General features: G+C 41.9%; 1 protein-coding gene across 2 annotated transcripts; it reads right to left on the reverse strand.

Moving 5' to 3' along the window:
• Positions 1-10,710: 10,710 nt before the first annotated feature.
• BTBD7 (BTB domain containing 7) lies at positions 10,711-120,337 on the reverse strand (the record flags this gene model as incomplete). 2 transcript variants are annotated; one of them, XM_080707621.1, is made up of 10 exons in its annotated part: positions 10,711-11,526; positions 12,480-12,977; positions 14,741-14,919; positions 16,787-16,976; positions 19,172-19,315; positions 30,975-31,135; positions 36,858-36,933; positions 38,798-39,006; positions 67,148-68,227; positions 69,092-69,173. In XM_080707621.1, the coding sequence occupies 10 exons, from the start codon at positions 69,171-69,173 to the stop codon at positions 10,711-10,713; spliced, it is 3,435 nt and encodes a 1,144-aa protein (XP_080563747.1). The 2 variants fall into 2 exon arrangements, with proteins under 2 accessions (XP_080563747.1, XP_080563748.1); XM_080707622.1 differs by lacking the exons at positions 67,148-68,227; positions 69,092-69,173 and adding an exon at positions 120,220-120,337.
• Between the last annotated feature and the right edge of the window lie 23,842 nt (positions 120,338-144,179).

A 144,179-nucleotide genomic window follows, 5' to 3' on the forward strand; every position in this document is an offset into this window, starting at 1 on the left:
AATAGGTCTGGGAGTATAGCCTGGAGGTAGAAAAGCCCCTGGGTCCCACCCCTGTACCACACACACACACATACACACACACACACACACACACACACACACACAGCTATTCTTTCAGCTGAACAGTCTCTGGGTCCCACCCCTGTACCACACACACACACACACACACACACACACACACACACACACAGTCTCTACATACAATCAAGATGTTGAGCTGGTGCTGGTGCACATTTGTAATCCTAGCACTTGGGAGGTTGAAACAGGGATCGCGGGTCTGAGAGCAGCCTCAGGAGTTTAGTAAGACCCTATTTCAAAATAAGGCTGAGGATGTAGCTCAGAGGTAGAATGCCCTCAGTTCAGTTCAATCCCTGGTACCACAAAAAATAAAAAGCTATAAAAAATAAAAATGGCTGGGCGTGGTGGCGCACGCTTGTAATCCCAGCATCTGGGAGGCTGAGACCTGAGGATCGCGGTTCGCGGACAGCCTCAGCTACTTAGTAAGGCCCTCTGCAACTCAGTGAGACCCGGTTTCAAAATAAAGAAAAAAAAAAAAGGGCAGGGGGTGTAGCTCGGAGGTCAAGTGCCCCTGGGTTCCATCCCCAGACCCGCAAAAAAATAAATAAAAATAAAAAAAAAAATAAAAATAAAAATGTATGATTTTTGTTTTGTTGAGTAGAAAGGAATTTAGATCTCGAGGTTTTATTTATTTATTTATTTATTTATTTATCATGGTACTGGGGGTGGAACCCAGGGGCTTTTCTACCTCCGGGCTACACTCCCAGACCTACTTTATACTTTATTTGGAAACCAGGTCTCACTAAGTAGCTGAGGCTGGCTTCGAACCTGTGCGATCCTCCGGTCTCAGCCTCCCAAGCGCGGGGATTACAAGCGTGCGCCACCACGCCTGACTGGTCTCGAGGTTTTATGAGTCACCTGCAGAATATCTTCTGGAAAACAGTTAACCCTTTTGAATTTCCTACAGAAAAAAAGAAATTCGGGTGAGGGAAGGCATCAGATTTTGAAATCACAGCACCTATTTTTTTGGGGGTGGTGGTGGTACTGGGGTTCCTGGAAACCCTTCTACCTCCGGGCTATACTCCCAGACCTATTTTATATATTTTTTTAAATTTGGAAACAGGGTCTCTTATGCCAGTGAGGCTGGCTTCACACCTGCGTGATCCTCCTGTCTCCGCCTCACAAGCACAGGGGTTACAAGTGTGCGCCACCACGCCCAGCCCATAGCACCTATTCTTTTTTTTTTTTTTTTTTTGCGGGTCTGGGGATGGAACCCAGGGGCATTCGACCTCCGAGCTACACCCCCTGCCCTAGTTTTTATTCTTTATTTTGAAACCGGGTCTCACTGAGTTGCAGAGGGCCTCACTAAGTAGCTGCGGCTGTCCATGAACCGCGATCCTCCGGTCTCAGCCTCCCGAATGCTGGGATTACAAGTGTGCGCCACCACGCCCGGCCACAGCACCTATTCTTAAGTCAGTGAACCCAGAATTTGAATCTCATCCACTCAGATTCACCCTGGGAGTCAGTGGCCTAGTCTACTGGAAAACGTGGCACAGACAGGGAGCGATGGCGGTATCACTTAATGGAAGGCCCGGCCTTGTAGAATGTAAGGGTTTTGAGGGTAGTTTGACCATGGATGAGAAAAATCACTGCAGACTCATCCTCTCTTGCCCAGGTGCAACTAGACGGCTCCGACTGCCAGAGCTGACCCAGCACACCGTGGCAGAGTGGCGGGCGAGACACCAGGACCACGCCGCGTAGGGAGAGCTCGCGAGGCCAGCAGGCCGGGGCTGTCAACAGGGCGGAGTGGCCCTCTCCACACAGTGTATGCCGACAGAGGCAGAGGCAGCGATTCCATTTCCCAGGCCCCCTTCTTGGTCCCTTTGCAAGTCAAATGCTGCTGACTAAGGCCTGCCCTTTCCCACCCCCCCCCCCCTTACCCCCAGTGACCTCTTGTTTTATTTAATCCAGGGGCATCCTGCCTCTGAGCTGTACCCCCCAGCCCTTTTTAAAAATTTATTTTTAATTTATTTTGAAACATGGTCTTGTTACGTTATTGAGGCTGACCTCGAACCTGCAATCCTCTTGTCTCAGCCTCCTAAGTACTGGGATTATACCTGTTTTATATTTTATTTGGAAATAGGGTCTCATTAAGTTGCTGAGAGTCTAAGTAGCTGAGGCTGGCTTCGAACCTGCGCGATCCTCCTATCTCAGCCTCCCAAGCGCAGCGATTACCAGCGTGTGCCACCGCGCACACCCCGCATATTTGTGTTTTCGCTTACTAACGTGTCTTCCCACTAAACCATAAATCCAGCGAGGGAAGGCACCAGCTTTCTTCCTGGTGGTTATAGTGCGGGCATCAATTGTGGTCCACCGCTTGTTTATTTATCTATTTTGTTATTGGGGATTGGACTCAGGGGCATTCCACCCCCAAGCTATACCCTTAGCCCTATCTTATTTTTTACTTTGAAGCATGGTGTCACTAAGTTGCCGACACTGGCCTGGAAGCTGTATTCCCAACAGGGTGGGTGTTCTTACACACAACCACAACCTGCTGAGCACTCTCGTGGCCGGAGCTCGTTGATATAACTCGTTTAACCACCACGATGACCCCAGGAAGATGACCTATCCTCACCTTACAGATGTGGGAACTGAGGCTCGGGAGGCTGGGGTTCCCTGGGCTGGTCATTGTGGCCTCAGGAAGCCCCTCTTCCCGACCCCAGAAGAGGGAAGGAGCCTTAGGAAGGCGCTGAGAAGCCCGAGTTACAGGATGCCACTGTTGCCTGGGGCAAGAGGGACTCGGTCTCTTGGTTTGGGTTTTGTCTTGGTAACTAACTCACAGTTACATGATAGAAGCGACTCGCTCGCAGCCCCTCACGTGCTCCAGGGAGGTTTTCCTAAACACTCCAAGGAGCACGAATCCAACTCTGCTCCCCTACGTGACTCAGGGACAGGCAGGTGACACAGAAGGAGAACGCAGGGCCTGCCTCCCCCACCAGGAGTGTGGGGCCTAGGGAAATAAAGGGCAGGGGCCACTCACCACCGCTCTCAGGGTCTCACCAGGTTGCTGAGAGCCTTGGTAAGTTGCGGACGCTGGCTCTGCACCTGCGATCCTCCTGTCTCAGCCTCCCAAGTACTGGGATTACAAGCGTGCACCACCATACCGGCTTATAAGAAGTGTTTTTTTTTTTCCTGGTGGTACTGGGGATGGAACCCAGGGGCCTTCTACCTCTAGGCTACACTCTCAGACCTGTTTTATAGTTTTTTATTTGGAAACAAGGTCTCTTAAGCCAGCTGAGGCTGCCTTCGAACCTGCACGATCCTCCTGTCTCAGCTTCCCAAGCACGGGGAATTATAAGCATGCGCCACCATGGCTGGCAGAAGTGTTTTTAAATGAATCTTGAAGCATCTGGCAGAGCCACAGGGTCCCTTTACAGCCCCTGCTGTGGTGGCAGGGCAGGTTTGTCATGGCATTTGGACCTTGGGACTCGGAGCTGGACACGATGGGCCGAGACCTGCACTGTCACGGGGACTTGGCCCTCCTCGAGCCTCTCCGTCATAGCTCCCAGCTGCTTCGCGGACCCACTGCAGGTCTCTCCATTCCACTTCCGGCTCAGTGGCCAGTGATTCGGACCAGGCAGATCTAGTTAATCAGCCCATGCAAACCCTGCAGTGGCTGCTGTTGCATGAAGGCCAGCCTCAAAAGTCCTAGCCTCCCTCTTCAGCCTCCATCTCCCTCTCTACTCAGCCCTCCGGCCCCTCCCTCCCTCTTCACCTGCACCTTGAAGCCCACTCCCCTGCGAGCAACATCTTCCTATCTCGGGACTGTCAGGTTCCCAGCGTCCCCTCTGTAATGCCCTTGATTCCTGGAAACCCTGACAGCCTGTGGCTGTCCTGCTCAGTTCTGCTTTAAATGCAAGCGGCGTCTGCAGACAGACTGGATGGAGCGTCTGCCGAGTGAGTGGACGCCAGGCTCGTACCTCCCTCACCCTGCGCGCACATGCCCCACCTGGGGCCGGTGGACTCGGCTGAGAACTTGGGCTCTGGAGCCAGACTGCTGGGGTTTGAGTCAAGCTCTGCCAACTAACAAGCTGCGTGCCCTGGGACAAGGTGCCCAGAAGCTCTGAGCTTTGTGAATTAGCACACAAAAAAGTACTTAATTCGCCAAGAATGGTGGTAGTAATACCGAATTCATTCATTCATTAGACACTACCCCGAGCGCCTGGCATTGAACCTGCCGCTTTCCTCCCACTTACTCTGGGGCCACTTCGGCCTGGTCTTTCCTTCAGCCGGGATCCTGCCCTGTATCGTTCTGGTTGTTTTCTTTTTTCCTTTTTTTTTTGGTGGTACTGGGGGTGGAACCCAGAGGCTTTCTACCTCCAGGCTATACTCCCAGCCCTATTTTATATTTTATTTTGAAACAGGGTCTCAGTAAGTTGCTGAAAGCCTCACTACGTAGCGGAGGCTGGCTTCAAACCTGTGCGATCCTCCCGTCTCAGCCTCCCAAGCGCTGGGATTACAAGTGTGCGCCACCACGCCCGGCTTCATTCTGGTTGTTTTCAAGGACAGAAGTCACTTCCACTCAGCTGAGAATGTGTCCTGTTTATTAGCTGTCCCATGCCCCTGACCAGAAGCTGGGAACTCAAGAAAGAGCTTCTCATATATTGAGAGGTGAGGCCCAAGATGGCCAGAGAAGCCAACTTCAACTTTTAAAAATTTTTAATTTTTTTTTTAATACTGAGGATTGGACCCATGAATATCTACCTCCAAGCTAAACGCCCAGCCTTATTTTGAAACAAGGTCTTGCTAAATTACTAAGGGCCTCACTCAGTTGCTGAGACTGGCCTGGAACCTGAGGTCCTTCCGCCTCAACCTCCCAAGGAATAGGATTACAGGCGTGTGCCACCGTCCCCAGGCCCCATGTTTTGCAGGATAATCTGCAAGTGCAGAAATTAAAGTTGGCACATTTTTCAATTCCCCTTGGTGTATGTGTTGCTATGTGCTGAATCCAGGACCTTATCCATGCAAAGCAAGTGTCTTGCACTGGGCTGGCTGCACCCCCAGACTTTATTTAATAATTATTTATTTGTGCGGGGCTGGGGGTGGAACCCAGGGGCATTAGACCTCCAAGCTACACCTCCTGCCCTATTTTTATTCTTTATTTTGAAACCGGGTCTCACTGAGTTGCAGAGGGCCTAAGTAGCTGAGGCTGTGCGCGAACCGCAATCCTCCGGGTCTCGGCCTCCTGAGTGCTGGGATTACAAGCATGCGCTACCATGCCCAGCTTTTATTATTAATTAATTAATTAATTAATTTATTGGTGGTACTGGGGTTCCTGGAAGCCCTTCTACCTCCGGGCTACACTCCTAGACCTATTTTTATATTTTTATTTGGAAACAGGGTCTCTTAAGCCAGCGTGGCTGGCTTTGAACCTGCGCGGTCCTCCTGTCTCTGCTTCCCAAGCGCGGGGATTACAAGTGTGCGGATTACAAGCGCCACCACACCCGGCCTTTTCTTTTTTTTTTTTTTAAACAAAGTAAGTTGCCCAGGGGATTTGGGACCTGTGATTTTCCTACCTTAGCCTCCTGAGTAGTTGGGATTACAGGTGTGTAGCACCATTCCTATCTTTTAGCAACTTTTAAAAATGGGATTCCTTCTCATTTTGTATGTTTTTTTCTTTTTGGGAGGGGGAGGTGGTACTGATGACTGAACACAGGAGAAGTCTACCTCTAAGGTATACCTCCAGACCCCCTTTTTTCTGGTGTGGTACTGGGGATCGAACCCAGGGGCATTCTACCTCTGAGCTACACCCTCACACCTTTTTCTTTTTTTAAATTTTGAAACAGAGTCTCAGTAGGTTGATGAGAGTTACTTGCTGAGGCTGGCCTTGAACCTTCGATCCTCCTGTCTCAGCCTCTCAAGCACTGGGATTACAAGCGTGGACCACCCGCCCCATGCATGCTTACTTTTCCCTCCCAGAACCCTAGGCTCTAGATCATAGCTCCCTGTCTTGTTTATACTGAAAGTTATTAATGAGCTTGAATTTGAAAGAGGGAAGTGGCGGGGTTCTAAGCAGGTCTCTGATGCCTGGAGGCCCCCAACGGTGGGACCCACTTCGGTCTCACTGACCGACAACCACACACTCCAGGTGCCCAGTGACGGGGTGGAATGCTGAACCTCCTCTGCAGACAGCTGCCCAAGTAACTTTTTGCTCAAATTTGTTAAATGAAATCTCTCGTAAGTGTCCCAGTGAAATAGAAAGTGAACTTGATGATTCACAATTAAACGTGTGATTTCCAGGAAAACCATAAAAATAAAAACCAAATACCTCTGAATAACTGAACTCCTAGAAGCAGAGAGGAAATCAGTTCTCCCTTGAGGGGTATGGGCGTGTCTGCAGACGAAGACTGCACACCACACGGCCAAAACAGACCATCCAACACGGGAGCTTCTATACAAGCCATTTATTTGAAATGCCAACTATATGCAGGATAAAGTCAGTGTTACATGCTTATCAGTAACAGTAGAAAAATAGAACCAGTGAAAACCTCTGTACAAGTGTAATGGTACTCAAAAGAGGGACGGATCGTTTTACAACGCTTCACACAGACAGATTCAAGTCTGGAGGTACCTAAATAAAAATACTATATATTTCTTTAAAAAACAATATGTACAATTGAAGCGTAAACAAGTTTTACAAAGTACGGTTATGCAGGTTGTAGAAAACACTTGCATAGGACATGAAATCAGTTTAAGAAAAATTTCTGAGCCTTTAGCGTTGAAGGCACTTGACTTTATACCAGTAACAGCACAACCACAAGAAACGCAGTGGTGTAGAAGGTCTCACACCCCACGGTACAGATGTGGAGTGCACAGAGCAAGTGGACCCCAGCCGAAGAGCGGGGCGCCGCACAGTCCGCCCCGGACCCAGGCCGGCCACGAGCCGCGCGCCCGGAGCTCCCAGCGCTCGTGTGACTTCAGACAGAACACACAAACACAAGAGCTTGTTTCTCAAGACACACACTTGCAGGTAATCTTCTACAGACATGGCCACAGCATTATAATATTCAGAATAGAAAAGATTGATACACAGTCTGAGGGTTTTCTAGAGGAAAAAAAGATCAAGACTTGCCCAGACAATGAGTAGCAGAGAGCTATTGCAATCGATAGGACAAAGAGAAAACATTCCGCAAGACACTGCATACAGTGTTGATGGAAACAGTAAGTGCCTTCTCCTGGTGCACAGGCAACTCCTTTAGGAAGATTATCTGTATGAGGTTTGAAAGGAAACTGTGTAGTAGACGAGTGGACCACTGCAGACGCGGGAGAGCACCCTCACTGCAGCTGGGGGAGCGACCGCAGAGCGCCAGGTCAGAGCGTTTCCCTTTGAATTTAGTGGAAAGGTAAACACAGGAATGCCTAAGGACGGCAAAGCAACTACCTCACAAGTGTCTCATTTCCCCTAACAGGCAGATGAGCACTGTGAAAATATGAACCTTGCCGGGCGGTTACTAGAGTGCTGATCCTTCAACTCCACAGAGAACGCGGCCTGAGGCCGGCGCCGGCTCGTCCCCCTGACATCCTGCGGCAGCAACTTCCTTCAAATGGCCAGGATTGTGCTCACTGCTAGAACTTGAGCAACGGACCCAAAGAAAGCCCAAGAAAGAAGGAAAAGTGTATAAAAACCCAAGCCTCTGAGGAAGCAGAGCCAGGAATTAGGTAAATCTGTAGAGTTCTCCAAAAAGGCGTATGTCAAGAACTCACTCAAGAGTCTCTCAGCCTGACGGGTCATGGAAACGCCGGGCCAGCTCAGGTCTGGGGACATGCGCCTAGGACTCAAGCCAGCGGAGACGTGAGAATGGATGGGGACACGGAAATCTGCATTTTGCACAATTTCTGCCTTTCATGCTGCTGTCCCCCCCCCCCTTTAGGAGCCACAAGTGACTTTGAATTTATTTTTCAAAATCACAAAATTAAAACAATTGTGTAAAAGAAAAGGACCAACAGCCTCTTTAAGAAACCCGACTCTTCTTTTATGCAAGCATACGCACGGTAATTTGCTAATAAGCTTGACACACAGTGGGCACTGGACGCGGTGATTGTCTAGACGGCCTGATTGTCCCAGGCCTAGCAGGTATTTGGTGATTTGGTTCTCATTAGACATTTGTACTAGGTAAAATGCCAGTTCCTGTGTACTAAATTTATACATAAATAATTTTTTTTTTCTGAGAGCAACCTTACTCGGACTTCACATTTATCTTCATACAGCATTAAAAACGATTTAACAGATGGGTTCAAAAGCCAGAGGCACGTAGCTATTCAACCTACCCTATTAACCACACTTCACGAGATACAAGTCCAACAACGCACCCTGCCCAACGCACACAAAATCCACGTTCATCTTCTGCAAGTGACTTCGGTCCCCAACCCCACAGACTAAAGTAAGATTCCCTCTGTACACAGTTTAGCCAGGGAAAGTAAATTATTAAAAGTGAGCCTCACAGAGCGAGTGATACGACAAACAGTGGCCTCTGATTTTCAGTAATGGTATTTTAGAGATTTTAAAGAATATTCAAAGAATTTTCAGAAAAATCAACAGCCCTGGCCGAGCACGTGGGAAAAGAAAACAGTTTAGAGACAAAGGTCCCCTCTCCCACTCAGATCAGGTCTGCTCTCGTCCTCATCTGCAGCATCAGCATGGCCGGCCTGATTCAGAACAGAAATCCCAACCACATCAAGACAATTCATGTCAACATGTGTACGGCAAACACGTTAGGAAGAAATATGATGGAATTAACTTGTTTCTGAAGACAGACTGAAATTTGGCTTCGAAAGACACCATCACCTATTATAAGACTTAAACACGAGGAGTCCTATGTTTTTCTATCTTTAAAAAAGGAGCCTTACGGGCGATGCGAGCCGAGCCGACCTTAACAGCAGATGAGCGCGACCTCTGGAAGGCTGGCGCGCAGGACGCACCATCACCAAGGCCCAGGAGTGCGCGAGCAGCAGCCCCCAGCCGGGCAGCGAGCAAGCGGTGGCAGTTTGCCGGTGTATAAAGACAGCTTACGTGTTTTCCAGCTTTGAGATTATCTACTGTTAGGATTGTTTTTTAAATGCCAGATTATTCCTGAGTGTATATCCACAGGGAAAAGTAGGAAAAGATCATAAGAAAAACTACAGTTTTGGGAGAAATCAGAGTTGTTGATACCCAATAGAAACCTATTTACTTCAAAGTGCACGTAATTCGTTTACATGGTAGCTTGTAAAGGCTCCCTAGCCCTGCATAGTTTCAGAGTGAGTGTGAGTGATTCATAATTTTATATATACATACATACATACAAAGAAGAGAGGTTCCCAAATATCCTTCCTATGAGGAAATTTCTAGGAAGTCTCTTTTCCTCTAAGTGCTACGGCTGTGTGCGTTTGCAAAAATACAAAGTGTATGCTCAGTAATGTTGAAGTGATTTAAAAACTCAAATATTAATATATTTACATAGGAGAGTAAGAAAAAAACAGTCTTTAGCTCACACACTGCCCGTCCAAGGGAGAGGACCAGAGACCCCGCGCTCAGCGGTTCAGTGACGCCAAACCGCGCCTCCGGTGGAGTTCAAGTAGGACATGTAGTGTTCAACTGATGAACAATTTTTTCTTTTTTTTGGTGACAAAGCACTATGCATTTAAGTTTTTATAGGACACACAGTTTCAGACACACTCTGAAAAACACTTAAAAGAAAAACATATGCATACAAACATCAAAGAACACCCTTAAGATTGAGCCCTTTTGTATTTGTTTTGTTTCCCATAGAAAGTAAGACAACTGAAGGCAGAGGCAGCCCCCACCCGCTCGGGGGGCGCACTCGGCCTGCCCTCCCCAGCCCCGGCCCTCGCCACTGCTTCCCGCACCAGGGGAGCCCGGCTCCTCGCACCCGCTGAGTGCTGCTCAGTGCCACTAGGGTACGCAGGGTCCTTACGGCTTCCACTCTTTGAATAAAGGAACAGTGTTAGCCGGGGCACCAAAGGCTTTTCTCTTTCCTGTTCTTTACTGAACCCCCAAACTTCAGGACTCTGACTGGACTTCCACGGGGGGGTGGGAGGGATGAAGACCAGCTCCCTAGACTTATTAAAAAAATGACATTACATCTATGGAGACTGAGTGGGAAGATTTCTGAATTAAAACAACTGCTGAAAACAGGAGCATTTTGATGTGCTGTTCTTTGGAATTTCTGTAATTAAAAAATAAACACAGAACTATTTCATAAGAAAATACATCTTAGTGTGCAATCCAATGCACATGAAAATTGGTAGATGAAAGGTAAAAATGCAAAAAAGTATGAAAATACAGTCCTTTAAATGTGGCAATAAAATTTTACATACTGATATAAAATCAATACAGATAAAATAAATGTACAAGTGCAAAAAAATCCACCATTTGTATATAGAGAAAAGAAGTGCCAGCTCGCTCGCGCTCCAAGGTGCTCCCCATACAACTGCGCGAACACAAAAGAGACAGATGCCGCGTTCAAAATAACCCTCTGAGAATGCCACATGTAACAAACACGTACACATACGAAAACCAAAATAAAATGATGTGAAACTAAGCTGGCATCAATAAACTGGTCAGTGAGTTGTTGGGCTCCATCTTGAAATGGGACGTTTCACATCTCAGGCACAGGCGACGTGAGGCTGCTCTCAGAGGGCAGACTTTTTGTAGAGGAAGTCTGGTTTGCTGGGTGACCTCCTTCCTCTGCTGATGGAATCGTCCCTTTCCAGATCCGTGCTCCTCTGAGCTCCGTGGCCCAGGGGCTCACTGTCTGCCAGCCTTCTCCGGGTTCGCTCTTCTGGACCTTCAGAGCTACACGCAGAATGTGCAGGTCTGTTAGAAGTCAGCCCAAAGGTCAAGTCGGTCTCTACTGTAGTCCGTCCTCTGACGTGGGCTAGACCATCGCCAGCATTTTCTGGGGCTGCCAAAGGAAAGTCTGACCGCTGGGACGGCTGCTCCACGACATCCAGGCGCGCTGGCTCACTCTTCTGCCTGTGTGGATGCCCATCAGGGGACAGTGGGTATTCTCTCCTAGCCTCTTCCTGGTGTTTAGGGGAGGTCTGACTTGCTGGGTAGGCTGACTTTAAGCCACTCGGTGATGCCTTCTTGTGGCTATACAGATCGGGAGCAAAATACCCGCCTTGCGAAGGGGAAGGGGTGTGCCTGCCAGCAGCAGGAGCAGCAGGTCTGCCAGCAGCGTGTGAGAAGTCACAGAAGTCTGGGTATTCCTGCTGAGCTTCCCTAGCATCTGTTTTTTGCTCTAGTGTGTGTTTTTTCCGAGAAGTATGTGTCTGCCTCTGTGGAGCACACGAGAGATGCTGGGGAGGCCCCGGGCCTGCCTCGCAGACTGGCTGGCTTACTTCTGTGTCTACAGCAAGCTCTGGAAGCCTCCTGTCCTTGAGCGACAGTGTAGATACTCCAATGGCGATATCTGGCATCGTATCATTCAGCGCAGGTTGTGTACTCTGAGACAGAAACAGCGAAGGACAATTACAAAAGGGCCCACCAATTTCTCTGGGTAAAAATGGCCACTAATTTTGTTTCCTCATTATAAAAGTAATTCATGTTCATATTTAAGAATTATTAAAATACAGAAAATTACAAATGCAGAAAAAAATCCTAACCTTCCCCAAAGAGAGAACCACTGTTAGTATAATGAAGTAGTTTTCTCACTTTTTCTTTGTGTATGCATTAATTATCACAAAGTTCAGTGTGCATATATTTCTATCACTACATTTTTTTAAATCATCATTTGAAATTATGGTGTAACATTCCACTGTACTGATAAATCTGACTTATTTAACCTTTCTCTTACTATCAGACACTTAAGTTATTATCAATTTTTTATTACAGTTAAGACTTCAATAAACCTACTAATAAATTTCCTTTAAAGAGAGTTATATTTAAAATACAATACAATATGCTGGGTGTGGTGGCGCATTCTTGTAATCCCTGCGCTTGGGAGGCTGAGACAGGAGGATCGCACAGGTTGGAAGCCAGCCTCAGCTACTTAGTGAGGCTCTCAGCACCTTAGTGAGACCCTGTTTCCAAATAAAGTATAAAATAGATCTTGGAGGATAGCCCGGAGGTAGAAAGCCCCTGGGTTCCACGCCCAGTACCACCCAAAACAAAAACAAACAAACAAAAAAACCCTGTATCTATCTATATCCATATCTATTTTTTATCTATATAGATAGATATATAGATATATAGTAGAACTGAGGGCCAGGCCAAGTGAATATTAGTTTATCGAACACTACCAACATCTCTTTTCCATACCCCTCAAATGCATGCTTTCAGCCTGCCAGTAATTCTTCTGGGTATTGCTGAGTTGCAGTTAAGCTCTTGGGGTTAAGGACGTAGCTCCTAATGTCCCATAAACTTTCTATCTGGGGAAAGTACTTAAGTGCCAACTTACCCCTTGCTTCTCAGATGTTACTGTTGCTGAGGCCGAGGCTGCAGCAGCAGCAGCAGCAGCAGCAGCAGCAGCAGCAGCAGCAGCAGCAGCAGATGCAGCAGCAGCAACCGTCTGTCTCCCCAGTCCTGCAGGGTTGGTACAGTCGGGTGGTGCTGCTTTAATACCTGGCAAATAGACTGGGGGAGGGACAGCTTTAGGAGCTGTTCTGGAGTGAAACAGTGAATGGTTACAGGGGTATGAAAACGAACGTGAAGGCTGCTGACTGGGAGGCCTTTGTTTCCAGCCTGCTTTGAGTTGGTTATGGATCGGGGTGGCAGGGGGGTGGTATGGAGGGGGTGGAGGGGGCAAAGGTGGATGGAAGGCCACAAAAGAGTCCAGGTCTGTAAACATGGTTTCTGTGGTTGGGGTGCTGTTAACGCGACATCTCCCAGGCTGTCTCATCGTCAAGAGTGGACTTTCATCCCCAAAACGTTCATCAGGAAAGAACTTGTGAGGATTCTAAGATAAAACAAATAAAAAGAGTTAGAATATTTGCTAGAAGATTTCATAGATGGAATGGTCAGGCTGAGGGAGTCAAGTGAGGCACCTGAGGAATCCATATTCAGGAGGAATAATCAGTATAGTGTAGTTTCCTAGGCCAAAAGCTCGAGAAATATTAACTTAATAATAGCACAAAGGGACAGAGTGCAGCCTAGGAGTATAAGACACTGCTACTGAGGACAGCTACTTAGTTGAATATTCTAGCAAGCAGGCCAGTCTTCTCTTACAGGACTGTGTGATAAAGCAAAAAGCAATTAAAAATATCTAATTAAAAATTATTTTTTTTGAGATGGGTGTGGTGGCGCATGCCTGTAAGTCCTGTAACTCAGGAGGTTGAGACAGGAAAATTGCAAGTTCAAGGACAGCCTCAGCAACTTAGTGAGACTCTCATCAACCTAGCAAGACCCTGTTTCCAAATAAGAAATAAAATTGGGCTGGGGGTGTAGCTTGAAGGTAGAATGTCTCTGGGTTCAATCCCCACAACACACAAAAAAATACTTTTTGGGTACAGTACTGATGATTCAACCCAGGGGCATTCTCTCAGCTATACCCCAAGTACCATTTTATTTTTAATTTGGAAACAGGGTCTCACTAAGTCGCTGAGGCTTTCCTTGAACTCTCAATTCTCCTGTCTCAGCCGCCTAAGTACTGAGATTATAGGTGAGTGCCACTGTGCCTGGCTTCAAATATGCTTTTTGCTAAGAAAATAAGATTTATGTTAATTCAAAATAAGAAAAAGCATACAACTGAGGATGTCCCTCGAAACTTTCTGATAGACATTGGTGTATGTTCCATCTGAATTAACTACAAAATGCTATTACTTAAACATTATACATGACTAAGCTGGTTTAAGACTTTGATAATTATACAAGAATATTGACTTATACAATTTAAGGTATCAAATTAAGATGCAATTTAGAATGGCAAAGGGGATAGAAATCAGCAACAACAACAACAACAAAAGATTAAGAACCTAAAAATGGGCTGCTATCTTACCAAAGACAATGCCACATTCACCCTTTGGAAGGGTCAAGGCTGACAAAGCTAGAGTCAGTAGCAAGAAAGTATGCCACAATGAAATCTTATTTAAGATTTAAATGAGATTAACCTTATTTAAGATTTGGTGGCTATGATCAGATAATTTTCAAATTTTATTTAACTACAAAATCAAGGCTATTGCTCCTGTACCAAGTAATTCTTAGAAATGAGTCTGTTTGCTGCCAGGTGAAACAAAAGCAGTCATTTAATGATTCTCACACTTGGGTTTGAGCCCTTGTGTAAAAGATTCCTTGTGAGGGAAAGGAGAGGAAGCGAGGGGGCAGCCAAAGACCTGGACGCGTGGTCGCTGCTGACCCTGAAACCTGGACACCTGACCAGTGAGAAGCCATGGGGGTGAGCAGTTACTCCTGTGCCACCTCTGTCGGGACAGAACTCTGAGGAGGCATCACTGGATGCTTGTTGAATACCGATACTTAGCTGTTGTTCACGTAACAATCCGTTTTACGGGAAGGAAACAGATGGGGAGCAGTTAAGTAACCTGATTCTGGCCAGCAACAGGGCCAGCTCTGTACTCAGGTCAGTCCGCCACGCTCTCCCTCGCGGGTGTCACAGACACCAAAGGCCAGGAGAGAGCACGTGTGAAGAAAAGGCCAAGGGTTCGCTGGGCTGCCTTCCCAATGAGTGAGATGCCCACCTTTCAACAGTTGAGTGGCAGATCCTACCTGCAAGAGCTCCGCAGCAGCATCCGCAAGACCAAACTCCCGCAGTACTCGGATCTGAATCTCGTAGCTGACGGTGGCGCCCTCCCCGCAGTTGAGCGCATAGGCCCTCTGCACCTGCTCCGTGTGGCGCAGCTCCTGCAGGCGTCTGACCATGTCTTTCATAGTGAGGAGACGGGGAACTGGAGGGAGACAGCACGTTGGCAAACGGAGCCACATCAAAGACCACCCAGTGAGCACAAGGAAAATGCATGGGTTTTGTATCACAATCTTCTCATAAATTTTTTAGATAGTAATTTAATTTCCTGGCAACATATTAATTTATAAGCCTCTAATTGCTTTTCAAGGTTTTAAAATTTCATTGTGCCCAAAAGGCTCTTGGTCATACCAAACAGCTTCTGAACTGTATTATTTTAGTCCATAGCTCAAATATGATTTTTACCAGTATGCATTCGCTTCTGTATTTCAGGATATTTCATATATATTTTTAAAAGATGTATTAATTCTTATGGCTACAGATGTAGCTCAGTGGTAGAGCACTTGCCTAGTGTGCAAGGCCCTGTGTTCTATGCAGAGCAATAAAAATTAAAAATAAAATTCATTCTTTTATTTAAATAATTGTTTGAATGCTGACTACTTACCAGGAATTGGACATTGGGTATTGAGATGCACAGAGCAAAAGATTAGTTTCCTACCTCCAAAAGCTCTGGTTTTTTATTTTTGCAGTACTGGGATGAACTCAGGGGCATTCTACCTCCGTGCTACAACTCAGCCCTAGTTTTTAGTCCTTTCATTTTTTGGAAACAGGGTCTCACTGAGTTGTGAAGGGCCCCGCTAAGTAGCTGAGGCTGTCCGCGAACCACAATCCTCCGGGATCTGCCTCCCGAATGCTGGGATTCCAAGCGTGCACCGCCACACCCAGCAAACTCTGGTTTTGATATGAATTAAATGAGCAAGTACAGAAGAGGGTCAGAAAAACTCACAGGGAGAAATAAGCAAAAACCACCGACACCAGGTGGAGGGGCACTTCACCCCGACTAAGAGCAGGCAGGAAAGGTTTCCTCGATAACCCTGAGCAGAATCAAGGAGGGAAGCAGGAGGGTAAGAAAGTGGGACGCTGGGTGTGGTGGCGCACGCTTGTAACCCCAGAGTTTGGGAGGCTGAGATGGAAGGATCGTGGTTCATGGACAGTCTCAGCTACTCAGTGAGGCCCTCCACAACTTAGTGAGACCTTGTTTCAAAATAAAGAATAAAAAATAGGGCAGGGGTATCACTCGGAGGTCGAATGCCCCTGGGTTCTATCCCCAGACCCGCAAAAAAAAAAAAAAAAAAAAGACAGAAAGAAAGTAGAAAGTGGGGCAAAGGCTTTCTACACGCACACAGCACACACAGTACACAGGGAGAGACAGCACGAGCTGCTGTCACCATGCAGGGGTGACAGGCTCAGAGCGGTGATGTGGTGAGGACATGCTGATGCTCTGGAAAGCAGGGAGGGCAGACTGGCTAAACTGGGCAGCCACTTACTTTTCTAAGTGAAGTTTTTTTTCTTTTCTTTTTTGCGGTACTGGGGATGGAACCCAGGGGCATTTGACCTCCAAGCTACACCCCCAGCCCTATTATTTATTTATTTATTATTTATTTATTTATTTTACAGGTCTGGGGATAGAAACCAGGGGTATTCGACCTCCGAGCTATACCCCTGCCCTATTTTTTTTTATTCTTTATTTTGACATGGGGTATGACAGGCCAGGGGTTGATGACACCTACAGTACACCCAGGACAGCTCCCCACAACACAGAACAGCCCTAACTAGAAGGCGATGGTTGATAAGCCCTGAGCTAAAACGAGGAACTTATTAATAATTATTTAATTGCACACATGTAAAATACAGAAGAAAAAGCTTCCAAGTATATATTCAAGGAGAACAATATATAAAGAGTACTGAAATGTTGAGAGAAGTAGCCTACATATAGGGTTTAAACACCAGCAATAAAAACCCACACGATTGTTCATTTAGATGTAAACGCCTCATGAACGGCACTGCCTTACCTGGGATCTCATTAGCTACGACTGAGGGAGGACTCGCCTGGCTGCTGCTCATCTGCTGGTGGCTGATCACGTGGCAGCACTGCGGCACAGCGCTGCTCACCATGTACAGCGTGTCTGGCACGTTGGACATTCTGACCATTCGCAGACGCACTAGGTCTGTTTGTTCCACCATCATCTCATCCAGCACTGACTAGATTAGAATCAGATAATCCATCATTTGTGTTAAATTACATCAGGAGCATTATTATATTCTTTATATAAAAGGGAATTCACTTACTGTTTCTCATTTATGAAGTTTAAATTAGTAGTGAAAGAAGTACCCCTACCTATTTTGATTAATTTTTATTTTTTTAGTTTTTGTACTGGGGGTGGAACCCAGGGTCTTTGTACTTCCAGGCTACACCCCCAGCCCTATTTTATACTTTATTTGGAAACAGGGTCTCACTAAGTTGCTGAGAGCCTCACTAAGTAGCTGAGGCTGGCTTTGAACCTGTGCGATCCTCCTGTCTCAGCCTCCCAAGCGCTGGGATTACAAGCGTGCGCCACCACGCCTGGCTCTATTTTGATTAATTTTTAAAGAATCTTTTTAGAACATCTTTGAAAACAATCATCTTCTAAAAAGTTTGCTTCTAATGATAAGTATTTGAAATTTAAAAGGAGCTGGACGTGATGGTGCACGTTTGTAATCCCAGCATTTGGGAGGCTGAGACTGGAGGATCGCAGTTCGAGGACAGCCTTAACTACTTAGTGAGGCCTTGTTTCAAAATAAAGAATAAAAAATAGGGCTGGGAGTGTAGCCTGGAGGTAGAATCCATCCTCAGCCCTGCAACAATAAAAAAAAAAAAAAAAAAAAAATTTAAAAGAAGGATATAAAGTTAATCAGAAATAAGTTACACATAAAATTATAACGAAAACAATATATACATGTGCTATCACATTCAACAAAAATGCTCAAAATATAACATATTAAAGATTGATACTATATTTAATAGACCTATAAAGACACTCAATTTTGTTAAATCAGTTTCAGATGCATCTTTCTCACCAAACTACAGTGGAAGTGAGCCAACATATAGACATTCTCCACGTTTCCCGGGGAGAGCATCTCAGTAGGCGTGAGCCCTACCTGAGGCCGGCGGCCCCGTCCTGGGGCAGGGAAGGTGGAGCCCATGTGGTTTATCACCAGAGGAGGCTTGTGAAGGCCCAAGCTAAGCTGCGCGGCAACATCAAGCACTGCACTTACTTCAGAAAGACCAGACCTAACCTTTCTGTTTTTTCCTGTTTTCAAACTAATTTAGAATGTCAACAATCCAATAAGAAGTACATTATCAACCTAGTCAGTAAGAGAAACTCCTCAAAAATCTTTTCACATCTTAAAATTAGCAACTATAGCCGGGCGTGGTGGTGCACGCCTGTAATCCCTGCGCTTGGGAGGCAGAGACAGGAGGACCGCACAGGTTCGAAGCCAGCCATGCTGGCTTAAAGACCCTGTTTTCAAATAAAAATATAAAAATAGGTCTGGGAGTGTAGCCCGGAGGTTTCCAGGAACCCCAGTACCACCAAAAATTAGCAACTACAGAAACAAAAATCAGAAAAAATTTTAAAGCAACTTAATTCTGTGCCCAAACACACTGTTTTGTCTGTTAAAATTTACTTCAGGAGCTGGCATGTCGGTGCAGGCTTGTAACCCTAGTACTTGGTAGGCTGAGACAAGGGGATCACAGGTTTACTGTACTCAGGTACTTAGTGAGGCACCCTGTACTTAGTGAGACCCTGCTTCAAAATAAAGAATAAAACATAGGGCAGGGGTGTAGCTTGGAGGCAGTGCCCCTGGGTTCCAGCCCCAGTACTGCGCACCATTAAAAAAAGTCTCTTTGAAGTCTGACTTTCAGACAGTTTGCCAAAATGTCACTCCAAACATCTTATGTATAAATACATCTAATAAAAGCGACAGGGTTTCATTTTCATGTTATGGTATTTCCTTGGAGAGTATCTTTTGTTACTATATACATAATGCTGACTATTCACTTGGAACTCTTAGTTGGTATACTTATCCTAAAACTGGATGCGACTTCCAACAGTCAGTTATTATGGAGCTATAAGAGACCATGCACTTTAGTTTATAAAGAGAGATAAAATGCATATAACCTTTTTTCAGAATATTTTTCTCATCTATTTCAGTAAATAACTTGCAAAGCAATTAAGAATTTAAAAGGCAAATAAAATATAATATACATTTTAATATGATCTCTGATAATTAGACATTTCAGAAAACTATTCTGTTGAGTAGTCCAACTAGAGTTGACTTTCATTTCCCTGTTACCAGACATTTAGGCTAACTGTGCCTATGGTTTATAATAACACTGTCCAAGCTCTTCAAGTTACCTTTGCTTCTTCCACATAGGGAGAGAATAGACGAGGACGAACATATATCCCCGCATTTTTCTGTCGTAACCAGGCATTTGACTTCCCACCTTCTGTCGTAGGAAGCATATCTGATGGAGGAGTACTAATCAAGCCTCTTTTCATCTTGAAAAACAAAAAGGCTTTAGTGAACTAGAGTTCCACAAGATGGTAATATTAATACTCATACATCAAAATATACAAACTTTATTCATTTATTTATTTAGGAACTAGGTACTGAACTCAGGAACATGCAACCTCTAAGGCCGCCCCCCTTTTCATTTTAAGTTGCTGAGGCTGGTTTTGAACTATCACTCTTCTCTCAGCCTCCCAAGTACTGTGATTACAGGCATGGTCACTACACCAGGATCAAACTTTACTATTTAAATTCTAGGAATGTAAGTGAAATTTAGAAATACCTCTAGTGTTTAATAATATATGAAGATTCAAGCTGGGAGTGTTGGCACACACTTGTGATCCCAATACTTGGGAGCCTGAGACAGGAGGACCACAGGTTCATGGCGAGCCTCAGCTACTTAGTGAGGCCTCCACAACCTAGTGAGACCCTGTTTCAATAAAAAATAGGAGCCGGGAGTGGTGGCGCACGCTTGTAATCCCAGCATTTGAGAGGCTAAGACCGGAGGATTGCAGTTCGTGGACAGCCTCAGCTACTTAGTGAGGCCCTCTGCAACTCAGTGAGACCCAGTTTCAAAATAAAGAATAAAAAATAGGGCAGGGGTGCAGCTCAGAGGTTGAATGCCCCTGGGTTCTATCCCCAGAACCGTAAGTAAGTAAGTAAGTAAATAAATAAATAAATAAATAAAAATAAAAAATAGGGCTGGGGTATCTTGGAGGTAGAATCCCTCTGGGTTCAATCTCCAGTAGTGTAAAAAAAAATTATAATAGGGCTGGGGGTGTAGCTCAGAGGTAGAATGGCCCTAGGTTCTATCATTGATACTGCAAAAAAAAAAAATAACAACAAAAAACACAACCCCCACAAAAACCCCTTTATTTTGCTTAGTAATAGCCCCAGAGCACAAGAGTAGTGATGCTAACTATTTAAATATGCTAAAGAAGCTGGGCAGGGTGGTATACACTGTAATCCTAGTACCTGGGAGGCTGAGACAGGAGGATTGCAGGTTTGAGGCCAGCCTCAGCAAGTTACTGAGAACCTGTTTCAAATATAAAGTAAAAGCCAGATGTGGTGACACATGCTTGTAATCTCAGTACCTGGGAAGCTGAGACAAAAAGATCACAAGTTTGTGGCTAGCCTGGGCAACTTAGCAAGACCTTTTCTCAAAAAAAAAAAAAAAAAAAAAAAAAAAAGCAGGCGTGGTGGCGCACGCTTGTAATCCCCGCGCTGGGGAGGCTGAGACAGGAGGATCACACAAGTTCAAAGCCAGTCTCAGCTACTTAGTGAGGCTCTCAGCAACTTAGTGAGACCCTGTTTCCAAATAAAATATAAAAAAGGTCTGGGAGTATAGCCTGGAGGTAGAAAGCCTCTGGGTTCCACCCCCAGTACGACACATACACAGAAAAAAAACCTAAGAATGATTAAGAGTATATCTTAGTGGTAGAGTGCTCTCCTGTGTTCAAGGCCCATTGCCACCCCCCAAAAAAGGGTCTTAATTAATTAAATGTAATAAGCAGGCATAATAGAACCCTTAAGGAAATGTTTCTTCCCTCTTTCTTCTACCCACTTCCATTGTCCCCAGGACAAAAGGAGATCAGCGGGCCAGGCGTGGTGGCGCAGGCTCGTAACCCCAGCATTCGGGAGGTGGAGACTGGAGGAACACGGTGCGGACAGCCTCAGCTACTTAGCGAGGCCCTTGGCAACTCGGTGAGACTGTTTCAAAAAAATAAAAAGACTAAAAAATAGGATCAGGGGTGTAGCTTGAAGGCAGAATGCCCCTGGGTTCCATCCCCAGTACCAGGAAAAAAAGGAAATCATCAACTTGCCAGTACCTATAGCTCAAGGATGCCAGCAGTGCAGCATAGGGGCTCGGGGAGGCCACCTCTTATTTAATAGCCCTGTCACCCTGAGTATCTTGATTTACCTTAGTGGCCCGTATGGCCCTGGAAGTGGGGCGCTGCCACAACTAACTCCATCTGGTGGCTCTGCTATTTCCTCATTAATGCTAGGAGAATATGAGTCAAGTCCCTTCACTCTTAAGGTGGTAGTGGGAACACAAGCTAATGCAGGGGCTGAGGGGTGTAGCTCAAAATCCGGTTTACTGAGCCGAACCCAGGGCCTCTGCATGCCCAAGGCCCTGGGTTCAGCACCTCAAAAGCAAAACAAAGCAAATTCAGAGGAAAGCAGCTGGCACAGGGCTTAGCACCTGAGAGAGAGAGCAAATGTTAACACCTCTGTCACCAAGCCTTTTTTCAGGATTTAAATGTTAGGCATGGAATGAAGAGCAGGGCACGCGTATTATCTAACTAGAGCTCTCAAGTATTTTTCCAGGTCAAAGGCAGAGTTGAGTTTGAGTCTCAGGTTTTAAACAAAACCAAAACTTGTTTCTCTAATATTAGTCTTTTTTTTTTTTTTAATGTGTGTGGTGCTGGGAGTGGAACCCAGGAGCTTTCTACCTCCAGGCTACACTCCCAGACCTATTTTTTATTTTTTTTTTATTTCGAAACAGGGTCTCACTGAGTAGCTGAGGCTGGCTATGAACCTGTGCGATGCTCCTGTCTCAGCCTCCCAAGCGCGGGAATTACAAGCGTGAGCCACCACGCCTGGCTCTTTAATATTACTCTTGCTAAATATACTAACACCTAATTAATGCATTAGTTAAGATGATTATTTTTGTGATACTATGGATTGATACTGTGGGCACTCTACCTCTGAGCTGCAACCTTAAGGCCTTTTTAGATTGTTAAATTTGTATTTATTTTTACAATATGTAGTGTATAGAAAATAGAGAAAAAAGCTCAATACACTATCAGAACTATGATTGTTGTTTCCTTTTAGTCTTTTCTTTCTTTTTTAGTGCTGGGTATTGAACTAGAGGCATTCCACCCTGGATCTTCACCACCAACCCTTTTGATTTCGAAGTAGGGCCTAACTAAATTACTGAGGCTGGCTTCAAACCAGAGATCCTCCTGTCTCAGGCTCCCAAATACTGGGATTATAGGGGTGTGCCACCGTGCCTCGCAAGATTACTGGCTTTAACAAGAAAAATGATAACTTCCTTTTCTGTTTTGGTGGTACTGGGAACTGAATCCAGGGGACTTGACCTCTGAGCTATACTTCCAAACCTTTTTATTTTGAAAGAGCATCTCAATAAAGTGCCAAGGCTGGCCTCAAATCTATAATCCTCCAGTCAGTCTCCTGAGTACTAGGATCATAGATGCAACCACTGTGCCTGGCTGGTAGCTTACTGTTTTAGTTTGCTTTCTTTGGTATATGTGTGAGTAATAGTGAAGACTGAACATTTTTTATAATCAAATACCATCAGTATTTTTTATAGTTTTCTCATATTCTAACTTAAGACTTAATTATTGACCCTAATATGAATTAATTTTGTATGCGATGAGCTGGGAGCGGTGGTACATGCTTGTAATCTCAGTACTTGAGAGGTTGAGATAAGAAGGATCATAGCCAGCCTCAGCTACTTAGTGAGGCCCACTGCAACTTAGTGAGAACCTGTTTCAAAATAAAGAAAAAAAACATAGAGCTGGGGGTGTAGCTCCAAGGCAGAATATCCCTGGGTTCCATCCCCAGTTCTGCAAAAAAAAAAGAAAGTGTATGCAACGAAATGAGAGTGTTTTTTTTTGGGGGGGGGGTCAGGGGGGGATAGAACCCAGGGACATTCTACTTTTTGAGCTATACTTCAGTACCTTTTTTAAACTTTTTTTTTTTTTTTTTTTTTTGAGACAGTCTTGTTGGGTTGCTGAGACTATCCTTAAACCTGTGATCCTAGCCGGGCATAGCGGCTCATGCTTGTAATCCCAGAGTCTGGGAGGCTGACCACCGGAGGATCGCGGTTTGTAGACAGCCTCAGCTACTTAGTGAGGCCCTTCGCAATTTAGTGAGACCCTGTTTCAAAATAAAGAATAAAAAATAGGGCAGGGGATGTAGCTCAGAGATCGAATGCCCCTGTGTTCCATCTCCAGACCCCCCCCCCATACACACAAAAAAACAAACAACAACAACAACAACAAAAAAAACCACCCCAAAACAAAACAACAAAAACCTGTGATCCTCTGTGTCAGCTCCCAAGTACAGGGATTACAGGTATGCTCTACCATGGCTGGCTGAGGGTTTTTCTTTTTTCTTTTTTTGGTGGTACTGGGGTTCCTGGAAGCCCTTCTACCTCCAGGCTACACTCCCAGACCTATTTTTACATTTTTATTTGGAAACAGGGTCTCCTAAACCAGCGCGCGTGGCTGGCTTCAAACCTGCGCGATCCTCCTGTCTCTGCCTCCCAAGCGCGGGGATTACAAGCGTGGGCCACCACGCCCGGCTGGCTGAGGGTTTTAACTTAAAATTTCCTCTTCCCTGACCAGATCATCCTGTACCACAGTAATTTGTGATAGGTCACTTATTCTGTTTAATTCTTATATTAATTAGGATGTTATGCTAGCATCACAGATTAGACATTAGGGCTTTAAAATATTCTTCATTCTTCTAGACTATAAATTCTAGAAGAATATTCTAGAACATATTTTATATCAGTAAACATATTCTAGAACAACGTAAAACATTCTACTTTTTCATTACATTCTATTGCTTCATTATGTCCTTTCTGGAGGACTTTAGAAGAATGTTCTCAAGCTGGGTGTGGTGGTACATGCCTATAATCCCAGTACTTGGGAGGCTGAGACAGAAGGACTTGGGGCTGGCCTCTGCAGCTTAGTGAGACTGTTTTAACAATAAAAGGGATGAGGGTATAGCTTAGAGGTAGAACAACCCTGGATACAATCCCCAGGACCCCCCAAAATGGTCTTAAACAATCTAACACCGCACCTCAAGAAATCAGAAAACTAAAAACAAAATCAAAATTAGTAGGAGGAAAGAAATATATGCTAGGCAGGCATTTCTGACGCTGATCTGCATTCCAGCCCTTAATATTTCATTTTGAGACAGTATCTCACTAAGTTGCCCAGGCTGGCCCTAAACTTTCTATTTTTCTGTCTCTGCTTCCTGGGTAACTAGTTATAAATATGTGCCACTGTGCTTGGCTTCAGAGTTGTTTGTTTGAAAGATCAACATTCAGCTAAACTAAGAAAAAGAAAAGACTCAAATAAATAAAACCAGAGATAAAAGACACTAAACTAATAACACAAAAGAAAAAGGACCATAAGATAGTATAAATAGTTACATGTTAACAGTCAGGATAACCTAGAAGAAATGGATATATCCAACCTATCAAGACCAAATGAGGAAGAAGCAGGAAACCCTAACAGACCAATAACTGAGGAAATTTTATCAGCAATAAAAAGCATTTCACTGTGCGTGGAGGTACACACTCGTGATCTCAGTACTTGGGAGACCGAGACAGGAGCATTACAGGGTCAAGGCCAGCCTTGGTGACTTAGCAAGATCCTGTTGCAAAATAACAAAATAAAATAGGGTTGGGGGTATGGCGCCCTAGAGATAGAGAGCTCCTGGGTTCAATTTCTAGTACTACATACAAAAAAGGGAAAGTGGTGATAAGCCAATAGTTTTGTGAATCTATGCCATAGGTAAAGAAAAAACATTTGAGCCGAGCGTGGTGGCGCACGCTTGTAATCCCTGAGTTTGGGAGGCTGAGAGGATCGCACGGGTTCAAAGCCAGCCTCAGCTACTTAGTGAGGCTCTCAGCAACTTAAGTGAGACCCTGTTTCCCAATAAAATAGAAGATAGGTCTGGGAGTATAGCCCGGAGGTAGAAAGCCTCTGGGTTCCACCCCCAGTACCACCCAAAAAAAAAAAAAAAAAAAAGATAAAATTCAGCAACCTTTCATAATAAAAACTTAATAAAAGCCACATTTATTTATTTATTTATCATTTGTTCATTCACTCACTAATTTATTTTTGGTACTGGGGATTGAACCCAGTGGGCATTCTACCTCTGAGATATACTCCCAGCTCCAATTTATTTATTTATTTATTTATTTATTTATTTATTTATTTATTTATTTTATTTTGATGGTACTGGGGTTCCTGGAAACCCTTCTACCTCCAGGCTATACTCCCAGACCTATTTTATATTTTTTATTTGGAAACAGGGTCTCTTAAGCCAGCGAGGCTGGCTCCGAACCTGCGCGATCCTCGTCTCCGTCTCCGTCTCCCAAGCGCAGGGATTACAAGCATGCGCCACCACGCCTGGCTCCATTTTATTTTTGTTTTTATTTTAAACAGGGTCTCACTAAGTTGCTAAGGACCTTGTTAGGTTGCCGAGTAAAAGCCACATATGTCTGATGTGGTGGTGCACGGTAATCTCAGTATTAGGGAGGCTGAGACAGAAGGATGGCAGGTTTGATGTCAGCCTCAGCTACTTAGTGAGGCCCTCTGCAACTTAGTGAGATCCTGTTTCAAAAGTTAAAATAAAAAATATGATTGGGGGTATATGCTGGAGGTAGAATACCCCTGGGTTCAATCCCCAGTACCACAGGGAAAAAACAAAAAATAAAAACAGCCGGGCGTGGTGGCGCACGCTTGTAATCCCCGCGCTTGGGAGGCTGAGACAGGAGGATCACAAGGGTTTGAAGCCAGCCTCAGCTACTTAGTGAGGCTCTCAGCAACTTAGTGAGACCCTGTTTCCAAATAAAATATAAAAAAGGTCTGGGAGTACAGCATGGAGGTAGAAAGCCTCTGGATTCCACCCCCAGTACCACCCAAAAAAAAAAAAATAAATAAAAAATAAAAAATAAAATAAAAACAAACCCAAAAGTGGCACCATAGTGAAAGTGAAAGCTCTGGAATGCATGTTTTTGTGTTTTCTAGTCAATAAAGTACTGGAAGTCACAGCCACAGCAACGGGCAAGAAAAAAAAAGCATCTAAGCTGGACAGGAAGAAATTAAACTGTTCCTTTCTGTAAATGTAAAGAATAACATATCTGCATACAGAAAACCCTTAAAGCTGGATGAGGTGGTACATGCCTGTAATCCCAGTACTCGGGAGCTGAGAGAGGAGGACCTCATGTTCAAGGAAAAGCCTTAGCAAGTAGACTCTCAGCAACCTAGCGAGAGCCTGTTTCAAAATAAAATATAAAAGCTGGGTGTGGTGGTGTATGCTTGTAATCCCAGTATTCAGGAGGCTGAGACAAGATCTCAGGTTGGAGGCCAGCTTCAGGTAGTTAGTGAGGAGGCTCTCTGCAACTTAGTGAGATCTTGTCTCAACGAATAGGGCTGGGGGTGAAGCTCAGAGGTAGAATGAGTGGTGTGTCATACACACACACACACACACACACACACACACACACACACACGCGCAGAAATGGCTGGGTGTAGCTTAGAGGAAGAATACTCCAAGGCTCAATCCCCAGTACTCCCCCATCCAAAAAAAAAAAAAAAAAAAAAAAATCCCTAGTAATACATTGATCTAGTAAAAGATTTAAAAGATCTCTACATTGAAAACTATAAAACATGGATGAAAGAAACTGTAAAAAAGTTATGTTCTTTGATTGGAAGAATATTAAAATGTCTGTATTACATATAACAATCTATAAAGCAGATGTAATCTTTATGAAAATACCAATTACATTTTTCACAGAAATAAAAAAGCTATAAAAATCTGTATGGAACCACAAAAGACGTGTATATAGTGAAAACGTTCTTAAGTAAAATGAACAAAGCTGGAGAAGGTACCACACTGACTTCAAAATATACCAGTTATAGTGACCCAAACATCATGGTACGGCATAAAGATACACTGGTTAAAACAGAAAGCCTGGAAATAAACCCACACATTTACAGTCAACTGATGTTCAACCTAAGTGCCCAAAACATGTAACGGAAGTTGGGTGTGGCGGCGGATGCCTATAATCCCAGAACATGGGAGGCTGACAGGAAGATCGTAGGATCAAAGCCGCCTCAGAAATTTAGCGAGGCTGTAAGCAACTTAGAAAGATCCTGTTTATAAATAAAAAAATAATAGGTTTGGGGTATAGATCGGAGGTAGAATGCCCCTGAGTTGAATCTCCAGCACACACACACCTCCCCCCAAAAAGAAAAATAAAACCCAAAAAAACAAAACAAAATCACAAAGGAACATATAATGGGATGGTCTTAAAGCCGGGGGTGGGGTGGGGTGGGCATGAATAAACCTACTAGTTTCACTTGATTTTAGTTACTTGCATTTAGTTGGCTTAAAAAAAATCACTAATTTTGGAGGTCACAGAGTTGAGCAGTATGTTACTAGGCTCCCACTAGCTTTGCTGTGGAAAACACTCCCGACCTAGTTATGATGATAATGGTTGCCTAGGCTACTTTTCAGAGACTTGAAGGTCGCTTTTGTTGAAACAATCAACCTTTATATGGGCCTGCGCAAGGGTGCAATGGGTGACCTTTGTACATCAGGGTGCCAAAAACTCGACCCCAGATCACCCCAAGGTTACCATTTTTTTGACAAATGCCCTTGATTATGCATACACATTCCACTGACTTACTTCACCTTCAATCACTTTTCCAAATGCCTTAAATCATTCTGCGTCTCTATCCCTTCAGCCCTTTGCTCAGGGAGGAGGATTTGAGAATTGAGTCTTCCCTGCCATATTTAGCCACTGTGTGAATACATTCTCTATTTTCCAAAACTCTGATGTCTCAGTGATTGGCATGCTGTTTGGTGGGTAAAAGAGGCTAGAAAACCTGGATACCACATGTAGAAAAACAAAATTAGACGTAGTATCTCCTTCTATACACAAAACCAATTAAAGATGGATTGAAGTTTTAAATGTAAGACCTAAAGTATGACTCTACCACGAGGAAAACACGAGGGGAGAGGAGAACATGGAGGAGAAGCTCCATGACACTGGTCCAGGGACCAACCCTTGGGTGAAACCCCAAAGCATGGACAATACAGGCAAAGCAAACACATTTTAATATTTCAGGTACTTAGTGAGGAGGCTCTCTGCAATTTAGTGAGATCTTGTCTCAACGAATAGGGCTGGGGGTGAAGCTCAGAGGCACAATGAGTGGTGTCTCACACACACACACACACACACACACACACACACACACACACACACACACACCTAGTAGACAATTCTCAAAAGACATACAAATGACCAGGAGAAAAAATGTACAACATCACTAATCATCAGGAAAAGGTAAGTCAAAGCCACAATGAGATATAACTTCAAGCCAGTTATGGAAAAATATGGAGAAAAAGAAACCCTAGCAGAATGTTAGCGGGGAATGGAAATTAGTATTTCCATAATGGAAAATGCTGTGGAGGTTCCTTAAAAAGTTAAAATGTGGGCTGGGTGTGGTGGCGCACACTTGTAATCCCCGCGCTTGGGAGGTGGAGACAGGAGGATCGCGCAGGTTCGAAGCCAGCCAGCCGCGCGCGCTGGCTTAGGAGACCCTGTTTCCAAATAAAAATGTAAAAATAGGTCTGGGAGTATAGCCCGGAGGTAGAAGGGCTTCCAGGAACCCCAGTACCACCACCACCAAAAAAAAAAAAAAGAAGTTAAAATGTAAGCCAGGCATGGTGGTGCACGCTTGTAATCCCTGCGCTTGAGAGGTGGAGATAGGAGGATCATGCAGGTTCGAAGCCAGCCGCACTGGCTTCAAAGACCCTGTTTCCAAATAAAAATATAAAAAATAGGTGTCTGGGAGTGTAGCCCGGAGGTAGAAGGGCTTCCAGGCACCCCAGTACCACCAAAAAAAAAAAAGTTAAAATATAGAATACTCTGGGAGAGGGGAGAGGAGGCAGAGGAGAGGGAAGAAAAAGAGGAAGTGGGGGGAGGGAGGGAAGGAGGGAGGGAGGGAGATAGAGATAGATACTGAGAGGTTGATCAATCTACATTCCCATTTTTATTTCGGATATTTACAAAAAGCCCACAAATGTCCACTAAATGTATGAATGGATAAAGAAAATGTGGTATAGACAGAATACTGTACAGTCTTAAAAACGAGGATCCTGTCATTTGCAACAAAGATGAACCTGGATGTGAAATGAAATAAGCTAGGCACAGAAAGACAACTGTCATATGATTTCACTCATATGTGGAATCTATAAAAGGTGATTTCATAGAAGTTGAGCAAAGACTAAGTTACCAGAGGTTGGGGTGGGGCAGAGGTTGGAGTGGAGCAGAGGTTGGAGTGGGTACAATCTTACTTTTTTTTTGTGTGTGGAACTGGGGATTGAACTCAGGGCATTCTACCTTGGAGCTACACCCCAGCCCAATTTTATTTCTTATCTTGAAACAGCATCTCACTAAGTTGTGGAGGTTGGTCTCAAACCTCTACCCTCCTGTTTTAGCCTCTTAAATACTGGGACTGAAGAGAGGATTCTCAATACTCTCACTTCAAAAATGATAGAGATAATAAGTATGCTAATTACCCTAGATTTTATTATTACACAATGTCTACATGCATCAAAACATCATGTTGTTATACGCCATAAATATTTAAAATTATGCCAAACAAAAATAACACTTAAAAAGAAAACTGTTGCTGGGCATGGTGGCGCACGCTTGTAATCCCCGCGCTTGGGAGGCAGAGACAGGAGGATCGTGCAGGTTCGAAGCCAGCCGCGCGCGCCGGCTTAGGAGACCCTGTTTCCAAATAAAAATATAAAATAGGTGTGGGAGTGTAGCCTGGAGGTTGAAGGGCTTCCAGGAACACCAGTACCACCAAAAAAAAAAAAAAAAGAAAAAGAAAATTGTTCACAAGCATTACAGTAACTTTGTAAATCAGTTAGTGGAGAACTTTTATAATATTTATCTTTCCCATCTATTAATTCCGGCAATTCTAATAGTTAAAAATATTCACTGTATAGCCAGGTGTGGTGGTGCATGCTTGTAATCCCAGTACTTGGGAGGTTGAGACAGGAGGATCACAGGTTCCTGGCTGGCATCAGCTACTTAGTGAGACTCTGTTTCAAAATAAAGAGTAATAAACAGGGCTAGGGGTGTAGCTTGGAGATAGAACACCCCTGAGTTCAATCCCCAGGACCCCACTCCCCCTCAAAAAAAGTCCCTTTAAAAAGGATGAAAGTTGCCAGGCATGGTGGTGCATGCTTGTAATCCCCGTGCTTGGGAGGCGGAGACAGGAGGATCATCGCGTAGGTTCGAAGCCAGCCTTGCTGGCTTGGGAGACTGTTTCCAAATAAAAATATAAAACAGGTCTGGGAGTGCAGCCCGGAGGTAGAAGGGTTTTCAGGAACCCCAATGCTACCAAAAAAAAAAAAAAAAAAAAAGGATGAAAGTTACATATTAGCTCCATTAATTGTTAACTGGGCCTGGAATACCCTTAGAAGGTCCCATGCATCTTTAATACTGAACCAGTCTCCTTCCTGTTCTATGATTTATTGCTGTTCATAATCTCCAAAGGCAATTTCTACCTCTTCCTTCTGCATAAGGATCTACTTGATCTACGCTGATAAATGACTCAACTTCAGGAACTGTATCTTGCACAAGAAAGACCTATTTACCCACTGAACTCATCCACCACACGTTCATTTGCACGATGTGACAGACACTAGGGGCACAACACTGTATAACACAGACATTTGTTTGTGTTCTCGTGAAATCTATAGCTTCACAATACTTAATTATTAGAAATGATTTACAGTTATTAAAACAAGAAATGTCTGGTTTTTTTCATGAAAGGGTTGTAAAAAAAAGACACTTACTGCGTCACTTAAAACTTCACTGTTTATAGGTAAGATGTGTTCAATTCGCACAAAAGGTAAAAGAGAAGAAAGGATCTCTCTAAGCTCTTCAACGTCCAGGTCTCGTCTTTTTACCCCTCTTTTGTTCACACTGTGCGTGGTGCCGCTCAGTAAGTTCGGCTCTGTGAGACAGAAAATGAAGAGTCTCCAACCAAATCCAATGTTCAAACAGGCTTTCTTTCCCAGTACTTAACACCCTCAGTACTGCTCTATGGACTTAGCACCTCTGCTTGAAGAGGGGTTATAACTCATTTACTTCTATCACAAGAACTTTATTTAATAAAAAGTGCTGGGACAAAGAGAAAACACAGCATTCACAGCAGAGCAACATTCTTTTATGACTGTTCTGTACTAAAGAATAAAGGATTTATTTGTATTTTAACTCAAAGAAGGAAAAATGACAATTTTTTAACATATAATTTTTTTTTGTGTGGTACTGGGGGTGGAACCCAGAGGCCTTCTACCTCTGGGCTATACTCCCAGACCTATTTTATACTTTATTTGGAAACAGGGTCTCACTAAGTTGCTGAGCGCCTCACTCAGTAGCTGAGGCTGGCTTCGAACCTGCGCGATCCTCCTGTCTCAGCCTCCCAAGCGCAGGGATTACAAGCACGCGCCAACACACCCTGCTTAACATATAATTTTATCTAGAGCTTGCTTTTCCTTAAGCTTCCTCATTTTGTGACTATTTTTTAGTACAATAAAGGCAGTATAGGGCATCACTGTGGGTAATCAGTATGTAGATTTAAAAATTATTTACTCATTTATATGCTTACTTATTTTTGTGTATTGGGAATTGAATCAAGAGCATGCTATCGCTGCGAGATTTCTATTTTTGTTTTGGAACAGGGTCTCAATATGTTGCTGAGGCTGTCTGTAAACCTGCAATCCTCCTGTCTCAGCCTCAAGTACTGGGATTATAGGTATGCACCTCACACACAATTTAACAAAGATACCAGTACTTACAGAATACTTACAAAAACTGAGCGTCTATATTTATGAATAATAAGGATGTTTTTCAGTGTTAATTTTTTTTTTTTTTTTTTTTTTTTTTGGTGTTACTGGGGTTCCTGGAAGCCCTTCTACCTCCAGCCTACACTCCCAGACCTATTTTATATTTTTGAAATAAGGTCTCCTAAGCCAGCGCACACGGCTGGCTTCGAACCTGCGCGATCTTCCTGTCTCTGCCGTCCAAGCACGGGGATTACAAGCGTGTGCCACCATGCCCAGCAGTGTTAAATTTTTTAAGGAAAAATTGCTCCCTCAATTGAAGACATGGATAAATATTTCTGAAATTTTATAAATTTTCTTTCCACTTCAATACTTTAATTGTATTTTATTTATTTGTTTATTTATTTCAGAACTTCCCATTCACTAATACCCAACACAGAAAGTCTTTATTCTCTACTCTGGACAATGAACACACACTTGAGGGCAGCCTCAGCAACTTTGTGAGCCCCTCCACCACTAGTGAGACCTGGTTTCAAAGTAAAAAGAAAAAAATAAGGCTGGGGATTGGCTGAGAGGTAGAATGCACCTGGCTTCAATCCCCAGTAACACACACACACACATACATACACAAAGGAATAGTGTAAAATACACACACACACCATTTTTGAGAAATTAAGGTTTTTTTTTCTGGAGTCACCAAAAATAAAATTACAAGTGTGTGGAAAGGGGTAATTTTTCTCCTTATCTTGGCATGATTTAGCTTCATACTTCTACATATAAATGTTTTACAAAAAATTTTTTTTAATTTGTTGCATTGCTGAGCGTGGTGGTATATGCTTATAATCCCAGCATTCGGGAGCTTGAGACAGGAGGATTGTGGTTTGCAGCTAGCCTCAGCTACTTAGTGAGGCCCTTTGCAACTCAGTGAGACCCTGTTTTAAAATAAAGAATAAAATATAGGGCTGGAGGCGTAGCTTGGAGGTAGAGTGCCCCTGGGTTCCATCCCCAGTACCACACACACACACACAAAGTTGCATCTTGTTTTCATATGAAATCTTGCACGCAACTCTCAATTATCTAATAGGTAAAGGCAGAACTCTTCATACATAAAAGTGACTGAAACAAAAGTATGATTTGCTTAGCTTCCTTACTGTCCCTGCACAAGAACCCACCATTCTAACCCAATCTGAAAACAACTGTAATGGAATTTTTTTTTTTTGGGTGGTACTGGGGTTCCTGGAAGCCCTTTTACCTCCAGGCTACACTCCCAGACCTATTTTTACATTTTTATTTGGAAACAGGGTCTCCTAAGCCAGCGCAAGTGGCTGGCTTTGAACCTGCACGATCCTTGTGTCTCTGCCTCCCAAGCGTGGGGATTACAAGCGTGCGCCACCACGCCCAGCCTAAGAACCCACCATTCTAACCCAATCTGAAAACAACTGTAACGGAAATTTAAAAGCCTCCCTTAATGAATCTGTCCCAAAGAAATATGACCTTTTATCATTATCTGCTAACATTACATCAATGAATAAATAATGATTATGTAGAGTTATACTGAACCACTGGTTCCCCAGTGAAGTATAGGGTTAGGTTCCTGTGAGTTTTTTGGGCACATCACATGTCTGTCAACTGATCAAGAGAAAATCTTATTTTATGCCGGGCATGGTGGTGCACGCTTGTAATCCCAGTATTTGTGAGGCTGAAACAGAAGGACTCTGGTTCGCAGACAGCCTCAGCTACTTAGCAAGGCCCTTTACAATTCAGTGAAACTGTTTCAAAAATAAAAAGACTAAAAAATAGGGCTGGAGTTGTGGTTCTGAGGTACAATGCCCCTGGGTTCCATCCCCAGTACCGCAAAAAAAAAAAAGAAAAAGAAAAAAAAAGAAAAATCTTATTTTATGTTTTTGATTTAAAGACATTTTATTTAATATAAATACTATTTGTTCATTAACAGTGATTTCATGGCCAACAGCCCTGTAACTCATGCCAGAAAATAGCTTACTTCATACATCTATTTGTGTGTGTGTGTGTGTGTGTGTGTGTGTGTGTGTTATACTAGGGATTGAACTCAGGGGCATTCTAGCTCTGAGCTATATCTTACCCCTCCCTCCCCTTCTTCCTTCCTTTATTGTGGCACTGGGGATTTAACTCAGAGACAGTCTACCTCAGAGCTATTCCCTAGCCCTATTTTATTTTTATTTAAAACTTGGTCTTGTTAGGTTAATGATAGTCTCACTATTTGCTGAGGGTTGTCCTTGAACCTGTGGTCCTCCTGTCCCAGCCTCCTGGGTACTAGGATTATAGGCATGCCACCAAGCCTGGCTGTACATGCATTTTCTCCATAAGGCACAACACACCCTTCTTTGATTTTTTTTGGTGGTACTGGGGTTCCTGGAAAGCTTTCTACCTCCGGGCCACACTCCCAGACACCTATTTTTTATATTTTTATTTGGAAACAGGGTCTCTTAAGCCAGAGAGTCTGGTTTTGAACCTGCGCACGATCCTCCTGTCTCCACCTCCCAAGCACGGGGATTACAAGCGTGCGCCACCACGCCTGACCCCTTCTTTCACTTAGCAACACTAGACAACCCTTTAGTGCCACGCTTGGGGGCGGTTTTAACAGTGAGCTCACTTAAAAAAGAAATGAAAAGGACTCTCGATTATATAAGGTCTGAGAGAAGGCAGCAAAGTGCCACTCTGTTGGAATTCAGCTTAGAATGTGCTTGTTGGGCAAATCTTTTTTTTTGGTCATTCTATGCCTGCGCTGAATCCTTAAAGTGCTCTGAGTATGGATTTGCGTTATAAATTTTATCACATAAGTTAGAAAAATGCAGTATTTGTAAATGAGAATCATCTGTACATTGACTTGCACATTTTAAACAGATGAACTTGTGTGTGTGTGTGTGTGTGTGTGTGTGTGTGTGTGTGTGTGTGTTACTGGGGGTGGAACCCAGAGGCTTTCTACCTCCGGGCTATACTCCCATACCTACTTTCTATTTTATTTGGAAACAGCGTCTCACTAAGTTGCTGAGAGCTTCACTCAGTAGCTGAGGCTGGCTTCGAACCCGTGCGATCCTCCTGTCTCAGCCACCACGCCCAGCTTAAACAGGTGAACTTTATGGTTATAAATTATACTAGATTATTTCTACATACAGCTACTGGGCCAGCTGTGGTGGCCATGTCTCTAACTTCAACTACTCAGAGGCTGAGTCAGGAGGGTTGCAAGTTTAAGGTCGGCTTGAACTTGAACTTACAACTCAGTGAGACCTTGTCTCAAAAAATAAAAAGGGCTGGAGATGCAGCTCAGTGACAGAATTCCCTTGGGCTTAATCCCTAGTATTGAGAAACAAACACAAAAGCAGCAAACAAAGCAACTGAAAAATGATAGGAAAAGACATCTATTCAAATTTTCTAATTGAAAAATACTGATCTGAGTTCAGCATATAGAAGAACACAATACTGTATGAGGGGAGACAGACAGACGGCTGGGCTAACACATGAAAAAAAAAAAATGAGCCGGGCCTGATGGCAAACGCTTGCAATCCCAGCATTTGGGAGGTTGAGACCTGAGGATCGAAGTTCGCAGACAGCCTCAGCGTGACCCTCCGCAACTCAGTGAGACCCTGTTTCAAAAAAAAAAAAGAAGAAAAAATAGGGCAGGGTGTGTAGCTTGGAGGTTGAGTGCCCCTGGGTTCCATCCCCAGTACTGCAATAAATAAATAAATAAATAAGTAAATAAATAAAAGAGAGAGTACTCCAGAATTCTAAGTTGCCAAAATCAAAGTCCATCCCACTATGTATGATGCTATCCTTGATTCTGCAATAACCCCAGTTGGAAATCATTAAAAAATATTCCCTTTTAGCTGGGCGTGGCGCACGCTTGTAATCCCAGCATTCGGGAGGGCTGACACCAGAGGATCACGGTTCGTGGACAGCCTCAGCTACTTAGTGAGGCCCTCTGCAACTTAGCGAGACCCTCTTTCAAATAAAGAATAAAAAATAGGGCAGGGGGTATAGCTCAGAGGTTAAATGCCTCTGGGTTCCATCTCCAGACTTGCCAAAAAAAAAAAAAAAATTCCCTTTTAGCGTAGTGGCAAACGCTTGTAATTCCTGCACTTGGGAGGTTGAGACAGGAGGGTCGCACAGGTTTGAAGCCAGTCTCCGCTATTTAGTGAGGCTCTCAGCAACTTAGTGAGACCCTGATTCCAAATAAAATATAAAATACGTTTGGGAATATAGCCTGGAGGTAGAAAGCCTCTGGGTTCCACCCCTAGTGCCACCAAAAAAAAAAAAAAAAAAAAAAAAAAAAAAAAAAAAAAATCCCTTTTACATTCTGCAACATTTTAAAATAAGTAACAAACATTTTTTTATATTATTATTACTACTGTTGTTCTTTGGTCCTGGGAATTGAGCCTGAGGCCTGTACATGATAAGCATGCACTCTACCACTGAGCTGGTACCCACAGCCTTTTATATTTCTTTTAATTGAGGAAAATTCATATAACATAAAATTCACCATTTTGAAACTATGCAATCAATGATTTTTAGTCTATTCACATTGTAATGCAACCACCAAACACTAATTCCAGAACATTTTCTTAACAATATACTATGGTGTTACATGAATCACTGCTTGAAATTTTTCATTCAAATAATTCTATGAATCACTAAACATATATTACTAAGCACAAAAGAAACAAAAAGATACCTTTTAAATTTTCAAAATAAAACTTTCAAGTATTTTATTGATTATAAAAATGTCTATTTTCATCAAGCAATAGTGTCTATTTTCAAGACTGATGTGCGGCAGGCATTTCGGTAGGTGTCTGGGACTATAAAACGCCACCCAAGCTTATGCACGCTGATCAACACAACCTAATTTTCTGAACTTACCTCTGTCTGCTATTCTTTTCATCAACTGATGCTCTCCCCATTTAATCAGATATTTAAGGATATCTTGTTCACTTGCCTATAACAAAAAAATATATTTATTTTAGGTGAAATTAGATAAACGGTTAATTCCCTGATGACTTTTCCTAGGACATAATATAAATAGAGTGTGATTTACCATATTTCCCTCTTTCCATCCACTGTTTGAAATCTTACAGTTAAATCTGTGGTCCATCAAGAACAAATATACAAAACTATGCAGTAACCTTAACTCTTAGTGTCAACTAAAGTTTTTATTCTCACTCCCATCTTTTTCCCCCTTATCCTGTTCTCATCTTATTTTAATTTTTATTTTATCTTACTATATGGCTTCTATATAGCTGCCTTAAATTCTTTTCTGGAGCAAGATGGAGATAAACACATTAAAGCAAAAGTAAAGTGATACAGATGTCTACTAAGCTCTGCTGGGATGGGAAAAACAAGCCTTGAGGCAGAATTTGTGAAATGGCATTGTACCTACCCCTCATTTCTTTGTACGTATTTAAAATCTCAAGGCGAATCTAGGCTACTCCCTGTGTCGTTTACCTGTCTATGAAAGAATGCAAAGCTTATAAACTTCACCTCTCATACACATAAAGCATCCAGGCTTATCAGAACAGCGAGAAAAGGCAGACAGATGAACAAAGGTCCTCCACATATCAACCCCAAGTGGGACAACATTTGTAATGCAAACAAAACATGTCAAAAAAGTGTAGATGCTGGGTGAATTATTTAACTCTTCACTGTATTTTCTAATTCAGATGGTAGCATTTTATGTAGGAATTCGCTCAATAGAATTATGTCCTCACAGAATGAAAACTATTGTAGTTTTGGTTTTTTTGAGGTACCAGGGATTGAATCCAGAGGCACTGGACAGTTGAGCTATACCTCCAGCCCTATTTTTAACTCTATATTGAAACAAGAGTCTCACTACGTTGTGGAGGAGCTCACTAAGTAGATGAGGCTGATCACAAATCCACGATCCTCCTGTCTTAGCCTCCCAAGTACTGGGATTACAAAAGTGTGTGTCACCACACCCAGGTATTGTACACTTTTTATTTTTATGCTAAAAATAAAGTTCATAGTCAAGGCAAAAACCAAACCAAACAAATTAAGATGAGAAATACTTTACCTGAAAGTACTTTTTGCAACACTTAACATCTATGAGTTTAAATTAGATTGACATATAAGTCAAAGGCATAAGAATTTACTAGATACTACTTCTGGTTAAAAATGAGGAGTTGAATGCTGGGCGTGGTGGCGCATGCTTGTAATCCCCGTGCTTGGGAGGCGGAGACAGGAGGATCGTGCAGGTTCAAAGCCAGCCTCGATGGCTTAGGAGACCCTGTTTCCAAATAAAAATATAAAATAGGTCTGGGAGTATAGCCCAGAGGTAGAAGGGTTTTCAGGAACCCCAGTACCAAAAAAAAGAAGAAGAAAAAAAAAGAGGAGCTGAAAACAATATACTTTGGCAGAACACACATACTGAGTTTTTATAGTTAGGTGGGCATATGAGAAATTGATCTGTTTAGGCTACTGTCTAAAATCTAAGTGTTTGATATTCTAACAAATGTAAGAAGTTATCACAGCACATCCACATTAATGGAAACAAGAAAAGCACTGTTAGGAGATGCTTCTGACCTTGCCTACTGCCTCAACCTCTCCAGTTCTCCTTGGTTAGGTCCTGGCCTTGCTCACAATGCCTGATCATAGTAGCAGTGTACATGCAGGGCCACTGAGCCCGAAGGCCTGGATTGTACAAATATAAAGAGGGCATTCCTGAGTGGTCAGACCACATCTTCTCTCTCCCTGTACTATCCAACATGAAAGAGTAATATAGTACAGATGGATTTCTTGGTCCACATATGAATGACAATGAATTTGAGAGGTGTATAAATGGTTACCTGTAGATAGTCAGACTGGATAGCAGTAAGCAGATGGTCTTTGCTGAGTTCATAAAAAACATCCGAAGTCATGACCTGGGACAATTCCTCACAGAGGAAATGCAAAGCTTGTCGGTGCACCCACTTAGAACCATATGGATGCGAGCTCCACTTGAGGATGGCAATTAAGGTATCTAATGAGATGCTCTCAGCAATGATATCCTCACAGCCTAAAAGAGAAGGCAAACACTTCTTGAGATTAATCATAAATATTACTTATTGAACATCAGTGTGCTAGGCACTACACTTAAAAAGTAGTAATAGTAAAAAAGAACTCAAGGAGATAAAACCTCATGGAAATCACCAAGACTTGGTGGGATGGGAGAGCAATAGACTATGACATCTATGGGCAATCTGCTGCCCTACAGAAACTGATCTATAGAAAAAGGCAGAGAATTCTCCCTATTGTTAAAGAAAATATACATCTATGTGCATATCCAATAATTTGAGTTAGCAAGGGTAGTGGAAAGCACTGGACCAAGGGGAAAGAAGAGTAGGTAGAAATGATGTAGTTGTGGGAACTGGCCAGAGGAAAGGCAGAGATGACACTTGACTGTCAAAGCATCCACACCCGAGAAGACAGTAGGCTGCCAACTATGAAGATACCCATTCTTTGTATTGTCCTAAAATGTAACACCTTGCGTCCCTAATAATTTAATCCCTCAGGAAACAGACAAAATATCAAAGATTTATGCTCATCTTTGCTTGGTTCTGTCAAAATGAAAAAGAAATAAGTGATATAAAAAAAGGACCAGGATCCTGAAGAAAGCAACTATGGCATTTTAAGAGCTCAAAGGGGGGAAAAAAAAAATCTAAGGATAGTCACAGCTATTGTCCTTAGAAAAGGCCACTCAAATCTAAGATAAAATATAAGTCAAAGTTGAATGACAAAGACTATGGAAGGAAAAAAATCACTAAAGTTGGAGGAAATTCTTCATTAAGTTTGCTATCAAACAACTCTGCTAACATAAAGAGAAGCACTTCACCACCACCACCACCACCACTATGGTCATTCAGTAGACTGCTTTCCAATAAGATCGAAGCTTTAGAAGACATGGCACCCCAACAGGGCATCAATGAACTCCAGATGCTTCCAAAGATTAGGAGTGATTTGTGAGAGCATGGATAGTGAAATGAGAAGGGGCGAATCCCAAGTTCAGGTGACGGAAGACCACGGCAACCAATATGGCATCTATAAAAGTTGTGACTCCCTTCCCTTTTTGATATACTACCACATAAGGAGAAAGAGCATAGGTAATTGTGTAACTTGATTTTCACAAAGCATTTAACAAAATATTTCGTGGTGCTGCTAGTTTGTTAGCACCGCAAGACAGGCACTGCTGTCTCCAGCATTCTTTAGCACCTTTCTGCACATGGCAGGTGCTAAATAAAAACGTGCTGCACACACGAGTGAGATCCTGGCAGGTACGAGGAAGGTGATGAGCAGTGGTGAGCAGAACCATTCGCATGCAGGACCATCTAACTTGGAGGGATAGTGGGGCGTCTCTATCACTGCCAAGTGTATCAAGAAACTGGATGAAGATGCAGAAAGTAAACTTTGAAATTTCCATAGACTTAATACTAGGAAGCAGAGTTAACAATACTCTGCATTGTGGAATCATAACTGACTACAAAGATTGGTCAAAATGCAATGTAACTAAGAAAACTAGAAAGTTCTATACATTCAACTACAGAAAATGAACCTCAGAGTTGATGATAGAGGCTAGCTAGCTTAACTACCACCTTCTTTTAGCTGCATGAATGCAGAATGTGACGCAGCTGGTTTAAAGCTAAAGCAACTTTAGGTTTTTAAAGGTATAAGCACCGAAAACACATCAGAGACTTGTGTTGCAATGCTCTCTCTTGTTGGGCAAGGTGTTCTGGAGAGGTGATGATCAAACTACAGGATTTTCAGAGGAGGGTAAGAGAACAGCAGAGAGCTCGAGACTTGTCACAAGAGAAAAAGATACAAACAAGAGTATTTGGCTATGTAAGAAAAACTAGAGCTGTCTTTAAAGTATGATGAGCTTCCATGAGGCTGACATTTGTTGTTCCAAGGGCAGGTTCTAGGAACCAAATGATGTTAAAAGAAGGGAGATTTGGTTCAAACATAAGAAATTACAATTACTCCTCCCCTAAAAAAAAAAAAAAAAAAATCCCTCTAGAAAAGTAGGAACAGAGCCTGGCTTATCACATTAGGGACAGAGTACAAAGAATCCTTAACATTGTATAGGAACTAAGGTGGGAAGGCATCCAAGCTGCTTCCACTGCAAGATAAAATCATTTTGAGAAAAATGGCAACAGGGCAAACATAAGATTCAGGAACAGAGATCACAATGAGATCTGCATAGAAATGACGCCCAAGGGAATGAGTATGTGTTGATGAGACGTGGGAAATATGGAAGGGTTCTGAACAGTATTCACAATTTTAGGTGAGCCTCAAATATCAAGCTAGGAGGACAGACTTCCTGCAGCTGCCAGTGCAGACTTCTGTCAGGCTGCTGTTTAAAACAGCCACTGGAGTAGAAGTCAGAAAGGCGAATCAATCCGACAGGAAAGGCAATCTTACAGATATGTCTGAGAATGCAGCAGGGGGGATTAGAGAAAAGGCTGTGGGGCTGGGGATGTAGCTTGGTGGTAGATCTCTTGCCTAGCACACATGAGACCCGAGACTAGGGATTCTCAGCACTGCAAAAACAAACAAACAAACAAACAACCAGATAGGATGTCACAGTCCTACTAAACAAGAATATTGGCAGACATTAAAAAAAAAAAAAGAATTAGAGCCGGGCGCAGCACTCAGGAGTCTGAGACAGGAGGATCACAGGTTCTCAGCCAGCCTCAGCTCGTTAGTGAGGCCCTCTGTAACTTATTGAGACCTGTTTCAAAAATAAAGAATAAAAAATAGGGCTAGGGGTATAGCTCAGAGCAAGATGCCTCTGGGTTCAATCCTCAGTACTGCACAAAAAAAAAAAAGAAAAAAAGAATTAAAGACAACATGATCATTATTTGAACTTCTGAAGTTATAGAAAAGCAGGAAGCAGGATATAGTAGGGAAAAAAATGGGCTTTGTAATTAGACCAACTGGATTTGAAATTCTAGCTCTGCTATTTGGTAGCAAAGTCCTCTTGGGCAAATCTCTTATTTTGTTTGATATATATATATATGCATGTGTGTATATATATTTCTTGAAACAGTGTCTAAATTGCTGAGGCTGACCTTGAACCTACAATCTCAGCCTCCCAAGGACTGGTATGCACTACCATGCCCAGTTCTCTTGATCTTTTTGAGTTTAACATTTTCTCACTTAGAGACTGTGAGTATAATCTTTTAGCTCACAGGATGCAAATGAGCGGCACCTGCTGCTAATCACGCTTTGAGACACTGGAGAACTTCAGCGCTGAGTGCTGCTGCTGATACACAGCTCTTTTTCCTGCCCGACCTCCTGGTGATGCCACCCAGCTCCAGTCTTCGCTCCCATTCTTCCTAGACTTGTCAGGCTGTGCTCAACACAGAGCACAACTGACGCCCAGAGCCACTGTACTTCCACAGGGAAGTTCCATGTGGATATTCCACAGACGGCTCAAGTGTAAAAGGCAATTCATTTCCTTTGGAAAATTTATCCCTCCTCCCTGTCTTAACCCATTTTAAAGAAGGACATCATATCTACTTGGCCATCATAGTCAGAGATCTGCATACTATTACTGATTTCTTCTTTGGAGTCTATATCCAATGTTTCACTAAATGTTGTTCATTATGCTTTTAAATCCATCCCCTCCACAGAATCCCCATTGCTGTTTCAGAGTTTCATATTTTCTCCCTGTACCATTGAAATAACCTTAAAATTTCCCTTCAGTTTCCTCCTTCTAATCTGTTCTCTATACCCGTTGCCAGAATGACATTTTAAAATATAAATTATAGCCGGGCATGGTGGTTTAGGAGACTCTGTTTCCAAATTTAAAAAAATGTAAAAATAGGTCTGGGAGTGTAGCCCGGAGGTAGAAGGGCTTCCAGGAACCACAGTACCACAAAAAAAAAAAAAAAAAAAAAAAAAAAATATATATATATATATATATATATATATATATATATATATATATATATATAATAAGCTGGGCATGGTGGCACATGCCTCTAATTCCAGTAGTAGGCTTGGCAGGCTGAGACAGGAGGATCGCAGGTTCAAGGACAGTCTTAGTATGTAGTGAGACTCTCATCAACCTAGTAAGACCCTTTCCCAAACTTATTTTCAAAAAATAAGATAAGGCTAGGGATGCCCTCAGAGTAGAATGCCTCTGGGTTCAATCCTGCGTGTGCGTGTGCATGTGTGTTTCTCTCTTCTCTCTCTCTCTCTCACACACACACACACACACACACGCGCGCGCGCGTGCACACACCACAAAAAATACATGCCTCTGTAACAAAATTATTTGACAGTTGCAAATTACTTCAAAATACTCCCAAACTATGTATCTCCTGATGATCTGGCCCCTCCCAGTGTTCTGTAGTCCCACCCCTCGTAAAAAGTATATTTTTAAGAGGTTTACCTTATATTGTCAAAATCAATATTCTCATGTTATGGTAAACAATTTCAACTGGTGATAATATGCCTTTTGTTAAGGTAAAAATACCGGACTGAAAATGCACATACAGCAGCAAGGCAAAAAGGAGGCTGGCAGGGCAAGCGAGATGTCAGGGGTTTTACATAGTGCCACTCTCTTGGTACATTTTGCATCAATCTTACAGGTCCAAAAACATTAGCACACTGAATGATGGCCAGATTTTCATTTTGTTGTTGTTGTTCTGGTATTGGGGGCCTCACACATGCTAGGTAAGTGATCTACCACTGAGCGCACTCCCAGCCCAAAGATGTCAGATTCTTGTGACAGAGTGATACCACAAAGTCCCTCAAGAGTGCTCGTTCTCGTAGGTAAGAATAACTACATGCAAGTGCAGGTATTCATTTCTAGTGAGCAGAATGTCATATATTCTCTCTCAACAATTCTCAAACTACCTTAGGTCAAGAAATGAAATTTCCAATCTGTCATGGGCCAATACTTTAAATAAAATTCAGCAAAAATGCTACTTAAATACTGCGGCAATGTCAAAATCCCTAGAAGTTTCTGTATGGTCACTCAATCTTGTGCTTATCTGACTGTGGACACACTGAAGAGGACGACACTGTTGAGAGTCCCTTCCTCTCGCAGAGCTGGGCTTGCCCTCTTGCCTTCTGCCACATGAAGAACACTGTGACTAGCTTGTTGGTCCCAAGGGGAAAAGGAGTAGCCCCAGCTGCCGCAAACGGATGCACAGCTGCCCCAGATACTGATGAGAATACGTCTTCATTGTTAATATGCCAACAAGGTTCTCAGGTAGTCTGTTATAGCAGTGGAGAGCTAAATAAACCATAAACTTTCTGGATGAACTCAAAAGCTTTTATTAACAATTTTCTTATAACAAAAATGCTATCTGTTCCTGAGGGATTTAATGGATAAAAGGCATCAATGCATTCTGCTCAGGCAGCAGATTCTCAACCACGCTGTCATGAGGCTGGCTCAGAGTGTGAAGTCAACTTTTAAAATAAACTTTTGCTTGTGATAACCACACTTCACAGATCCATTTCCTACTTGTTTAATCCTTTCTTCTATTTCATGAGAATATTTTCTTTCCACTCCTCAATGTTGACCAAAGTGCCTCTTAAAAAATTTGAGCTACAAGCTGGGCACGGAGGTGCAAGCTTGGAATCCCAGCATTTGGGAGGCTGAGACAGGAGGACTGGGGTTTGCAGACAGCCTCAGCTACTCAGTGAGGCCCTTTGCAACTCAGTGAGACCCTGTTTCAAAATAAATCAATATGAATGATCAAGGGTGAGATACAAAGAAGTAAAACCAATTTAAAATTTATTAACACAAATGATTGTTAACTGCTGTTTATTAAATAGAATCCCTTTCTGTTTTTTATCATCACAGTTGTCTTTCTGCTCTGGTAACTAAAATAAGGTTTAACGTTGACGCCTCTCCGAGCACAATCAGGAGCTGTCTTTATTCCCCCCCACGCTCGCCATTACTCCTAGGTGTGCCTTCCAGCTCATCTAACCAACACCAGTGGGAAACCTTACATTGTCTCACGTCCATTAGGAAATACAGACGTAGCTTCCAGATTCAGAGTTTCTTACTAGGGTGGGTGAGGAGAGGATGAAGAAAGAGGCAAGAAGGAAGGAAGGAAAGAGCTGCAGAGGAAGATTTCAGCTCATCACGCAACCCTAGCTCCTCGAGTTTAGACAGGGCTAGGCACAGAGTTGGCGTGGTAACTCTTTAATGGCACCAGAATTATGAATATGGTTGAAAGCATACTCAGGTCAAAGAAAGCTGTTTCAGTTCTCTCCTGCTAACCTGTACAGTGACTGATTCTGAACCCCAAGGACTGTGGAGCAGGACAAGGCGAGGGGTGGGGGGAGCAGGAGAAAGAGATGGCTTTGGAATTCAGGCAGCTGTACCACTAGCTTTCCACTCTCCCACCAGCTTGTGCTGGAGAGAAACACACCTGCCTCATACGTAGGCTGAAATGTTCCATTAGCATTCTGAGGAGTATGGGGAATACTGGGCAGTCAATGTGTTTATACACTACCCTCTCTCTAAGTTAAGAGTCTTTCTCTACCCTAGAATCTCCAGGTTCGAGTCAATTTCCACTAACATCACCTTTGTTCAAATCTTCAGCACCTCACATATCAATTTTCAAAAAGGTCCCTACTTTCCCCCCCTCTCCCTCCAGTATTCCAATCCACGCGTCCCTACTTTCCCCCCCTCTCCCTCCAGTATTCCAATCCATGCGGAACAGTGCTGACAGTTTTAAATGCTCCAAATGTCACTATCATTGCTTCATCCCTACCTACCTATTTTAAAAAGGCAACCAAGAATTCCAGATTCAAGGCAGAAAATCAGGATCAGATATACTGGCTAGAAGACAAGCCAACCTATACACCAGTGTTTGAAATTGTCAGTCCTTGCACTCAGGAACTTCTGAGGGTTGGGTGGATAAATGTTCTTTATTTTTAAAATTTTCATTCTTTTTTTTTTTAAGTTTTTATTGGTGCATTGTAGTCACACGTCTTAATGAGATACAAGATGGTGGAGGCAGACATGCACACAGCACCCCATTAGCCCTTCCCCAATTCCCGCCCATTCCTCCTCCCCCTTCTCATGTTTGGCTTAGTGATTGACTGAAATGCTCCTTTTTATTCCTTCTCCAGAGGACAATTCTGAAGAAAAGTCTAAACTGAGGCCCGCTGCCATACTGCTCTTCCGCTGTGCCGACCCACCCCCCTCTTCTCAGGAATACTTATCAACTGAACCCTGCAAAGCAAGCTCATCTGCAATGAAAGCCTCCACGTTTGGGTGGTGCATGCGGCAGAAGTCGTGGGGAATGGGAGGAGATGCCCAGACCCAGAGAGCTAGCAACAGAATGGCTCTAGAAAACCAGGTTCTTGAGTAAGATTCCAGAGCTAGATCCCCTTACTTGTAAGCGGGGCGGTGATCACCCTGCGTGCAGCAGCATGAGAACAGGAGGATTTTTCACCAGAGCGGGTTAACATTAGGTGTAAGTGTGAGATGAAGAATTAGCTCTGCAGTCGGGGTGGCACTTGAATAGATGGCAACATTAGTGAAGCACAAGTCCCCGATACTGGCTGGCTTTAGTTAACAGCTTTAGAAGCCACGTAAAAAAGAAAAACTATTGGCTCAGTTTAGCTAACTCTCGGATCTAGGCTTTCTTCAAAATCCGAAGACTTTTAGGTCACTGTTTAGAGACCCTATTTCCTGCAGCTGCCCGGACAGGACAGATTACCACAACTCAAGATGAAGATTTAATTTGAAGGATATCAGAGCTACAAAGAAGATTTGAACAAAAGCCTCAATAAGTCTTCTATGATAAAATCTGGATCCTCATAGAAGCACGTGAACACAGAAACCTGAAATGGGGATATGTAGGTGGACAAGCTGAGAATGTTAAACCCCAACATTCACCTGAATTTTCTGGGCTAGGAGATGAAGCTTCCTCAGTTCTTTACTGTAGACTAGGAGCCTGCCCTTGTCTGGAGACACTGCAGGTGCCTGGCAAGGTGATTCCTTTCCTCTTCAAGATCTGCCCCTGCCTCATTCCACTTCCTCCAAACCAATAACTGGGATCATGTTCAAAGCACAGTTGGAATGGGAACATATAATTCCTGTTCTAGAAAGAGTGGAGGTACTCAAAGAATTCCAAGACCCTATGTGTCTTGGCAGGGATGCTTGTGGGGATGGATGTTGTATGTGTTGGAGCAGGAAGGAGCCCATTCAGAACCTGCAGGACTCACTGAGGCATTTTCTGGCGTTTCTTTGGTGTTAACAAAGACTTGGCAATAGTAACAACTATGGGTAAAGAAACTGAGAGCTTAGATAGCTCTGATACAGAGGTCTGGGTCATTCTACCTGGTAGGTTGCCCTGACTTGCAGAGGTGAACCAAAAAATCTAGGTGGCCAAAAGAAGAGGAGTTGTGCTGATTTGTGGTGTTTCAATTTGCCTAAGTTTGAACTACTCATAATCTCCATCCCTGTGTGGTTTCAAGTTAGCGTTGGCTATAAGAGAAACGTGCGAGACTTGGAAGGCATGAGCGAGGCAGCAGTCATCACTCTCAGTCACTACAGCTAGGTGTGGTGACAGGTGGGTACTGAAGTGTCAACGGAGACAGGCTTGTCCTTGCTTCTTCTGTTCTGCACCCAGTTCTTCCTCCCAAGTGCACCCCTGCTGACCAAGGACGGCCCCTGCCCGATGCACGGCTGCAGAGCCATGGATCAACAGCTGGTCTCCCCAGTCCTCTTTGTAGTCCTTGTTAAGGGGCTGATGTGCTGAGCTTCTCAGGTTTACAACTCATCTGGATGCTAGCATTCTCCCTTTCTGACCTTCACTTCCTCAGCTTCTCCTGCAACTGTGTAAGGTTTAATTCTGATAAATAATTCCCTTATTCCCTGTGTCAGACAGAACTGCTCAGCTTCCTGGATGAACTCTGACGTTCATTCAGTTACGATGGGATTCTGAGTTAGAGCTTCCAGCCAGCCACAGCAGCATCTTTCATGGCCACCCTGAAGACTGATGAATTGGACTTAACAAAGCACACAGACTGATCTAAGAGATGCAATTAATTAAGCCCATCTCTCATCCTCTCTGCTTTTCACAGTTTCAAAGGTGTATCCTGGCAGACTATGCCTCAGCTGTATTTCATGTCTCCTGCTTTTCGGTGGAAATTCTGACACCTTGGAGTAGGCTCCTCTAGGAATCTGCTAGGCACCTGTACATATGTGAACCATGAGAGGAGGGAGTGAACACTCCCATGAGAAATATGTTTGTAACGGGAGGATGAAGGCTGGTAGATACAAGTTTCCTTTCTTCCTTCACGTAGACAATTCCGATGTGTATTCCACGTGGCTTATCAGAGGGTTCCAGTAGGATTAAGCCCAGTTGTCCACAGTGGTAATTAGCTCTAAACATACAACTATATTAGTTCTCTCATTCCACTTCACTCTCCCATTCACTCTCCATTTCAGTCTCCCATTCCTATTCTCTGAAAACACTTCCCCAAATAAACTACATACATATATTCAAGTCCTTAGCTGAGGACTTTCTGGAGGAAACCCAGGCTAAGATAAAGCAGATACAAAGATCTTCAGTCCTGACACTGAACTAAAAGAAATAGTTGGGAGCCGGGCATGGTGGTGCACGCTTGTAACCCCAGCATTTGGGAAGCTGAGACAGGAGGGTCGCGTTTTGTGGCCAGCCTCAGACACTTAGTGAAATCCTGTTTCAAAATAAAGAATAAAAAATAGGACCGGACGTGGTGGCGCACACTTGTAATCCCAGCATTCGGAGGCTGAGACTTGAGGATCACGGTTCGTGGATAGCCTCAGCTACTTAGTGAGGCCCTCTGCAACTCAGTGAGACCTGGTTTCAAAATAAAGAATAAAAAATAGGACAGGGAGTGTAGCTCGGAGGTCGAATGCTCCTGGGTTCCATCCCCAGAACCGCAAAAAATAGGGCTGGGGGTATATCTCAGAGGTAGAATGCACCTGGGTTCCATCCTCAGCACTGAAAAAAAAAAAGAAGTTGTTTTTAATTGCCACTCTGGATTTTGTTCAAACTAATGGGCCATTCAGTACTGGGTTTCTGTGGGCCAGGAGCCTGGGCATGGGAAGAATCTGCCTGGGAGTCTGTCCAGGTTGTTGGCAGATTCTCTTCTTGTGGCTCTATGACTACAGCTTTTGCTACTGGCGGGGACCATGCTCAGTTTTCACCACATGGTTTTCTCATCAGGACACTGCACTACACAGCAGCTTACTTCTTCAAAGCCAGCAAGGGGAGAAGTTTCTAGCATAAGTCTGCTATCAAGACATGAGTTCTATAAGACAACGCAATCATAGGAATGACAACCCATCATCTATGCCTTTGATTATAGGTTATATTCACACTAAGGGAGAGATTACAAAAGAATGTGACTACTAGGAAAAGGCACTACTAGTAGCCACTCTAGTAAGTTTATAACCACCTAAGCAATGCACTGTTAGACAGACTGGACAAGCCTCATTACTTACTCTGCCTGTAGCACTCCCATTTCTTTTCTTTATTTCAGCTGTTTATTTTTTCCGTTTTGAATTTAAAAAATTCAGGCCGGGCATGGTGGCGCATGCTTGTAATCCCAGCATTCAGGAGGTGGAAACAGAAGGATCACGGTTTGCAGACAGCCTCAGCTACTTAGCGAGGCCCTTCACAATTCAGTGAGACCCTGTTTCAAAAAATATAAAGACTAAAAAAATAGGACCGAGGCTGTAGTTCAGAAGGAGAATGCCCTTGAACTCAGTACAGGAAAAAAAAAAAAAAAAATCAGCCAGGTGTGGTGGCATATGCTTGTAGTCCCAGCATTTGGGAGGCTGAGACAGGAGGATCATGGTTTGTGGACAGCCTCAGCTATTTAGTGAGGCCCTTTGCAACTGAGTGAGACCCTGCTTCAAAATAAAGAATAAAAAATAGGGCTGGGGGTATAGCTTGGAGGCAGAATGCCTCTGGATTCCATCCCCAGTACTGCAAAATCAATCAATCAATCAACCAACCAATCAATCACCGCCACTGCCAGGATATGGAAGCTGCCAGGAGTTCCTTCCCTTGGTGCCCAGTAAAATCAATCACTGCCCATAAAACTCAAGCAAATATTGGAAAGGAAATGAGAGGGTTCTCTACCCTGAGAACATTACTCTCTTTATGGGAAGAAGACAATAACTGAGACTCATGCTGTGTATGTGTGTGTGAAATGTGTACTGAGTGCTTGTATTCTCTATTTCTATAGCTTTTGCCAAGCTATGTGCAAGAGAAAAGTAGACAGGGAAAGAAGCTGAAAACTTCTAGGATACAACTTTGATAACTTAGTAAAGAAAGAGGCTAAAACACAGACAGCTGATAAAAGACTTAAGATTTCTCTACAGGCCACACTGACACAGTATAAGTACCCTTAATATACTTAACTGAATACAGAATGCTATTTCTTTATGCTTACTTTGTCCACCATTGTGCTCTAACACGGCATTTTTAATGTCTATAGGTGAGTGTTCTGGGGTGAGAACGGCATAATGAAAGCAGAAAGCATTCACGAGGATGCCAGTTCTCTGGACACAAGACACCACAGTATGTCACATTGCAGGGGCTCACACTCGGACTTCTGGATGCATGAACTCCCCAAACCTGACCATGTTCTTATACACAGGTATCTTCTGGATGAGATGTGGGACATACCACTAGACTTGGATTGAGAGGGAACCAACTGAAATTCTTTTTAGCTCTGTGAAGTTTTTGCCTGTTTGCTCATCTGAAAAATGTGGAAAATATTGTATACCACATAGAGTTATCTTGAGGATTAAGTAATATACACATGACATTTATTATGCTGTTAAACTTAAGGAAAATGTTGAATGAATGACAGCTATCACCATAACTGGGCTTCCTTGTAAGGGTTCCCATCACCCTGGTGTATCCTAATTCAAAAGCTAGCACAGGATTTGAGGGCGCAAGAGGTAGGAAGTGAGACTACAGAGTGGAGTGTGTCAAAGATAAGAGGAAATGAAATAATAACAACTTAAGTGTAATATGCTTTCCTGTCACATATTTATCAAAATGTTAAATAAAAATAAAAACAACTACAACTTACTTTGTGCAAAGCTCAGGAGAGTTATACCTCTTTATCTAAAAACAAAAGATGGCCATTTACCTTGAGCATCAAGGTAACAAGTGTATAGTGTTCACTATTCTTAAACCATTATCACCTATTAACAAACAGAAAATTGGTATTATTTCTGCTATATATATATATTTTTTTAAAAAAGCTTGTAGCTGGGTGTGGTGGTGCACGATTGTAATACCAGTGCTTGGGAGGCTGAGACATGAGGATTGCACAGGTTTGAAGCCAGCCTCAGCTACTTAGTGAGGCTCTCAGCAACTTAGTGAGATCCTGTTTCCAAATAAAATATAAAATAGGTCTGGGAGTATAGCCCGGAGGTAGAAAGCCCCTGGGCTCCATCCCCAGTTACCACCCCCCCCCACAAGCTTGCCTTATTGGTATATTCCTGTGATCCCAGTATATGGGAGGCTGAGGCAAGAGAATTCTAAATTTGAGGCTAGCCTGGGTGACTTAGCAAGATGCAGCAAAACAGGCTAGGGGTATAAATCAGTGGTAGTTCAATCCCCAGTACTGCTAAAAAATATAAAGGGGAAAAATCCACAAACTGCCCAAGCTGGCCTCACATTTGTAATCCTGCCACACCAGTGTACAGAGCATCTGGGATTATAGGCACACACCACATATAGCAGGATGAAGCCTCACTGTCTAGCATGATAAAGTTTCTGTGTATCACACAGTCCTGTTTGCCTCAATTTCATTTCTTGCCATACCTCTTATCTTTGCAACCCCAAACTTCCCCAACCAAGAGGGCCTTACCTCCATCACTTCTCTAGACCTTTGTACCTGCTGTCCTTCTGCTCGACATGCCCCCTCAACTCCACTCTACTTAACTCCTGCTCCTTCAAGCCTGCTTCTCTGGAAGGTTTTAGACTCTCCCACCCCATCTCTACACTCGGGTCTGGATCTCTTCCTCCCACGTCTTCCCCAGCACCCAGTGCTTTGTTCCATTATGGCGCTTGTGGCTGTGACCCTCTCAGGGCCTGGCACATTAAAAAAAAAGTGCTTCCAAGGCCGGGCGTGGTGGCGCACGCTTGTAATCCCTGCGCTTGGGAGGATCACGCACTCGCTGGCTTAAGAGACCCTGTTTCTAAATAAAAATATAAAATAGGTCTGGGAGTGTAGCCCGGAGGTAGAAGGGTTTCCAGGAACCCCAGTACCACACACACAAAAAAAGGTGCTTTCTAAATTAATATAGGATAATAAATGCTAATTTTATACCAAGAAACCTATTTGAATTGACAGGCTATATTTTTCCCACCTTCCACGATGTTCCTTTTTTTTATCTTTATTTACTCGAAAAGCCATGCTGCGGCTCTCCTCTCACAGACCTATTATGATGATGAGATTTACAACACTGGATCATGTACTCTTTTTCTGGTGCTGGGAACTGAACCCAGGGCCTCACACATGCTAGGCATGCACTCTCTTCCTCTGAGCTATAACCCACCTCTATCTAATTCTACTTAATCAAATTCTTCTAATTTTAACACAAAATGTAGCTTAGGAGTACTGTTTACACCGCTGAAGGCTTTAGATACTTAATATTTTGTTTATACTTAGAAATAAAAACTAATAGGCCGGGCGTGGTGGCGCACGCTTGTAATCCCAGCATTCAGGAGGCTGAGACCTGGAGGATCGCGGTCCGCGGACAGCCTCAGCTACTTAGTGAGGCCCTCTGCAACTCAGTGAGACCCGATTTCAAAATAAAAAATAAAAAATAGGGCAGGGGGTGTAGCTCGGAGGTAGAATGCCCCTGGGTTCCATCCCTAGACCCAAAACAAACCTAATATAAAATGAGATATAAGAACTACTTATTCATTTATTTTTGTGGTACTGGGAATTTAACCTAGGGATGCTCTACCTATGAGCAATACCTCTAGCTCTATTTCATATTTATTTTAAAATAGTCTTGCTACGTTGCCTTGAACCTGCAAACCTGTCTTGGCCTCCCCAAACACTGGGATTACAGGCTTGCACTACTGTGCCTGGCTAAAAATAACTATTTAATGATAGTTTATCTTAGGGAAATTTATATTTTTCTCCTAAATGAATGTAAGTTTAGATGTCAATAGACTTAGAAAAACAATGTAATGTCCATTACAGCGCTTTTTAGGGAATCATAGTTTCAAATATCAGCATAGTTCTTTGATGTAAATTTCAAATCCAATATTAAAACCAATTCATGCTGGGTGTGGTGGCTCATGCTTGTAATCTCAGTACTTGGGAGGCTGAGACAGGAAGATCATAGGTTGGTAGCTAGCTTCAGCTATTAGTGAGACCCTCTGCAACTTAGCGCAATCTTGTTTCAAAATAAAGAATAAAAATGGGGTTGGAGGCTGGGTGTGGTAGTGCACGCTTGTAATCACAGCATTTGGGAGGCTGAAACAGAAGGATCGTGGTTCGTGGACAGCCTCAGCTACTTAGTGAGGTCCTCTGCAACTTAGTGAGACCCTGTTTCAAAATAAAAAATAAAACAGTAGGGTTCGGGGTTGTATCTCAGAGGTAAAATGCCCCTGGGTTCCATTTCTAGTACTGCGCGCGCGCGCACACACACACAGACACACACACACACACACACACACACGCAAAAAAAAAAAAAAAAAAAAAAAAAAAAGGAGCTAGGGGTGTAGTTCAGTGTAGAATGCCCCTGGTTTCAATTCCCAGTTCTGCAAAAATAAAACAAAACCAAATCACTTTGGAAAAAGTATAATTCTATTAAGACTAAAGAAAAATATGTTTAAAAACAGACATTTATGTATATAAATATATTTTTGGCTTTCTATTGGCATTTTCAGATGTGTGGACATTTATCTTCAAACACTGACATGTAAAACACTTATCCGAAGTTTTATAAACACGTCAACGCCAAGTCTGAAGCATATGTTTTAGCACACAGAACCACAATAGAGCTCATGGTCATTTGGTGGACCTTGAATACACTTAGTGAGGCTAGCCCGCATCAATTTATAATAGAGACTGATATTCCTTTTCACTGAAATGTGTGAAATATGTGAAACCATGTGGTTTCTGGACAGTTTATAATTACCAAATGTTTTATCAGTTCTATGAATACACTTTAAGATTTAGTCCTTGGAAGACATTTATAAAAAGATGCTTTTTATTAACTAGTTATCACTGGGGAAGGAGTCTATAAGGGTTCTTAAACACTTTTTGTTTATTTGTATTAAGTGAATCTACTAGTTCATTTATTATACATATATATTTATGTATGTATGTATTTTTATATTTTTATTTGGAAACAGGATCTTTTAAGCCAGCGCAGCTGGCTTTGAATCTACATGATCCTCCTGTCTCTGCCTCCCAAGCGTGGGGATTACAAGCGTGCGCCACCACGCCTGGCTATTACCTGTATTTTAGAAAGTAACTTAAAAATAAACTCTAGCCAGGCGTGGTGGCGCACGCTTGTAATCCCCACGCTTGGGAGGCAGAGACAGGAAGATCATCAAAGCCAACCTCGCTGGCTTAAGGGACCCTGTTTCCAAATAAAAATATAAAACAGTTCTGGGAATTTAGACCGGAGATAGAAGGGTTCCATCCCTAGTACCACCAAAAAAAAAAGTAATAATAAAATAAAATAAAATAAATAAATAAATTAATTAATTCAAATGTAAAGTTTTGGTATAGAGTTATTATACAGGATGTTTTCTCTTTTTATTTTGGCGGTGATGCTGGGGATTAACCCAGAGGCATTCTATCTCTGAGCTACGTCCCGAGACTTTCTTGTTTTGAAACAGGGTCTCACTTAGTAGCTGAGGCTGGCTTTGAACCTGTGATCCTCTGTCTCAGTCTCCTAAGTATTGGGATTACAGGCAAGCATCATCATGCCTTGCTAATTTATCTTTTAAAGTGTAAAGAATATAGGAAGCTTGATCCTCTAGTCTTGATACATGTAGTATGTGGACAGTAAATTCTTGCTTTGAACTTAAGCATTTGCTTCTTTATTCTAAAATGGAAAGAAAGAGCTACCATATTGGTGACTATAAAGATTGAGGTATTCCTAAAAAGAGCTCAGTCCAGTGTCTTTCACTTTTAACAGTGAAATCAGTTCATTACTCATCTATCTTAATTCTTGGAATAGTTTCTTCCAGTCACTTCCAAATCCTGAGATGAACTGAACGTTTACTGAATGTTTTGGTCAGTCTTTCTCCTCTGGATATTTTAGGGGGTAAGAGCAGAGTTTGGTTTTCAGGCAGGAACTTCAACTCTACCTCAATTCTGGTTTTGAAAAGCCAGGACGCTTATGCAACGTAGAGGGTCTTCCCTCCTGTGATTTTCCCACCAAATAACCTGCATCCACTAGTTTTCTTTAACTCCTTGGCAGCACAAGGCATAAGAGTAGCCAAAATTTGATGGCGGCAACTTTAAAAACAAACTGGAAGTCAGATATGGTGGCACAGGCTTGGAATCCCAGAACTCGGGAGGCTGAGACAGGAGCATCACAGGTTTGTGGCCAGTCTCAGCGACTTGGTAAGGCCCTCTGCAACTTACTGACATCCTGTTTCAAAATAAAGAATAAAGTGGGACCGGGGGTGTAGCTCAGCAGTAAAATGCTCCTGAGGTCAATCTCCAGTAACAACAATAATAAAAAAGACATATTACAATTTAAAATTTTTTCCCCTTTAAGTACCAGGGACCTATCCCAGGGCCCCATGCATGCTAGGCAAGCACTCTTATCACTGAGACCAGCCCCTCCCCCCTTTTTTTTCAGTATTGGGGGGCATTCTACCTCTGAGCTATACCCCCAACCCTATTTTTTCTTTATTTTGAAACAGGGTCTCACTGAGTTGCAAAGGGCCTCACTAAGTAGCTGAGGCTGTCCATGAACTGCAATCTTCTGTCTCCGCCTCCCAAATGCTGGGATTACAAGCATGTGCCACCATGCCCGGCTTCTCTCCCACTTTTTAAAGCAAAGGTTACTTGGTTTTCATAGGTATTAAAAAGAAGTAAAAATATGTGACTAAGATTCTACTAAGGCTGAACATGGTGATGCAAACCTGTAATCCCAGTCCTTGGAAAGCTGAGACAAGAGAACTGCAGGTTCAAAGACCAGCCTCAGAAAATTATTGAGACTCTTCGACAACCTAGTGATACCTGTTTCAGAACAAATCAATAAAATAGGTATGGGTGTAGCTCAGATGTAAAATGCCTCTGAATCCAATCTCCGGTAACAAACCAGGAGCAAAGCACTGTGCTAAATCTTGGGTGATTCGAAGATGACCAAGATTCTGATACTCTTTAGGAAACATATTACACTAGAGGTGATAGAAGAAATGAGACAGGTATATAGGTTTTTATTTCTAACTTGTTTTGAAATTACATGAAAAAAAAAAGATTTAAAAGTTCTTAGCAGGGCATGGTGGCTCACACTTATAATCCCAGTAATTGGGAGGCTGAGACAGGTGGACTGAAGGTTCAAGACCACCCTCAACAGCTTAGAGAGATCTTGTTTCAAAATAAAAAATTAAATTGGGCAGGGGTGTCGCTTGGAGGTAGAATGTCCCTGGATTCAAACTCTAGCACCACACACACATGAACAATCAATCAATCAATCAATCAATGCTCTTAGGATACAGAAAATACTTTTAGCTTGGAATGTAAAATCAAAGAAAGTAGTACATGAGTTTGGTTTTAAAGATTATGGTAGCCAGGCGTGGTGGCGCACGCTTGTAATCCCTGCGCTTGGGAGACGGAGACAGGAGGATCGCGCAGGTTCGAAGCCAGCCGCGCTGGCGTAAGAGACCCTGTTTCAAAAATATAAAATAGGTCTGGGAGCGTAGCCCGGAGGTAGAAGGGCTTCCAGGAATCCCAGTACCACCAAAAAAAAAAAAAAAAAAAAAAAAAGATTATGGTAGAATTTGGGGTTTTTTCCCCTTTTTTGCAGTACTGAAGATTAAACCCAAGGACATGCTACCTCTGAGCTACACTCCCAGCCCTATTTTATTCTTTATTTTGAAACAAAGTCTAAGTAGCTGAGGCTGGCCTTGAACCTGCAATCTTGTCTTAGCCTCCCAAATACTGGGATTACAAGTGTGCGTCACCATGCTCAGCTCAGAATTTGGAGATTTAGTGATAAAAGGCAAAGAAAGAAGATATTCCAGACCCCCCCCCACACACACACACAAAAAGTGAGAGCAGAGAGTTAGAGGGTTAGAGGGAAAGTTTGTAGCTTATATAAAAATGATTTACATTTTAAAATATGCAATTAAATATTATACTTTAGAATTCTATCCAAACAGAATAAAGTGGCTTAAAATTATAAGTTATATTATGTTTCCAAGTGTATAATCACAGTCACTTAAACTGTCATTTGTGAAACTAAAATTAATTTTTCATCTGTTACACAGTTAACTGAAACCTGCATTTTCTACTCTGATCTGTTGATAATGGTTCTTAGCTTAGTTCCATTAGTCTGTAGGAAGTACATTCAGACTAATTTGCTGGAGAGAAAACAATTACAAAGAGAAGTAAAATGAACTGCTAGCTCCACTGAACTAAGACAGAAGGAAGAGTGTCAGCACAGACCAATGGAGAGGATGGTTATTTCCCATTTGTTTCAAGCCACACATTCTTGGAACCTGACCAAGTTGCTGAGGAAAAAAATGGGGTCATTGCTTTTAGTTGCTCCGCTGTTGGATTTTTAATTCAATAAAACATAACCACATCCGTGATTAAAAATACAGCAAATGCTGCCGGGTGTGTTGGCGCACGCTTGTAATCCCTGCGCTTGGGAGGCGGAGACAGGAGGACCGCGCTGGTTCGAAGCCAGCCGCACTAGCTTGAGAGACCCTGTTTCCAAATAAAATATAAAATAGGTATGGGAGTGTAGCCTGGAGGTAGAAGGGTTCCATCCCCACACCCCCAGTACCACCAAAAAAACATAAAAAACAAAAAAGCAAAAAATATAGCAAATGCAATACAGAGTCCATTTGGGAATAAAAGTTATAAACAAATTTCATCCTCCAAAGATTAAGAATGTAATTTTGACCACAATGACAAGTTTAAAGTCTGCAATAAAATGCCTGGCACTGAAATATTCATGTAGATGTTAATGCTAATCCTGGAGTATTCTGTTCTGAGGTCAACAGTATTTATGACATGGATGGTTAGCCTGTGTGTTGTAAAGTTTGTGTAAAACCTATGGATCACCTAAAATGTGGATTTTTCCTCAAGAAATAACAAATCATTAATAGTATATACTCATAGTGTCTAAATGGTCAAACACCTGGTCTTTCAGGGTTCTTCCAGTTTAATCATCTATTCTGGAATTTTAGGCACAGTAGTTGTTTTAATATAGGTGCTATTATCAATCAAGTTGTTTGCACTACACCCACAGAAAATTCTAGTTGCCTTCAAGAGAAATGGGGTTTATATGAAAGGGCGCTGTTGGTCAAGATGGAGACCAAGCTGCAGAGTGAGGACTCACGCATGTGTGAGCCCAGTGAGGTCACTGAGTCACGCTGGGACCCTGGCTAATGTCTCCTGTTCTCTGCCTGGACAGCAAATGTCATCACACACCACTGTTACGGCCTTCTCTCTTTTTCCACTAGATGTTGCTGCCTAATGCTTCTTCTAGAAAGAATTCTCTAGAGTCCCTGCTTTTCTGTGCCAATCACTCCTCTAATTCCAAAAGCCAAGGTCACATGCTAAAGGCTAACCACAGAAAAGACTGAGGAAGCAAATCTCAGTCTTCTGGATATTTCTACTGGGGAGTGAGCTCTGCCCTATATTAAGAATTCTCCTAAACTGAGAAGATTCTACTGCTGGGCAGCCCAGAAAGTCAAAGGGCCCAGACGGGAATGCTGCCTGTTCATGAACAAAGGGCTCCAACAGAACAAAGCCCTCTGTCCTCTGAGGGCAGTCTGAGTGGTGACCTAACCAGGTCCCTGCGCCCAGTTTTTAACCCTCCTAGCAGAGCCCACATTCCCCATACCTCAAATAGTTCAGCAACAAACCCGAGACTCTTCCAAGTAGATGCTTTAATCTCTACCAGAGTCTGCTGTTTTGTTGCTGTGACCACAGCCCCCCACCTTCCACCCTGGAAAGTGTCCTCACACCGTCCTTTTCTACCACCATGCCCTGAGTCTCGGGCTTAAGAGTCAGGAGAGCTGGCATGCATCACAGCTTCATCACTTGAGACTGGGAAAGGATGGTTCCTATTCTCTGAGGCTGACTCTACACTCACAGACGGTCAGGATGACCAAATGGAAGAAAGTAAAAGTCCTGTGTAAGAAAATCTTAAGTATGATCTAATTTGTTAACAATTCTCATAGATAGGATAAATTACTCAGTTCTCTAGGTCTCTGGGCTTCTCTAGGTCTCCGTGGGACTAATGGGAACTGATAAATCTTCATTAAAAATTATTTGAGCCAGACGTGGTGGCGCACGCTTGTAATCCTAGCATTCGGGAGGCTGAGACAGGAGGATCCAGGTTCACGTTCAGCCTCAGCTACTTAGTGAGGTCCTCCCCAACTTGGTGAGACTCTGTTTCAAAATAAAGAATAAAAAAAACAGAAGTGGAGGTGTAGCTCAGAGGTAAAATGCCCCTGGGTTCAATCCCCAGTACTGCACACATATAAAAGTAATCAAAATAGTATGTACTTATAATTTTAAAAGCCTCTTAGTAACAAAATGCTTATCGTAAAAACAAAGGCCCACGTCCTATATCCTTTCCACTCTCAGTACTATTCCCAAGAGGCAACTACTTTCAATTCTTTAGCTTTTTCTTCTGATATTTAACTCCCTATATTACAATTTTTACTAAATTGATACTCAGTGTTCATCATATGGCTATTTATAATAATTTATTTATTTATTTTTCCGGGTCTAGGGATGAAACCCAGGGGCATTCGGTCTAGTGTACAATTCCAGTCTCAGCCTCTGGAATGCTGGCATCATATGACTATTTAAATATTGCACGCTGGGCGTGGTGGAGCACACTTGTAATCCCCACGCTTGGGAGGCGGAGACAGGAGGACCGCGCAGGTTCAAAGCCAGCCGTGCTGGCTTAAGAAACCCTGTTTCCAAATAAAAATATAAAATAGGTCTGGGAGTGTAGCCCAGAGGTAGAAGGGCTTCCAGGAACCCCAGTACCACCAATAAATAAATAAATAAATAAATACATAAATAAATATTAAAAAATAAATATTGCTTATTGCCGAACAAAGCTGTATTCTAGAATATTATTTTTCACATGTCATTTTACATTTTTCCTAGATATTAATTTCCTCAACCATTTTTTTTATTATCTGTGAATTTATTGTTAACTCTGCATGAACACACCAAATAACCCATCATGTCTCTTTCAGTATAATTTATTATTTACTGTTCAAATATTTAAGAAACTCATTTCCTCCTGGACACCTCCTTCCACCTATACTGGATTCCGTTTTCTGGATTCTACACTTTGTTCTTGGTTTGCGTCATCATTTGGTGGAACACATCCTCAGTGGCTTCCTGGGTAGAAATGCAGGGAAGATGTGTGTGTGTGTGTGTGTGTGTGTGTGTGTGTGTGTGTGTGTGTGTGTGTGTTAGTTACTAGGGATTGAAGTCAGGAGTATTCTACCACTGAGCTACACCCAGCCCCTTTTATTTTTTATTTTGAAATAGGATCTCACTAAGTTGCCAAGTCTGGCCTCCCAAGTATGGGATTAGGTGACCAGGACTGGCCGGGGAGACAATTTTCTTTGAGGAATGACTGATCCATTTAGTCTTATATTTGATTGGTAGTATGGCTCAATATAAATTTTATATTTAAAATAATCTTACAACAGCTCTTTCCCTTCTCCCGCCTTCCTTCCTTTTGGTAGTGGGGACTGAAACCACGGGCATTCTACCTCTGGGCTAGACCCCACACCAACGTACTTATTTACTTTCTATCTATCTATCTATCTATCTATAAATAAATAAATGTATATATTGTATATATACACACCTGTGGTGCTGGGGATTGAACCCAGGAGCATTATACCTCTAAGCTGCAACCTTAGCTTTAAAAAAAGGAATTTTTTTTTTTTTTAAAATTTTGAAATGGGTCTCTCTAAATTGCAAAGGGCCTCAGTAACTTGCCAAGCCTGGTCTTGAACTAACTGGTGATCCTCCTATCACCATCTCCCGATTATGTGGGTTACAAAAGTACGCCACCATTTTTGGCTATTTTATATTTTATTTTGAAACAGGATTTTGCTAAATTGCTGAGGCATTACAGGTATACACCACAAACACCTGGCCCTAGTACTATTTCAATGAATACAATTAGTTTTAGAAAAGCCTATGTGGAAACCAGGCACAGTGGTGCCCAGGGAAGACTATGGGGCTTGCTGACTAGTCTCTGTAGAACAATGGCGGGCAGGCTAGACTTTCACTGTACAACTCCAGAGTACTGGAGTATAATGTCATTGTGGGACCATAAAACATCAGATTCTACAGCTTTACATACTTCTGGGCTATTCACCAATTCCAAAACTCCAATGCCCTATACTTGCCTGCGTGGTACCAGAGTGAGGAAGGGAACCGGTGATTTCACCGTCCAGTCTAGTCCACAGGCTTCCACGTGATTCCAGATTCCAACCTCCTGTCTCATTCCCATTCTCCTCTGCAGCCATTTCCAGACCAGAGTCTCTCCAGCTCAGCTGGGAATGGTGGCTCATGTTTTTAATCCCAGCATTTGGGAGGCCGAGACAGGAGGATCACAGGTTTGTGGCCAACCTCAGCAACTCAGTGAGGCCCTCAGCAATGCAGTGAGACCCTGTTTGTTTCTTTCTTTCTGTACTGGGGATTGAGCCCAGAGGCATTCTACTTCCAAGCTACACTTTAGTCCTATTTTACTATTTTTTACACAGGGTCTCTCTAAACTGTGTGATTCTCCTGTCTCAGCTTCCCAGGTACTGGGATTACAGGCAAGTGCCACCATGCCTAGCTGATACTCTGTTTCAAAATAAAAAATAAAATGGGGCTGGGGGCATAGGCTCAGAGGAGGAATGCCCCTGGTTTAATCCCTAGTATCACCTTCCCCTCCTAAAAAAAAATCTCTAGCTCAATTTCTTTAGAAAATTTACAAAACTTCAGAAAATCTCAGGTCTCTTGTATTTGGCTGAGTGAAGAAGAAGAACAAGATTTGTCACTTGGCTACACGTGACATTAATGCAAGAACAGACAAATGGACCACTGGGATAAAATGGCTAATGAGTACTGATCCATGCACATGGGAACTTAAGGGGTGGAATATTTAATTAATAGAAGGAGACAATGTTTAATAGAAGGTACTTTGCTAATATATGCACAAAAACAAGGCCACATCTCTTTCTAATCCCATCTAAGAATGTGAATTCTTTCCAGGGTACTTAGATCACCTGGCCTGAGTCATTGCAGAGTTCTCAAGGGGGAAAGAACCCTTTCTCTGAAGTAGCCCTTTATAGACTCTAAATTGTTTTAGGTCTCTTCTCTCTGTTAAACCACTGATTATTTCTCTGCTTTTCATCTGCCAAATTTTCCAGTAATTTTTTTTTATCCACTGCTATTTTCTTCTAGGTATCTTTTTCTTTGAGAATTTATACTTGTCTTATTCCATTACTATGAGGGCTTTGGAGGAAGCAAAACTGAACTCATGTTCAATCTGCTATGTTTCTATGGGAATCAAGGGTAGTTAAACCTAGTGCTAGAACGCCAGGCCTGTGCTGAGGCCTCGTCACCTACGTGAGACTGCATACTGCCTCCCCTCGCCACTGAATGAAACATCTTCTCGGTAGAGGCCAAGAACCTTCTCTTTTGACCCCTTGTCAAACTCGGATGTCTGTCTATATTGTTTCTTTTTTGATGCTCTTGAAGCTATTAAGTTCAAGACTACATAAGCTACAGATCTAGTCTCAAGGTTCCAACATCTCAATAATATAGTTGTCTCCTTTTTAAACTGGACTTTTCCTTTTTACTTTAGGATTTGTGGTGAAATGCACACACATACAATTTACCATCCTAACCAGTTTTAAGTGCACAATTCACTATTAAATACATTCATGATGTTGTGCAACCCTTACCAGCATCCATCTTTGTAACTCTTTTCTTTGCAAAATTGAAACCATCCTCATTACATAATGACTGTTCATTCCTCTCCCTCACTGGGCCACTGGCAACCACAGTTCTACTTTCTGCTTTGACTATTCTACCTCATAAATATAATTACACAGTATTTGTCTTTTTATGACTGGCTTACTTGATTTAGCATAATGTCTTCAAGGTTGTTCCTCTGTCAGTTGCTTGAGTGTGTTAACTTCCACACATTTATAAATTTTCTAGTTTTACTTGTTACTAGTATTTAACTTCATCCCATTGTGGTTGGAGAAAATATTTTATATGATATCTATTTTCTTTTTCCAGGACTGGGGATTGAATCCAGAGACATTCTACCTCTGGGCTATACCCCCAACCTTACATTTATTCTTTATTTTGAAACAGGATCTCATCTCACTAAGTTGCTGAAGCTGGCTGCAAACCCGCAATCCTCCTGTCTCAGCCTCCCAAGTACTAGGATTACAGGTATGTGCCAGCATGCCTAGGAATATGATACCTGTTTTTTAAAATATCTACTGACCTATCTGTGGCCCAATACATGGTCTATCCTCGACAGTGCCCATGTGCATTTGAGAACGTGTGTGCTGGTGCTGCTAGATTTGAAATATCACTGTACAGTACTGTACAGCGGTTTTAAAATATCACTGTACAGTACTGTACAGCGGTTTTAAAATATCACTGTACAGTACTGTACAGTGATTTTTTTTTCAGTACTGGGGTTTTTGGTTTGTATATACTATATGTATAGATATATTGGTGCACCACCACACCTGTCCCCCAACTATATTTTTATTTTATCTTTGCAGTACAGGGGATAGCATCCAGGGGCATTCTACCTTTAAGCTATATCCCTAGACTTATTTTTTATTCTTTATTTTGAAACAGGGTCTAAGTTGGGGAGAACCTCACTAAGTAGCTGAGGCTGGCTGCAAACCTGTGATCCTTCTGTCTCAGCCTCTCAAGTGCTGGGATTACAATCATGTGCCACCACACCTGGCTCAAATTTTTATTTTAAAACAGGGTTTCACTAAGTTGATGAGTCTATTTGCTTAGGCTATGCTCAAACCTGTGATCCTCCTGTCTCAGCTTCCCAATACTGGGATTACAAGCAAGTATCACCATGCCCAGCATCTTACAGCCTTTCTTAACTCAAGAGTCCTCATTTGAAGTACAGAACACAATGCCTACTCAGTCCTCTTCAAGTGGCGCATGACTAATGCCATGCTAAATGCATGGGAAAGAGGCTAAATCATTACACATAATAAATGCCTGAGCATATTATAGACTTAATTAGTTCGAAGAAGTCCTGCTGAAAAAAGATGACTGGAGTGAAGAGCGACAAGTAGTCTGATACTTAATAATAGTTTGATAAGTACAATAATAATAAGTATGTACCAACTCCCTATAGATAGTGATAAAAGTATAATAAAATCTCAATAATTAGCAAAAATCTATGAAATGTGCCTAATTTTTTTGTTTTTCTTTTGGTACTGGGGATTGAACCCAGTGGCATTTTACCTCTGAGCTACACTCCAACCCTTTTTATTTTTTAAGTTTGAAACAGGGTCTTGCTAAGTTGCTGTGGCTGGGCTTGAACCTGCAATCCTTCTGTCCAAGTATCCCAAGTACTGAGATTATAGGCATGTGCCACTACACCTGGCTCTAGTATTGTTTTCATTAGTACTATTATTTTTAGAAACAACTACATGGGAGCCCGGTGTGGTGGCGTACACTTGTAATCCCAGTACTTGGGAGGCTAAACCAGGAGGATCACGGGTTCACGGCCAGCCTCAGCTACATAGTGAGTAAAGCCTGCTGCAATTTAGTGAGACTGTTTCAAAATAAAGATTAAAATATAGGGCTGGGGGTATAGCATGGAGGTAGAACACTCCTGGGTTCGATCCCCAGTACTATACAAAAAAAGAAAAAGAAAACCCTACTAGAGCTTGGGGGGTATAGCTCAGTGGTCGTTGACCATTTGCCTAACATGCATGAGCCAAGGCCCTGGGTTCAATTCCCAGTATCCAAAAATAAAACAAAATAACAAAAACTAAGTGGTAATGAAAGATGTGTGTTGTCATGATTACCTTTTGAAGCTTACATTTATTGAATGCTTACTGTGCATCAGGTGCTGTTCAGATCATTTAGCTTACATTATTTCTTTGAATCCTCAAAATCCTACCTTACAGGGTTTGCCTCTCTTATTTTACAAATGAGAAAACAGGGCCTTAGGTTGTGCAACCTGCTTAAGGTCAAACAAGTTAAGACATGGTAGAGAAGGATTCAAACCCAGTCTATCTGGTTTCAGAACCTGAGCTCTTAAGCTTTATGGTATGCAATCCCTCCCCAAGTCACTAAATATTCTCCTTCCCATGGAAATGAGGTATATGTTACGTTGAACTTATGGTGGTTATAACCCGAATATACATATTATCATAGCTATGGAGGGAAGATATGCCCCAGATGGCACGCAAATGTAAAGCCAATGACCCAAACTGTCTTTTGAATAATGGAAAGCAGAGAAGCATGTACACTGTTGTTTTTTGCTTTAACTAACCAGATTAAGAAAATACAAGGAGCCGGGCGTGGTGGCGCACGCTTGTAATCCCCGCGCTTGGGAGGCAGAAACAGGAGGATCGCGCAGGTTCGAAGCCAGCCGCGCGCCCTGGTTTAGGAGACCCTGTTTCCAAATAAAAATGTAAAAATAGGTCTGGGAGTGTAGCCCGGAGGTAGAAGGGCTTCCAGGAACCCCAGTACCACCAAAAAAAAAAAAAAAAAAAAAAAAAAAAAGAAAATACAAGGAGCATTGTATATACCTTTACTACATAAAATATAATATCTAGCCAAATGACAAAAAAAAAAAAAAAATCCCCCCAAAAACTCACTTAAGACCTCAAGGTAAGTAATCAAATATTACCGAACGATTCAAGAGCAGACTTTTAAGTTTACTTTCATTGAAAAATTTTAAAAATACTAAATTTAGGAATGAATCCTTATATATATATATTTTTCTTTCTTTCTTTCTTTCTTTCTTTCTTTCTTTCTTTCTTTTCTTTTCTTTTTTTTTTTTTTAGGTACTGGGGGCAGTCTACCTCCAAACTACAACCCTGGCCCTATTATTTTTTTTTTTAAGTCTTTATTTTGAAACAAGGTCTCACTAAGTTGCAGAGGACCTAAGTAGGGGAGGCCGGCTGCAAACCTGTGATCCTCCTGTCTCAGCCTCCCAAGTACTGGGATTACAAGCATGCACCACCATGCCTGGCCTTATATTTTAAAAATAGCAAAGTAGCAGGGTGAGGCTTTTTATTTAGAAACAGGGTCTTGCTAAGCTGCTAAGGCTGGACTCACATTTGTGATTCTCCTGTCTTAGCCTCCCATGTACTAGGATTACTGGTACTACTGCTGCCAGCTTCTAATATACTTCTGTTAATGTAATTTTCATGTATTTGATTGCCTAGAACAGAAAAAAATGTGCCTTCCTAATTTAAATTTTTAGTTTAATGTAATCAAAGAAGGTACATGAGTCCGGCATTAACTATGCTTTATATGAAATAGGGTGCTGTTTGATGTGCAAGTTGAACTTAAAAAAACAGGGCAGGGGGTATAGCTCGGAGGTCCATCCCCAGACCCACCAAAAGAAAAGAAAAGAAAAAAAATAAATAAAAGGAAGGTAGTTCAAAGCTGAGTGGAGACGGACTATAGCTGGGTAATTATATATTCCCATACCTATCATCTTACATTTGGAAAGAATCTCAAGTCTCATTTAATGCTCTTAGTCACTAGTACTGAATGCTTTAATATTAAATGAGAAGCCAGATTAATACTGACCCTTCATCTGTCTCAAATGTCACAAATTGTAGGTTAAAACCTGACTCTGTAAATCCCAAACACTGAAATCATAATGATTTGGTTGTGCTTTCAATTTGGATGACAAGTAATTTTAGAAATCAAAAATAAATATTGGAATTTCATACCTTGTGCAAGCATATTAAATTCCAAGAACAGTGCTATGTGGTAAAGTTCCATGGCTTCTTCTGCTCTGGTCATGCTTGGCTTTCCTGCGACAAGAGCCTGAACTTCACTGAGACTCCCCACAGAGGGGCTGCAATGCAAAACAGAGAGGTCCACCACGTCGGTGTACATACAATGTAATATCACTTTCGCATATTTTTTTGGTATAATGGACTCATCTAATATGATTCTTGTGGGAGTCCTCAAAGTTCGGTCTGTGATTTCTTCACCAGTCCGTATTCTCCTTTGTAATAAATTTCGAAAAAACGGGGACCGTGCAGAAATAATAGCCTTGTGGGCTTTGAGCTCTTCCTCTAAACAGTTCTGATTTCCCCCAAAAGCTTCAACCAGCTCAGAGTCTGAAGAAAAACTAAGGACGACATCATAGTAACACATGTAGTCAAAGAGTCCACGCATATCTACATCGAGGGAATTTGGTGTCCCAAATTCTTCACTCAGCTGAACAAGGATATCGACATTTTGAAACCTTGAGTCCTCCATTCCAAACTCTCCTGTATAAAGGTAGTGTAACAAAGCAGAAAACATGGGCATATCAATACCAGCTGTATTAATGTCCATTACTATCTCTGCCCCATACTCAGGTGAGGAAGAAAGCAGCGTTTTAAAAAATGGACACCTTGCTGCCAAAATGGCACGATGAACAGGAAAACAAGTTTCTTGAAATATTAAGTCTACATCAGTACAATACTTGTATTCATAAAGATCAGCCATGTCTTTCTGCAGTGTCCGGGCTTCTGGTCTAGCCAAACTGGCTTGTAGAGAAAGCTCCTTCAAGGCTGATGTTCCCTCGTATTCCTCCACTAATGCATTGACATCTCTAACATCCCAGCCCGAGAGGAGTTCTCGCATCTGCTTGGCGTGATCGGCAGACCTATTGGATTTTCGACGCTTGATAAACTTCTTTTTGAGGGTGGCAAGGCCAGAGGTCCTCTTTTTTTTGTCTTGTGGTTTCTCATGGCCATGGTCAAGGCTGTACAATTTTGATTCACAACCATAGCCTTGTTGAGTATAGGATGATGTCCCTAAGAAGAAATTAAACAAAGAAAAGTGTTTGAATTTTCTTAACATTCATTTTTAACATAGTTTTCAATGCCAAAAAAATTTGCACATTCCTAGAACACTCAAAGTTGACTTTTTTTGTTTTCGTTTTTATAAAGGAACATAAAATTTCAAGTAACCCATGAGTAACTTAGTCTGAATTTTAAAAAATGATTTTAGTTCTCTGTTAATCCAAGAGTGAAAAAGATCTTAATTGTGGATTTTTAGAAAATGAGATATAGGCAGACTTGTATATTAAGAATATATAAGAGCCGGGCGTGGTGGCGCACGCTTGTAATCCCAGCATTCAGGAAGCTGAGACCGGAGGATCGTGGTTCGCGGACAGCCTCAGCTACTTAGTGAGGCCCTCCGCAACTCAGTGAGACCCTGTTTCAAAATAAAGAATAAAAAATAGCACAGGAGGTGTAGCTCAGAGGTTGAATGCCCCTGGGTTCCATCCTCAGACTCTCAAAAATAAAAAAAATATTACTTGTACATAATTGTGGAATGTTTCTTTTTCTTAGCTATGCCAAGGCTGCATTTATATGAACAAAATAAATGGACCAGGACATAGGACAGGAGATCGCAAGCTTGCCTAGGTAATTAATTTACAACTATGGTTAGGACAACCAAAGAAAAGATTAACTGTGCTATAAGCAGTTTGTTTAGGATAAAACTCATGCAAACCAAATTTATATTTGTCAGGGGGAAAAAAATCTAGGTATAGTGTAATTATTATCTATAATAACGTTTCCATAGCTTAATTGTCTTTTTTCCACAAAAACCACTGAAAACACAATTCTATTTATGGGCACAAAGAAAATAAAGTTAGAAAAACTGACAGTTACCTATAAAAGTCTGTTGGGCCTGTGAATTTCCCCCTACCCTCGGGGAACATGAATGAGGATAGTTAGATGCATTAGCACCCATTTTCTTCAGTCACTCAGGCATTCCATCTGCTTGTTCTTCAGAGTACAATCCCAGAGGCCTTTAGGAACCTTCAACCCTGGATCCAGTAGCCTCTTTTCATCCATTTCTTGATATGAAACAAAAACAATCTTATTAATTTTTGCAAGTGTATCTCAAATCACAGTTAAAAAGCAAGCTACTGAAAACTGCTTTCATTCCAAATGATATGCCATCAAATCATATGTAAACTTTTCAGAAAATGTAAAAAAAACCTTTAACCTGTAATTATGAGTCTGTTAGCTACAATTCTGAGCCAAAACGTACCAATCATAAACATTTGAAGACAGTAAAAAGAAACATCAGACTAATTTAAATTTAGTTACAGGAAGAGTACAGTTATAAGGAAGAATGAATTTAAATTTTAATTTATAGTTATAGGAAGAGTATTTCAAGACAGGGGAAAGTACTTAGATTAAAAATTAAAGTTTGAATTAAAAATACTTTGAAGTTGATTGGCTTGCTGTTTTTCTATTTTAAGATAAGAGTTGCTTAAACTGATCTTTAATCTATTTAATCGGGCATTTTCATGGAAGGGGGGAAAGGCAGACAAACCTAAATGTTTAGACTACCTGTTCTACAGTAATTGTGAAAGAGAAGTGATTATAAATATAGCGACATATAATAATAATTTGGGAGGCTGAGGCAGGAGGATCACAGATTCATGGCCAGCTTCAGCTACTTAGAATGCCCCTGGGTTCAATCTCCAGTACAAGAAAGAAAGAAAGAAAGAAAGAAAGAAAGAAAGAAAGAAAGAAGAAGGAAGGAAGGAAGGAGGGAGAAAGGAAGGAGCGAGCAAATAAATCACCACTAATAACTGCATTTTTCTCTGATCTATTCACCTAAGCACACAGACATCTACTTAAAGCGTTTAGAACAAGACTGGGGAACCTTCAACTAACTAGGCATGAGTAGTTTAAGTTGCAGTAATTCCAATCAAATCACAGACTTCTGTAATAAAGTTCCATCCATCTATGAAGACACAATGTCCTAATTTCACTCCCATACATACGATGTAAAGTCTGAACATTTTAAGAGATGACTGCACATTTGTAAGAACTGCATGTTACATGGCAAGGAAGCTAAAGGGTTTAATCTACTATTTTGTAAACATCAAATGGCACCAAAACAACAAACAAACAAACAAAACTCGAGGGCTGGGGAAGCAGCTCAGTGGTGGAGTGCTTGATGGCCTAGCATCCACAAAGCTCTGGGTTCAACCCCAGTAATGCATGCATGTATGAATAATTCTTCCAGCAGAGTTCCATTTAAAAACAGGCAAGAAGAAGATGTAGTTACACATGCCTGTAATCCCAGTAGTTGGGAGGCCGAGACAGAAAGATCCCAGGTTCTAGGCAGCCTCGGGAATTTAGCAAGGCTCTCAGGGACTTAGTGAGACCTTGTTTTAAAATAAAAAATAAAATAGCGCTGGGGTATAGCCTGGAGGTAGAATGCCCCTGGGTTCCACTCCTAGTACCCCCCACCATGGATAAGTAATCAATCAAAAAATTTTTTTGGTATGAGAAGTTGAATTTAGAGGCATTCCTCTGTGCTACATGTCAGCCCTATTTTATTTATTTATTTGGTGGTAATGGGGTTCCTGGAAGCCCTACTACCTCCAGGCTACACTCCCAGACCTATTTTATATTTTTTTATTTATTTGGAAACAGGGTCTCTTAATCCAAGGATGCTGACTACGAACCTGCACGATTCTCCTGTCTCCGCCTCCCAAGCACAGGGGTTACAAGTGTGTGCCACCATGCCCGGCTATTTTTTTTTTTTTAAGTTAAACAGTTTCACCAGGTATGGTGGCACATGCTTATAATCCCAGTACTTGGGAGGCTGAGGCAGGAGTATCGCAGGTTTGCACTAGCCTCAGCTACTTAGTAATGCCCTCAGCAATTTAGTGAAACCCTGTTTCAAGATATAGCTCGAAGGTGGAATCCCTGAGTTCAATCCCCAGCACCACAAAATAAATAAATAAAATAAATGAATAAAAATAAAAAATAAAAAAGCCGGGCATGGTGGCGCACGCTTGTAATCCCTGCGCTTGGGAGGCAGAGACAGGAGGATTGCGCAGGTTCGAAGACCCTGTTTCCAAATAAAAATGTAAAAATAGGTCTGGGAGTGTAGCCCGGAGGTAGAAGGGCTTCCAGGAACCCCAGTACCACCCCCCCCAAAAATAATAAAAATAAAAATAATAATAAATAAATAAAAATAAATAAATAAAAAATAAAAAATAAAAAAATTTAAATGGTCTAAGTTGCTAAGGCTGGTCTCCATCTTGAGATCCTCCTGTCTCGACCTCCCAAGCATTGGGATTACATGAATGCACCACCAGGTCCAGTTGTAGTGGTGATTTGGGCATGGTGGTGCACGTCGGTAATCCCAGTACTACATGAGAGGCAAAGGCAGGAGGATTACAGGCTTGAGACCAGCCTTGGCAACTTGGCCTGACTTTGTTTCAATGTAAAATATAAAATCGGGCTAGGAGTGTAGCTCAGAGGTAAAATGTACCTGGATTCAAGCCCCAGTATACACACACAGTTTAGTGGCCAGTGTCATTCACATTTTTTGATTCTTGAATACTAGAAATAAAGTAAAAGTTGCCTTTATCTTTTCTTTTTTGCCAATTCATTTTGAATAGTATCTTTATGTGTGTGGGGGTGGGGTGGGGAGGGTACTGTGGATTGAACCCAAGGAAATTTTACCTTTGAGCTATATACCCCCAGCCCTATTTTACTTAATTTTTTTTTTTAATTTGAAAGTGTCCCACTGTGTTGCTGAGGGTCTTGATAAACTGCTAAGGCTGTCCTCAAACCTGTGATCCTCCTATCTCAGCCTCCCAAGTACTGGAATTACCGGTGTGTGTCACCATCCCCACATTCCTGCAAAAAGGAACTAAAATTGCCTGTGTTAATTTCAGTTCAAACTTAAAACTATAAGTCTAGCAAATCTTAGTTTCCAAGTTGAGCCCCATTTCCAAGTTGAGCTTCAAGATTCTATCAAGGCCTGGCGTGGTGGCGCACGCTTGTAATCCCGCACTTGGGAGGCGGAGACAGAAGGATCGCGCTGGTTCGAAGCCAGCCTCAACGGCTTAAGAGACCCTGTTTCCAAATAAAATATAAAATAGGTCTGGGAGTGTAGCCCGGAGGTAGACGGGTTTTCAGGAACCCCAGTGTGTGTGTGTGTGTGTGTGTGTGTGTGTGTGTGTGTGTGTGTGTGTGTGTGTGTGTGTGTGTGTGATATATATCACACACACACACACAGATTCTATCAAGCATTTTTAGTCATTCTTTCAGATAAAATGGGGCTCTGAAAGTCTGTGCCTTGCTTACAGGTTAACTCTTAATCTTACTCATTAAAGATTTGTTTTTAGAGGGGAAGGTACTGGGGATGGAACCCAGGGGCACTCTACCTCCAAACTATAGTGCTAGCCCTTTTACTTTTTTACTTTGAAATGGTAATTTTTTTTTTAATTTTTAAAGTGTCCCACTAGGTTTCTGAGAGTTTTGCTAAGCTGCTGAGGCTGGTTTTGATCCTGTGATCCTCCTGTCTTAGCCTCCCATGTATTGGCATTACAGGTGTGCACCACCACACCCAGGAAAAATTTACATTTAGAAAAAAAACAATAACACAATCCTTTTACAAAGAAATATGAAATACATTAAGAAAAAATCCAGAATAAAAGCATTATACAAGATAAAAGGCCTTTACCAAAGTGAGGAGGGAAAGAGTTAATAAAATCACCTTACAATCTGGGAGCAATTGTACATTTGAAAATTATGGGTCAAGTGTTTCTAAACATGCAATTATATAGTGTCACACTATGGTGGGCGCGCGCGCTCGCGCGCTCCCCCCCCTCTTTTGTAGTACTGGGGATAGAACCTAAGGGCTTTTCTATCTCTAGGCTATACCCCAAGACCTATTTTCTATATTATTTGGAAACAGGGTCTCACTAAGTTGCTGAGTGCCTCACTAAGTAGCTGAGGCTGGCTTTGAACCTGTGCAGCCATCATGCCTGGCTCACTTTACTCTTTATTTATTTACTGATTGATTGATATTGGGAATTGAACCCACAGATATTCTATCTCTGAGCTACACCCTAGAGTGTGTGTGTGTGTGTGTGTGTGTGTGTGTGTGTGTGTGTGTTACTGCTGATTGAACCCAGTGGGTATTTTACCTCTGAGCTACGCCCCCCCCCCCCAGCAAGCTATATCCCCAGTGCAATTTTTCTTCTTTGATACAGGGTTTCACTATGTTGCAGAGAGCCTCACTAAGTAGCTGAGGCTAGGGGCAAACTCTGATCTCCCTGTTCTGAAACAGGGTCTTACTAGGTTGCTGAGAGTCTGAGTTGCTAAGGCTGGTATCAAAACTGTAATCCTCTTGTCTCTGCCTTCCACATACTAGATTACAAGTGTGTGCCACCCATAATCACGCCCAGATCTTTACTTATTCTTGAAGCTCCGTATTGTTTAAATTTTGTTTGCTTTCTTAATTTCTACTGACTGTAGAGCAAACTCATTAACATAGCACAAAGGATATTGATGGTCCTTAGTAGGCCGAGACACAAGGAAAAATAAAAGTTTGTTTCCAGATGAAAAACCAAAAATGGACACTTCACTACTCTTACTTCAACACGTATGTGCATCATACACAAGAGGACTGTTTTTCGACTGAGAATTCTGCATGGTTTATAAGGACTCAAGACTGATCACGCTGGTCTGTTTGAAATTTAACTCATAAAAAGTGGCTTTTTCTTAAAAAAAAGAAAAAACCAACAAAAAACAGTCTCATGATGAGCATAATTAGATACTCTAAAAGACACAAGAGTGATAAGACATCACCAGCTCCACAAGAGAAAAAAGGACATGTAGCAAGCACTAGGAGAGTCACAGGCTGAGCTACGGATGACTGGCTATCTGCTACACCAATGAGCAGGTGAGGTGAGCAGAGACGACGAGGATGGACAGGCGAGGTTTCAACATGGAAAGGTGACCTGGAATAAGTGTCTTCGGAATCTGATGACAAAGTCTCTTATTGGTAGCCTCTCACTTACCAGGAGCTCCCCTCAGTAAGAAGCACCCATCCTGATGTGGGTTCAATTTGAATCTCTTAAAGGAGTTTGAATACCAAATTTTACAGGCCTTAGAGAGACATGGGGTGAAGGCAGGGGCTGGGGCAGTAGTTCAGTGGTGGAACGCTTGCCTAACATGTATGAGGCCCTGGGTTTAATTCCCGGCATCACAAAAAATATAAATCAGGTCATTAACTCATAAAATCATTAAGAATACTATTACAAGCCGGGCGTGGTGGCGCACGCTTGTAATCCCCGTGCTTGGGAAGCGGAGACAGGAGGATGGCGCAGGTTCGAAGTCAGCCGCGCTGGCCTAAGAGACCCTGTTTCCAAAAATAAAATAGGTCTGGGAGTATAGCCCAGAGTTAGAAGGGCTTCTAGGAACCCCAATACCACCAAAAAAAAAAAAAATAAAAGAAAGAAAATACTATTACAAAAAGAAAGAAGGAAGGAAGGAAGGAAGAAAGGGCGGGTGTGGGTTTCTTATGTCATCCCTGTACTCTCCAGTTCCAAATCCTGGGGATAGCCCCCACAGGAGAGGGGGGACTCTGACTGTTGAGTCACCATACGAAAGCCTTAAATCCTCAGAAAATAATTTCATAATCTCTCAAGTAACCAAAAATGGATGCCAAATGGTGCACAGCATTATGTTAATGTAATCTTAATGTAATCTGCTGTTCTAAAATGATAGAAATGAGAATTAATCACAATCTAATCTCTCCAGTGGTTGTTTTCTTTCTAAGCAAGCCTGGTCTGTCTCCTACACACAATCCAATCTTTGAATAATGCAAGAGAAAAGAGAGGGCCTATAGGACTGGAGAGTCTCAAGGGACGCAAACAGCCCTACACAAAGTGGATAAATCTTTTTTCTACCATCTCCATTCTGGGGAGCTCGCTCTGTTAATCCTCAGCATGACCCATCTGGATAAGATGCTGTGACTACCTAAAATGTGCTGCAGAGATTGCAGCAGACCCAACTGGGGGGGCGAAATTATACTCAATGCAGCGAGAATAAATAATCCTATGTGAAAAAAAATTTTTTTTTGGTGACTGGACTTAGAGGCATTTACCTCCAAGCTACGCTCCTGGCTCGGTATTATTTCTTTATATGGAAAAAGGTCTATTAGGTTTCCGAGAGCCTTGCTCCATTGCGGAGGCTGGATTTGAATCCGTGACTCTCCTGTCTCAACCTCCCAAGTACTGGGATTACAAGCGTGCACCACCACACCTGGCCTATGTAAAATTTTAAAAAACAAAACACAGGTCAACTCTCCTTCCACATCCACCAAAGCCAAAACTAAACCGAACCAAAACCTAGGTCAGCATTTTCTAAAGTTTCCCCAAATTCCAGAAAATGCCACATTAAACAAAGCGAGATAGGCATCTTTACCTCAAGACTTTTTTTTTAAAGCATCTCTGAAGTGCAATATATCCACTGTGAAGAAGTATGTAGCATGATCTAAAGGAGCCCTATTCTCTGTGCTCCAAGGTCAAGCTCATCATGCCAAGAAAGAAGCTGCCCAGAAGGTGGGCACTGTTGCTGCTCCCTTGTAGACAAGGGAAAATGATCCAAGCGGCAAATAGCACCTTACAGGATTCAGCTGAAGGTCTGAAGAATTCCTAGCCTATCCTATGGACCTCACCATCAAGAACTACAAGTTGCAAATTTAGTAGGTCATTTTGTATCAAAAGGTTAATTATGAAGCACCTAGAACTTTTCAATTAAAAGAATATATTCTCTGGGTTCTAGTATGACCTAGACAGTGTTGATTTTTTTGGTTATTATTATGGGTTTTGATTCCCCCCCCTCCAAAAACTGATTTTATTTGATGTATTCAAGTCTTAAGTTTTTCAATAAAGAAAAAAATCTCCATAAATAATAAGTAAAGGAATTGCCCTATTGATTACTAAAGGAATGAACTTACATGATACTCCTTGGAAAAAAATACCAAAGTTGCCATGACCCTCCTCCCCTTTTCTTGAGGTACTAGGGATTGAGCCAGGGTGTTCTACCTCACCTTCAGCCCTACCTGATATCTGTTTCTGAAACAGGGTCTCACTTTGTTGATGAAAGTTTCACTGCTTGCTGAGGCTATCCTTGAACCACAATTCTGTCTGTCTCCCACGTACTGGGATTACAAGTGTGGGACACCATGCCTGGCATATCGACACTTTTTATTGTTTCATCAGTGGAGGAAGAAGGGGGTTAAGGTACTTGGGACCGAGCCTCTCTGTCACTGATGTGTGTTAAGTCACACTTAGCTCTGATGGACTCCAGTTTCCCAATCTATAAAATAAGGAAGTTGAAACAGGCGTCCTAAAATTCAGAGAAGCAGTATGACTACTAATTTGGGTAATGCAGATGTGGGAGAGTTATTTCCATGTTAAATGTTAGAGGAGGATCACCGTTTTGAGGCCAGCACAGTAATTTAATGAGACCATCAGCAACTTGGCAAAACCCTGTCTTCAAATCTTCCTCACATGCCTAACATGTTTAACCTAACAACTCAAGTTTCCTGAGGGTTAACTGTGCTTCAGACTCTGTGTTTAAAGCTTTCACACACTACCTTGGTACCCTTTTAACTGAGGAGGCTGGGGTAGGTGACTTGTCCAATGTCTCCCAAGAGCTAGGATTACTCGAAGTTCTATTCTTGGATACTTTCCAAGAGCAACAAGACAAAAAGACATGAACAGCAAGCAGAAGCAGAGTCGGTAATAAACCTTTGACTTTTGAAGGCATCTTCATATATGTATTTTTGTGGTACTGAGGCTGAAACCCAGGAGTCTTCTACCTCCGGCTACACCCCCAGACCTATTTTTTATTTGGAAACAAAGCCTCACTAGGTTGCTGAGAGCCTAAATGACTGGGGCTGGCTTCACACTTGCAATCCCTCCCAAGTACTGGGATTACAAGCATGCGCCTGGCTTTGAATGCATCTTCAAAGAGATGACACAAGAAGGGAAGTTCAGAAAGCCACAACTCGGCTGGTATGTCCCTCTGGGACCTTTTATAATAGAGGCAGTTGACCTCTATCCAGCAAGAAAACCCTAAAAATTTCACAAGAATAATACTTATAATACCAGCAACTCATAAAGGAAAGGCCAAACTGTGTTCCATTAATAATATTTACTAAGGCAAGGAAGTCAGAATTATACAACTGGAAAGAGCTCTCAATTGTTTTGGTCAATCTTGTTTTTAAAAATGAATTATCAGCAAGGAGTAGTGGTGAGGCTGAGAAAGGAGAATCGCAGGTTTGAGGCCAGCCTCAGCAACTTAGCAAGACTCTTCTGTTTCAAAATAATTTTTAAAAAAGAGAGCCAGGAGTCTAACTCCTAGGTAGAATGCCTCTATGTTCAATGTCCAGTACCACCCTCCCAAATAGACAGACAGACAGACACACACATGCACATTCATACTCACACAGAGTAAGGATTTATAATACATGCAAATCATATATTTGGTTAGAGATTAATGTCCAGGGAACTCCTAAAACTCAACATGAACAACTCCATTCAAAAATAGTTATTTCTAGTCAGGCATAGTGGGGACATACTTAAAATCCTAGTACTTGGGAGGATGAAAACAAGAGGACTGCAAATTTGCAGTCAATCTCAGCTACTAAGTGAGGCCCTCAGCGATTTAGTGAGACTGTTTCAAAATATCAAAACAAAGAATAAAAAATAGGGCTGAAGATATAGCTCAGAGGTGGAATGCCACAGCCAAATCCCTAGTACTGTAAAAACAAACAAAACAAATTATTTCTTCAAAGATTAATGGCCAAATGAATATATGAAAAGGTGCTCAACATCTTTAATCATTAGGTAAATATAAGTAAAAACCCAATCAAGATACCACTTCACAGTCAGACTCTGGGATGACTACTGTAAACAAATTCTCAATTTGTATTTGCACAGGTGTGTGTATGCGTGTGCAGCGCAATTGTTTGTTTTTAGGTAATATAAAGACTGTGGTTTTTTTTTTTTTTAAGAAATTACTCCTTTGTATTGTCTTCATTACTCTATAAACCCAGTAATGCTTCAGATTTAGCTTCTATTTTATCTGACACTACAGTAGAATTTATATTTGAGGGTTGCTATTGTTGGTATAACTTTATATCCTTTTAATTTTTCTGTATTTTGCTTTAGTATGTCCTTTTAAAGAAATATATAGCTGGGTTTTATGTGTTTTGCTGCTTTTTTTTTTGAAAATCTATACCTTTTAAAAATAAACTTTTTTTTTTTTTTACTAAAAAAAGAATGGTTGCTACTAAAAAAGAAAAAATTACAAACATTGGTGAAGAGTTGGTGGGAATGTATATTACTGGAGCCACTGTGGGAAACAGTACAGAAATTCCTCAGAAAACTAGAAATAAAATTACCACACAGCAATCGCACTACTGGGTATACATTCAAAGGAACTCGAATCAGCACGCTGAAGAGACCTTGCATTCATGTTTACTGCAGCCATGTTTACAATATCCAAAATATAAAATCAGCCCAAGTGTACGCTGCCAGATGAATGGATAAGACAACGTGGTATATATACAGAATGAAGTATGACACAAAAAGAGTAAATCCTGTCATTCGCAGCAATATGGATGGAACTTGAAAGGACTGTGCTAGTGAAATAAGTCAGGCACACACAGGCAAATACCATGTTTTTACTTAAATGTGGAAGCTAAAAAGTTGTCCTCAAACAAAGAGAACTGTGGTTACTGGAGCCTAGAAGAGCGTGGAGGAAGAGGAGATGAAGAGAATGATTAATGGGTACTGGGGGCAGGTGGAGAGGAGGAGTAACAGGAAGCTATGAGTGACAATAATTAACTGAATATTTAAGAATAACTAGTGAGAAGGATTTTTTTCTTTTTGTGGTATTGGGGATGGAACCCAGGGGCTTTCTATCTCCGGGCTATACTCCCAGACCTTATTTTATATTTTATTTGGAAACAGGGTCTTAACTAAGTTGCTGAGAGCCTCACTAAGTAGCTGAGGCTGGCTTCGAACCTGCGATCCTCTTGTCACAGCCTCCCGAGTGCTGGGATTACAACCGTGTGCCACCACGCCCAGCTCTAGTGAAAAGGCTTTTGAATGTTCCGATCACAAAAAAATGCTGCATCTCAAGTGACAGAAACGCTAGTTCCCTGATCTGGTCATCACACAGCACACCATGTACTGAAGTGTCATACTGTTCCACAAGTACATAGTTACATCAGCTAAAAATGCCCTGAAATCATTCTGGATCCCATTTACACGCTTCAATTCCATGAGTAAAGGTTACAGCTACAATATAAATGTTCATTATTGATTGTGAATGACAAGCTAGTCGTTCTTCAGCAGTGTAAATGAATTAAAGTCTTGCTTTTTCCTTTCTTTTTTGCTGTACTGGGGGTGGAGCCCAGGGGCACTCTACCTCTGAGCCACACGCCCAGCCCTAATTTTTATTCTTTACTTTGAAACAGGGTCTCACTGAGTTGCAAAGGGCCTCACTAAGTAGCTGAGGCTGTCTGCAAACTGCAATTCTCCCAAACGCTGTTACAAGTGTGCGCCCCCTCGCCTGGATAAAGTCTGCTTTTTTTTTTTTTTTTTTTTTTAAACAATGTGAGCACAGGTTTATTTTATCCCTACTGGACACAGTGAGAGACAGAGTTTAGGAAGACGAGGCATGAAAAGCTTAGGCACTGACCCAAGCTTGCAGAGCAGGTGAGTGAGAGGCAGGCATGGATTTCAGGTTATGCTTGAGCTTATTATTTTCTTCCTAAATGTTTGAAGGGAAAATGTCTAGAGTAAATACAGCTGCATTTCAGAAATGGGACTGGAGTACACACCTGACTGACAATGTTACTTCTGGTGCTTATAATCTCTCACTTAAGACAAGAAAGATTTTCCTGCAAGGAGAGCTTGTGAAATTAAAGCAAAACAAAGTACTATTGTGAATAGTTACAGTTCGACCGCATGCCCCTTGAAGGCAGGGTGACACTTTTTATGCTTGATCATCTTCTACCCATCCATCCACTATCTGGCTTCAAGAAGCAACAGAGTGTATCAAGTAAACCAGGAAAGGTTATTCAAGGTAGAAGAAAGAGGATACATAAACAGGACAACTCCTGCCCCAGTCGTCCCATTCCCAGTTCTCATAACTCTTCCTCTATTATCGACTAATATTGTAGCATAATTACTCACATTTCCACAAAACTGTAAGTTTTCCAAGGTAGGTATTCTCTTTATTCATCTCAGAATCCTTGCCAGCCACCACAGAACACTAAGCAGGCACACAATATTTGAATGAATGGCGGTGGTTACCATGAATGTTGATAGATATCAAAGGCCTAAGGGGTATGTGTGTTATTAGTATGAGTAGGAGCCTCAAATGCTGTAATAACGTAATGTTATAGAGAAACTAGCTTTGGGGCGGGCACATAACATTTTACTGAGTAATATGCTAAAATAATAAAAATGGTCTGTATTTAAAACACAACAGAGGAAACAGTGGAGCCAAGCATAGACTAGTCAGGGAGCAGCATCACTGTTATCTGTATTTTATAAAGATCGCGGGTAGCTTTAAGGCAATGGATCCCCATGCAGGAAGACTTATTAGAGAATTCTTGCTATTGTGCAGAGAAATGTTAATATGGATCGGGCTTTATTTCTAAAACAGAGATAAATCCACCTACTTTACAAGGTTCTTTGAAGAATTAAATAAAACAATATAGATCCCACTACAAAGCTGTAGCAACAACCTACCACAAGACACATGCTGTCTTCTGAGGGGCCTGGACCTCTGCCAGATCTGACCTGGCCTGATGAAACACATCATAAAGATGTTGAAGTATGGTCGGGCGTGGTGGCTCATGCTTGTAATCCCCGCGCTTGGGAGGCAGAGACAGGAGGATCGCGCAGGTTCGAAGCCAGCCGCGCGATGGCTTAGGAGACCCTGTTTCCAAATAAAGTTGTAAAAATAGGTCTGGGAGCCGGGCGTGGTGGCGCACGCTTGTAATCCCCGCGCTTGGGAGGCGGAGGGAGACAGGAGGATCGCGCAGGTTCGAAGCCAGCCGCGCGCGCTGGCTTAGGAGACCCTGTTTCTAAATAAAAATATAAAAATAGGTCTGGGAGTGTAGCCCGGAGGTAAAGGGCTTCCAGGAACCCCAGTACCACCAAAAAACCACAAAAAAACAAAATAAAACAAAAGATGTTGAAGTATTATGAAAATTTTGATTTCTAGGGATTTAAAGTTGGGAATCAATTCCTAGCAAGTGGTGAGTTAAGGATATGAATGGCTGCACTGTGAAGACATTAGTGCATGTTTAAGTTTACCCCAAGCTTACATCTAAAATGCTTCATCCTGACCACAACCTCAGAGTAAGATCCTCCTGAGCTACAGGGTGAAGAGAGGGCAGAAAGGCTACCTCTAAGAAGGAAGCCTGACTCTTCACCCACCGCCTTGCTGAGCCTCCTTACCTGGGTCTTTGGGAGAGGTTACTGAGATTGGGTAAGGCAGTCTGGGCTGGAGCAGTGATGTCCATGGCCAGCGTGGCAGTGGGCTTGGCCCAGCCATGCACAGCATCAGAGCCCATGCTGTCTTCTCCTAAAAGCTGTCCTCCCAAACAGAGGCAGATCTGGAGGAGCAGGAAACGTTTCCCTCCAAAAGCTATGAAAAAGGAGCCTATAAGGTGAGGGGAGAGAATGATTTTAAGTGCCAGGTCTGGTGGTGCATGCCTATAATTTCAGTACTTGGGAGGCTGAGACAAGAGAAACAGGATTGAGGCCAGCCTTGGCAACTTAGGAAGACTCTTAGCTTAGCAAAATAAAAAATAAAACAGGGCTTGGGTGTGGCTCAGAGGTAGAATGCCCCTAAATTCAATCTCTAGTGCAGGCAGGCAGGCAGCAGGCTCTACAAGATCGGTTGAGTAACTTGTCTAATCAACTGTCTCATAAGGTAATGATCAATTTGGAATATTTGTAGTTGTGATATGAAGACTAGCTATGAGCCAGGCATACAGAATTCAGCTGAACAGATAAAATTACTTTTAATCAGAGACACTGAATTTTCTAATGGCTTAGAGATGTAAAAGGCAACTCTGGGTGATTTAGGGAAGGTGGTAAGAAATCTGAGTCCAGATTTGAGTTGCAGAGGATTTGAAGAGAGAAATAAAGCTGGCATTAGAGGAGATATTCAAAGCAACCAGATTTATAAGAAAAGTCTCATATACTCCAGTGAAAGCCAAAAACTGATTTTCTAACACTAACTTAGCAAATGTTGAAAATAAAGAATATATTTCTTGTTAATAAGTTATTGTGGGTCCCACTAGTAGAGTGGGAGAAATAAGAAAAAGTATGCTGGGTGAACCTGATAGCCTGCAACACAAAGAAAAAGAAAAACAAATCATGAATACAGACACAGTTTTCCTTATTCAGAGTGTTCTTATTTTTTTTTACATTTTTTTAAATTTGTGCACTGTATTCATACATCATAGTGGGATACAAACTTTTGTAGACATACATGCACACATTGCCCAGTCAGCCCCCACCCGATCCCCACCCCATTCTCTCCCCATCCCTCCCTCCCATGCTTGGCTTAGTGGTTGACATCTAGTATTATAGCAATTTATCCAAAATTAAAAATGATAATCTCACATAACAGTTTCATTTGTCTGATACCAAGCTTTTGATGACTTAAAGATAACATTTCAATATTTTCTTTTCACTTTCTTTCTTACCAGAGAATATTTTTTTCTATTTTTTTTAGGTGAAACTATCATATATTTACATATTTATTTTTCAGAAAAAAACTCTATCCTAATATGGAAAATGGAATCTAGATACCCAAAACGATCTTGAAAAAGAACAAAGCTAGAAGATACATTATTTTCTGATTTCAAACCATATAAAGCTACAATACTTGAAACAGTGTAGTACTGTTCTAAAGGCAGATATATAAACCATTGGAGTTAAATAAAAGCCTAGAGCTAAATTCTTCCCTATATTGTCAAGTTATTTTTGACAAGGTTTCCACGAACATTTGGTGGTAGAAATAATAATCTTTTAACTAAATATTGTTGAAACATAATAATTACATGGAAAAGAATAAAGTTGGACCCTTACCTAATCCCATATACAAATATCAACTCAAAATAGATAAAAGACCTAAATATAAATCTTAAGACTATAAACTTTTAGGAGAAAATCTGGGTCATAAAACCTCACAACATTGAAATTGGCAGTGATTTCTTGGTTATGATTTCAATGGCACAGGCAACAGAAGAGTATACAAACTCCCTAAAAAATAAATATTGTATATCCAAAGACAATGTAAACAGAGTTAACAGTTACTAATAGAATGGGATAAAATATTTCCAAATGCTATATCTGAAGGTATATTAATATTCCAACTAGAAATCCTAAAAATTAACAACAATAAAGGCAAACAATACCATTTAGAGATAGGTAAAAGACTAACATAAGTAATGAATCTCCACAGATAACCAATCTTAGTTGACCGTTGGATGGAAACTCTTGTTTCTCTGGTTCTGGTGTGTGTTACCTATTTCTTCTTTGTAGTTAATCTCTTTGAGTATTTTCTCTAGTGCTGGTTTTGAAGACATAAATTCCTTCAGTTTCTGTTTGTCATGGAAGCTTCTTATTTCTCCATCTATTTTGATAGAAAGTTTTGCTGGGTAGGAAATTTTTGGCTGGAAGTTGTTTTCTTTCAGAGTTTGGAATATGTTACTCCAAGCCCTTCTGGCTCTCATGACTTGGTTTGGGAAGTCTGGAGTGATTCTAATTGGTTTGCCTCTGAATGTCACTTGGCCCTTTGTTTTTGTTGCCTTTAAGATTCTCTGCTTGGCTTCCACATTGGTCATTTTGACAATTATGTGGCGTGGGGATCCTCTTCTCCGATCCTGTCTAAAGGGAGTTCTATAAGTTTCCTGGACCTGTGTACCGACCTCTTGCTCTATGTCTAAAAAATTTTCTGCTATTACTTCTTTGAAGAGATTGTTGATCCCTTTGGTTTCACTTTCTTTTCCCTCCTCTATTCCAATTATTCTTAGGTTAGCTCTCTTAAAATGGGCCCATATTTCTTCAATATCAGATTCCTGCTGTCGGATATTTTTTCCTAGATTAGAAACTATGCGTTCATTTTTTGAATGATCATCTTCTAAGAGCGAGATTCTGTTCTCCATGTGGTCTAATCGGTTGTTTGTACTTTGAATTGAGGCCTTTACTTCATTAATTGCATCCTTTATCTCTTTTTGGCTCTCTCTGAGTTCTTTTTGAAACACCTCTATTATTTCTACAGTTATTTTCCTGATTTGATCTTCTAGAAATCTCTGATTTTCTGTTTTATCGGGTTCTGATATTGTGGGGTTGTGGGCATTCATTGCTCCAGTATTATTCCTCTTTCCCATGATTTAGGAAGTTTGTGCCTTCTCTGGGTTCTTCCCTTGGGTCACTATGACTTCACTTAAGGTGCTCTGGATCTCGAGTCTGTAGTATCTCAGACCCCACTACTCCTTTACTGGGTTGTATCACAGAGTTTCCGACCCAGAGAGTCGATAGAAGCTGCTTTAGACTGTGGGGGGTGCCAGGTTGCATGTTCTCCTATGTTGTGATATCTCTGCCACTGCCCCTCCCCCACTGGGTCAAGTCCCAGGGAGTATAGTACTGGGATTTCTCCTCTGTGGCCTGCAATTTGACTCACTGTTCTTGAGTACGCAAATGTAGCTGTACTGGACTTGGTGAATTCTCTGCTGCTGCTGCCGGTGGCAATATGGCGCCGCTGCTACGCCCTCGGCAGTGAGGCTGGCGTATTTCTTCTTGGTTTTGATTTCCACTCTGAATCCCTGTGGCGTGTGCTGAGCTCAGCCACTGGGAGCTTTAGATTTTACCTGCAGCGAGAAATCCCGCCTGGCTGTTCCGCAGCGGCTCACCTCGGCTTGCTGTAGCCGTCTGGTGAATTTGCCGCTGCCGCCGGCAGTATGGCGCTGCTGCCGCGTCCTCAGGCATGAGGCCGGTTATCTCCTCTGTGGCTCTGAGCTCTGTTCTCAGTCCGCTTTCTCTCTGGAGCCTGGTGATTTTTTTGTTTCTGGTGATGGTGTTTTCTGGCTATGAAAGGCGCTGATTTTGTGGTAATGGAGATTGGTTGTTAGCAGGGCTCTTAAGCCCCGCTTTTCTCGGTCGCCATCTTCCCGGAAGTCCAGAGTGTTCTTAATTATGACAGTTCAAATTCTGAAATGCTGAATCATGGGAATAGCCATGTTTTCATTTCTTAAAGCTTAAAGCCATTTCTGGCAAAACTTTCATTATTGTACAGCACCCAGCTAAACAGAGGTGGTTTCCAGTTCACTGAAATATTGTAATTAGTTTAATGCAGTGCTGGAGACTAACTCAGGGCCTCAAATATGTTAGGCAAAGCACTCTACCACTGAACTACATCCCCAGCCCTACGTAGTTTGTTAATAATCTTGGCATTGGAATTAAACCCAGGGTACTTTACCACTGAGTTACACCCCTGACCCTTTTAATTTTTATTTTAAGATAGGGTCTAAGCTATCTATGCTGGCCTCAAACTCATGATCCTCCTATCTCAGCCTCACAAGTATTAGGATTAAAGTTAAATACCACTGCACCTGGCTCCCTTAAGTAGTTTATTAACTAAGATTTTTTTAGAGATAACTTCCTGAAACCAAGATTCTCTTTATCAGTTGTCTAATTTTTTGAACAGAAGGTAATACAGTTTGGGTTCACTGCTCATGTTCACATGCTAAGAAAACAGCACCGCAGAGGAAGAGGATCTATAGTATTCATTATCGCAATGTCCTTTCAGCAGCAATATCTTGAAAGCATTTCCCATACCATCAATGAACATGACATTTTCTAAACTCTGTAGCAAGATATACAAATAAGGTATTGCTAACATTTCCTTATCTTTAGTTTTCTTGTGCCTTTTTAATGGAGTGCGCGCGCACTCGCGCTCTGTGTGTGTGTGTGTGTGTGTGTGTGTGTGTGTAAGGGGGTTGGGGATTGACTCCTGGGCATTCTATTTCTGAGCTATACCCCTAGCCCTTTTTATTTTGAAACAGGGTCTCACTAGGTTGCTGAGGCTGGTCTCAAATCTGCCATCCTCCTGTCTCAGCCTCCCACGTACTGGAACTACAGGCATGTGCCACCATGCCTGGCTTAATGAGCCATCTTAACCGAACTTGGTTCCCTCAAACAGGGACTGGTGCAATAGACTGTTATCTGATTCCCAAGTTGTCTCCTTAAAGAAACGTCCTGCTCCTACCAAGTTCCCTTTACCCAGAACACTTTACCACGCAATCTTCATGTGGTTCTTGCTCTCATTTTATTCGTCTTTGTTAAAATGCCAACTCCTCAGAGGCCTTCCTTCCTTATTACCCATACAGAATAACACTCCATCCCATAATTCTCTATCCTCTTTTTTCAGTTTATTTTTCTTTTTATCACTTGAAACTCTTGTTTGCTTGCTAACTGCCTTGCACACTACAAGTTAAACTCCGCAAGGGCTAGAACGTCGTTTATTCAACACTAAATCCTCATCACAGAACAGGGCATGGCACTGAGGAGGCATTACAGTAAGAACTGTTGAGTGAAATCAGTTCTGAAAAATACACATCCAGCAAGGAAAGACTAATCATCCTGTAATCTTTTCAGCCCTAAAATTGTTTCTGGGGACCCATATTCTTTGTTTATAGTCTAAGCCTCTTAGAAGTGTGTTTTAAAAAAATTGCTCTAGTATTTGGAGGGAAAAAAAAAGACTCATGGATTAAAGTGTACATACAGTCGATACAACTGTCGAAATGTTTCAAAATACATAAGTAATGATTACTCAAAAGCAGGGCATGGTGGCACATGCTTGTAATCCTAATACTTGGGAGGCTGAGACAGGAGGATCATAGGTTCATGGCCAGCCTCAGATATTTAGTGAGGCCCTCAGCAACTTAGAACTTATTTCAAAATAAAGATAAAAAATAGTGCTGGGGGTTGTAGCTCAAGGGTAGAATGTTCCTGGGTTCAACCCCTGGTGTAACACACACACACACACACACACACACACACACACACACTCTACTTAAAAACATTGATTCCTTAAATATTAAAGTTATAATATGATCTAGCAATTCTACTTGTGTGAGTAGAATTGTAGAATATATACCCCAAATATGTGAAAATATTTATGCACCCATGTTCACATAACATTATTCACAACAGTCAAAAGATGGAAACAACTCAAGTGTGTGTGAACGGATGAATAGATAAATGTTGTATATACAGAATAAATATCATTCAGCCTTAAAAGATGATCTAGGGGTGTTGCTCAATGGCAGGACACTTGCCTAGCATGAGTGATACTCTAAATTTGATCCCCAACACTAAAAAAAAGGAAAGGAAGGAAAGGGAGGGAAGGAAAAGAAACAAAGAATACAGAGAAAGGGAGGAGACGGAATTCTGACACATGCCAAAACATGGATAAATCTTGAGGATTTCATGTTAAATGAAAAAATAAAAAGGTTCTGGAGATGTATGGCGGGGATTGTTGAATAACAATGTGAATGTACTTAATGTCACAAAACTATACACTCAAAACTGGCTAAAATGGTAAATATATTTGGGAAGTTGGGGGTACAGCTCAGTGGTACAGCATCTTGCCTAGTATATGCAAGGCCCTGGGTTTGAATCCGAGGAAAAGAGAGTGAAGGAAAGAGGAAGGGAGGGAGGTAGAGGAATACATGTTAGGTTTTTTGAAGCCATAAAAATAAAACACATTACTGCTTATGTATTTTGAAAAGAAAAAAACCAAAAACATAGTAGAGGCTAACCTGACTTATCCAAAGTCAAATACAGAGTAAAATGGCAAAGCCAAGACTAGGTATCAGATCTGTTGATCACACCTAGTGTATCTAGTGTGCACCCCCCCATACACAAGAAAGCATTTCAAAAGCTTCTGCAAAAAGGTGGCACACATCTTTAGTCTCAGTCCTTGGGAGGTAGAGATAGGACTGCAGGGTCCAGGCCAACTTGGTAAGACAGTTTAAAAAAAGTTACAAAGGGCTGGAGTAGAGCGCACCTGGATTCAATCCCTAGTCACTCATACCCACACACTGTGGCCCTATGTCTCTCCATATCTAATGCATTGCTGTTTTTGAAAAAGAACAAAAACAAGGGTGTACTCATTCAAGTCACCCCTCATGCCATCTTGGCATGGGGCTGTATTTCTATCCTCCGTATTTCTATTTTTCTAATAAACTTCTTTAAATCTTCAAAAAAAAAAAAAAAGAACAAAAACAAAAGACCTTAGGTTGCTAAAACTTTTACTTTCTCACCCATCTGAGGCTAAAAGGACTGATTTTAATCTCTGTTGTGTCCTGCACCGTTGTTGGCAAACAGTAAAAATGTCTCCTGATTATGTAATATCATCAACTCACGAGCACTGAACCCCAACCATAAGCAGGCTTCTCCACTCTCACTATTACTTGGTTTTTTCCTCTTTTGAAGGAGCTATTTTTGTAACATTGACTAATTTGTAATATTTGTATATCAACTATATCTCAATTCACTAGCTAGTCCCTCTAGATTATTTTGAAGTAACCTCAGATAGTCTATTATTTCATCTGTAAATATTTCCATATTTATTTCCAAAAGAAAGGATGTTAAACAACTACGGCATCCCGGCCACATCTCAAGTAATTAACAGCAGTTCTTTAATGCACAGCTCACATTTCTCCAGCTGTTTTATTTTTTCCTAGCTTGAATCAGGATCCAAATAAGGTCCATACATTATGAACAGATGACTCTGGGTCTTAAATCTCCTTTAACAAGCTTCAAGTTTCCCCTCCCTTCCTCCCTTTTTCTCTCCTGCCTTCCTATTTTGGGGTAAAGAAATCAGGCTCTCTGGTAGTTCTCATAATTTGGATTTTACTATCAGTTGATAGATCTAGAGACTTCATCACATTCAGGATTATTTTTGTATTTAAGGATGTTTTCTTTTTGCTGAGACTGTTTAATAGTTGTAGTGTATACTTCCAATAGTCAGTATAAAATGTATACTTAATTCTCATTCTATGATATTAAAAGTTATCAATGATCACCAATAGAATCATTAACTCCTTAGGGGATGCAAAATACTAACCTACTTGTGGGCAGATACTGTGGACTGAATCCAGAGGTTCCCTACCACTGAGCTACATCCCCCGCCCTTTTCATTTTTTATCTTGAGACAAGGTCTTACTAAGTTGCCGAGGCTGCCCTCAAACACAGTCCTCCTGTTTTGGCATCCCATGTACTGGGATTATAAGCATGTCCACTTCAATCCTTTGTAATTACCATTCTTAAGGGTCAAATTGTCCCATCTTTGAACAGTAGAAGCTTATTCAAATTGGCTCCTGAGACTTTTGACACAACCATACTCACCTCTAATATATCTTATTCCAGATATTTTGTACTTTTCTTGTCTTACTCCTGCTTGCCTGGCTTCTCTGCTTTAAGTAATATGGCCAGGTGTGGCGGCGCACACTTGTAATTCCAGAATTCAGAAGGCTGGGACGGGAGGATCGCGGTTCACCGACAGCCTCAGCTACTTAGTGGGGCCCTCCTTTCTTTTTTAAAAAAAGTCCTAACTCAAAAGCCTTGGTGGCACATGCCTGTAATCCCAGTACTTGGTATACGGAGTCAGGAAGATTGCAGTTTCGAGGACAGCCTCAGCAACATAGCAAGACTTTCTTTTTTTCTCTTTTTGGTGGTACTGGAGGTTTTCTACCTCCGGGCTATACTCCCAGACCCATTTTATATTTTATTTGGAAACAGGGTCTCACTAAGTTGCTGAAAGCCTCACTAAGTAGCTGAGGCTGGCTTCGAACCTGCGCGATCCTCCTGTCCCAGCCTCCCAAGCGGCAAGACTTTCAACAACTGTTTCAAAAACAAAAAATAAAATAAAATAAAAAAATAAAATTTAAATTTAAAATTATGGAAAGCTTGAGACAGGAGGATTGCAGGTTGGAATTTGAGTTCTTGCTGGCCTTGAACTTACAATCCTCCTGTCTCAGTTTTCTAAGCACTAGAATTACAAGTATGCTCTGCCACACCCAGATCTTTTTATTAATTTGCAACCCTTTCTATTATTGTTAAATATAAACAGAGAATATTCAAATTAGTCTTTAAAACTATTTTGGCTTTTATCATAAAATGTTTAATTTTTTATACAGTTGATATTGTCAGTTTTCTCCTTTGCAAACTTGTTTCATGCTTCTTGATATAAACATTTTTCTTATATCAGAAAATAAATTTACATATAAATACATAATGAGTTAGGACAGAATTTGAGAAAGTTCTTTTGTGTTATAATCTCCAAATTAGATGATGTGGGTAAAACTAATCAGAGAAGAAAGCTGATTTCAAGAGCTGACAGCATGGTTAGTATTGTTTAGGTAATACAGTGTATCATTTCTAAAATTTTTATTAAATCCTAAATGGGACCATAATTCAATTACCTGCTGTTGCTGGGATGAGATGGATATACCTGGAGGATGTTGTCAGTAGCCCCAGAAATGCAGGGTTAGGCTTGTCCTCTACTGAACTTCCTGGGCTCTCTGCGTCACTGACAGTTTTTTATCTGTAAGACAGCTACTTCTCTTCATCCACGGATGGGTTTGACCTCTGGTGTACTGCCTTGACCTTTTCTACACTGTTTTCCCTAAGTTTCTCTTAATGTCTTTATTCTCTGACCACAGACTAGAAAACAAGAGACAGGGTCTGATGACAGAAAGCAGTGTAGAATAAGGAAGTCTTCATCTTCAAGGGGATAAAGTAAAAGCTGCCACATTTTATGTTTTACCTCAAGCATTGGCCAGAATGTTTTGTTTGGCTCCACTCTTAATGCAAACACAAATAAATGGCTTTAATCAAGCTAAACAATCTCAAAACAAAATTAAAACACTATTAAATTTCCCCTGAAACATGCCTGACTTCACAGAGTCAACTCTTCACTATCCTGGGCTAGAGAATGAAGCAAATATCTAAAATTTGGAATATGCTCATTTTTTTCTAATAGATTCTTTGAAAATTCTACTTTATTTAAGTACTTCCTCTGAAACAGACTTATCATTTTCCTCTTTGCTTGTTCTAAACACTGTCCTTAAACATGCCACAATTTTCCTCACCTCAGAGCTTTTCTAACTGCTGCCCTTCTTGGAAAACTGTTGGTCCCGACTGTGGAACAGGCCAGGCCCACAGGAAGCAGCAGCCCCGCCCCGCTCCACCACGCCAGTTCTTTATAGTCCCTGGCACATCTGCTCGGGTGCCTTTGAAATATATATACACAAACCATCAAAATTCTGTGCGTGCTTAGTTTTGGAGGGATGTGGGAGCAATATTGAACCCAGGGAGATTCTGCATCCATGCACCCCAGCGCCCAGCTAATGTGTTTGATTTTATAAATCAAACCACCCAGCCAGGTGTGGTAGCTCCCGGTATTTGGGAGGCCGACACAGGAGGATCATAGATTCACAATCAGCCTCAGCAACTTAGGGAGATAATGTTTCAAAAAAAAAAAAATAGGTCTGGGTGCTCAGAGGTAGAATTTCCCTGGATTCAATTCCTAGTACCACAAGTACACACACACACACACACACACACACACACACACACACACACAAAATTTTTTTTGGTGTGCTAGGGGTAGAACCCAGAGGCTTTCTACCTCCGGGCTATACTCCCAGATCTATTTTATACTTTACTTGGAAACAGGATCTCACTAAGGTGCTGAGAGCCTCACTCAGTAGCTGAGGCTGGCTTCGAACCTGTGCGATCCTCCTGTCTTAGTCTCCCAAGTGCTGAGATTACAAGCGTGCACCACCACCCCCGGCTCATATACAAAATTTTTAAGATACTCAACTTCGAGGGGTGACATCAATTGATTCTCATGGAGCATATGGCATTCTCTGGTGCTAATGTTAAGACACTGACTTTCACAGTGTAGCTCTCCGAGCATTCCTTATTAGAGTCTTTCTTTTGGGTACTGGGGGATGGAACCCAGGGGCATTCTACTCCAGAGCTATACTCCTGGCCCTATTTTTTATTCTTTATTTTGAAACAGGGTCTCAAAGCTGCAAAGTCCTCACTAAGTAGTAGCTGAGGCTGTCCGCAAACTGTGATCTTCCAGTCTCAGCCTCCCAAATGCTGGGATTATGAGCACGTGCCACCACGCCCAACTGAGCCATATTTAATATCTCTTGAGAGAAAATAAAATCAATTAGTGACAGACCTCTGGAAATTTGAGATAAGTGAGCTACTATTTCACTTTCTCTTTTCCACTTATTTATTGGTAGTATTGGATACTGGTGGCACTACCTGCTGAAGCTGTTTTCAAACCTGTGATCCTCCTGTCTCAGCCTCCCAGTACTGAGATTACGGGGTGAAATCCACACCTGGCTTTCACCTTTCGTTTTTTTTATGGTACTGGGACCTCTGAGCTACACCCCCAGCCCTATTTTTTATTCTTTAATTTTGAAACAGGGTCTCACTAAGTTGCAGAGGACCTAAATAGCTGAGGCTGCCAGAGAACCTGCGATCCTCACCTTCCCTTTCTAGCTGACACAATCTCAGTTATGCTCAACTTCCAAAATTTACTCAACTTTTTTAAGATCAAAGAAAAATGGTTTTTACAAGTCATTAGTTTTTAATATGTTCACAGAGCCTCAAGCAATTTTAGAACATTTTTGAAACCCCCAAAAGAAGTCCGTAACCATGACAGTTACTTATGATTTCTCAATTCCCCAACCATAGAACACTACTCATCTCTATGTACTGGCCTACTTTGGACATTTTGCATAACAGGATTATGTAACATGTGCTCTTTTGTGACTGGTTCTTTTCACATCAGCACGTTTTTGAGGTTTATCAACACTACAAAACATATCCATATGCCACTCCTCTTTACACTTCTGGATCATCATGAATGATACTACTAGTGAACATCTGTGTACAGGTTGTGTGATACATAGTACATGTCTTCTGAGAATAGGCCTAAGAGTGGAGCTTTGCATGTATTGAGATTGCACCCAGAGGCATTCTACCTATGAGCTAAATCCCCAGCCCTTCTCTAAGTTGCTGAGGTTGGTCTCAAACTTACAATCCTCCTGTCTCAGCCTCCAAGTACTGGGATTATAAGTGTGCACCACCACATTTGGCTCTAATATGGTTTTTGGTACTAGGGATTAAACTGAGAGGAATTACCTCCAAGCTACACCCCTATCCCTATTCTTTACTTTTATTTTGAAACATCTTGCTAGGTTGATGAGAGTTTCACTACTTACTGAGGCTATCCTCAAACCTGTAATCCTCCTGTTTCAGCTTTCTAAGTGCTAAGATTATAAGCATGTGCCACCACACCCATCTAAACATGGATTTTAAATTGCTTATTTTCTAGTCCTCCTTTTCTCTTCTCCGCTACAAACTACAGAGTCAGGGTTGTTTTTGTTTTTTTTCATGGTGTATCTCTAGGACCTAGAAATATCTCTGGTGCATATAGTAAGTGTTCAATAAATTTTGTTTACTGCATTAACAGAAAAGTAAAAAGAATTAATTTCTCTGAATATGCCAGTTGAGCAGAGATATGAGGGACAGCTCATACTCAGGATGATAAAGTGAATCATAACTGCTGTTTGATCAAATTTATAATTAAGGTTTAATTTTTATAATACACGAGAGATGTCCATCTTTTTTTTTCAATGAATTTCAAGCGCTCATTTAACTCTTGTTGAATTTCCTCCTGCAATGGTTCACATTTTTTCCAGTCTTCTGCTTGTTTACCTCTCTTAGTAGATAACTCTGCTTCCTACTTACTTCACTGGTAAGACTAAGGTCAAACAAGTTGTCTACCGACATCAATATTTATTAGTATGCTATGGTCCTCTCTTTTATTTTACTACCCAAATTCTTCCTTCCTCCCTCCTCCTTGGATTGCATCCAAGGGCACTCTACTACTAGTTTCTTTATATTTTATTTTGAGACAGGTTCCTGAGGCTGGCCTTTGACTTAAAATCCTCCTGTCTCAGCCTAAATTGTTGGTGACTCTGTTTAAAAGTTATCTATATTCTGGTCTTCACTTCTCAAAATTCTCTATCTCAATCCCTTTAAAACTAAAGCTGGAGGCCGGGTGTGGTGGTGCACGCTTGTAATCCCAGCACCTGGGAGGCTGAGACAGGATGATTGCACAAGTTTAAAGCCAGCCTCAGCTACTTAGTAATGCCCTCAGCAAATTAGTGAGACCGTTTTAAAATAAAGTATAAAATAGGTCTGGGAGTATAGCCTGGAGGTAGATAAGCCCCTGGTTTCTACCCCCAGTACCACAAAAAATAAAATAAATAAATAAATAAATAAATAAATAAATAAATAAAGCTGGACATGTTAATTTGTGAGCCTCTCCCTACTGAAACTTGCCAACTGTTTCTCTCTCGGCTTTTACCTTCTTTGATGTCTTCATGATATCTAGAATCATTTTATTTTATCTTGAAACAGGATCTCGCTAGATTATTGAAATAATACTAAAATGTCTCACTAATAGTGTGAAAGATAAAGGTAGGGAAGGAAAATCAATTGGTTCTCTCTATACAAATGTCTTGTTTTTGTTGAAGACATCTTAGACATTCAGAGTCTTACTAAGTTACTGAGACTGGTCTCAAACCAGCAATCCTCTTGTTTCAGCCTCCCAACTACTGGGATTACAGGCCTGCCCTATTTTTAATTTTGAGACAGTTTCAAATTGCTAAGGCTGGCCTTGAACATGCAATCCTCCCATCTCAAGCTCCCAAGTACTGGGATTACAGGTGTGTGCCACCACACCCTGCTGGACTTATTACTTTTATTAAAAGTCTCTTCCCTTAGGATACCATATGGTCAGTTTTTCCATTTATCACTGTTTTCCCTCACTACACAAACATGGGCTGGCCCAAGGCTCAGCTCTTGGTCTTTATTCTTTTGTCTATACTGTGTCCTATGAATCAACATCACTGCCTTCACTTATCCAAGAATAAAGTACTTGGGCTAGGGATATAGCTCCATATAAAGGGCTCACCTAGCATGGGCAAGGTTGTCGTTTGATCCTCAGTAGCTAAAAAGACAAAAAAGCGATAACTTGAAAATTTACAACTCCAGCCTCTTCTCTCTCAAGCTCCAATCTTAAAACTCCCAGCTGGATAGTTCTCTCTGATGTCTCTCACCGCAACATACCAAACTTTCAAAAAGGGGTAATTTTTAAAGCATCTGACAAATACTAGGTTTTCAATACATGTGTGTGAAAGTTAAGGGTAGGGAAGGAACAAAATTAGTTCTCTCTATACAAATGTCTTGTTTTTCCTGGAAATACCTTGGACATTCAGGATCAAAACCATAGGCATTTCTACTTCACCCCTCTCCTCTGACTCAGCAATCCTACTGCAAACAAGTTAGACAAAGTTATTACTTATTATTTCAAAATCACACACACACATCTCATACAAAATCAGACTTTGTCTCTGTCTCTAGTCTAATTCATCTAGCACACCAACACCAAATTATTTGTCCTAAAGTAATGACGATTCAATTAAGAATACAGAGTAAGAACAAACTCCAAGCCGTAAACCTTACCTCCTGTTCATACTTTACATTTTATACAATAAGTCAAAAGAGGAAAGAGGGAACAAAAAGGAATCCTGGTTAGTTTGGGAAACACCATTTTAGGCCACTTCTGTAGAATTATTCATTAAACAAATACTTGAGTACCAATTATGTGCCCAGCACTGTGGTAAGTGTTGAGGGTTACAGTGATAAATAACAAAGTCTTGGCACTTATGTTCCTACAGTCCAGTGAGAGAAACAGACATTTAATCAAATAGTTAAATAAAGAAGCTAACACTGGTAAATGCAATGAAACACATGTGCGGCTATGAGAACACATGAGGAGAATGACAACTGACAGAGCTGTGGTGCTGGGGTGAAGGCAGAGTAACCAGTTCAGCAAATTCTAGAAACAGAAAGCCGAGGTGGCTGGTGCAGAGAACGAAGGCAGGTGGAGGAAAGAGCGATGTGGGATGAGGCAGGGCAGGTAGGCAGGTGCCAGTTATGTACATCCCTGCAAGGGCTTGGAGTCTTGCAGCTAGGAAATCTTTTTAATTTTGCTTAATTCAGCCTTTCCAAACTTAATAATGGAAACCTTTCTAAACACACACACACACACGCACGCACGCACGCATGCACACACTAATGAGCCATGTATAGTGTCCCATGGAGATGCTTTCAAGCATATTATAGTAATTAAGGTACGAAAAAAGGGTTGTACTAGCCTAATGATACATTTCTGGGGGGGAAAAAAAAGCACAAGAAAAGTGATTATTCTTCAAAAATTAAAAAAAGTACTGTAATCAAGCCGGGTATGGTGGCACACGCTTGTAATCCCCGCGCTTGGGAGGCTGAGACAGGAGGATCATGCAGGTTCGAAGCCAGCCTCAGCTACTTAGTAAGGCTCTCAGCAACTCAGTGAGACCCTGTTTCCAAATAAAAGATAAAAAAATGGGTCTGGGAGAATAGCCCGGAGGTATAAAGCCTCTGGGTTCCATCCCCAGTACCACCAAAAAAAAAAAAAAAAAAAAAAAAAAGTACTGTAAAACAGTTAATAGAGCAGACCTGAGAATGTTATCCTTAGAAAGGCCTGCTTGCAAAGTTGGCCCTGGAAAGTCTCTAGGAACATGGGACTCTGAGTGTCATCATTCCCTGAATATAAGGATGATTTACTGTGCCTGAACAACAGTTTTGACAAACAGTATAGTGTATACTCCTGGAAGCTAGGTAGAAGGTGCCTCTGTAGCCAGACCCCAACAAAACCTCTGCACACGGAGTCTCTAATGAATTTCCCTGATAGACAACATATCACACACGTTATCATGTGCCCATGCTGAAGGATTAAATGTGTCCTCTGTGATCCACTGGGATAAGACTCATGGAAGCCTGTGTCTAGCTTCTTCTGGACTTTGCCCCATTACCCTTTCCCTTTGTATCCTTTTGCTGTAATAACTTTTAGCTTTGAGTCATACCAAAGCTGAGTCCTACTAGTGAATCACCAACCCTGGGTTTGATCATGGGGATCTCAACACAGGTAAAGAATGAGATAATGTGAAATGCCTTCCTCTTCCTCTATTTTCCTCAAATGAGATGATATTATTTTAGGATAGTTGGTATTCGGATATAAAGCTATATCTATTTAAAATAGATATAAAGCTATTTTTATATAAAAAACTATTCAGAGCTGGGTGTGGTGGTGTATACCTGTAATCCCAGTACTTGGGAGGCTGAGACTGGAGGAACATAGGTTTAAGGCCAACACACAGTAACTTAGCCAGACTCTGTTTCAAAATAAAAAAGTAATACTAGGTGTGGTGGCACACATCTGTAATCCCAGTACTTGGGAGGTTGAGACAGGAAGATTGCAGGTTTGAGGCCAAGCCTTAGCAACTTAGCAAGACCCTCAACAATTTAGAAGACTCTGTTTCTAAATAAAAAATAAAATGGTATATGTGTGTATAGCTCGAGGTAGAAGGCCCTGGGTTCACTTCCAGTACGGAATGACAAATATTACATAAATCCAATTATATAAGGTATCTTTCTAGGCCTGGTCACTATCCAGACTCATTAGTGATTATCTACAATAGTCAAATTCATAGTCAGACCGAAATGGTGGTTGCCAAGGGTGGGTATCTGGGGAGATGACAAGTTACTACCCAACAGGAAAAATTCCAGGTAATCAAGATAAATAAGCTCTAGAGAGCTGTTGTACAATACTGTACCTAGTGCATAATAATGCACTATACACCTAAAAATTTGTTGGGGATAGACCACATACTGTGTCACAATAAAATTAACTCTCTCTCTCCCTCCCTCCTCCCCCTCTGTATATATGTATATGTGTGTGTATGTATATAAGGCAATGTATAAATAATGGGAATAGAGTAAGGTGTCATGGTGCATGCCTCTAATCCCAGTACTTGGGAGGCAGAGACAACAGGATCAGGTTGAAGGCCAGCCTCAGCAACTTGTAAGGCCCTCAGCAACCTAGTAAGACCTTATTTCAAAGGACAGGTTAGGGGTATAGCTCAGAATAAATAAATAAATAAAAGCATGATGAACAACATATGAGGACTAGAAAACCAGGCAAGAAAGGAAGGCTTGAGAGCTGATGAGATAAAAGACAATAGTCAGTCTCTGACTCTGTCTCTCTCCCTGGCATGGTGGACACACCAGTAATCCCAGCTACTCAGGAAACTGACAGAGGAGGCTCACCAGTCTAGGCCCCCCTAGACAACACAGCAAGAGCCCATTTAAGAAGGAAATGATGGAGAGAGAAGAGAAAGGGAAGGGAAGAAAGCAATGCCATTTTCCTTCTATAGAGCTGATAAAGGAGACCAAAATAGAGCATCCAGAGATAGAGGACGGCCAGAAGAATGCAGATTCATAGAATTCAAGGGATGAAACTGAACTGGACGTGAACACCTGACTTGTAGAAGCTGGCTCCTTTCTACAAGTGCAGCTACAAAAATGTACTGAGAAGTGCGACAGTGGTAGAGAGGGATGTGGAACTCTGAAAAGGTATGTGTGAGGAAGATATTAGAGCAAAAAGCAATTGGGTAGAAATGACATGGCGACGCTGTAGTCATCACACGGGGTGACTGTGCCCCCCTTGAACTGTGGGTTGCCGGACACTGGCCGGCAAAACCGCCAGGCACTGGGGGTTGCCACACCTGGGGGTGGGGCTATGTTGGCAACTAATGGGCAGAGGCCAAGGATGCTGCTAAACATGCTACAAGGCAGGGGATAATCTTCCACGATAAAAAAAAAACAAAAAAAAAACCAAAAAAACAAACAAACAAACAAAAAACTTACCCGAGCAGGCATGGCAACACACACCAGAAATCTCAGTACTTGGGAAGCTGAGACAGGAGGAACACAGGTTCAAAGCCAGCCTCAGCAATTTGGTGAGACCTTTTTTCTAAATATTAAATAATAATAATAATAATAATAATGATGATGATGATGATGATGATGATGATGATGATGATGGCTGGGGATGTAGCTCAAAGTAGAATGGTCCTGGGTTCAATCCCCAGAACCACATAGACACACTAAAACTTATCTGACCCAAAATATACAGTGTGAAGGATGCAGAGGAGAGAAATTAACCTCAGAAGCAATGCCAGTAGTAAAGCAAGAACCACATGCAGAGAAGGATGACTTTTCTGGTTCTCTATTTGGTCACTTCATTGAGAAATCTATCATGACACTGGAAGCAGCTTCAAGGCTTTATTTATTTGAAGTCTACTGAAACATAATGACATTCCAACTTACTCAATAAACACATAAACACAGTATACATGCCTTAAATCATTATCCACCCTGTACTTGATCTAGATAAACCAACTCCCTTCTTCTGGAAATACATCAAGATTTAAAATATAGAATCGTTTTATGTTAACAGATGTCAGGCACGGTGGCACATGCTTGTAAGCCCAGCTATTCAGGAGGTTGAGGCAGGAGGATTGTAAGTTTGAGGCCAGGCTAGGCAATGTAGAGAGTCCTTGTCTCAAAATAAAATTAGAACAGGCTAGGGGTACAGCTCAGTGCCAGAGTGGCCCTGGGTTCAATCCTAAACACTGCAAACAAACAAACAAACAAACAAGCATATAGATATCAGAGTCCAGAGTAATTTTATTTTGTAAGGTTCCTTTGTGTCCTTTGGAAACTAATTACAAATTATCTGCATTTTAACAGTTCACAGGGAAATAATGTGAAAAGGAAGCTTTACAAAATGCCAGTTTTAAATGTTGCAAGATGATACTGTTATATAGGGCAGAAAGTGGGACTGTAATTGTATATGGTGGGTAGGGCATTTATTTCAAAACCAAAATTCACTTGATCATAAAAATTTCACTTGGTGTCATATAAGCATAAAGAGACTCCTGATAAGTTAGTATGTGAAAGGCACTGAGAAGCACTTACCAGAACACTCTCAGCCATGTACCACGGCATGTACCTGCAGTCTCAGGAGGTAGAGGCAGGAGGATTGCCTGTCCAGTCTGAGGCCAGCCTAAGACTCTCTTAAAAAAGTAAAAACAACCCTCAACTTCCCCACAAAAACACCATTCTCTACTCTCATATAAGAAAATTTTAATTCATTTAAATACTTTCTGAACTACTACTATGTGTTAAGCAAAAGGGGATATAACAATGGATAGGACAGGCATAATTCTGTTCAAAAGTGCTTAAAGTTGCCAGGTGTGATGGCACACATTAGTAATCCCAATACTTGGCAGGCAGAGCAGCCAGCCTCAGCTACTTCATAATGCCCTCCACAACTTAGTGAGATTGTCTCAAAATAAAGAATAAAAAATAGGGCTGGGATGTGGCTCAGAGGTAGATACCCTTGGGTTCAATTCCTGGTACTACACACATACAGAAAGTGCTTACAAGTCTAAGTAGGGTAAAGTAACAATCAGATGATTACAATGTAGGGGAGTGTAGATCTGTGGAGATGAAGAACTCTGAGCTAAGCCAGGTGTGGTGGTGCACGCTGGTCATCCAGGACTTGGGAGGCCGAGACAGAAGGATCACAGGGTGGAGGCCTCAGCCAGGCCCTCAGTAAACTAGTGAGACCCAGTTTCAACATAAATTAAAAACAAAAACAAAAACAACCAATTAGGGCTGGGAATGTAGCTCAGAGGTAGAATACCCCTGGGTTAAAATCCCACGAAACAAGCCGGGCGTGGTGGCCCATGCTTGAGAGGCGAAGACAGGAGGATCACGCAGGTTCGGAGCCAGCCGTGCTGGCCTAGGGACATTCTGTGTGCTACACCCCCAGATCTATTTTTATGAGAAACAGTCTCACTAAGGTGAAGATCTCCTAAATTGCTAAGGCTGGTTTTGAACCTGCCAACCTCCTGCTTCAGCCTCCCAAGTCCTGGGATTATAGGCATGCACCATTATGTCCAGCTACAACTCAGATTTCTAACTGTATGATCCAAATTTTTAACTTCTTTATCTCTGGTAATAAAAATTGTCTACTTTATAGTGTTCCTGAAAAAGTAACACCTTAAGTGTTATCTAAGATTGACAATAAAGTGTGAACTTTTTCCTTGTTTTGGTGAAGAGATGCCACAATAATCTAAACAGCAGAAGAAACTACATGGAGGCCTAAGGATGAAACAAAACCTGATTTACTAATGAAATAAAAGAATTCCATATAGAATAAGATATAAGACTGGTTCATGACAAGGACGTTAGACTTTACTCTAGAGAGTGTTTTAAAAATACTATTGCTTGAGCGGGGTGTGGTGGGGCACACTTGTAATCCCAGTACTTGGGAAGCCGAGACAAAAGGATCACAGGCAGGTTCGAGAATAGCCTAAGCAAGTAATGAAATGCTCATAAACCTAGTGAGACCCTGTTTCAAAATAAAAATAAATATTAAGGGGTGGAGCTCAGAGGTAGAATGCCCCTGGGTTCAATCCCCAGCACCTAACACACACACACACACACACACACACACACACACACACACACACTCTCTCTCTCTCTCTCTCTCTCTCTCTCAAACAAACAAACAAAAAATATATATATATATAGCTTGAGTTAGATGACAAGACTGTTTCTTATATTTAAGAATAATAAATGTATACTAGACATAAAAATACATACAAAATACAGGAGAGATCTTGGCTTAGCTACTCAAAAACTGAAGTCCTAACAGCATTAAAGACATTTTGATAATTCTGAAAAGTTGACGAACAAAAGAAGTCTGATAATCTGTGCTCCAAACACCCTAAGTGTGTTCACAAATATTATCTTAATTTAGCCAAATGAGAACTTTGAGGAGAATAATACTTCTCATTTTATAGATGTGGAAACTAAAGTACATAGAGGTTAGTAAAGTAAAAAGTAAACCCTTTACTTAATAAAGTAAAAAGCTAACACATAACTAAACAGAAAAATAAGTTTTTTCTTTATAGCCAAATACAACAAATACATCTTTTCATAATCATCCAGATACATTGCAAATTTCTAAATGTATATTTGATTCCTCTTTTATTTTACAACTACTATGAAATTTATACAACTAAAGCCAATACATGAAAAATGCTAAGCCTGTAAATTTAAACTCTACTTCTCCATCATCCTCTTGCCAGACATTGTTAAAGCATGTGACAGAACTATGACTCTGTAACTACGGCTACAATGAGACTTCCCTGTCATGAACTATTACTAACGTTTCCTACAAACTTATCTAGGTCTGCCACAAAGCTTTTTGCTTACAACATGATTCTTGTGTCTGGTCTCAAGTAAGCAAAAAATATTTTGGGAAAGTCTAAGACAAGAATAATTAGGTCTTATGAAGCATATTATAGAATACTTCTCTAAAGAATCATTCATAAACGAATCCTAGCAAACCAGACCTAAATATAATTTCAAAGCATTGTTTGGAAAGGGTGTAGTGGAGTATATACCTGTAATTCCAGTACTGGGGAGGCTAAGATGGGGGGACTGCAGGTTTGAGGCCAATCTCAGCAAGACCCTCAGAGATTTAGTGAGACCTTTTTTCAAAACAAAAATTAAACTAGGACTGAGGCTATACCTCAAAGAGAGAACACCCCTGGGTTTAATACCTAGTACTACAAAACAAAACTGGGTAGGGGGCAAGATATATATTATACAATGTATACAGGAATCAAAATATCATATTGTACCTCATTAAATATGTAGAAATATGTCACTCAAAATGTTTTCTAAAAATAAAAATATATTTAAAATTAGTTCTGGCATATAAATATTTTTCTAAAAAATTAAGAAAAAAAAGGAAGAAAGGAAGTAGCACAATTCATTACTCTCTTTCCATAAGGGACTATAGCTAGAACACTCACATCTTTAAGTGAACATAAAGGGCAAAGAACAATGTCTAGTCTAATTGATTTTCCCATTTATACTTAAAGACAAGAAAATGCTTCATGTTTATTTAAAATTGCTTACAAAGCACTCTTTCATGTTATTATTTCATCCCCAAAGTTCACTCTGAAGACCCATTATGCACCAGGCTCTGCTACATCCTGGAGTTCAAAGCACAGTGTCAGGGAAAGGGGTCAGACATAATAACGTATTGCAATACGGCTGGAAGCAGGTACGGCTGGAAGCCGGCCCGAAGCTGAGCGGGTAGGTAAGGGGAAGGCAACATAGCTAGATCAAGAAACAAAAAGCGTTATAACAAGCAGGAGATTTTTTTTTTTTTTTTGGTGGTACTGGGGTTCCTGGAAGCCCTTCTACCTCCGGGCTACACTCCCAGACCTATTTTATATTTTTGAAACAGGGTCTCCTACGCCAGCGCGGCTGGCTTCGAACCTGCGCGATCCTCCTGTCTCCGCCTCCCAAGCGCGGGGATTACAAGCGTGCGCCACCACGCCCGGCTCGAGATTTTTTTTTTAAATGGCAAATAATTACAAAAAACTGACTTAAATGATAAGAAATCTGTTACAAGAAGTCCTGAGCCAGGGAAGTTTCAGGCGCCAGGTAGTATGAAGCAAAGTGACGTTATCAAGACCCAGATCTCTTCTACCTTTCTGCTCTACCATCTTCAGGGAATGCTTCATCGTGTGGTAAGACAGCTGTCAGTAGCAATAGGAGCCTCATATTCCGTTCCTTTCCCAGAAATAAAGGGTATCTTTCCCTTCAATCTGATTGAGACAAATAACACCTTACAAGAAATGCCATGAGCTGATTGGCTTGGACTAGTCAAAGTCAACCTCTGGACCTGATGGGGAGTCCAATCTCAAAAATGCATGAACAAAAGCAGATTTCAGTTAGGAAAGTAGACGCTGCATAGACAGATAATAGAGATGAGGTCAAATAATGACAACTCCAAGCATTGACATACATACATGAAAAACAGCTTCACAGGGAATAAGAAATAACTGGTATGGATGGAGTTATGGGAAATCAAAGGGTAGACACAGACCAAACATGAGTCTGGACTTTATCCCACAGACAGTAGGAAGTTAACAAGTCTATTTAGTATGAAAATAACTAAATTGTTTTTTTCTTAGGAACATAACTGGGGTATTAATTCAGAGAATAGCCAGAGTTGGAGAGAGAGCAGAACAAGTGGCAGAGACTAGTAAGCTACTCAATAAATAGCTCAGACCAGCAGAGTAGGGGTAATGGAGAGGGAAGGAATGGAATAAAAAAAAATTATATATAAGGATAGAAAGCTAAGAAAGACATTTCTATATCTATTTTTTAATAGGTAAGGAAATTAAGCTTCAGAGAGCTTAACTGACTAAAGATTAGAAAGCTATAAAAAGCAGTCAGAATCTGAATGAAGGTCTGATTCCCAGGTCAGTATTCTCTTATATCACAGCTATATCTAAAAATCCCAACAATGTTCAAGAAAGGAATTTTTAAAATTTGTGATTAAAAGGATGTTTTTCTGTGCATTGAAGTGATTCCAATTTATTCCAACTTAACCTACTAAGTCTAAAGTTTTCAATTCTGTGAATAAATAAATAAATATTATAAATATATATAAATATTATAAATATATATTAAAAATATATAAATATATATATATTTCCCCCCCTCCAGTACTAAGGATGGTACCCAGGGGCATTCTACCTCCAAGCTACACTCCCAGCTCTAATTTTTATTCTTTATTTTTTCTTTATTTTGAAACAGGGTCTCACTGAGTTGTAAATGGCCTCACTATGTAGCTGAGGCTGTTCTCAAACTGTGATCCTCTTGTCTCAGCCTCCCGAATGCTTGGATTACAAGTGGGCGCCACCATTCCCGGCTGAATATTTCAACAACAAAACTGATACAGGTGCATTGAAGGAGGTTGGAAGTCATAATTTAGCAAGTATATATATATATATATATATATTAATTAACATATTACAACATTATACTATAATTACATTCTTCTTATTACATAATCTATATTTTAAAGTTTTATAAGTATTTCATATCTGGGATGACCAAATGAGTTAATGTCACATTTGACATGGATTTAATGTCAGCTTATAAAATCAGTACATAGCCAGGCGTGGTGTCTCACATTTGTAATCCCAGTTCTTGGGAGGTTGAGACACAAAGATCACAGGTTCGTGCAGCCAGCCTCAGCTAGTTAGTTGAGGCCCTCCACTACTTAGTGTGACCCTGTTTTAAAATACAGAATTAAAAAACAGGGCCAGGCGTGGTGGCGCACGCTTGTAATCCACGCGCTTGGGAGGCAGAGACAGGAGGATCGCGCAGGTTCTAAGCCAGCCACGTGCGCTGGCTTAGGAGACCCTGTTTCCAAATAAAAAATGTAAAAATAGGTCTGGGAGTGTACCCCGGAGGTAGAAGGGCTTCCAGGAACCCCAGTACCACAAAAAAAAAAAAAAAAATAGGGCCGAGGGTATAGCTTGGCATTTGTAGAATGCCCTTGGATTCCATCCCCAGTACCACACAAAAAAATTAATAAATAAAAATAAAGTTTAGCTGGGCATGGTGGCGCACACTTGTAATCCCTGCACTTGGGAGGCTGAGACAGGAGGATCGCACAGGTTCGATGTCAGCTTCAGCTACTTAGTGAGGCGGCTCAGCAACTTAGTGAGACCCTGTTTCTAAATAAAAATATAAAATAGGTCTGGGAATATAGCCTGGAGGTAGAAAACCTCTGGGTTCCACCCCCAGTACCACCAAAAACTAACTAAATAATAAAGTTTAGAGCTGGGCGTGGTGGCACACACTTGTAACCCCCAGCATTCTAGAGGCTGATACTGGAGGTTCATGGTTTGTGGACAGCCTCAGCTACTTAGTGAGTAGCTTAGCAACTCAGTGAGACCTTGTTTCAAAAATAAAAAAACTAAAAAATAGAGCTGGGGGTGTCGCTCAGAGGTATACAGAGGTATAATGCCCCTGGGTTCCATACCCAGTACCGCCAAAAGAAAGAAAAAAAAATAAAATTTAGTACATGTTTCTAAACTTTCTATATTATTTGAGATAGTATAATTATTTGAAAATCTCAATTTGAAAGCTCAAATTTGGAACATCAAAAAATTAAAAAAAACTAAAACCCACTGCAATTTGCACTAAAAATTTTTGAATGCTCTGCAAATAAATTCAGTACTGTTTGGATTTCCACAGAAATAAAGAATCACTAGATACCTGAAGAGTTTATCCTAAATTATGCCTCCTTTTGAAAGTCTGGATTCTGATAATTAACTTCTATTAGCATCAGCTTAGTAGAAAAATATTACCTCACTTTAAAAAGATAACTGTTTTACACTGGGCGTGGTGGCACACGCTTGTAATCCCCACGCTTGGGAGGCGGAGACAGGAGGATCGCAGAGGTTCGGAGCCAGCCACGCTGGCTTAAGAGACCCTGTTCCCAAATAAAAAAGTATATAAAAAATAGGTCTGGGAGTGTAGCCCGGAGGTAGAAGGGTTTCCAGGAACCCCAGTAACACACACACACACACACACACACACACACACACACACACACACACACGGTAACTGTGTTAGACCTAGGCGTGGTGAATCCCAGTATTTGGGAGGCTGAGACAGGAGGCTCACAGGTTCAAGGACAGCTTCCGCAACGAAGTGAGACTATCAGCAACCTAGGGAGACCCTATTAAAAAAAACAAGAACAAAGTAAGGTCTGCTGGGGGTGCAACTCAGAGGCAGAATGCCCCTGGGTTCAAGCTCAGTACCAAAAAAAGATACCTGTTTTAGAATAAGTTACTTTCTAAAGTGATTATTTTGTTCTAGAGTGGAGACTTTTGCTTTACTGCCATTTTACCAAGAGTGGGTCAATAAGGAAGATAGTTTAAAATGGAAGTAATCATTTTTTCAATTAAAAATTATAAACCAAAGCCAGGCATGGTGGAGCAAGCCTATAATCTCAGTATTTAGGAGGCTGAGACAGGAGGATCGCAGGTTTAAAGCCAGCCCAAGCAATTTAGTGAGACTCTCAACCATTCTGAGAGACCCGGGTTAAGCTCAGAGGTAGAATGGCCCTGGGTTCAATCTCCAGTACCATTACCATCACCAACACTACACTACCACCACCACAACAACAAACCGTATGTTTTTAAGCTTACCTGTCTTGTTGGTTCAGTTAATAACTTTGTGAGCACCTATGTATGAGGCACTAAGCTGGATGAATATAGTTACAAGCAAAGATGACTCATTCAGGTATACATCTCTATGATTATTTGGTTAATAGTTTTCGCTGCTGAATAACTATAGTGTTATTTTTCTTCCATCAAAACAGGCCTGGAAATGTGAAAAAAAAATGATGTCTAAAACATCAACTGGCAATGAGATATTATTCTGCCAATGACACCATAATTTTCTCACTCATCAGGCTAGAAGCTCTCTTTGGACAGAAACAATTTTTTTTTAACATACAAGATAAAACACTCAATGAATCTGGAATATAAGGAAACTATCTCAACATATTAAATATCAAACATGATAAACTCATGCTAAGCAGGGTGTGGTGGTGCATGCTTGTAATCCCAGTATTTGGGAGGCTGAGACAGGAGGATCAAGGTTTTGCAGGTAACCTCAGCTACTTAGTGAGTGGCTGGCTCAAAAATTTTGTAAGACCCTGTTTCAAAATAAAGAATAATAAAAATAATAGGGCTGGGAGTATAGTTTGGAGGTAGAATGCCCTGGGTTCAACCCCAATACTGAAAAAGAAAAAACAAAACAAACCCCAAACTCATGCTCATATCATCCTCAATGGTAAAAGACTAAAGAGTTTTTCTCTAAGATCTGGAATAAACTAAGGACTCTTGTTTTTACCATCTCTAGTCAACACAGTACTGAAACTCCTGGCTGAACTAGTTAAAAGAAAAAGTATTTGAAGTGGAAAGGAAAAAGTAAAATAACTGATTACGGATGACATGATCTTATAGGTATAAAACTCTTAATGATTCCAAGCGAGGTGTGGTGGTGCACACCTGCAATTTCAGTACTTGGGAGGACTGCCTTGTGGAAGCCAGCCTGGACAACTTAGTGAGACCCTGTTTCAAAATAAAATAGGGTTGGAGGTAGAGCTCAGTGGAGAATATCCCTAGGTTCTATCTTCAGTATCACAAAAACAAAACTCTTAATGATTCCACAAAATATTGTAAGAACTAATAAGCAAACTGCAAAGCTTCAGGATATAAAACCAACACACAAAAATGAGCTGCATTCTTATATATTAACAATGAACAATCCAAAAAGAAATTAAGAAAATAACACTACTTATAATACCATCAAAAAAGAACAAAATACTTAGGATTAAACTTAACCATGGAGATGAAAGACTTGTACACTGAAAACTAAAAAATGTTGCCAAAAATGCTTGCTTTGGCAGTACATGTCCTAAAATGAGAATAACAATGAAGATTAATATGGCACCTTAAAAAAATGAAGAAAAGTCAGGTATGGTGGTGCAATCCCAATACTTGGAGGCTGAGATAGGAAGATCAAACCTGCAAGGCCAGCCTCAGCAACTCAGGGAGACCCTATGTCAAAATGTGTTAGGAGTGCAGAACGCCCCTAGGTTTAATTCCTAGTACCAAAGGATGAGGGGCAGGAGGAAAAAGAAAGAACATTGCTGAAAGACGTTAAAGACCCCAATAAAGAGAAAGGCATCCTGTGTTCATGGATTAGAAGATTTAATAGCGCTAAAATGTCAATATTAACCAAGGACATCTACAATATAACTCCTAACAAAATACTAACAGCATCTCCCCTCCCCAAATTAGAAAACACACCCTAAAATTCATATTTCAAGAAATCCCAAATAGCAAAACACTGTTGAAAAAGAACAAAATGGAGGTCTCACACTTACTAATTTTGAAATTTACTATAAAGTTACAGGAATTAAAACATTATGGTACTGCCAGGCATGGGGGAGCAGACTTATAATTCCAGTACTTGGGAGGCTGAGGCAGGAGGATCACAGGTTAATAGCCAGTCTCAGCAACTTGGTGATCCAAAACTTAGTGGGACCCTGTTTCAAAATAAAGAATAATATAGAGCTGGTAGAATTTCTCCAGGCTAAATCTCCAGGATTCCCTCCTGTCGGGGCCAGCCCAACAGTGGCAGGGCTTGAGTGGGAAGGTAAGCACTGATGGCCCGATCACCACACGGAGCCGGGAGATTTGTCAAGCAAGATCTCGTTTATTCTCTTTTAGGCAACCCAATTTAAAGCAAAAAGCAAGGGGGGATTTTCCGGTCAGGAAACTACTCTAATCTGTCAAACTAAAGGTAGCGGGGGCAAAGAGATGCCCCCTTACATCCTTTCGGGGCTATCTGTTGCAGGTGTCGTCAGAAGCTCCGGCCTTCGCTACATGTAGCCCATTCATTGACAGTGCTTCCCACTACATGTAGCCCATTCATTGACAGCGTGCTGGCCAAATGTAGCCCATTCATGGGAAGTTTTGACAGGTGGCCAACGCTCATGGCGCTACCTGTCATCTGGCGGTTTGGCGCTACATGTAGCTAATTTGTCAGAAGTTCTGTCAGGCAGTTTGAGTAGACCCCAACATCTCCCCCTTTCTTTTTTATATATGAGGGCGATATGCATGGTCCCTGTTGTTGGTTGTCCTCTTTTGAGAATCTTACCCGTCATTGGGTACTCATGCTTGATAGCCGCTCATAAGCCACCCCAGCCCCTGTCTTAGGTTGTCCTTCTCTGAGGGTCTTACCCATTACTGGGCGCATGGGGGGCAGAGGAGGGATGTTTATGGTCAGAATGCCAGTCAAATTGGATCTCTACTCTACGGCCTATAAACTGAACTAATCTATTGAGGACACAGGGCCCAGGGTACAATCAGGAGAGATCTTGTCCACAGTGGGTTCTTTCGTAGATTTTATCGGCGTTGTCCTTTTGGAATTGCTTCATCTTGTCCTGGATTAAGCCTGATAAAAACAGCATCTTTCCTGTAAAAATAAGCAGATGCCTCTCTTTTCGGCTGTTAATAAATTCAATCCCTGTCTTTTTTGTAATATCACTTTGGCTAGAGAATCTAATTCGGCTTGTAAGTCTAGAATGGTTTTTCGAGATGCCCTTAATATTATTGATCACTTGGAGGCAGAGTTTTTCATGTAATTTAAAGGAATTCCGGGTATTGGGAAAGGATAATTTGTTTGTTTGGGGATCGAACCCTATGGCATAGATCTGGAACTCCCAATGACCAGGATTATTTGCTGTGACGCCCCCAGGCTCATTAGGGTGGCAAGGATGATCAATATTTTATTAGAATCTACAAAAAAGGAAGAAGAAAAGATATCCTCAGGGTCAAGAGTGTCCCTGGGCTCAAGAGGGTTATTTGACTGGGGAGGATATTTAATATTTCTAGTGGGGATCCATAAAGGGCGTGGTTCATTTTGCGGAAAAATGCACCCAAATCCTCTTCCAGCTGTTATTAAGGGGTCTGGGCCTCTCCATGCCCCTGTCACAGGGTCCTTCCATCGGACTTTAATGGAAGAGAAAGGGATTTGAGTGGCCCAGTGCCAATGGAAGGGGGACATCCACGTCTCTTTTGAAAAATTAAGGATATTTAAGGTTAGTAATGCTTTCCTCAACTGGTCATGCGGGGGTAATGACTCCCCCTTTTGTTTTTGTAATTGGACCTTTAGAGTCTGGTTACATCTCTCAATTAATGCTTGCCCTTGTGGGTTATATGGGATCCCCGTGGTATGGGCAATATTCCAACGCTGTAGAAATTCGGCAAATTGTTTGCTAACAAAGCATGGTCCATTATCAGTTTTTATTTGATGGGGAATTCCTAGAATGGCAAAGCATTGAAGAAAATGGCTAATGGCATGTTTTGTCTGTTCTCCTAAGTGGGCAGAGGCCCAGGCAGCTCGGGAATAGGTATCCAGAGAGACAAAAACATACTTAAGCCTTCCAAAATATTGAACATGGGTTACATCAGTTTGCCATAAATCATTGGGGTGCAGCCCACGAGGATTTACTCCCGCTGGCTGGAGGGGGGGGGGTATTTGTAAAAAAGGCTGGCAGGACTTGCAAGTATGAACAATTTTTTAAATTGGTTAATAGGAATCTGGGGGTATTTATTTTTTATTTATTTTTTTGTGGTACTGGGGGTGGAACCCAGAGGCTTTTTACCTCCAGGCTATACTCCCAGACCTATTTTTAGAAACAGGGTCTCACTAAGTTACCGAGCCTCACTAAGTAGCTGAGGCTGACTTTGAACCTGTGTGATCCTCCTGTCTCAGCCTCCCAAGTGCAGGGATTACAAGCATGCGCCACCACGCCCGGCTTAGGGGGTACTTATGTTTTAATCCTCTCCAATTTACATGAGTGAGCTGATGGAAGCGTGAGGCTTCTTGTACAGACATCATGTGAACGGTGTTAGAGGCTAATTGATCTGCCAGGGCATTGCCTTGTGATAATAGCCCGGGTAAATTTTGATGTCCTTGTAGATGTTGGATATAAATAGGGGACTGTCGCTGTATGAGAAGGCCTCGTGTTTGTATCATTAATGGAGTGATTGGATTATTATCTAATTTTATGTGGGCTTCCACCAAGGTAGGTAATAAATTTACAACATATAAACTATCTGAAAATAAATTTATAGGATCTAATATCTCCTGAAGGGCTATGGTTACGGCAAAAAGTTCCTTAAACTGAGGGGACCCATCCACCGGCAGAGAAATTATTTGAGCTGGCTGGAGGTCAGTGCCACTAACAAACGGTGGATAGATAACTACCGAGGCCCCGGTTCGCCCACCATTAGTAAATATTGTAAAAAAGCTGGGGTCAGGGGTAAATAAAAACATTTTTGGAGGTCTCCACTCCAGGCGCATGTAGGAACTCATCCATTCATAAGGGCCATAGTGGCAATCCAGATCTCCGAGAAATCCCTCAAGAGCTATTATTATCCTTGTGTTATGCCTCTGTAGCCACCTGAAATCGGCGAGGCGGAAGGGGATTATTATTTTATTGGGATCTTGGCCAAATAAGTGGAGGGCGATATTTCTGCCTTTAATTATGCAATCGGCAACCTGATCAACCATGGCATAAACCCGGGGTATCCCTCCTATGGATAAATGGATCCAATGCATGGGATCCCCCTGTTGGGCAAGTACAGCTGAGTATAAAGTTTTTCCTGCAAAAATATATAGGACAAAAGGTAAAGAGGGATTATAATGCTTGAGTTTGGCATCATTAATGGATTTTTGTACCTTTAATAACACTTGTTTACAGTGTGGGGGAAGGAGGATCTTGGAGGCCAAATCTAATCCTTTTAATAAATCAGAGAGAGGGGTGAGCTCCTCGGTGGATATAGGGATCCAAGGTTGAAGTGAGTTGATTTTCCCTAATAACACCTGTAATTGGGAAAGGGTATATTCCTGTTGTATAAGAAGTTGTGGCTTTGTAGGGGATGCAGTGTCTAGGGTTAAAATAGAGCCCAATATTTTGAAAGGAGGGATCTTTTGTATCTTATTTGGAGCTATCTTAAACCCATGCTCCACCAGCCTATGAATGCATTTATCAGTTAACTTTGTAACTGACCTGGGTCGGGGCTACCCAAAATAATATCACCCATATAAATATAAAAAAGAGAATTTGGTAAATTTAAAAAGGGAGATAATATCCTGGACATATAATATTGACATAAGGAAGGGCTATTAGCCATCCCTTGAGGTAGCACAGTCCACTCATATCTAAGATCAGGGGCTTGATAATTTAGGGAGGGGATGGAAAAGGCAAATTTTTCCATGTCCTCAGGATGTAAGGGAATTGAAAAAAAGCAATCCTTACGGCACTTTGGCAAGGGGTACGGGGTATCTCCCGTTTTTCCCCTTTTCCCTTGTAAGACTGGCTTAAGGAGGGACAATCCCTTCGGAAGTGACCCTCCTTCCCACATTTAAAGCAAGGAGGCGGTGAGGAGGACTTAATTTCCTGGAATGCCTGTATGAGGGCTTGGAGGTTTTCTTGATGACCTTCTTTTACTGCAGCAGTCATGGCCTGCATCTGATGACTCATTGACCCCATATCCTTGGAGGCTACAATCCATCTCTCTAGTGGTTGTGCTGTAAGGCCTGTGCAAGCCAGCTTACGGTCAGTTGTCATCCCATCCCAAACTAACATTTTTACAAATTTATCTCTCAGAGGCCCCGCGGGGAATTTTTTCTTAAGGCTGTTTTGGACTCGCTCTATGAAAGTTGGAAGGTCCTCGTGGGGCTTTTGGGTTATCCCTGCTATAGGGGCCTTGGTAGGACCATCATCTAACTTTCTCCATGCTGCTAGGGCAGCTGCCCTGACCTGGTCTTGATATGGAGGGGGCAAGGTGGCTTGTTGTTGTCCAGTGGAGAATTGGTCAAGCATCCCCGTTAACATACCATATGTTAGGGGGATAGCAGGATTGGTATTTTGGTTTCTCTCTCCTATGATCCTGCACTCCTCCTGATAACAGGCCGTCCATTTCATGAACAGAGGCCCTGGAAGGACAGCCTTAGTTAAATCCTTCCAGTCACGAGGTACAAGAGTCAGATGGGCCAAGCTCTCTATGAGCGTATTGGCCCAGGGAGAATTGGGCCCATCCTCGACTACTGCCTTTCTGAGTTCCTTAAGGTCTTGTGGGATCCAGGGGTGCCAGGTAGAGGGGAGGTTCCTCCAGGATTGACAATTATGGGGAAGAGTTGGGCCGGGTTTCTAGGGTCCCCCACCCCAATGTAGGATGGTGGCACCATAGGTGTCACAGGCGCCGGGGGAGGGCAAAAGGGATGAGCGGAGGGCTTGGGCCAGCGGGCGGCTCCAAAGGGGTCCAGAGAAGGGTAGAGGGGAGAGGAGCTCTGGGGTGCCTCAGGGCATGGGTTAGCCCAAGGAGGGCTCGACATACTTTCGTCCTCCATTTGGGTGGGCTTGGGGTCCCCCTCGGGGCACTTTCTTGGAGGCCTAGGGGGTAAACAGTTTTTTAGGGCAGAGATAGTAGGCAGTACTCCAAGAGGGGGGATCTCCCCTTGATCTACTTGGGCCCTCTTGATTAATTTTTCTATACTGTCCCACGTCTCCCACTCAAAGGGGCTGCTCTCAGAGAGCCAAGGGGTGAATTTTAAGAGATAATCCCAGGCTTGACGAGCCTGATCATTGGAAAGATCAAGTCCACGGTTTTTGAGCAGGAACCTCAGGGACTCTAGAGAAGGGTCAGGCTTAGAATTGGGCTTCCCCATATCTTATAGGGGGGGTGCTTACTGGCAGAGCGATTGTCCCGTCAGTGGTTTTTCTTCTTCGGCCGAAGAGAGTGAGGCCTCACACAGGGCACCAGACTGTCGGGGGCCAGCCCGACAGTGGCGGGGCTTGAGCGGAAAGGTAAGCACCGACGGCCAGATCACCACACGGAGCCAGGAGATTTGTCAAGCAAGATCTCATTTATTCTCTTTTAGGCAACCCAATTTAAAGCAAAAAGCAAGGGGGGATTTTCCGGTCATGAAACTATTCTAATCTGTCAAACTAAAGGTAGTGGGGGCAAAGAGATGCCCCCTTTCATCCTTTCAGAGCTATCTGTTGCAGGTCTCATAGGAAGTTCCGGCCTTCGCAACATGTAGCCCATTCATTGACAGTGTGTTTCCCACTACATGTAGCCCATTCATTGACAGCACGCTTGCTACATGTAGCCCATTCATGGGAAGTTTTGACAGGTGACCAAGGCACTCATGCATGGTGCTACCTGTCATCTGGCGGTTTGGCCTACATGTAGCTAATTTGTCGGAAGTTCTGTCAGGCAGTTTGAGTAGACCCCAACACCCCCCCACAAAAAAACAATAGTATGATATTGGCATGAAGACAGACATACAGACCACTGCAACAGAAGAGAGAGCCCTGAAATAAAACTTTTGCACGGTCAAGTGATTTTCCTTTGTTTTATTTGCCCCCTCCCCTTTCAGTGTTAGGAACGGAAGTGAGGGCTTGTTACATGTTGGGCAAGTGCTCTACCACTGAGCAACCACCCCAGCCCTTCAAATGATTTTCAATAAGGGTGCCAAGACCACTCAATTGGAAAGAACAAATTTTTTTAAACAAATAGTATTGGGAAAACTGGATATCTACACATAAAAATCTAAATAGAAGACCTACAACTATAAATTCTTAAAAGAAAACAAAAGGAAAAGTTTCAGCCAGAGCGGGGCGTGGTGGCGCACGCTTGTAATCCCAGCATTTGGGAGGCGGAGATAGGAGGATTGCGGTTTGAGGACAGCCTCAGCTACTGAGTGAGGCTCTTTGCAACTCAGTGAGACCCTGTTTCAAAACAAAGAATGAAATAGGGCTGGGGTGTTGCTCGAAGGTAGAATGCCTGATTTTCATTCCCAGTACTATAAAAAAGATAAAATAAAATGGAAAGTTTCATGACACTGGATTTGGCAACGATTTTTTTGCTATGACACCAAAAGCACAGGCAACAACAACAAAAAAACTAGGTAAGCAGGACTCCACCAAAGTAAGAACTTCAGCACATCCAAGGACGGCAAACAGGCAACCCACAGATTGGGAAAAAGCACCTGCAAACCAGGTATCTGATAATGAATGGGTTGATATTCGGAAAATACAAAGAACTACAACTCTATAATGAACAACCAACTGGTTACAAAATGGGTAAAGAACATGATATTTCTCCATAGAAGATATTTTTTAAAAGCCAATAAATACAGCAGAAGATGCTCAACATCATTAACTATTAGGGAAACACAAATCAAAACCACAATCAGACAGGACTTCACACTTAGGATGGCTATTATCAAAATGAGAAAAAAAAATGTGTCCAGGATGTGGAGAGCATGTGATCCTTGTTTACTGCTAGTGAGATTGGCAAGATTTTCTGGACATTATACCCAAAAGATGAGAGCAGGGACCTGAACGAGTGTTCTTCACCCATGTCCACAACAGCATTGTGTACAACAGCCAGAGGCAGAAGTCCATCCACAGAAGAATGGACAGACTGTGGTATGTACAAAGAATGGAGTATTATTTAGCCTTAAAAAGGAAGAAAATTCTGACACATACAACAACACAGATGGACCTTAAAGACCTCAGGTTAAGTCAGGCGTGGTGGCGCACGCTAGTAATCCCCGCGCGTGCGCGGAGACAGGAGGATTGCGCAGGTTCGAAGTCAGCCGTGCTGGCTTATGAGACCCTGTTTCCAAGTAAAAATATAAAATAATAGGTCTGGGAGTGTAGCCCGGAGGTAGAAGGGCTTCCAGGAACCCCAGTACCACCAAAAAAAAAAAAAAAAAAAAGACCTCAGGTTAAGTTAAATAAGCCAGTCACAAGCTGGGTGCTGTGGTGCATACCTGTAATTCCAGTATTTGGGAAGCCAAGACAGGAGGACTGCAGGTTCCAGGCCAGCCCTCCAACTTAGCAGGACTCTCAGCAACCTAATGAGACCCCGTTTCAAAATAAAAAAATAAAACAGGGCTAGGTGCATAGCTCAGAGGTAAAATGCCCCTGAGTGCAATTCCTAATAGCACATTATAAATAAATAAGCCAGTCACAAAGGGCAAATACTGTATGATTCCATACTTTTGTTTATATGTGGTACCTAGAATAGCTATTCATAGAGACAGAACAGAGGATGCCAGGAATTGGGAGTAAACAAGTTAGTGTTTAAAGGATACAGTTTCCGCCTGCTATGGTGGCCACACTTGTAATCTCAGTAACTTGGGAGGCTGAGACAGAAGGGTCACAGGTTTACAGCCAGCCTCAGCAACTTAGTGAGACCCTGTTTCAAAAAAAAAAAAAAAAAAGAAGGCCGGGCGTGGTGGCGCACGCTTGTAATCCCCGTGCTTGGGAGGCGGAGACAGGAGGATCGCGCAGGTTCGAAGCCAGCCGCGCGCGCTGGCTTAGGAGACCCTGTTTCCAAAAATGAAAATGTAAAAATAGGTCTGGGAGTGTAGCCCGAGGCAGAAGGGCTTCCAGGAACCCCAGTACCACCAAAAAAAAAAAAAAAAAAAAAAAAATAATAATAATAAAAATAAATAAATAAAATAAAATAAAAGAGGGCTATGTGTGTGTGTGTGTGTGTGTGTGTGTGTGTGTGTGTATGAATGGTACAGTTTCATTTTGGGATGATGAAAAGAATTCTGCAGATGGGGGATATGGGTGTAGCTGTGGTAGCGCTCATGCTTAGCATGCATGGGGTCGTGGGTCCAAACTCCATCATCCCCCCTCCAAAAGAATTCTGCAGATGGATGGTGGGAACAGTTTCACAAAGTGAATGTATAAATGCCACAGAGCTATACAATTTTTAGCGACTAAGATGGTAAATTTTATATGTATTTTACCACAGTAAGTGTGCACAACAAGCACACAAATACCTGGTATTCAACTCTTCTACTGACTTTACTGTAGTTTAGGACCTCCTCTCTTCATAATCAGGTAACCCATCAGCTACTAGCTTTGTCTCCTCCCAGTTCATTCTATCCTCTCATCGTTCTAACTCAACCTGTAGATCATTGACAGATTCACTTTGCTGGTTTCTCTCATTAATCCCTGGCCTCCAAACTTTCCAAGGCTCTTTATACCTTCCTCAAGAGAATAAAAATCCAAATATCCTCAATTCTGCACTCAAACTCTTCTACAACAGATAGGTATCCTTCCAACTGTCTAATGTTTCTTAAGGAAGGCATTCTCCCATGGAAATTCAGTTGTCAGCTCATTGCCCTCTACTCCCCTCCTCCAAAGCTAATCTTCAATTTATAGGCTTGCTTTTGCCTCATAAAGCAGCGGGTCCAACCTCTCTGTAAATATAAGTGCTCACTGGCCAGTCAAGCCCCAAGTGTTTCAGGATGTTCTTTAAACTCCTGAAGCCTCACTCATACTCCATCTACACTGATAGAACTCACTAGATTGTCTTTTAGATTTATGTGGTTCAGCCTATCTTTCTAAGAAAAACTTGAGAATAAAGTCTATATATATTACATTTCCTTCCTATAGTTCTGGTACAAAGCAAAGCACAAAGCAGATTTTTCAATAAGTGTCTGTAATTTTGGATGTGTGAGTTTCAGCAACTAGAATATGAAGTCAGAACCATTTGCTTTTATTGTATGTCTGAAGGTTAACCTATAACATTATAAATAGAACTGCTGCGACCCAACAAGATGAAAGACCAAAGTAGACAGTATAACCTCTAAAACAATCACAGGTGTTATAAATCCTAAAATTAGAGTCTGGTACAGAGAACTTGTTTGAATGTTGTTGCTGGAACACAGAACAAGTTTTGTGAGAGACAGAATACTGACCTATGGGCTTTAATAAATTCATGGAATAAGAAGCCATGCTTATACATGAAAATGTAGGCATGGGCCTATGAAAACTACATATGAAGTGTCACTCTGTTTTTAAGTTCAGGTTAGGAAAAAAATGTGCATCAGTTATTAGGTTCTGTCAGAATTAGAGAGGGGCTCTCATTTTTTCTTTCAACTTTATTGCACAAAGACCCAGGGATAGGGATGAGTAGGGGTGGTGGTGGAGAATGTAACCAGAAAGACTAAGTAGTTCAGAAACGTAGTGAAAAGAGCTCTCTCAACAGTAATGTAGGCAGGTGCAGTGGCGCAAGCCTGGAATTACAGTACTTGGGAGGCTGAGACAGGAGGAGGATCACAGACAGGTTTAAGGTCATCCTAAGCAACCTAGCCAGACCCTCAACAACTTAGATCCTGTTTCAATAAATAAATAAATAAATGGGCTAGGAATATAGTGCAGAGGCATAATGTCTTTGGGTTCAATCCCAGTACCATTGGAAAAAAAAAAAAAGCCTAGGTCTTAGCTTTGGTCTCACCCCTTTATAGCTGTAAGCCCCATGGTAAATCACCTCTCTGGGCCTAGTTTCCCAGCTTTAAAACAACAGTTACACCAGCTCTCTAAAGGTTTTTCTGACTCCAAAATTCCAACGCCAGTCTCATCAGAGCTGCAGTTAACCTTGTATGAATCTTGTAAAGCAATTTCAAATCTTTCTTCCACATTTCAAGAAAGCAATTTACTGCAGCAATCTAAGAGAAACGGATGCTATACAAAGGCAAAAAGATTCTGTTGAAAACGCTAAGTAAATTCTGCAAAAATGCCTCCTTCCTCGATCTCGCAAGATGTTTTAGCAGAGGAAACAGTGTGCTGGTAAAGCTAGCTGAGCCGGCTTCTGTAAATCAGGCCTACTCCAGAGTACTTATTATCTGTGCTGGTATGTGAAGGGGTGCTATTGTAGTTCGAAGCAGAAACAACAGTCCTCAGACTTTCTCCAAAAGCGGTGAGAAAGTTCTCTTCCTGGGTGTAAGGTAGTCAACAGCCGTGCAAACGATAAGGCACTGAAAAGAGGCGCACCTTTTGCCGCCCCAGCACTCCAGGAACACACAGCCCCCTCTTCTTTTATCTGACACCCGGTATTGTTTCCCTACCTGTCAAAGCACAAGCCCAGTTTTATCCTCCCATTAGTAACTTAACCGGACAGTCTAACTTCTCCCCTGGGGAGTAGCGGGCCCGAGGCCGCTGGCCCCCGGGGCCGGGCTGGCGGGCCTCACGCCCACCCCGCGGGTCGCGGCCCCGGCCGGGTAAACAGGCGCGGGCGTCCGCTCGGGGTCTCCCCGCGCCCGGGAGCCGGAGCCGGAGCCGGAGCCACCGCCGCGCCTCGGCCCCTCCGGCCCCGCGCCTCGGCCCCCGCGCGGCGGCGCCGCCCGGCCCGGCCCGCCCCTCGGAGCGCACGGGGCCGCCGGCCTGGCGCCGACCCCCGAAGCCCGCCCGCGCCCGGCCTCCCGCGGCGCCTCGGGCCCACCGCGCACCCAGCCCGGGCGCGGCCGCTTCCCGCCGGGCAGAGCGTCGGCGCCCCAGCCTCGGAGACGCCGAGGGACACTCACCCTGGAGGCTCCTCTCGCCGCTGCCGCTGCCGCTGCCGCTGCTGGGACCGCTGCCGCCGCCCCCGCCGCCGCCGCCGCCAGCACCGCCGCCCGCACTGGCGCCAGCACCCGCGGCCATCCTCCTCCTCTTGCCGCCGCCGCCCTCTCCTCTCCTGTCAGTGGCTCAGGCTCCGGGACTGCTCCAGGTTCCCCCCGCCGCCATCTTGGCTCCTACAGGGAGCAGGAGGGGCTCGGCTCGGCGCGGCCCCGAGGCGCATGCGCGGCGCTGCGGAGCCGCCCGGCCCCGCCCCTGCCGGCGGCGCCGCTCACGTGACCCGCCGTCCGCGCCTGCGCCGAGGGGTCGGGCGGGCGCGTTCGCGGGCCGGAGTCCGGGAGCCGAGTGCGCGCGCCGTGTTCCTTCTCCTCGCCGACCGGTCCTGGGGTGTTTCCGGCTTGTTGCAGCAGCCTGCTTATTCCAGGGAATTGTGGCTCGTTATTAAGTGTGTCCGTACGGAATTGTAATAACTGCGCGATTATTCGGTGACCAGTTTTACCTAGTTTACCATGCTTCCCTTCTGCGGCCGACATCCTTCAAGTGCTCGCCCGGGCTGCATCTTCCTCAAAGAACTGCGATGCTGTGCAAAAGTCCTCGCCGACTTGGCGCTTTCTTGGCAGCGTTTCTTAAGTACTTGTATGCGTGGTATCTTTACAGCCACTTCGTTGCTAGATGTGTAGTGTGTTTTAAAGATATATTTTAAAGGTGTAGCTCAGCGGTAGTTCGCTTACCTAGGATGTGCCAGGCCCTGGGTTAGAGTGCCAGGTCTTTTTAAAGACACTGTAAAGGTTTCCTCAACATACTTCCGTAAGCAAAGGACCGGCTTGTCGAAAGCTTACGGTCATCACAGGGCAGAGCCAAATCGCTCTTCCTTAGGTGCCCCTTGTTTGGGAGTTTGCAACTATTTCAGCGATGCAGTAAAAAATCATTAGATTTATAGAGAACTTTACAGCTTTCAAAAACACACTTAAATACATGGTCTCATTTGAACACCGAAACCACCCTTGGAGGTACCCAGCACAGGTGTTATTGCTGTTTTACTGCGGAAGTAGGCAAGTCAAGACTAGAATCCAGGCATTCTGATTCTGGTCACAGAGCACCATTATATTTCAACCGTCCTCAGGTCTTAACAATACATGATGTTTTTGTCCTCTGAGAATTTGTTTAAAAACATTAGCATTTCTCATCTCTACGCTTTGAGAAACAAATTTTTACCACACTTCATTTTGGTTGTTTTAAACCACCTCTGAAATCCAAGGAAAACGCTTAATAAACCACCTGACCTTACTTTCTGAATAAACCTTCGAGACTTAGTTACTTGCTTTTCTAGACTTAGCCCCCTTCACTGTCTCTTAGTTGTATTTAAGTGACACAGATAACACCTGTAATCATAGTAATCTTTGAAGTTTGATACAATAAATAGCCGAGGCGGATTTGAGCCTTCCTCTCCAGTATCCACAGGCTTGGCTGCCTTATGAATAAATTGTTCTCTTTTGCAAGATGCCCCATTTCAGTGATTAGCATTCTGTGCATCAGGCAACACCTCTGTTTCAAGAGCAATGTGAAACTTTCTCTTTTTGTGTGTTTGTGGTATTGGGGATGTAAACCAGGGGCATTCTACCTCTAAGCTACACCCCGAGCCCTATTTTTTTTTCCTCTTTATTTTGATACAGGGTCTCACTGAGCTGCAAAGGGCCTCACTAAGTAGCTGAGGCTGTCCTCAAACTGGTCCTCCTGTCTCAGCCTCCCAAATGCTGGTATTACAAGCGTGCGCCACCACGCCTGACTAGCATTTCTCGGTTTTTATTATTTTATACATTTCTTCAGTTGAAGGATTTAAATTTTTTAGATTTCTTCCAATGGAAGAACTGAGTATTGTCACTTTTCTTTGGACTTTCTTAAGATTTGTCTTGTGTTTATTTGTCATCTTCCGCCTGGAAAAGACAGCTCTTTCCAATTTGTATTAGTTCGCTTTTTCCTTTTTCATCTTAAGTGTCTCCCCTACTCTAATCCTTGAAGATTTAGAGATCATAGCAGATTGTAGTAAAGCTTCAAGTAAAGGGTTCCAGCTGGATGTGGTGGTGCATGCCTGTAATCCAGTACTTAGGAGGCTGAGACAGGAGGATACAGGTTTGAAGACAGCCTCAACATTGTTGCAAAACTCTGAGCAACCTAGCAAGACCCTGTTTCAAAACAAAAAAATAATGGCTGAGGTGTAGCTCAGAGATAGAATGCCCCTGGGTTCAATCCCCAGTTTAAAAAAAAAAATGATTCCCATTATGGTGCACACAACTGTAGGCAATAGGTTAAGAAATGAATAGAAAAGCGAGAAAATGAAGAGAAATAGACTCATTTAGTTGGAGCCAACGATTAGTTCTGAGTGGCTACCTCCTATTTATGCTATTCGAGTTTCCTGAGATTCATAATTGAAGCTTATCTGAATTCTAGTCACTTACCATTATTTTCCATTATTTTTTCTTTGTCTTTATCAGCTAGACATTGCATTAAATGAAAGAGCTATTATCTGCAAACTAAAAATTCCATTGACCACACTGCTTCTTGATGATTTATTAAAATGTTAAATAAGATTAGTTGCCATGATTAGTAATTTTCCATGTATTTCTAACCTTCATTACTTTGTTTCTGTTTATCAGGTAAAATTAAAAAAAATTAAAGTACTATCAACAACAACAGCATTCTAAGTAATTTGAGGATAACACCATTTTTCTAAGCATTTTTGATGTAGGAACTTATCTTCTGGCTGCTAATTTCACATTATACTATTGCCTGTCTGCACGTTTGGAGAACTCCAGTAGGCAATTTTGGCTTATAAATCATGCATAACTATTTCATGTTTTCTACCCTTTAATTCATTCACTTTTCTTTTTCTTTTTTCTTTTTTTTCTTTCTTTTCTCTTTTCTCTTTTCTTTTTCTTTTTCTTTTTCTTTTTTTTTTTTTTTTGGTGGTACTGGGGTTCCTGGAAACCCTTCTACCTCTGGGCTACACTCCCAGACCTATTTTATATTTTATTTGGAAACGGTCTCTTAAGCCAGCGAGGCTGGATTCGAACCTGCGCGATCCTCCTGTCTTCGCCTCCCAAGCGCGGGGATTACAAGCGTGCGCCACCACGCCCGGCTGTTTTTTTTTTTTTTTTTCTATACCACTTGTTGCACTTCTGAGATATCAAATGAACTCAGTTTATGTGTTATGATACTATGAAATATATAGTTGGCCTTTATCGTCATTTCCTGCCCTAGGACTCATAAAACCCTTAGAATCTTCAAAGTGATGCCTATCTTTTGTGTTCTAATGACAAACTGATGTCTGGCAGCCCCTAGGTAGCTGCAGGATAGGGGCTGGCCACTAGAAAGACCAAGGCGGGATTAGAAGGTTAGATTTCCAGCCCTGCTCCCAACTTCTGAGGAAAGGAGGGACAAAAGTTGACCATTGATGGGCCATGATTCTGTCAATCATGCCTATGTAACAAAGCCTCAATAAAACCCCAAAGGGCAGGGCTCAAGAGCTTCTGAATAGCTGAACATCTAGTGATTCCTGAAGGGTGGCATGCCTCTTCTCCCATACTGTGCTATATGTATCTCTTCATCTGCATCCTCTGAAACGCCTCTTTTAATAAACCAGCAGCCGGGCGTGGTGGCTCACACTTCTAATCCCTGCACTTGGGAGGCGGAGACAGGAGGATCGCACTGGTTCGAAGCCAGCCTCGCTGGCTTAAGAGACCCTCTTTCCAAATAGAAATATAAAATGGGTCTGGGAGTGTAGCCCGGAGGTAGGAGGGTTTCCAGGAACCCCAGTACCACTAAAATAAATAAATAAACAAACCAGCAGACATAAGTGTTTTTCTGAATTCTGAACTGCCCTAGTAAATTAATTGAACCTAAGGAAATGGGTTGTGTCAGAAACACGGTTGAATCCACCGTGGGTGTGTTTCTTAAGTACTTTTCGTGCGGTATCTTTGCAGGCAGTGGAATGGCATTGGAAGTGAGGAGCAGTACCGTGCAACCGGACCCTCACCTGTGGGATCTGATGCTATCACTAGGTATATTGTGTTAAAATTGAATTCAATTCCATAGCATTCAGCTGGCATTCACGGCTGCAGGAAAGATGATTGCTTGCGGGGTGGGTGGAAACCTCCGCACATTTGGGCACAGAGGTCTTCCATGTTGATTGTTGAATGAGAATAAAGGAGAAACTGAGTTTGTTTTTCCTCTGCATTTCAGACACGTTTATCAGAGTTTATATCGGTCAATTTCAGTCCAACAGACATTGTTTAAAGCATCCAATACCAGGTGCTAGATGTTAGGGGCAAGAAATAACTGGATCTTTGCTCTGAGAACCTTAGAATTGAAATAGGAAAATAGGGTGGAAATTTTTTTATTTTTTAAAAAATAAGGAGGGCTAAGATGGCTGTCGTGACTGAGCTATGCCATTAAAATAGACTGAACACATTCGTGTCTTTCCAGTGTTAGAATTTATTGTATGGCTATAAATTCACCAGCCACATCGATTTCATCAGCTTTAACTCACTGAGTAGTCTTGATTTCACTTGGGAACGTGTGCTCATGGCAATCACAAGTTATTTTATTCCATTCCAATATTAATTACTAATATCATTACATTCAAGTCACACATCACAGTTCACACAATGATATGTAGGTTTCAGAACAGCTAAGAAAGGGTTAACAGCAGCCACAAGTTTGAATTAAAAGCAAAGGCAGAGAACTGACACAAACCCAAGAGTCCCCGCAGGTCATCAGATAGGGGAAAGGAACCCAGCTACAGAGTTCATTCGGTGAATTAAAGCTGATGGTTAAGGTTCAGAAACTGTTCCAGGCGCAGGTGCAGACAGCAGGCAGTTTCAAAGTGGGCCGTATCGAGAAAAAAAAAAAAAAAATCCCGCTGAGCTGAAGCCCTGGGACAGAGTTGAAAGCTCGCAGCCTGTCTTCTCCTGATGCACTCACCGTCTGGTCTGATGAGATGACATGTGCGCCACCATAGCACCCGCTGGGGCGCCTTCCCTTCATATATTTCAGGTGAGGAGATTGCGTCATTTGTTGGTCTGGTATGTCTGATAAGCTCCGGGGCCTCATTTCTCTGATAGGAGTTTGATACGCCAATGTATCCATGTGCCTCTTGATTTAATTAGATAAGTTCACAGGTGGTCAGTTTTTTATGAGCACCATTAATTAATCTGTCAGTTGTGTTGTGCAACTGGATGTTGTTGTTGTTGTTGTTGTTGTTGTTTTTGATAAGTTCTCTGTGTTCAACACCTGGTATTGATCTATTTGTCCAGACAAGTTACCAAGTCAAATGGAGTAACTCACAGCAAACTGCTACTTTATACAAGGGAGTAGCTCAAGGCTAGGCACTGCCTGAAAACTGCTGTTCTATACAGCATTGTACTGTACTCTGTCCTATGTTTTATTCTTTATTTTGAAACAAGTGGTGGTACTCAGTAGTGGCAAAGAGTATTGGGTCTAGAGCCAGGCAGGCCTGGTGGGCATGTGACACGCACAGACCACTTAGGACCCTTTCTAGAAATTTCTGTAGACTCTCAAAGGAGATGTTTCTTTTTGTTCTATTTCTTTGGATTTTGACCTTAAATGACAATGTAAAGCCAGGCATGGTGGCACACACCTGTAATCCCAGTAATTGGGAGGCTGAGATAGGAGGCTCTCGGGTTCAAAACCAGCCTTAGCAACTTAGCAAAGCCCTTGGTAATCCAGCAAGACCTTGTTTCAAAATAAAAAATAAAGTAGGGCTGGGGGCATAGCGTGGGTGGGGAACTCCTGTGTGTTCAATCCCCAGTACAACACACACATGCTCACATAAAAGTAAGTTGTCTCCCTTAACCAAGAGGAGAAAGCTATGTGCAGTGGGAAGGAGGGAAGACCACAAACAGAAAGGAACAGAGGAAGTGACACCTTTTGAACACCTGTACCTAGATGTGCCTGAATCCAGGTCCTCTCTGGTCTTTTTATTTCAGGACCACTACATTGCCCTAACTCCCATTTTATCTTAAGCTAGTTGGAAGTGGGTTTCTATTGCTTGAAACCAAGAGTCCTGAATTCATGTTGTGTTCCTCTTGCTGCTCTCTCCATCAGTACTCATCTACCTGGTCACCTAAGCTGAAAATATGAGTCGTTTACGTCTCCTGTGTGCTCTACTTTCTGTCACCCCACCCTTTCATTCCTTTGTACCCACTGTGTGTGTGTGTGTGTGTGTGTGTGTGTGTGTGTGTGTTACTGGCAATTGAACCTGGTTCATTCTACCTCCAAGCTACACCACCATCCCTATTTTTTTTTTTTATTGTTTATTTTGAAACAGGATCTCACCAAGTTGCAGAGGGCCTCACTAAGTAGCTGAGGCTGGCCGCAAACCGCGATCTTCCAGGCTCAGCCTCCCAAGTACTGAGATCACAAGCATGTGCCACCAAGCCTGGCTTGTAACCCACTTTTCTACCATGTATAACCATCCATTAAAGCTCCTTTCCAGGCTCATCTTCCTAGAAACACAGTATGGAAGCTGGGTTTTTGAAATCATGAAGAAAAGGCAAATTGTACTTCTTCCTATTGCTTTGCATATATGATACTGTTTCCATGCATTAAAAAAAAATTTCCTGGGTGCACACCTTTAATCCCAGTACTTGGGAAGCAAGACTGGAGGATTATAGGTTAAGCTTAGTCTCAACAACTTGGTGAGACCATGTTTCAAAGTAAAAAATGAAATAGGACTGGGGATATGTCTTGAAGGTAGAACACTCCTAGGCTCTATCCCCAGTACCATGAACAAAAGAATGAATGAATGAATGAATGAACAAATAAATGGAAAAAAGAAAAATTTTCCTGGAGTCCAAAAGGTGAAGAAGATTGAAAACACATGTGTCCCAGAATAGTGATTAGTATGTTTTAGATGCTCGGTAAAATAAATTAATAAGTGTTAGTTATGGAATTAATATGGAATAAAATGAATAAATAAAGCTTTAAAAATAATATTGAACCTGGGCACAGTGGCACATTCCTGCTATCCCAGTGACTTGGGAGGCAAGTTCAAGGTCAGCCCCATCAATATAGCGAGACCCCATCTCAAAATAAAAAATGAAAAGGGCTGAGGATGTAAGTCAGTGGCAGAGCAGCCCTGGGTTTAAGCCCCCTCCCACACCTCACTGTAATGGTTTGGCTTTAGAGTGTCCCCTTGCCCTCATGGAAACAAGGTAGCAATGTTGGAAGCAGGCATTGGTTGCTAAGGAGGGGTCCCAGGGTGTGGCCTTGGGGATTATATGTCCTTCATCCTTTTTCTGCTTGCTCTCTGCTTCCAGCCTCCTGTGATGTGATAGCAAAGTTTCGTGCTCTGCTTTACCAGCCGCTATGCCCCAATATCTATGGTCTCTGGCCTCAGATGGACTAAAACCAAAATCTCCAAGGAAACGACGAGTAAATCTTCTTTTCTCTAAGTTGTATGGTCAGTTGTTTCGGGGTATAGCAGCAAGGATGTTGACCAAAACACATGCAGCAACACATGCACAGGTATGCAATAATATTGGAGAATATCTTTTTTTTTTTTCAGTACTAAGCATTTAACCAGGGGCGTTCTACTTCTAAGCTATACCCCCAGTCCTATTTTTTATTCCTGGATTATAAGCCTGGATTGAAGAATATCTTAACTGCCTTTAGGAAGAAAAAGCTTCTTATTTAAGGCACAAAAGACATTAACCCTAAAGACAATATTTGTAAAGCCGGGCATGATGGGGGAAAGCTTGTAATTCCAGCATTCAGGAGGCTGAGATAGGAGGATGGTGGTTTGCCGACAGCTTCAGCTACTTAGTGAGGCCCTATGCAACTCAGACCCTGTTTCAAAATAAAGAATAAAAAATAGGGCAGGGGGTGTAGCTCAGAGGTTGAATCCCCTGGGTTCCATCTCCACACCTACAAAAGAAGATAATATTTGTAGATTCAAGTAAATTTAAAATATGAACTTTGGCCAAGCATGGGAGGCTGAGACAAAATAAAAAACAAAAAGGCTGGCTCAGGCTATAGCTCAGTGGTAGACTAGAGCTTCCCTAGGTTCAATACTCAGTACCAGACACATATAAAAAGTGAAATTTGGTTCATTAAAATATGCAGTAAGCTGGCCATGGTGGTGCATGCTTGTAATTCCAGTACTTGGGAGGCTGAGACAGTAAGATCTGGATTCACGGCCAGCCTCAGCTACTTAGTGAGGCCCTCTGCAACTTAGTGAGACCCTATTTCAAAATAAAGAATAAAAAATAGCCGGGCGTGGTGGCGCACGCTTGTAATCCCCGTGTTTGGGAGGCAGAGACAGGAGGATCGTGCAGGTTAGAAGCTAGCTGCGCGCGCTGGCTTAGGAGACCCTGTTTCCAAATAAAAATGTAAAAATAGGTCTGGGAGTGTAGCCTGGAGATAGAAGGGCTTCCAGGAACCCCAGTACCACCAAAAAATAAAAAATAAAAAAAATAAAGAATAAAAAAAATAACATTGGGGGTATAGCTCAGAGGTAGAATGTCCCTGGGTTCAATCACCAGTTCCGAAAGAAAGAAAGAGAGAAAGAAAGAAAGGAAGAAAGAGAAAATACAATAAAGAGGTTTAAAGGCTATACCTACAATTTGCAATACATAAAACCTTTCATTTTTATTTTTTATTTTGAGACAGCTATTCAAGTTGGCTAGGCTGGCCTTGAACTTGGGATCTTCCTACCTAAGCTTCCTGGGTAGATAGGATTCAGGTCTATATCACTATGACCAGCACCACATTTTTTTAAATAACCGTGTTATTTTGATGAATATTTATTATTTTTAATGCATATAAGCAACTCTGTTCTAACATATCTATTGGTGCCCATGGGACCAAGTTTTTTTTTTTATATATACCAATAGTGGAATGGTTGGACCATAGAATAAGACAAGTTCTATTCTTTCTAGGTAATGTCAAACTGCTTTCCCAAGTGATTTTTTTCTATTTTTATTCAATACCAGTGGTGTAGAGAATTTCTGTTAATAGCCTTATCAACACTTAAGAAGTTTATTAACCAATCTGTGTCAGCAGTACCATCTTACTATGCCTCTAATTTTACTTCCCTTAAGTTAACATGGTTGAACACCTCTTCACTTATCTTATTTGAATTTTTTCATTTACTCAAGTCTTTTGCCATTTGTGTTGTCTTTTTCTCACCAAATTGTAGGAATTCTTTTTATATGCTGCCAAGCATCCCATGTTCTCATAGATTGAATTGGTGCTACTGCTGACAAGACCCACGTGGATGTCCAGAGGCCATTCTTCCTTCTCTGCCACAGAACCAACCTCTCCCACAGGGTGAGCCAGGTTGGGGGGTGGAGAGCCTATTGATGTGTGGCTTCAGCTCTTTGAGATTAATTTCAATCACTTGGTCATATTGACAGCCAGAGTCAGGTATCAAATGATCCTTGAATTTTTTAGCAAGACTGGAGATGTCTGTGCAGCCTGTCTTGTTCAGGTACTTCTTCATCCTGAGGCTGTAAGGGAACACGGAACTGGTAGCCCCAAATTTCAGCGCCCATGTTGCAGATTATTGCCAGGCCAGTGCAGGAGACGGAGTCTATACCAGCCCGTGGTACTTCACAATGGCACCTGTGCCACCTTTCACTGTGAGTATGCCAGCTACCTTCTGGTGGGTGAGGTCCAACCAGAGAGGGAGCCTATTAGCTTCATGCCAATCACCTTGGGGCTCTTCAGCTCCCAGGGTATTCTAGCCATGACGTCTACTGCATTGGCATCCCCAACTCCAATGCAGATGCCCCCCAAAGCCACCACTGTTGGGATGTGGGAGTCAGTGACAATCAGAAGAACCCAGGGTATGCCTAGTTTTCCAGAATGATCTGGTGAATAATTCTGTATCCAGGCCTCCAGAAGCCCACACCATATTTGGCACCTGCAGTTGTATACACTTCCTGGTTTATGTCCTTGGCCCAGTGCAGGCCTTTCTCACCCCACACTGGGCCTCTATCAGATGGTCACAGTGGATGGTGGATGGCGCAGCCACCTTGGGCAGCCCACTCCTGAAGAACTGCAGAATGGCCATCTGGGCTGTGGCGTCCTGCATAGCGACGTGGTCAGGCTGGAGCTGCAGGGATATCTTGCCCCCTCCATCTCCTGGTTGACCAGGTCATCCAGGGGTCCACATACATTCTTCTCTGAGAAGATCAGGGGCTGGTTCAACCTTTTGCGGACAATGTTAATGTTCTTCTCCATTCACACACTTGCATGATCCTTCACTAATATCCCAGTGTTATGGACTGAATGTTTGTTTTCCCCCAAAATTTGTGTTAAAACCCTAACCCAACTGTAACTGGAAATGTGGCCTCTAAGGAAGTTATTAAGGTTAAATGAGGTCATAAGAATGGGGACCTGATTGGACAGAACTGTTGTCTTTGTAAAAAGAGATATCAGAGACCTCACTCAGGATACGATGCACCTTGGGATATGGTGCATACCTCTGTCTGTCTGTCTGTCTGTCTCTAAGAAAAAGCCATATGAGCACATAACAAGATGGCAGATGTCTCTGAGTTAGGAAGAGTCCCCAACAGACACCAAATCAATAGAACCTTGATCTTGGGCTTGTAGCCTGCAAAACCATGAGAAAATATATGTTTTTTTAGTTGTTTAAGCCACCTAGTCTATGGTATTTTGTTACAGCAGCACAAGATGACTAATATATTACCTCTTTCTTGTAATTCCTCATTTTACTCAATTTAAGTGGCTCAGGTGGGATTGATTCCATGTTTTATACTTACTTGTCTGATTTTATGAAGACATTCAGCAAGCTAGGCATGCTGGCACACATTTATAATTCTAGTACTTGGAAGGCTGAAACAGGAGGATTGCAGCTTTGTGGCCAGCCTCAGCAACTTAGCAAGGCCATCAGAAATTTAGTGAGATCATATTTCAAAAAATAGGGCTGAGGATGTAGCTCAGTGGTAGAAAATCCCTGGCTTTAATTCACAGTAAAACACACACACACACACACACACACACACACACACACACACACGCATTTATCAAATGCAATCAATTGTCTTTAAAGTTTGGTTCAGGAAAGGATATGTAACTTGGTCAAGAGCCAGGATGGAGACTGCTGGAAAAGAAAATCTCTTCTTCTACAGAAGATGCTAAAAGTAAGACATCCTTTTCCACGGGATATGACTAAAAAATGATGTAGCTCTAGGAGTTCTTGGCCATCATCTTGCCAGCCAATAGGTATCAGCCTTAAGGTTCAGCTAACTTGGCAGACACTGAATTAAAAGAGTCCCTGATCGCTTACAGAGTCCCATTAGAGATGCTCAAGTGCCACCTTTGATTGGTACCATTGAGGAAGGATAAATGAAATGAAAAAAATAGGTGAAAAGGAGATTAGAGCTTTGATCTGAAATCTCTGTGCTAAAGTTCTGTATACCTTTCCTTCCCAAGTCAATTCTTTCTCCTAGACCTATCACTCCCAAATTTCTGACAAATATACAAATCTTTACTCACAATCTTGTGTGTGTGTGTGTGTGTGTGTGTGTGTGTGTGTGTGTGTGTGTGGTACTGGGGATTGAACCCAGGGGGTATTCTACCTCTGAGCTACACCCCAGCCCTATTTTTTATTACTTAGTTTTTTTTTGGGGGGGTGGTACTGAGGTTCCTGGAAGCCCTTCTACCTCTGGGCTACACTCTCAGACCTACTTTATTTTTGGAAACAGGGTCTCTTAAGCCAGCGTGGTTGGCTTTGAATCTGCACGATCTTCCTGTCTCCGACTCCCAGGCGTGGGGATTACAAGCGTGCACCACCACGCCCAGCTACTTAGTTTTGAAACAGAGTCTTATTAAGTTGCAGAGAGCCTCACTAAATGGCTGAGGTCTCCTGTCTCAGCCTCCCAAATACTGGGATTACAAGGATGTGCCACCATGCCTAGCCTTTTTTTATTATTATTATTTGGTGGTACTGGGGTTCCTGGAAGCCCTTCTACCTCTGGGCTACACTCACAGATTATTTTACACTCTTTTATTTGGAAACAGGGTCTCTTAAGCCAGTGAGGCTGGCTTCGAACCTGCGCGATCCCCCTGTCTCTGCTTCCCAAGCGCGGGGATTACAAGCGTGCCCCACCACGCCCAGCCACGCTTAGCTTTTTAATCACAATCTTAAAATTACTGGAAACTCATCCACTTATGAAAATTTCCCCGTGTACTGTTAGCCAACTAACATTTGCATTTTTAGAATAGACAAAGGGATATAACAAACCTAAAACATAGGGTACTTTCACGATGTCATCTACTGATCAGAAAATGGAAAAAAAAATAAATCCAAGGATCCTGAGAATTGCTAGACCACCAAAAACTGTCTTATGATCATGGTTGGATGGTATCATCCCCACATGCCTTCCCATGCCCATTCCTTACAGAGTTTTCATAAAACGAGGAGCCTGAGACTCCAAAAACATCTCTCTCTTGAGATGACCCACACTCTCCCTGGAATGCACACTCCTTGCTTATTTATTTATTTATTTATTTACTTATTTATTTATTTAGTGGTACTGGGGTTCCTGGAAGCCCTTCTACCTCCAGGCTACACTCCCAGACCTATTTTTACATTTTCATTTTGGAAACAGGGTCTCCTAAGCCAGCGCGCGTGGCTGGCTTCGAACCTGCACGACCCTCCTGTCTCCGCCTCCCAAGCACGGGGATTACAAGTGTGCGCCACCACGCCCGGCCTTGCTCTTTTAAATACACTTCTCTGCTTCAGTATCTGTGTGTGCTGAAGTTCTTTTCCATCATGTACGTCAAAGACTCGGCTGTCAACTGGATGCAGGAGTACACACCTGTAATCCTAGTACTTGGGAGACTGAGGCAGGAGGATCTTAGGTTTGAGACCAGCCTCTGCAATTGAGCAAGTCCCTCTGCAACTTAGTGAGACCTTGTTTCAAAATTAAAAATTGAAAATTAGGCCTGGGGGTGCTCAGTGGCAGATCTGGCCTTTTCTGTATGTAAGACAAAGGAATCTTAACTCGTACATAAACAACTCCTTTTAATTTCCATATCTGCATTCTGAAATAGATGTAATTTCAGTACCATGGAGGCTGAGACAGGAGGACTACAAGTTAGAGGACAGCCTCAGCAATGTAACGAGACTCTCAGCAACCTCGTGAGACCCTGTTTCAAAACAAAAGTAAAAAGGCCTAGGGGTATAGTTCAGAGGTGGAATATCTCTGGTTCAATCCCCAGTATCATAATACATAAATGAATACATAAATAAGTTTTTTTTTTTTTGGTGGTGTTACTGGAGGTGGAACCCAGAGGCTTTCTACCTCCGGGCTATTCTCCCAGACCCATTTTTTTTATCTTTTATTTGGAAACAGGGTCTCACTAAGTTGCTGAGAGCCTCACTAAGTAGCTGAGGCTGGCTTCGAACCCGTGCGATCCTCCTGTCTCAGCCTCCCAAGCGGGGATGACAAGTGTGGGCCACCACGCCCGGCTATAAATAAGTTCTTTTACTTAATTCATTCACCTGAGGTTATGCAGCTAGTACATGGTAATGCTGGTATCTGATCTTTGATCTTTTGGCTTCAACTGCCAATTTCTTTTCACTTAAGTAAAAGAGTCATCCATTGAAGAATTTCCAGATGTAGTTGAGGAGAAAGGAGTATCATCAAATGTGAAAACATAAGATAATGTAAGAAAACAAAAACTTTTCATAATATGTAATCTTTTGAAGAAAGAACTGATTTAAGAAAATAATCTTGGCCGAGCATGGTGGTACATGTCTGTTATTCTAATACTTGGGAAGCCGAGACAGGAGAATCGTAGGTTTGAGGGCAGCCTCAGCAACTTAGTGAGACCCTGTTTCAAAGTGAAAATAAAAAAGGGCATGGGTTATATAGCTCAGAGGTAGAATGCCCATGAGTCAAACCCCAGGACTCAAACAAAACAAAATAATAATGTTGCACATTAAAAAAAAAAAGTGAACTTGGAACACCAGAATTGTCTTTTGAACTGCCTAAGGGTAATTTTTCTCAAGATTCTTTATAATAATGGACCACAGCTTTTATTAGATCTTCTTGTATTACCATTGTGCTTGCAATTCGAAAGTGTGTTGCTGATGTTAACAGTTACATAACTGGAATGTTTCCACCACCTTTGCAGCTCTCAGCTCTTACTGCTTGCTTATCTGAGTTTCTTTATCATTGAGGTCATGAGATTATAAAGACAGCCACAAATGGAGGCAAAGAGAGGCACTTCATTCCTTAAAGACCTTTGGTCCTTGAAGAGCAATTAAATGTGCTTTTCTTGAGAAGAGAGATTCAAGATATTTGGGCCCAAGGTAGTAGTGTTACTTCATTATATAATTTTCTAGAACCCTAACACCAGCTTATTTAGAGAATGAGCATTTATTTAAAAAAAATCACATTAAAAAGTGGTAAGTGGGCGAGAGTGTCTTTCTTATTCGTTGTATACATAGAGCTATAGCTCTAATTATGCCCTTTTATATAACAGTAGAGGGAAGGCCTTGCATTGTGGGTCACTGGGAATACATTGAATCTGGGCCCACTAAGCTCTTTATTGAAAGCTGTACAGGTCTGAGTTAACAGTGCTAGTCTTTTGTGACTTGGAGAAATTAAACTGAGGAAGGTTGTTCGTAGCAGTAATTCCAGCAGCTTAAAGAGCTATCTCCTGGGGTGGGGGTGGGCGGCAGAGAGCTTAATTGTGTTGTGGCTGAATTTGGAGTCAGATTTACTGACACTGTCAAAAGTAATTTAAGACTTTTGTCACAGAGAAAGACCTAAAATGCTTGAATTTCCCATTAGCTGCATCGGGTTCCAAAACTTCTGAAGATTAGGGTGATTTTTGCCAGACTAGTCAGTTATTAAGCTCCTTTCCCACTAACTTTAGGTGTTCTTTTTTTGTTTTTCATTCCTTCGTTTTGTTTCGTGTTTTAATGACAAAGTCTCACTGTGTTAACCAGGCTGGTCCTGAACTCCTGGATTCAAGCCATCCTCCTGCATTAGTCTCCCAGGTAGCTGGGTCTAGAAGCAGTCAAGCATAAGAATTTTGATTGCCTTTTTATTATTTTATTTTATTTTGTTTTATTGCAGTACTAGGGATTGAACCCAGGGGCATTCTACCTCTGAGTTACACCCCCAGCCCTAATTTTTATTCTTTATTTTTAAACAGGTTCTCACTAAGTTGCAGAGGGCCTCATGAAGTAGCTGAGGCTGACCAAAAACCTGCGATCTTCCTGTCTCAGCTTCCCAAATACTGGGATTAGCCGGGCGTGGTGGCACATGCTTGTAATCCCAGCATTCGGGAGGCTGAGACCTGGAGGATTGCAGTTCACGGATAGCCTCAGCTACTTAGTGAGGCCCTCTGCAACTCAGTGAGACCCGGTTTCAAAATAAAGAATAAAAAAATAGGGAAGGGGGTGTAGCTCTGAGGTCGAATGCCCCTGGGTTCCAGCTCCAGACCCGCAAAAAAAAAAAAAAAAAAAAGCGCACCCAAATACTGGGATTACAAGTGTGTGCCACCACGCTCAGCTACCTTTAAAAAATGATGATAAAGCTAAGCATGGTGGTGCATGGCTATAATTCCAGTACTTGGGAGGCTCATCAACCCAGTGAGATCCTGTTTCAAAAATAAAATAAAATAAGGCTGGGGGTATACCTTGGAGGTAGAATACCCCTGGGTTTAGCCCTCAGTACTACCCAAACACACACACACACACACACACAATTCCCTGAGGGGAAAGTAAAAAGATTTTACCAGTCAGGCGTGGCCAGTCTGGCATGGTGGTGCACGCTTCTAATCCCGGGGCTTGGGAGGCGGAGGCAGGAGGATCGCGCAGGTTCGAAGCCAGCCTTGCTGGCTTAAGAGACCCTGTTTCAAAAAAAAAATTATGTATGTATGTATGTATGTATGTATGTATGTATGTATGTATGTATATAAAATAGGTCTGGGAGTGTAGCCTGGAGGTAGAAGGGTTCCATTCCCAGTACCACCAAAAAAAAAAGAAAAAAAAAGACTTGACCAATAAGCTCTTCTTTAAGACTGTTCTATTGCAAATGATAGAATTCCAGGTCCAACTAGTTTAAGCCAAAGCAGCATTTATCATCAAGCATATAAAGAGAGCAGAGCATGTTGGTGCATGCCTCTAATCACAGTACTTGGGAGGTTGAAACAGGAGGATCGCAGTTTGAGGACAGCCTCAGCAAGGAGTGATATTCTCATCAACCTAGTGAGACCCTGGTTAAAAATAAAAAAGGCGGGTGTGTAGCTTGAGGGTACCCCCCCCACACACACAAAGAATATACAAAGAGCTGAGTGGCCAGGTGTAGTGGTGGACATTTGTACTCCCAGCATTTGGGAGGCTAAGGAGGATTGCGGCTCGCAGACAGCCTCAGCTACTTAGTGAGGGCCTTTGCAACTCAGTGAGACCCTGTTTCAAAATAAAAAAAAAAATTAAAAATAGGGCTGGGGGTATAGCTCAGAGGTAGAATGCCCCTGGGTTCCATCCCCAGCACCACAAAAAATTAACAACAATAATAATAATAAATAAAAAGAGCCGGTGTGGTAGTGCATACCTATAATCCCAGTGTCAGAGAGCCTGAGATAGGAGAGTCACAGGTTTGAGGCCAGCCTGAGCAACTTAGTGAGACCCTGTAATAGAGCACTGTAAATCTAGTTAATTGGTGCATATAGATTATGTTAGCTTATGTGATGTATTCTTAGACTGGTAAAAGAAGTCTAGTGAAAGACATTGTCGAAGGCCCAGTGATACGGGCACAGCCTAAATGTTATCCATCAACTAGATAATGTTGACCTGAAGGTGCTGATGAGAACTGGAGCACCATCCCTGCTCTGCTCTGCAGTCCATGAACAAAGGAGTCAAGTTTCCCCCAGACAGGCTCACTATTTGACCATTTGTCCATCCTCTCTGTTTACCATTTTTTTTTGTGTGTGTGTGGTGCTGGGATTGAACGCAGGGGTATTCTACCTCTGAGCTACACCCTCAAGCCTACTTTTTTATACTTTATTTTGAAACAGGGTCTCACTAAGTTGTGGAGGGCCTCACTAAGTAGCTGAGGCTGGCTTTGAACCCGGTCCTCCTGTCTCAGCCTCCCAAGTACTGGGATTACAAGCATGCACCACCTCACCTGGCTTGCTTACCATTTTTTTTTTTTTTTTTTTTACAAAGTTACAAAAGAAGATCCTTGGCCCTAGCGCTGCTCTCTGCTCTGCCTCTACCTCTGCCTGTCTATGTCTCTGGCTCTTTCTCTCTTCTCCATATGAGAAGAACCACAGTCTTTGAATGTGGATCTTTATTCCTTTAAATAAGCCCATCTGTATTTCTGAAAATGAATGAATGAATGAGTGAATAAAATATGACTGGGGGTATAGCTCAGAGGTAGAAAATCCCTGGGCCCTGGGTTCAATCTCCAGAATCGCAAATAATCAAAATATAGAGGCTGGGGTGTAGCTCAGAGGTAGAACACCCCTGGACACTGGGTACAATCCCCAGTAACATACACACACACAAGTGCGCACACACACACACACACACACACACACACACAGTGGCCCTCAACTCAATGACAGGAAGAGTATTCTAACTTTAGAACCATGAGAACCTGGGATTTGAGCATGGTGAGTTGTTGTCTCTGACTCTTTGTCTCTTTGAGCAGTTTGGACACATTATTAATCCACCTTGGAAGAGCTTTCTTTATGGGTAAGAGACAAAAAGACAAACAAAAAATCCCCTCCCCCAAACCCATCATGACTCCAAAGTTATAAGAAAGAGTTTGTATTCCAGCCCTCTAATCCCAAGCACAGCATCCCAGGACAAAGTTCTTTAGCTCAGTGTTTGCGTCAAGAGCCCAGCCTTAGACCAATCAACTCTGGTCAGGATATGGGGCTGTGCTGCGCTAAATCAGCTCTTATAGGACTCATTATGTAACCCAGAGGGAATCCTAGGCAAAAATGAGTTTTGCTGCCGATTGTGGCAGGATGGGGACAAAGATAGTGAAAGAAGAAAATGAGTCTAGGCACAGTCCTGCAGGGCCTTGACTGGTTAGGGTAAGATTCCAGAGCAGAGTTTTCAGTAGAAATATAATGCAAAACATAGCCCTAATTGCAAACTTTCTGGTAGTCATGTTAAAAGAACTAACAGGAAGCAGGGTGTGGTGACACACATCTGTAATGCCAGTACTTGGAAAGCTGTGAAACAGGAGGATGGCAGTTTTGAGCCCAGTCTCAGCAACTTAGCAGGCCCTCTACAACTTAGTGAGATCCTGTCTCAAAACAAAACAAAAAACAAAACAAAACACAAAAATTGGGCCTGGGGTGTAGCTGTAGCTCAGAGTTAGAAGATAACTACAAGGAGAAATGATTGCAATTAATTTTTTATATAGAATATTATTTTAACTAGTATTATTTCTTTTTTAGCTTTTTATTGGTGCATTGCAGTCATCTTAATGGAGTACAAGATGGTGGAGGCATACATGCACACATCGCCCAATTAGCCCTTACCCACTTCCCTCCCCATTTCCTCCCCTCCCTCTTCATTTTTTACTTAGTGGTTGACTTTGATATGTTAATGAGCATCATGAACCTTAGAGAATTTCCTTCTTCCTCCCTCCCATCCCCTCAGGTTACTTTATTTACTCATCTCATAGTTTCCCCTTCTTCATCTAGAGTACCTCCTATGACTGAGTACCTCCTATGACCTGTTTTCTTCCTAGCTTTTGCATATTAGGGAGAGCATCCAATTTCTCATTTTTTGTGACTGATTTAACATTTTGCTAATCTGACAACATAATGTTCTCCAGTTCCATCCATTTCCTTGTAAATGACGTAATTGTGTTTTTCTTTATGGCTGAGTAAAATTCCATTGTGTACATATCCCGTAGTTTTGTAATCCATTCATCTGTTGATGGACATCTTGGCTGGTTCCATAGTTTGGCAATTGTGAATTGTGCAGCTGTGAACATAGATACACAAGCATTAGTTTGGTAGTTTGGTTCCCATTCTTCTGGGTAGATACCCAGAAGTGGTATTGAAGAATCATATGGTAAGTTCGTTCCCATTATTTTGAGGATCCTCCATACAGTTTTCCAAAGTGGTTGCTCTACTTTGTAGCCCCATCCACAATGTAGTAGAGTTCCCTCTTCTCCACATCCTTACCAACATTTGTTGTTGTTTGTGTTTTGAATGATTGCCATTATAGTTGGATTTAGGTGAAATCTCAGGGTAGTTTTGATTTGCATTTCTTTGCTAATGATGTTGAGCATTTTTCCATGCATTTATTGGCCATTTGAATTTCTTCTTTTGTGAAGTGTCTATTTAGTTCCTTGCCCATTTTTTTTTTTTTTTTTGGTGGTACTGGAGTTCCTGGAAGCCCTTCTACCTCCGGGATATACTCCCAGACCTGCTACTTGAGACTCTAGCAATAAGGTAAGAAAAGGAAATTAAAAGAGTACAAATAGGAAAAGAATTAAAACTTTCACTATTTGCAGATGACATGATACTATACTTAGAAGATCCAACAAGCTCAACCAAAAGGCTTATAGAACTGATCGACAAATTCAGCATGGTGTTTGGATACAAAATCAGTCTTCAAAAATTAGAAGCTTTTCTGTATATTAACAATAAATCCACTGAGAAAGAAACCCAGAAAACAATTCCATTCAGGGTATCCTACAAAAATATAAAATATTTAGGAATAAACTTAACCAAGGAGGTAAAAGATCTCTACAAAGAAAATTATAAAATATTGAAAAAAGAAATTGAAGAAGACCTTAAAAGATGGAAAGATCTTCCATGTTTATGAATAGACAGAATAAATATCATTAAATGGCCATACTTCCAAAAGTGATCTATAGATTCACTGCAATCCCCATTAAATTACCAAGGTCATTCCTTACAGACATAGAAAAATCAGTCCTTAAATTCATTTGGAACAACAACAACAACAAAAATAGAATAGCCAAAGTAGTTCTTAGCAACAAAACCATGCAGGAGTAATCACAATACCTGAATTTTTTTTTTTTTTTTTTTTTTTGGTGGTACTGGGGGTGGAACCCAGAGGCTTTCTACCTCCAGGCTATACTCCCATACCTTTTTTATATTTTATTTGGAAACAGGGTCTCACTAAGTTGCTGAAAGCCTCACTAAGTAGCTGAGGCTGGCTTTAAACCCATGTGATCCTCCTGTCTCAGCCTCCCAAGTGCGGAGATTACAAGTGTGCGCCACCATGCCTGGCTAATACCTGACTTTAAACTATACTACAAAGCCATAGTAATAAATAAAATTTTTGTATGTTGAACCAGCCTTGCATCCCTGGGATGAACCCTACTTGGTCATGGCATTTTCTTTTTTTTTTTTTTTCATTTCTTTTTTTTTTTTTTTTAATTGGTGCACTGTATTCATACATCATCGTTGGATACATACTTTTGTAGACATACATGCACACATCACCCAGTCAGCCCCCACCCGATCCCCACCCCATTCCCTCCCCATCCCTCCTTCCCATGCTTGGCTTAGTGGTTGACATCTAGTATTATAGCAATTTATGCAAAATTAAAAATGATAATCTCACATAACAGTTTCATTTGTCTGATACCAAGCTTTTGATGACTTAAAGATAACATTTCAATATTTCTTTTTGTTTTCTTTCTTACCAGAGAATTTTTTTTTCTAATTTTTTTAGGTGAAACTATCATATATTTATATATTTATTTTTCAGAAAAAAATCTATCCTAATATGGAATATGGATTCTAGATACCCAAAACGATCTTGAAAAAGAACAAAGCTAGAAGATATATATTTTCTGATTTCAAACCATATAAAGCTACAATAATTGAAACAGTGTAGTACTGTTCTAAAGGCAGATATATAAACCATTGGAGTTAAATATAAGCCTAGAGCTAAATTCTTCCCTATATTATCAAGTTATTTTTGACAAGGTTTCCACGAACCTTTGGTGGTGGAAATAATAATCTTTTAACTTGATTTTCTTGATATTGTTTTGAATGTGTGTTGCTAGTATTTTGTCTAGTTTTGTATCCAAGCTCATCAATGATATAGGTCTGTAGTTTTCCTTCTTTGATCTGTCTTTATTTGGTTTTGGTATTAACGTGATGTTGGCCTCATAGAATGTATTTGGGAGAGTCCCTTTTCTTTCTATTTCACAAAATAGAATGAGGAGTATTGGGATTAGTTTTTCTATAAAGGTTTTATAAAATTCACTTGGGAAGCCATCTAGTCCTGGGCTTTTCTTTGATGGCAGACTCTTTATTGCTGTTTCAATCTCTTTAATTGCTATTGATTGGTTTAAATGTTCTTTATCTTCTTGACTCAGTTTAGGAGGGTTGAAATTATCTAGAAAGTTTTCTATTTCTTCCAGATTTTCCATTTTGTTGGACTATAGTTTTTCAAAGTAATTTCTGATAATCCTCTGAATTTCTACACTGTCAGTGGTAATATCTCCTTTTTCATCTCTTATCTTCATAATTTGGGTTGATTTTCTTTTTTTGGTTAAGTTGGCTAGTGGTTTATCTATTTGTTATTTTTTTCAAAAAATCAGCTTTTGGTTTCGTGATTTTCTGTATTTTTTATTCTCTACTTCATTTATTTCTGCTCTGATTTTAATAATTTTCTGCCTTCTACTGGGTTTGGGGTTAGACTGTTCCTGTTTTTCAAGGGCTTTGAGGTGTGTCATTAGGTTATTTATTTGGTGATTTTCTGTTTTTCTTATGTGGGCACTCAGTGCTATGAATTTTCCTCGTAATACTACCTTCAAGGTGTCCCAGAGGTTTTGATATGTTGTATCTCTATTTTCATTTGCTTTTAGAAATTTCTTGATTTCACCCCTTCTTTCTTCTGTGAACCATTCTTCATTCAGCAGTGTGATGTTCAGTCTCCACACGTTTATGTGGTTTCTCTGGGTCTTCTTATAGTTGATTTCTAGTTTTATTCCATTATGGTCTAAGACATAGGGAAGTATATCACATTTTAAAAATTTGCTAGTTTTCTCTTTATGGCCCAGGATATGATCTATTTTGGAGAAGGTTCCATTAGCAGCTGAGAAAAATGTGACTCTGCTGTAGTTGAGTGGAATATTCTATATATGTCAAATAGGTTCATTTGTTTGATGGTGTTCTTTAGGTCTGAGGCATCTTTACTGACTTTTGTTCAGAAGATTGGTCTAACAGTGTGAGAGGGGTGTTAGAGTCTCCCAGTATTTTTGTATTGGGACTTATATGTGACTTAATGTTGCAAAGAGTTTGTTTTATGAAAGTAGCTGCACCTATGTTTGGGGCATAAATGCTGACTATTGTTAGTTCTTCTTGCTGAATTGTTCCTTTTACCAGTAAAAATGATCTTCTTTGCCTCTTCTAATAAGCTTGGGCTTGAAGTCTAATATCAACATTGTGATTCCTCCTTTTCTTCAATTTCTGTTGGCATGGATTACCTTGCTATAGCCTTTTACCTTTAGTTTGTGACTATCTTTACTTGTAAGGCATGTTTCTTGCAGGCAGTATATAGATGGATTCTGGTTTTTAATCAGTTTTACCACCGGGAAGTTGAGGCCATTTATGTTCAGTGTGATTATTAAGAGATGGTTTTTGATTCCTAACATATTGAGATTTAACTTCTACTTGAGGTAGTGTTTGTTCTTCTTTGCTTAGTTGTTTGCTGGGTGGAAATTTTTGTTTCTCTGGTTATTGCTTGTATTACTTATTTCTTCTTTGCAGTTAATCTCTTTGAGTATTTTCTCTAGTGCTGGTTTAGAAGACATAAATTCCTCCAGCGTCTGTTTGTTGTGGAAGATTTTTATTTCCCCTTCTAATTTGAGAGATAGTTTTGCTGGGTAGGAAATTTTTGGCTGCAAGTTGTTTTCTTTCAGAGTTTGAAATATGATACTCCAGGCCCTTCTGGCTTTCATGACTTGGTTTGGAAAATCTGGAGTGATTCTTTTTTTTTTAAATATTTTTATTGGTGCATTGTAGTAAAACATCTCAATGGAATACAAGGCTTGTGAGAGTATACAAGCACATATCATCCAATTAGCCTTTTTCTGATCCCCATCCCATTCCCTCCCCCTCCCTTGATCCCATGCTTTAGTGATTAACTTTGATTTGTCTACATACATCATGTGCTTTAAAGAGATTTTATCTTCCCCATCCCATCCCCTCTCATTGGTCACCTTAATTGCTCCTCCATAGGGCCCTTTCTTCAACTGGATTTCCTCCTATTACCCATTTCTTCCTAGTTTTTGCATATTAGGGAAAGCATCTGATTTTTTATTTTCCGTGATATTTCTCTGTGTATGCCACATTGTAAGTTCTGACCACTCTTGGAGGCCCCGGCACTGGCCTGGCCACCTGGCAGGCTTTGATCTCGGCCTTGCTGGCTCCAGCACCAGCCTTGCCTCACAGCAGGCTCTGATCCAGGCCTCGCTGGCCCCGGCACCAGCCTCACCCCTCGGCAGGCTCCGATCCCAGCCTCAGAGGCCCTGGCACAAGCCTCGGAGGCCTTGGCACAGGTGGTGCCTCACAGCAGGCTCCGATCCCGGCCTTGCTGGCCCCAGCACCGGCTTTGCCTTAAGGCAGGGTCCTATCCTGGCCTTGCTGTCCCCGGCACAGGTCTCACCACATGGCAGGCTCCTATCCTGGCCTCAAAGGCCCTGGCACTGGCCTTGCTGTGCATGGGTTCTGGTCTCTGTCACTATGAGCAGGTTGTTTACAGATCTTTCTTTCTTTCTTTCTTTCTTTCTTTCTTTCTTTCTTTCTTTCTTTCTTTCTTTTTGTGGTACTGGGGTTCCTGGAAACCCTTCTATCTCTTGGCTACACTCCCAGACCAGACCTTTTTTTATATTTTTGTTTGGAA

The sequence above is a fragment of the Muscardinus avellanarius genome (assembly GCF_963383645.1).
Source record: "Muscardinus avellanarius genome assembly, chromosome: 12".
In the NCBI taxonomy this organism is placed as follows: domain Eukaryota; kingdom Metazoa; phylum Chordata; class Mammalia; order Rodentia; family Gliridae; genus Muscardinus; species Muscardinus avellanarius.